Here is a 143,693-nt window from a genome sequence, read left to right as displayed (position 1 = left end):
AGATCCTTTTTGTCCAAGTGGATTCCATGTTTCTGACACAAGGAAAAGCTTACATCACCTCTCAGGTCTGATCAACAACCTAACAAAATACTTCACATAATGGTGGTAAAAACCCTGAGAAAAACAAAACCTGCTTTAAATCATGCTGTTACCATCCACCCTGGCATTTTAAGTTTTAAATCCTGTCCATATCCTAAAGATTTCTTGAAACAAGCTCCACAGAGATCCTAATATCTTCTCCAAGGTCACATGAGGCTCTTGCACAAAGATGTTTAGGCATATAGAGCTCTGCACCTGTCTTTCACTTTATACCTGTGATCATGCTGCCACTTGCTGCTTCTCTTTCAGCTGAAGAGTGAATCCCAGGAGTGATTCTCTCCTTGTTCTAGCTACAGTGACTGACTTAACATTGGGTATCACCTTTTCCCACACATCTTGCCTCACTTTCAAAACCATCAGTGGTTTAGGTCTTTCAACTTATTCCCATTCCTCTGTCTTTATTACCTCCTTCTTGTGTCGTCTCTACTGCCAAGAGCTTCAATCCCACACAGGCATCCAACAGTCTTTTCATCCCCATGGTGCTGGCACCCAGACGGGCAGCAATGGCATCTGAAGATAGAGGCTTTCCTGACTCCAGAAGAAGATCAAACACCCCCAACTCACAGGCAGTGAACATAACCTGGGTGTAGAGAAAGATGGGACTGAGGGATTAGGTGAAAGCACAAAGCCTACTGCATTTCACAAGCTGCCTAATTAGGGAAAATATAAATTTAATATTTATTTGAGATAAACTTGTATTTCATATAAACAAGTCAAATTATTAAACCGTAGATTATCTGAGCACCGATATAATGTACTATCCACACAATGAACTCATTGTTTGTTTTTTTTTTTTTACTTTTCCAGTGAAGTCAGCCAATGCTTTTTGGCTTCCAAAAGTCCACATTTAGAGACCAGATTTTGTGTGTAAATGTTCCTGCCTCTTCCTTAGTTAAGAACACATTCTCACAATCTCCTGGAAAGAACAAAGGCAAGGCTTGGTGGTGGCGCTTGTTCTCTGTTTATGTTTCTGTTCTTTAACTAAGGATCTAACACATGCTTCAGTGAACCCTGGAGACCCTCTCGTGGCTTGCAGTAGGGGGAATATCCCATTCTATGGATCTTGTTTTCAGGGACTGACACAAAGGAGTACAGTGATCTTTCAGGAGCAGGGAGTTTCCTCTCATCCAGAAGAACTGCTTCGTTCAACCCAACAAAATTGCCCAGTCTTTCCACAGCGTTGTGTAACTTCTCCAGCAATATACATCACCCTTCAGACAGATATAGCTAACCATACATAAAAAGACAACCATCTTCCTTCATCTTTCTTTAGCTATATGCAACCTTACAAGTATTAGCCTTTTATTCTGGTCACATAAACACTCCTGAAACAGTAACAAAGACATCAATTTAATTGACTGCCTGATGATTTGAGCTAAAATGTTTCCTGTACAACTAAGCTCCTTTTACCCTGAGTAAAAACATGGCTTAACCAAAGTTGAAACTTTTTCTCAAAAATGTAGTACTAGAAGTGTTAATTGGGCATGCCTTTTTCTCACAAAGTGACTTTTCATTATCTGTTTTTCCTCTCTTTATTGTCAGCTCTGCCTTTCAGGAGCTTAAGGTGCAGCAGTATTTGCACAACCCAAAGAACATTCCTTGTGCTACCATGTTGGCCAGAGGTACAGCAAGGGACAATAGGAAAGTTAAGTAGTAAATGAGGAAAAAATCATTCACTGCACTAGATAAAACCATTTCATGCCCATGTGCTTAGGCAAGTAACAGCAGCAAACAATAAGAAGAATGAAATTGCTAGTTTTGCCTTAGTGCCTTTAAAAATTTGTTTGGCAAAACAGTCATTATACCATTGCTTTCACCTCTTCCAAAGACTTACACTCAGGATCTAAAGAGAAATCTCTGAATATTTCTGTCTGCATACTCTTTCTAAGAGTTATATTTCTTACCTTTGAGATTAAAAATCCATTGCTGTATTGCACAATGATTTGAGGATAGTCAAGGTCTTCTGTGGAACCCATCTTCCTTCTGGACTGAGACAGATTTCCTGGCTCTCTTAATTTAAATAAGCTTCTTTTCACCAGACACAAAGCACACCAGCTGATCCACATAATCTTATTGCTTCTGAGAAACACACTGGTTACAAAACATATTAGCTGAGTTATTTGGCTTTGATGAGTCTTTCTACCTGGATCAGCTGTTTCTTTGGATCTTCCATCATCAAGTATAAGGCTAAAGAAACAGCGTGGATTAAAGCTTGCATTATCACTCCATCAGTCAGCAACACACTGGTACCTCAGAAGCATTTGAAAGCTTGTAACAAGCAAAGCAGGAATCAGTACAAAAGAATGCCAAGAACCTGAACTCAGTGCAATGCACCAGCATTCATAAAGCAAAGCAGAATCTCACTAGGGACCTGAAACTTGCCGCGGGCACAGTCCACAAGACCCTGGGCTGGCAGTAGGGTACATCCCATCCCTAAGTGCAGAAGCAGCAAGTCCAAAGGGAAGCTGTAAGAATCTGTTGCTGTTTTCTCACTGTGACTAGTTTGCTCTGATGATGATCACTCAGGTAAAGCCTACGAGGAATTAAATCCACATTTGTTACTTTTCTGTATTTTGCAGGTTCTCCCATCCATCCTGATACCAGCTTAGAAAGGAATATCTGTTTGATAGCAGCACCCCAGCAGGGGTGTCCTACTGGTGCTTTGCCATGCTTTGAGAGAGAGGGGGTGCTGAGGGATGCCAATACATTTTACATTTTCCAGCTGGCTACTAGAGTCTTCCTCCCTTTCTCTCCAAAACTAACCATAGGCAGCAGAAGGCCCTTGGGAAGAAACAATTAAATGACTGCACAGTGCAAGATGGGACATGGATTTCAACTTCACACAGGACATACCTCATAGGTTTTCATCAGAAAATTAAAGCCCTGGGTTACTTTCCTGAAATCCTGTCCCCACTGTTCATTTCTCTCTGTCTGACATCTTGCCCGTCTCGCCTTGGGGTAGATGTGGCAACACTCATATGAGGAAATATCCTTTCCATCAAGGAAAAGACTCAGATTTTGTATCACACATTAAGTGATCCTTCAGGAAACAATGTTAAATTAAGCCTTATTTAGGTAATACACTGAAGGCAAAATGTTACAAACCAGCATTTTTTCAGTGGCAGCTTTCTCCATGCTTCAGATTCTACTGTATAATCCTCCTTTGAATCTGTATTTTCCATTTAGATATCTACATTTTAGCCAGAAGAGGTTCTATTTCTTTTAGCCAATAGTGAAATAGCAACTTTATTTGAGAGTTAGCTTTAAAGTTAGTTAAGCAGGTGTAACAGTTTTCAGCCTTTTCCCCCTCTGTGTGCAAACTTAGAAACAGTGCCTGTTTTCAGGTTCTAACACCACGGTTCCCTGTGTTACCAGAGTACTAGGTATTTGAACATTACAAGAATTACAGCAAACACCAAGTTGCAGAAACATGTAGAATTGCTCCTCCTGGCAAACACAGCCTATAAACATAGTGATATTGCCTTGTTAGTGCACCAGATTCATGTTCAGTACAGATTATACACTAATATTCTGTGTATTTAGTACGTGCAGGCTGGACACTCCAGTACCAGCAAACCTCTGACACAGTGACTGTGAATCTGTGCAGCTTGCATTTAACAAGACATTGAAGGATTCAAATACACAGCTATGTTCACAATAGAAACCTTCCTCTGCTACCTTCGGCTCAAGGAGAGCACATGAGCTCAGTTACTATTTATGATCTTCCAGCTGCATATGCAATAAGCTGTGAGTTCACTTATTTGGACAAACCTAGATCTGGTCTTGGTGAACAGTACAGCTTTTCCTTGGTTCCATTTCAAAGACAGCTCTGTAGAAGGAGAAAGTTTAAGAAAGTCTCACTAAGTCTCCACCTGCATGGGTAACCAAGTCAACTTATTTTCTTCAAAATCATTTCCTCTCATCCAATGAAAACAGAACTAATTTGTACACAAACACACATCACCAGCCAAAGATAACTATTGTTAGCCAAAAAGATTAGAAAGTTGTATGAAAATAAAAAAAATTTCTCTTCTAAAGGTCAATTCTACCTGTTACTGAGAAACTGGTGCAATTTCATGCAAGCTTAAGGATTTCCCACTTCTGGGAACATAACAGCTATTCAGCCCCAGGCCATAAATGCACTTCACTTAAGGCAAAGTTCTATGGTAGATGAGTGTCCACTAATAAAATGACCACACAGTTGATTAAACACACTTGAAGTTCTTTTTCAATTATGACTAATCTGTCTGTTGAGGATACCAGTTATAATCATCTAATGGGATTACTTCTAGTAGTAAGATGTAGGGGATGAAGCTTGCAGATAACCCACACCAGATTGAAAAAAGCCGCATGCAGTATGTAGCTGTTTCCAAGTAAATTGTTAGTGAGGCTTAAAGTTTAAGCTCCTTTTAAGTGAGAAATGCAATTCATGAAGATGAAATTGCAATGGCTTGCTTTCTCCAAAAACCCTATCAGGGTTTCTCTCAGAGGGCTTAGACCACATGCAGGCTAAAGCCCTTATTTTACCTCCACAGTTCTATTTCAGCAATGCATTTTTCTTTGCCTAAATGACTCACTACAGTCAAATGCTACACAAAAAAACAATTATGTCATTTTTGCATAACATTTGAAAGTAAGAAACTATCTATGAACAAAGGAGGTTTAGTAAAATGAATGTGTCTGCCAGTGAGAAATGGCAGATGACACTATCTTCTCACACGAAACCTTCTTTATAAGCTAAAACTACAAACACAAGGGTGCAACTACAATGCGTTTCAGTAATGCCAGTAGGAAAACAACTGTGCCTTGCTCTCATGACTAACTCTCTGAGGATACCCAACTTATAACAGATGCCCTGGAAGGTAATAGTTTGTGGTCTTTTTGTTAACAATCCTAAAAAACCAAGATACCCAACATCATACTTATTCTTTGAAAAACAATATCAAGTTTAAAATGCTCCTTTTCTTCTTTGTAGCTTCTAATTATTCTCATATTTTATAATAGATGCATTTTCCTAGTAACATGACTATTATTTCCATCACTTTTGACACAAATCAATTTTAGATTTTTCCTGTTTTCTTCACATATACTAACGGCAAACACTTGCAGTGGGCAGGAAAACCTGTATATCCAGCTTATTTTCTAAGCAAACCCTCCCTTCTCTTTAGAGTCACTTACAGTAAAAACTCTAAGAACATCTTTTACAGTGCATCTCAGGCAATCCAGAGTTGTTCTCAATTTAACATGTGGATTGTAAATAATCTCTCATCAAATAATTCAACTAAATAGTCATTGAGATTTCTATCAGAGGAATGCCCCAGCAGATAAGAGTCCCAGTCTTCCTGAGGATAGCCAGCTACACTGGATAGAAGTGGTAGATGCAGAAACTTTAGAGAGAGGGAGAGAGAGAGAGAAATGCAAACAGAAAAACAATATGGATAGCAGCTGAGGCAAGCTCTGATTTCAGAAATTACTTGTGTTGTGTCAAGCATCACAAAGGAAAAAATGTGGATATACAACTGCCTTAAAGCCATTAGAGGCTTGGCTTTGCTAGAGATGGCAGGAACACCTTCCTGCCCAGGGGAGGTGGTGAATAAATTCCTCACCTTGTCTTGCTTGTGAAAGCAGCTTTGGCTTTACCTTTATATTGTGTTTATCTCAATCCATGAGTTTTCTCTTTTACCCTCACGACTCTCTGGCCCATCCTACCACGGGTGTGTGAACAGCAGCATGGAACCAAGTTGCCGGCTGCTATAAGTCACAGCAGCAAGCCATGTGCAAAGAACAGAAAACTTTTCCAGGCCTTCCCTTTTACAGGGAAGGTAGAAAGTAAGAGACACCATTAGGCAGCTCCTCAGAGCGTTGATGAACCCATGCCTGGGATCACATGCAGAATTGCAGGGAAAATCAAATCTGAAGGTGATCAATTCGTGTTCAGACACTTTGCTGGCAGTGCCTGGGAGTGACATCCTTCATATTGTCCTACAAATTGTACAATATCATGGACAGCACACCTGAACATCCCATGCAGAGCAGGTAGAGCTCACCCAGCAGGTGCCACAGTGCACATGCAGCTAGATTAGTTATCAATTAGAGAGCAATCCCAATCAGCCTTAGCCCTTCAAAAATTTCATGACATATGCTATGGCAAATCATTAGCCTGAGCTAAACTATGAATCACTTTTTTTTATCAGGCAGCAGGAGATTCGGGAGGTGTGGCATGTGAGGGGGAACCAAACCAAATTCATTTTCTGTGCTGCCACTAAAGAAGAAAGGATGGTGGTGCACATCACTTCAAACAAGCCTCAAGAGCCCAGTATTAGATTAATATAGGACACTTGATTCATTCTGTGCACACAGTAAATGGCAACTAGACTTCTGCTTCATACAAACACTAGAGACAACTGCAAATTTATTGCAAAGCAGCAAGATACTTTCTGCAAACAATATGTTTATTAGACTTGGGAAAGGCCAGTTCAACAGAATGCAATGTAAGCTTACTGAAATGGGTGTTGTATCCAGAATAACCAAACCTCAAAAGCAGGATACCAGATCAAGACACAGGCAACACATTGTAAATACAAAATTTGATCTGTATAGTAATAAAAGACATCAGTGGTCAATTTTGCCCACATATTTATAAATTAAGGTATCTGCTAAACAACTTGGTTTAATTGCTGTTTTATATAGAATATAACACCTCTAGCTCTGCTATCAAACATGAGCAGCCACAAGTCTGTTACATGATCCTATAAAAGAACTGCCCTAAAGCTGGCATTGGTGTAAAATCCAGGAAGTCCTGATCACCAATTGACTCTCACTAGTTTGTCTTTATAGTTTCGTGGCACAGATAGAATCTTGTGTTCACAATTTTGGGAGTGACTGCAAAAATTCCCCTTTTCTCTGTCAGCTTTAAAGATGATGCTTCCAGGTAACATATCAACTATTTTTAATACACATACCTAATTATGTCTGTGTTTTTATTTTAGGACAACGAATAGATTACAAAGGTAGAGACAATTAAAAAATAGGATTTGGATTTGGTTACAGCTTTGGTAATCATTTTTACTAATATCAATTACTACTGGCAATTTTACTCACACATTAACAAAATTCCTTTACTACAGTGGGCAGTAATGAGATGGAAAACATCACAATAATCATATTGAAGGGCTTTGGCCTTGCTGTTGTTTGACAAAGCTGCTTCCCGAGCCACCTAGTGCAGGCTGAGGCCAGGAGATAAAAAGAAAACTGCAGGTCAAAAGGCTGGTATGTGCAGAGGCTCATCAGCCCTCAAGACAGATACAAGAGGAGATACTCCTTAAGGATAAGAACAGGACTATGCAGCAACACTGTCCATAGCAGCAGGAACTTAGGATTTTTACCCCTTCGAGACTCCTGTTCTTCTTCACTTCACAAGGGCTGCAGAAAAACCACTCCCGATTGCCATGCCAACAGCTATGATGAGGCAGCACCACACGTGCCAGGCTCCTGCCCAAAAAAGGGAGCTCAAAAGCTTTGGCCCACAAAGTTCCTACCCTCTTCAGCTCAGACCTTGCTGAAAGAAGTCTGTGAATAGCAGGGTTCACATCCTCCAACAGGAAGAGGTCACACACTCCCTTGTATCACTAGATGATCAGTATACTTCAAAATCCTAGACATCCTCAAGAGCAAAGTAGGTTTCCATTTGATCCTATCCTTCTGGCAGGGACAAAGGAGACATTGTGGTGACAGATGTGAAATCTCTCCTGGAGCCAAGTACAACAACTGAGGTGCATGCTCACAATCGAGAAAACTCTCCTCCTGCCTCATCATGTGAGCTAAGAATAATCAAAAATGACAGCAGAACACTGGAATAAACACTGGGCATTTCTTGGGACTCAGTACATGAAATAGGGCTCAGAGGTCTCTTTCATTGCTGCTTAGGCTTTCCAGCAGACATGAACACAGGGCTGTAGCATAAAGTTGCCCAATCAATGGTTTAATAGGCTTTACATCCTGTATTAATACCACACCAATCAGGCTCACTGGGGAAATTTTTCCACTAGTGAAGGAAAAAAAAACCTACCTGTTAAGAGTGAACGTGAGCTTTCCCCAGCAACAAAGCCTGATTTTAAGCTAAGCTTAAACTGACAGATATGGCTGCCTAACACAGGGCAAGAAACTGGGTGAGTTCTTGGCTTTGCAATGGAAGAACTCCAGATTTTGGAATGACACAGAAGTAACAATCCCCTCCCTTGACCAGATGGCAACACTGTAACTGATGTGCCCCAGGACACACTGGACCCTCCCTGCTGCCAGGGTACGCTGAAACCCATGCTCAACTTGCCATCCGTCACAACCCCCAGGTCCCTTTCTGCAGGGCTGCTCTCCAGTGTGTCGCCCCCAGTCTGTGTGCATATCCAGAGCTGCCCCATCCCAGGCGCAAAATCCAGCACTTGCCCTTCACATGGCTGCTGACTGCCCAGCCCTCTGATCGGTCTATGCCTCTCTGCCTTTGAGGAACAGCTCCCCACAATCTAGTGTTGTCAATGTCTTTTCTGTGCACAGCTAGTTACTACAAAGATTTCAGCAGCATGCTGTAGTAAGAAACAAACCCCCATGGATTCTGAAAGTAAAGCAGACAAACTCAGTCAGCCAAGGATCCAGCTGAGCTGCAGCACTAATGTGCTTCTCTGACACTCCAGGAAATGGATGCACTTTGATTTCATGCATCAGTGTGAGGAAAATGCCATCTGAAAGCTGTAGTTAAAGCACATGTCCTGCTCAATTAAGACTTGACATAGCTGTAACACAACAGGACCATCAAGAAGAGAAGCCGAACTTCATTATTCAAATGTGCTGAGTGATGCTTTCAACAAACAGGTTCTTGACACAACACTTCTGCAGATTTTAACATACTGACACACGAAAACAGCAACTTCGGTTCACTGGAAACAGATTTCTTTTTAATTTTACCATAAAAATGCAAAATAAATTCTTTCACTGTAACATTATAGCTTTTAATATTCCTGAGCTGCATTTTAAAAGCAAAAGTATTCTTAAATGGATTTAACAAGAGACACTGCAGCCTTACTTTTCAACAACACAAGTAAAAATAATTTAGCAAGAAGGCCCCTTTTTCAAGACAATGTTCAGCTCTATGTACCTGAAAAAATGTTTCAAGTAGCCCTATACCACCTGAAATAATTACAAAGCCAAATATGTCAACAAAATATCAGAACAACTTTCAACCATTTTACCACTGCTTGTTACTTCCTACACCAGGTGTACCTCTCTTACATGGAAATATTATACAAAGGCATTATACGCCAGAATAATTTGGGCCACACAGCTTGGCATCACACAGACATATGAAGGAATCAAAGCAGTTTAAAGGGTATCCTGCGTAACTTTATAGTCAGTTTGAAGAAAAAATATGAAAGTCCCGCTATCCACCTCAATCAATAAAAACTCTACTTCGTTAAACATGATTCCATTGAATGCACCAGCAAACACTTTAAATCAAATCTGTATGTAATAGCTTGTCACCTCTGAAGTTCCTATAATTGGAACCCCCGTATTTCTTAAGTCAAATTAGGTGATAAAAACTAAATACACTAAAATTAAGTTTTAGAAAACTGAAACTGAAGAAAACAGGTTGGTTTTTAGCACTTTAGAACTTTAACACAAGCACAGGTGATTATACCTACATTGTGGTAGAAACCTAGAAAGAGACAACAAAGGAAGGTCAAAAAAATCAGGCATCTCTTTTCTTGATTTTGGGGACTAGATGCAAGCTAAGAATTGGTTGAAATCATTGTGTTTTCTATAGCAGTCACACCGATGAGGTCTGGCGTCCAATTTTGTGGCCCTTTTGTCCTACCACAGCCTTTCAAAGGAGCCAAGGCCTCCACTACCCACTCCAAGCACCCCTTTGCTTATTGAATGATCACCTCCGGTGCCTTCTCCTTCTGCTCTCACTTCTGCGACTGCGACTCCTGTCTCTCCTGTCCCGCCGGCGCTCCCGACTGCGCGTTCTCCTGTAACGGGAACGTCTGGGGCTCGCGCTCCTTCGCCGAGGGCTGCGGCTCCGGCGAGGGCTGTAACTTCTGCTGGAGTGTCTGTGATACCTCCTGTCCTTCCTATGCCTTTCATCCCGGGAACTCACATCTCTTCTGTGTCGGCTGCTCTCCCGCCTACCCTTACTCTCATCACTGTTTATGCTGCTACATGAACGGCTCTTTCTTCTCCTTGGTTCTGTTCCACGTCTGTCCTGCTCACAGTGCAAGTCCTTCTTGTAAGTGTTCTGGTCATAGCTAGAGAGGCTCTTCTGGTCCTGGTTATTGGCGGGAACACATGAAAGTACCCCTGAATCTCTTTTGTCAGAACACCTCTCGGAGTCTGTAGTATGAAGATTCTGACCTTCTTTGACATGAACTTTGTCATGAATGTTGCCATTTAAGTACTTGCACTGGGTGTTTACACTCTCAGGGGATGCTATTTCTATTTGAGAGCCAGGAGCCAGTTTGCCTGTAACAGCCTGTCCTGAGGTAGAAGTGATGCAGCTGGATGACACAGTGTGGGGAACAGCACTAGCGCTTTTCAGCACCTCGGTCTGAGATGCTTCAGTTTCTTCTTTGTTTTGGTTAACTGCATCCATTTTCTTGCTCAGAAGATTGTTCAGTAGTTTCTCCCTCAGTTCCTTTTCTTTTCTCTGTAACCCCAGTGCTCGCTCTTTTTCCTCTTCCACACGTTTAAGCTCAGCCTCCTGGAGCCTTCGTCTCTCCTCTAGCTCCTGGAGACAAATCTTTTCTTCATTCTGTTCTTGCTCCAAAAGCTTTACTGCCTGAAAGACAGTCAAAGGGAAGAGTAAACAAAAAATACCTGCTCATGCTTCCAAATTACAACATAGCACAAAGGCGGCAATATGGCAAGAAAATAAAATCTATCCAACAGAAATATCTTAACCATCCCAAAATAAAATGGTGTTTCCTTTTCAAAAGGAAAAAAACCCCAAAACCAATCAACCAACAAAATCCACTAATCCTGTAAAACTGCTGTAAATTGAAACATTATTTGTCCACAATTCTTGAGAGGAACTTTTGTCTTCACGGCTCTTCAATATAACAAAAGTAAGAACATGTGAAATCTGCAGTACTGAGATACATTTATCAGGGTCAAAACTTGAAGGTTTCAGTCAAATAAAATTTAAAAATTCGGTCAAATTGAAAATGTGTTAAATTTTATGGAGAAGAACTTCTTTTAGATAATTGCCATCTGTGGTTCATAGATGACTTTACAATAAGACCACAAAAACAGCAAGTAATCAAATTGACTAATATTAAGTAGAAACTGATTGTCATTTTGTCAACCACTTTAAAACCTCATGATACTGGAAAAAGCTCAAACTTTTTTCTATTTTTCACCTAGTCAAGTGGCTTAGTGTAGACCTCAGAATTCTCTAAATGAAAGAAACACACTCTCTGTTTCATCAGACAACCTTTCTATTCCACAGCCACAAATTTAAAAAGCCTGCAGAAGGCATTTCTCCTTTCTTCTAGCATGTAACCGAGCTGTACATAGCACTATGAGTTCAAAAACACTCCTGTAGTGCAGGAAAGAAAAAAACCTGTGCTTTTCCACACAGCTTTTCATTTCTACAGAAAATATTTCACATACAGTATACCCTAATATGGTTTTAGCCAAGTCTTAAACTTCAGTGTTTCAGTGAAAAATAACAATACTGTTAGAGAGACAGAACCTAACATTTGAAACCTTTGCTGACAGTACTTTTCCTATAGAAGAAACACTGGGCGCATTTCAAACACTGACTAATGAAAGTTCAATCTCTAAAACTGCAAAGAACAGTGAACAGAATTGCTGTGAGGCAGATGGGAAACAGCATCCAAACTGAAATTAGAAAAGGAGTCTTGCATCTTATTCTCTGTGGTTAGCTCACTTCATCATGCTCACATGTTCTTTTACTGGACTTAAGCCGACAATTTACTGCTAAAAAATGCTACTCAGAACTACAGGTTCTAATTCACTTTCCAATTGCCTACAAGTGCATATCTCACCAAGAGAGAAATACTGTTCCATTGTGCTTTTCTGAAATTTTGATCTAAAGAACAGCAGCTGCAGAGGTAGTAAACCTGGTGTTTAATGAACAGTGCTCCCCACCTCCTCTCAAGCCAGTAAAGGGCTTTGCTCTGTTGGGTTCTTCATTAGCTTCTGGAATCAATATTGAAGTTACCTTTGCCCTGCTTAGCAGCTCTGCAATTAATCTAATGGACTGCAGATTTCTCTGAGCTAATAGGAGCTTCCTTTCTTCTAGCTTTATCTTCTCTTGAAGTTTTCTCTGTTCTTCAGCTTGAAGCTTTTCAAGTTGCTTTTTGTTCCTTCGAACTTCACGATCTTTCTGTTTCTGTTCTCTCTTGCGCAACTTCTCTTCTCTTTTTCTCTCTCTCTCATATTCTTCAAGCTCTCTCTGCTTCCTAAAAAGAGAAAAATATTTTTGCCTTATCTAGGCAAAACACAATTTCAAACTCCTACTGTATGTACAATGTGTTTTATACTTCAAGCAAATTTGCTTCTAAATAAGTCATGTTGATGAAGAACAAAAGTAGAAAACTGAACATTTTAACCCTTACTTGTGACAGCAAAGAGAGATATTCTGTCTATTTTCAACAAGTTGGAATTCAAAAAAGAATGGATACAGCAAAGAATTGTTTTTTAAACTACTTTGACCAGAGACAATAACAATGCATGAGGCAGCTGGGCAGAGAATTATCTCAGCAAAAACAAAAACGCCAAGCCAATGAATGTGTGCAGCAGTGGTGGGTTTTATCTCTGTGATTAGGACAAAATGATAGCTTCTGCTAAAGGCCAAGGGTCTCTGAAACTAAGTGTCTAATAGCAAGATTTTTAGGAAATTGAGTATTTTGCAGGTTTAATATGAACTGAACAAAAGCATAACAAGTAAACTAAATAACCACACTCAGATTTAAATGCTTCATTTTAGCGACAGGAAACTCATGTTCAGTTATTTTCTATCTTTTGATGCTGATATGATGGAGCAGTTTTGTTATGCCTGATTGTTAAAACTGTAACTGAACAATAAGCAATAAATACCTTTCTTCTTCTTTTTGCTTTTCCTCAGCTTCTTTCTCTTTACGTTTTTGCTCTTCTCTCTGCTTTTCAAGCTCTTGAAGCTTTTGTCTTTCAAGTTGACGCTTCTTAATTGATGCATCACTGAGGTGTTTTGTTGAGTCAAAAGAAACCTTTACATGACACAATTGAAACGGTTTTAAGCAAACAGAAAAAAAAAATCAAAAATTACAACCTGACAATTTTAATTTAGACTCAGTGTAAGTACAATCATATGTGTAAAACCTTTTTCAAAACAAAGGGAACTTCTCTGTGTGCCCAGAGAAAACACCACCTACTGTAATTGGTAATTGGATACTAAATGTGTGCATACATGTAGCAAAATCAGGTATCACTTCATATTCTGTGTGTTACAACCCAAAAATAAACCCCAGTGTGGCTGAAGCTCTGCCTGTCCAATGTTTTCAATGTCTCACAATGGGCACAAACAGAATTCTTAATTAATGCATGCTGCTAGGGACTATACAACACTATGTAGAAATAGGTTTAAATAAAGGCCTTCCTTTCTGTCTAAAACTGTGATCCTTAAATTCAGCAGAAGACACAGTTCTACAGCATTCAGCACCTGGTTAAGCCTCTCCACCAGTTCTAAAACCAAGATTCGCAAACTGAGGTACACTGGGCAGAAGATCCCAAGTCATGGGAACAGAAAGAAGACACACACATCTGAAAAATGGTATTTCAGAGGTACTCAGCTTCCAGGATACATGAACACACCGTAGTTATGTCCAGCTGTGTGCTGGAACAGGACACCAACAGACACCACAGCCCTGGTGTCCTAATCTCCAATTCTGAGTGCAGGCAGGCAGGGATCTATAACACATTTCCACACACCCATGGCCATAAACCATGGGGCAGAGAACAAGGAGCACATCCTCTGCAGTTTAATCTACTCAGGCCTTACACAAAATAATGTTTCACTAACAGAGAGGACAAAGAGGTACAAACAGACAAGGTGTGGTGATCTTGTATGAAAGAGCTGCTGACCTGACAGGGAAGCTGCCAGGAAGGTGTGAGTGATTCTTCTTGCACAGCCAAACTAAATTTGGGAACCCTGATCCCCTGCACATAAATGACAGTTTGAATTTCCCTAGGTCAAGGCACAGTTTCTATTCCACAACTGACGAGCTTTGATAACAAGATAAAACATAACAGTATTTTATTTACACTGATTAAACTACAATTTGAATAAATATCTGCATGTTCCCACATTGCACAAAGGAATACTCAAGGGGTTTTTTTTTCTGAAATACATTCCCTGGTCTGATGAATGACTACTAAGCATACCAAAATACATGCACAAACATTTCACTCAAGCGATATGTAAATGCTCAGGCCACCTCCAAAGAGAGTAAGTTTTCTTGAGGCCGTGCTTTCAGAGACACTACTTCTGAACAGCCTTGTTCCCTCCTGTCATAGCTGTACTTTCTAAGACAATGAGGTTACAGAAAAGTACTTCTGGAAAATTCTGCATGTAAATGTAATGAAATAAGCATAGGGATTTCACAGGAAGCTGTGCTACAAATGAAAATTATAATTTAAATTTTTGTGGGGCCTTCCTGTATATCAGGTACACTAACGATTAACTGTGTATGCTACTAAACCTTTTAGTTCTGACCTTTGACTGGTAGACCTAGTTATCAATGCAGGGACCAAATAGAGAGACTGTGAAATTCACCCCCAAAATGTCTCTCTGTAGTGAACACATGAAAGAATAATATACTTTAGAGTCAACCTTCTGGTGAAATTGGTCTGAACTTGTTCAGAACTGGAATTTTAAGTGAAATCAGGATTTACAAACACATACTATTTTCCAAAGCAATTCAGAAAGTCGTGTTCATAAACGCTCCTTCCATCAGCAGTTCTCATTTCTAGAACTTGTTAAGGAAAAAAAAGCAAGACCCCACTCTAGTAATGTACTCTAACAACGCATTTTTCTACCAACATTCTCCTTTAAGATTTGTATTAGGTCTGTCCCATAAAGCTACATTACTGCTGTCAATGTCACCCGTTGCCATCACTATGGTATAAAGGTTTTGAGCACTACAGAAATAACATTTAGCTGTACTCAGCCTTTCACGTGGGCTCCCACACAAAAAGCTGCAGTCTCTCACCTTGATATTGCAAGCCACAGCTTTGCCATCATCGCCCTTGTACATCAGCTTCATCCCTCGCAGGGCGTTCATGGCCTCGATGAATCCCGCGTACTCTCGGTACTGAACGTACGCCTCAAAGTTCAAATGGCCTCCAAAGCTGAAAGTGTGGAAATTCCTGCCAGTCATTTCCTCTCTGTAAGGGTCCAGCATGGGGATGTCCACATTACGGATTTCTCCAAACTTCTGGAAAACTTTTATAAGGACTTCTTCGCTTGGCTTTTCTGAGCCAGTCTCCTTGGCTGCAAACCACTTACAAGGCAAACCTTCCAAGTGAATAGTATCTGGCCTCTCCCCGGGCAAGGTTTCGTTCATATCTTTCGCATCACGGAAAAACGAGTCCCAGTCGTGTCTGGTAGGAAAGTCAATCTTGTATTCCGCAGCACGCACTTTTAAAATGTCAGAGAAGCCGCTCAGCTTTATTGTTTTGCCATCAAGGCACGCCAGAAAAGATTTAACCAAACTTTTGTTCTCGACCTCGCCTTCAAACCGAATGAAATCCATTGTGCTTTTAGAAATCCGCAGAGTGGAAAACTGATGAGTTTGCACCATGCCCTTCAGTCTTTCCATCACTTCCCAGTTCGAAATGGATTTTCCCGGTTGCTTCAGCTGAGGAAGTGCCACACTGATGGTCATTTTTGTAATGGGTTTAAGGTATAACCCACAGGGAGCACAGAGCTCTACAGCTTCTGATGTATCATGAACTATTGTTGCAGCAGCCATAACAAAGAAAAGGCATAGGATAAAAAAATAAAAGATGCAAGTTTAAGTTGCAGGCCAACAGCAGTCAAATAAAATAGCCCTTATCCATAAATAATTTAGTTCTTTGGTGATTTAACCATTCCCAAGTTAAAACGATGTCTCTTAACACAAGAGTGAATTAGATAATTACAACCGAGTAGTACAAACATCTTAAATTACTTTACAACCACTAGAGCCTATAAGCAATTAAATCTCTGTAAGGCCTCTGAATAGAAAACAAGAAGCTGATGACAGTCTTAGGAATACATGAAGCGGGTATGTGATTGCTCAGAAAGCAGCTACCCTTTCTCAGGAGGGAAGGGACTGGCGGCGCGATGTCACACCGCTCCCAAATCTACTTAACAACCAGTGAACCCCAGCAGGCTGGCGCCGATCTCACGTTCTCCGGAAGGAAGACCTGGAAGGTGTCTGCAACGAGAGAAAAGCGCCCCTTTTATTTAAAAGCCCGAAGCCCCACCGCCGCTCCCTGCCGGCCGCGCCGAGCAGCCTCCGCAGGGCAGGGCTGGGCAGCGGGAATCGCACCGCGGCCGGCGGCCACCGACGGCAGCTGCCCCCGGCGGGCGGAGCCCGGGCGGCGGGGGGACACTCCGGGAAGACGCCACGGGGAAAGCGCCCCTCGCCGATGCCGGGGCCACCGGCTGCAGGTGCGCCCCCGCCGCCGGCTCCCGCGCGTCCCCCGGCCGGCAGAGCCCGGCGCGTCCCTCGCCCCCGCTGCCCGGACGGGACCCCCGCGCCCGCCTCACCCGCGGCTGCCGGGACGCGCCACCCCGCCTGCGCCGCCGCCGCTTCCGCTTCCGCCTGGCGCGGGGCCTGGGCCTGCCGGAGCGCCTCACTGCGGCGGGACGGCGCCGCCTGGCGGCGGGGCGGGACGCAGGGCTCAGGGCGTGGAGCCTCCGCTCTCCGGGGATGCGCGGCCGCGCTCCCGCTGTCCGCAGGGACGCGCCGTGTGGTGGGCTGGGCAAACACCTGGTGTCCGGACGGCTGAGGCTCACTGCATGGCAGTGTTCCCATTTGCACTGAATCAGTTCGGTGGGAAAAGAACGGCCGGGTCATCGCGTCCCACCCGTGACCCAACACACCGTGTCAATAGGCCACGGCACCGAGTGCCACGTCCGGCCTTTCCTTAAACACCTCAGGGACCGTGACAGCACCGCCTCCCTGGGCAGCCCATCCCAATGTCTAATCACCCTTTAGGTGAAGAAATTCCTCCTAATGTCCACCCTAAACCTTCCCTGGCACAGCTTGAGGCCGTTTCCTCTTGTCCTGTCGCTGGTTGCCTGGGAGAAGAGACTGACCATCCCCTGGCCACAGCCTCCTTTCAGGTGGTCTAGAGACTGATAAGGTCACCCCTGAGCCTCCTTTTTTCCAGGCTAAACAACTCCATCTCCCTCAGCTGCTGCACCTCACAGGCCATGCTCCCCGTGGGACAGCACTCCACAGGACCTGTGTTCTTCTGCCAGCCCAGGACACTGGGCACAGCCACAGCCACCTTGGCCTAGAAGGCAGAGCAGCCGTGACTGTGGTCACCACCCCCTGCTTCACTATTTTAAAACAGGCACCGGGTCTAGCCTTGGATAGAGTTCCACCATTTGAGAAACTGTGACTTGCAGAAACCTTTAGCACAGGCTGAGTGCAAGTAATGGCTTTGGGGCCTCCCTGAGCTCAGCGCAGGAGGTCACCGTCAGTCCAGCAGCTGCAGCAAGACCGCAGCTGTTGCACAGAGCTCTATTTCACACCGCAGATGCTGGTAACTGCTGGTCCTACTCTGTTTCTCTTATGTTTAAGTAGTAGTATAAACACAGAATAAGGAACTACTGTTATCATACAGTATTTGAAACAGTGTATGCTTGGTAGTCCAAGAGCCTGCTTTGTAGTCTAAGAGCCCCTGCATTGTATGTCATACCTTCTACAATCTCGCCCTTGGGAGCACACAAAGCTAAGCCAGATATGTTACAGGGAGTGTCTGTAGCAGTGCAGGGAGACCCTCCGTATGGCAATGATTTTGAATCCGGTGCATAATGATAGCCCCACTCCTGAAGACCGTGCCAGAAATCAATATGGTATATTTTAAACTCAAAGACTAGAACAATGTTCTGAAAAGTTACAAAATATCAGCATTGAGGTTACTCGTGACAGGATATCAGCCTCGATTTTTAAAGCTATCACAGACTGTTTTTCTGATATACTCAACTGTTGCAAACATTATATTTAAATGGCAAGAGGAAGTATTGACACACCTTTTAAAAGATGTAATCAAGCATCAATACTGCAGTATAGAAAGGATAAACTGGCTCTGCTGAAATGCAGTCCTTTATGCTGGGCAGATGTGTTATTCTCATTTTTATTTTTTCAGTGAGATACTTAAATGAGTAAATGAAATGTGTCCCTTTGAGTTTCAGTCTGAAGTGACGGTCAGTAAAACAAGGATATGACACCAACGAGGCAGAAGGATGAACCAGCAAAGTAAACATCAGTAAGGGATGCAGTATCTGAGTGCAACTGTGCATGTAAATCTGTATTTTACTGTAAGATATCGATTTTCCCCAACTCTGTCAAATACGTTGTGCTGTCGACCTTTCAAGCCATCTATCATGTCTAAAAGGTTGTAACTTTTTTCTGACTTCAACAGAGGGTTTAATGGAGGATGTCGCTCTTACCTATTAACTCTCTTCTGTACCTTCAGTAGTTAAAACACCAAATCCCACAAAATTTCACTAGAGGGAGTGCTTGTTACTTACATATATGAGATCTATAAACACATAAACGCAATTAAAATAGGCTATAAACAGCAGATACTAGGGTTTGTATTCATGCCAGAATACAGATCATTCTTCCTTTCTTGGAAGAGGATATAATCCTCCCAACTACACACAGTCCTGTCTGCATACTTCTTCTGCTCTTCCTGAAATGCACCATTTTCCTGACCTTAGTGGTCATTTGCAAAAGCATGCAAGATGTTACGTGGGTGAATAAAACAAAAACCCAGTATGATTCCATTTCCTTTCCTTCTATCTTCCTTCCTCTCCAAAACACACCAAAGAAGAAAACCTCTTTTTAGTTTAAAACTTAGCTGTATGTCTTGGAGAATGATTTATCTCCTGCATTCATCTAAATCTTTGCTACTACTCTAGAAATGGTCCTGGTACATATATTTTTTAAAACAGAGTGTGTAGCACCCTGTGGTTCCTTTGGATATGATTTTGGTTTTATGTTGTCACTGATCAGGGGATATCTCTTTATTCTCTCCAACAGAGGGAAAACTGAATGATTCACTGTGTACTTGAACAGTTTACGAATGGAAATTGCAAGTGGAGGCAGGAGTACAGAAGAATCTCTCAGATGAAAAGATTGCATTACTGTTGAATAGACATTACAATGTTGGTTTTAGGCTCTAAATACCCTCTCCTCACAAAGCAAAATTAATCCCTGAAGTGGATAGGAACAGAGGAATGAATCTGAAATATATTGGTTTATTTCCCATGGTAAGAAATAGCTCCACAAATAATTCCTTTTCCTTTCATTACTTCTGCTTTTCCTTGTTTGGAATGTTCTGTGTGTCAGTGAAGTTTGTGAGTGTGAAAGATCACCTGCCTTGGAAAAAACACGTAACATTAGAAGTAATACATATGCTGATGTAGGGCAACTTCAATTAACTAGAATTAATAATCACTTCCTGTGCCTGATTCTCTACAGGTCTAACTATTGCATTCTGCTTAAAGCAATAGAATATGACTTTTATAAAGGCCCAGTTTCACTTTCTCTAACACAACCTTATGGCAAAGAATTAGCATTGAAGCACAGCGTAGGATGCAAAGCAGATAATTTTCTAGTAATTTGTCTCTGTGCTTGTGTCCACTGCCATCTATCTCACACTAAACAAAAATGGCAACATTTCTGCTTTTTGCTTTCACTGAGGCAGAATTGACATCTGTTGTGGTATTGGTTTATGAACTGTTTGGTCAAACCGTAGTGTGCTGTAGCCTATGAAACATAAAAATTAGATTTAATTGCCAAGACACATTGTACTGTACTTGTTAGCACAATGTGTTTTTTAAAAGTTTTAGTACTGTGCTGTCAGATGTGTTGCTGGTTATTTCAGTTTTTCTACATCCATCCATGAAATATTTCCACATAATGACAGATTTCAAGAACTGTCACTTAAATCAAAATGTAAAAGACCTAGATTTTTTTGCTACTTTTTCCCATTGTCTGTGAAGGGGAAAATATTTTAATTAGATTCAAATTAATGCTTGAAAATTAAATATTTACTCCATAGTATTGCATGTTACAGATTTATACCAATCATGAAAGCATCTTGTGCTTTTATGTATACTTTTTAAATCAAAAAATTTTCTTAGTAATTTATGGAATGAGAGGCAAGAGCTGTTGGCCTTTCTGAAGAAAAGAGCAGCAGGTTAAAAACACTAACCTTCCTCAGCAGGATATTTGTCTTGATGGATTTCAGAAGATTCATTTCAAGTGCAACTGTTGACACCATAAAGAGTTTGTTTGAATTTTTTAGAGCGCTAAAACTGTATTATTAAAATGGAAGAATTGCAGTTCTGGTGAAGACAAGATCTTTTAAGCAGACAAGATCTCTTCTGTAGGTTCAGCGTGTACTGCCCACTAACAGTTTCACCTACTCCAAAAAGACCAGAGATACTTTGGTAGATCTGGCATAAGTATAAATGACTGGCATCAATTCCATGTTTCAGCAGCAATGTCTGTAGCCCAGCCTCGCTTCCCAACACACTCATCAGGGATGTAGGGGAATCAGTGGCAGAATGCTCTGCTGAGTTTGCACTCTTTTTGCTCCTGGCAACCTTCTCCCATTTCCCAGGCCCTGATTGTGAAATCTGAAAGGCTAAACAAAGGATGATCTAGCAAGGTCACATGTGATTTGCACATAGCACTACTCTTTTCATACATATTGTCAATATGTTCCAGAATGCGCTGCCAAGGCTCATTAATTACATCTTAAAAAATATCTTCTTGTCATTTCTATTGCCAGATATTGAGGTATATACATATTTCTATATCCATCACTATACATCAATCTATTTATACAAATATTCACACATACATATATATGTATATATAAAGTGATTTTCTCCTAAGGTCCTTCTGCATCTGACAGAGACACATGAGTTTGTGTAGGGAAAGTTCTCAGGTGTCTGGTGATTCTGTGATACAGAATGACAAGTTACCCCAAGATTAATTTGTAAATACTCTTCTCCCTTCCTTCTCCAGGTATATCAGCAGGTAAAGAGACAACTCAGATATGAAAAAAAGACTGGGTAGTCAGAATGAAATTCTGAAAGTCGTGTAGGTGCTACATATTGGCTAATATTGGGCAACAAACAATTTCCAGCCAGAGACTGAAAACTCACAAAAAGGTTAGGTGGTTGAACTTGGCACAAATGAGCAAATATTCAGGTACTGTCGCCTGTTGTGCCATTCCGAAGCAGCAGAAAATGTAAAAGTAAGGAGACATAAGGCTGGTTTAGTGACATCAGCTTCAGGTGTAATGCAGTTTGTTTTGAGCTGCACCACAGGAAAGTCTGACCCATATCTGTATAGAATTTGCTTATTCTGTCCATGTTTAGACACTCATATAGATCCTGGGATCTCCCGTATTCTGGCTGCAAGACCCACATCATCACTTGAGGTGAGCTATTTTTCCTAACAGTGCAATGACTGGATGGAATAAGCTTTTTATTCATTATTTCTATTTAACCTGCACTTCGCTATTCTGTTGAAGATAATAATATAGGCATGATGGGAAGAGAAGACAGAGGGAGAAGGGAGGCTGCCATGTATTTCATATCTTTGGGCAGTAGTTATCTCTAACAAAATTACAGTCCTGTTTCAAGGATAAAGTGAAAGTTTTCTGCAAATGGGGAGAGAATAAAAATTTTTTATCAAGTAATTTTAAGTATAAAAGAAGTAAATTCTAACTTAACAGTGTATTTTCAGCTAATTACACTACAATTTAATTCTTGTCTTACTTGTAATTTGCTATGAAATAACCAGATGCAGCAAGCTTTGCACCAAGACAAAAGTTTTTTTTTGTTAGTGCAAGGAGACTTAATTATGAGTCATAGGGTGTGATTTAGAAAGGAAAATGTTTTCTGTGTTTCTATGGTGTGTTTAAATATTTTACATATATATGGCACAATGGCCACAATATTGTATGGTGTGGATTATGGTACTGTAAGAGGACTTAAATTCTATGACAGTGATTATCTACAACTTTATCATCCTTCTCTACAGAGCTGGGCTATCCAGATTTTCTTTAAAAATATGGATATCATTCCTATGATTTCAATCAGTTTTTCAGGGACCATGGCTCTTTTTAAACAAATTCTTCTCATCAGAAGATTGCAGGGAAGTGTAGTTTTAGGCAAATGTTTGTAGTTGCCCTGACTCTTAGCTCAGCTCTCCTTTTTTCACTCAGCTTTCTTTCACTGACTTTCTGGCATGTTCTTACTAAAATAGTGAGTTTAGGGATATGGCACATCAATTGGAGAATAAAGCAGCATCCTAGTAAAGATAAACTCTCTAGGCCTGCCAAGTCCAAGTTCATGACAGCTGATAGTGACTATACAGTATGCAGAAGAAGCAATTTGATTGTTGAACTGCTTGTCCAACAGACTGATATTGAATTTTTTTCCCTGTCAAAACTTCTCTATAAATACTTTCTAGCCAAGGTAATTAAGCATGGTGGTGGTTAAATTTTAGGTCTAAAGCTATTGCTTCCTATAGGCACACCTGCATGAAGGGAGTCCTCCAGAAGCCTCGACAGTCACACTGTGTGCTTGAGAGCATTGTCCAAAGGCTGTGCTTTGACTGCTTCCCTGGGGAGCCTTTTCCAGTGCCCCTCTGAAGAGTTATGAAATACAGACAAAACAAAAAGAATGCATAGACAACTATAGCATTTATAACATTTATAGCATTATCTACATTTAGCTTATGTAGACAATGGCCATGAAAGAGGAAAAATAATAATGTTCAGAACTGAAGTTTCACCTTGAAGGTCACTAACAGGAGAACAGCCGAATAGAGGAAAAATGGAATGTAACTCAAATTGAGTGACGAAACCTCAAGAGGGATGAGGAGTGCTAGGCCTGGGTGCTGTAGCATAGACTCGAGCCCAATGAAAGAGAGAGGGACATATCTGCAAGTAAAACATTACTAAGTATTACTCATTCAGAACTGAATTAATTGGGAAATTATTATTAGCACAACTATTTTTACTATATACTTCTAATTTTTATCAAGGGTAATACACCTAAAACTAACATTGAGCTTTTGAATCTATATTAAGAACTCTGAATATGTACTGATTTTAATCATCAGGCTTTCTGACTTCTGCTTCTTGGAAAGCCCCAGCTTACTTCTCATTTCTGAATCTTTTCACCTCTGATACATTCATGTTCTTGTATTTCTTGTTTGTGTGAGCAAAGCCATGCTGTATATATGGATTGTTTTTTTCATTTTTACTAATTTTATGAAAGCTGCTATGTATATTACTACTACAATCTATTTTGCTTCTATCTTCTACTGCTTAATATATGATGTTTCCTTAGAGGAGCTCATGTTAAATGATTGATCTGCTAAGGAACAAATGAATAGCTGAGGTAATAATTTCTTTCAACATCCCAGCTAGATCTCAAAGAGGGCGGCCTTTTCCCAGTCTCAGACGTTCGCACAAGTCAGGAAGAATTCTTACCTGATCTGTTTAGCATGAGGCACTACTACCAGTGCAGAGAGGTTCTCTAGTTTTATAAATTAGGAAAAAAACTGCAAACGCTATCATTAGTAAGAAGCTTTAGCATAGAAAAGGATTTTACAGGAACAGCAGAGGTCTAAGGATTCTGTATTCATTGCTGACATTACTTAATGTGATGTCTTTGTTAGTTGTCTCTAAAACAGGGTGTCTGTACTCCAAGGAGTGCAAAATACAATTCAGGGAAGGGCAGGAAGGATATGTTTTTGTACTACTAACAAATAAAATAAAAATATGAGTTTTTAAAGTAGTGTTTCTTTCATCTTTATCTCATCCTTTTAAATTCTATTTCTTGTAGGTCTCATACATAATATGTTATTACAGTAGTATATCTCTATAACATTCATAAATAAACATACATATGTTGAGAGGTTGTGCTTTTTTTTTTTTTTTTTTAATTTGGGTTGCATGATCAAAGAAGTTTGGAGACAGACCTGTGTTATATTGGAACAATCCTACACTGGACATTTGTCTGATCAGCTGCAGAGCATGAGCCTTGGTTCAGATTAGGACTCCTCATGTGGCTAGCCTCATGTAGCACTATTGAAACAGGTTCCCTGTTTTTTCCACTATGGAAAATTAATCTTATAAGTGAGTAACAGGGACAGATTAGGCTGCTAATATAGAGACAACATATTTCTTCCTTCATACTCATCTCTGTCTTCTTCTTGGATAGTACTTAATATTTTAAGAATTTCTTTGCAGTTTTCCTTTCTTTAAAGGGAAAGTACATATACATAGGAATTTCAGTGTTGCAAACCATAAGTTAATTCTGGAAAAATGCCTCTGATGGTGACTCCAGCATTTGTGATGGAAGGTGAGTGAAACAGCCATAGAGTGCCCCATGAGTAACAGAACAGGTTTTTGAACTGGAATATTTTAGAAAATACTCTAAAATAGCTTTTTCAGTGATTAAAAGAAAAGAAGAAGTAATTGTAATAGTATAATAGATGTTTGTATTGGCATCCTACAGCAGAAATGCATTCAGTAAGAAGAGACTGAAGAAATTTAATGTATGTTAAAGAATCAGGTAAGACAATTTTTTAAATTTAGAATTTATAAAGTCATTAGGAGCAAAATTAACTATACAGTTTGTTTGACTTACACGAGTATTTGATTTGTGGGAGTATTTGTTCTATATTTGTAGTTTGAAAAGATTGAGTTTGTCTAGATTGGAGAAGAAGAATGTTTGGAGGACTTAGGTAGGAAGGAGCTCATTATCTCTGTTCAGGATGAGTTAAACATGACTTCCAGGCTTCGCACTGAGTAAAGAGTCACATCTGGAAGATTTGTTTTCCTTTTTTCTCATTTAAATGTGACATTTGAACAAATTGCTTGAAAAATTTATACTCCCCATCATTCTGTCTAAGAAAATCTTAGATAAACATTTAATGTCAGAAATTGAACTGATTCTGCCATAGAGAAAGGATGTGAAGAAATAAGACCCCATCCAGACCTCTTTGTTTTGTGAAACTGTGGTTGCTATTTCTTAGTATTGTTATGAGTTATACAAGGCTAAATCTGGGTTTTGGTCTACCTTTGTTCTATCTGATGGTGAAACAAATTCCAGAAGGTTAAATCCCTGTACCCTCAAAAATACTTTATCTAAAGTCCCATGGATTGTAAGTGATGAGTTTTTATTTTTTTATATTGATTGTGTAATTATGTAAAGCTGTACTGTAACAAGCCACATTTTCTTGAAAATATCTGTATGGAATTTAGGCTTGACCACAGTTAAATAAAGCTGTGAGAGAATCCCTGTTTAAGGCAATAGCTCTTTTCTGGAAACAGGGCTTAATTGTTATATCCACTGATCTAGTTAATTTATTTAGCTAACTATGTATTTTGCTCTTGCTCAGTTGTGTAATTCCACTTGTGTTTTATGAGTGCTTTACATACATAAATCCATCTCAGAAAAAGGTTGAAGTTTTCAGAATTGCTTTTGTAATTTAGGAGCTCAAGTCAGATTTTGCCTTCTGAAGTCATTTAGACTTCATAAAGAAATATTTTCCTCAGTGTCTCTTTTGAAAGACTGCTAGTGTTAAACGTGGGCAAGGTGCTCACAACAGCAGAAATTAGTAGGATAAGGACTATATGACAACAAAACCCAAAACTCAGAGAGCTGCTCAGTTTGTTCTGCTTGTTCTTCAGGAGTTTGCAGCAGGGAGAGGGGCTGTTCTTGTCCTCCTGCATGTATATGAATTCAGCAAGCTGCTGAGAGGGACAGTCAAATTGAGTGATGAGAACAAAGGAAGAAAGCTGAGATGTGGATGCTGGAGGGAGATGACCTGTACTGGTGTTGACACACCATAGTCAGCTGGTTAATATGGGGAGAAAATTGGCTTTTCTGTGGAAAGCTTTCCCTGTCCTGGAAAGATATATGTGACTTTAAACATTGTGAAGACATTATTGAATTAATATTCACTGCATGCAGAGCTTTTGAATACTCAGGTTAACAATCAGAGCTTCTCAAGGATTTCAGATAAAGAAATCAATTATAACTGGGCAAAAGGTTCTTTCTGAAGAGAAAGGCTAGTACAGAAGTGGGTTTTTGGTAGCTGTTTTTCTTGTGAAAGAGTTAATGTGAAAAAATCTCTTTTCTGTCTTCACTTCACTGTTTTCCTCACAGGACAGTTATTTGACAGTAAACCCCAGTGAGCCAGTGAAAAAGTCCAGTGGTTTTCACTGGTTTTTATATTACTTTTTAAAGAAGGATGTTATGTAAGGAAATTGATACCTTCTGTAAAAACTCCCATTAAAGGACTAAAGCAGAGCCTGGAGTCTTATAGATTTTGCTCTCCGCTTCTGTTTGATATGATGCCAGAGCCTGTGAGTTCACATCATACCAATACCTCTCTGGTGAAAGGGTAAATCCTAATGAGAAATGTCCAAAATACTTCCTTTCTGTTCAGCTGTGCTCTGTTGACCATGTGCTTGCATCTTCAGGCACACACAGAATAGCTGTATTCTGGGGTTATTTTCCCTCAGTTTTGTGCTCTGATTTTTATTTAGGAAATTACTGGAACCTGTAAAACCAGATGTTCACAAATGACAGTAGCTAAAAGGAGCATCCTTTCTGCCCCCACTGTTCCATAAGGATGTCACAGCCTCTGTGGGGTGGGCTGCTCCACAGGAGCAAGCCAGGAGCCACGAGTGGCCATGAGGTTGGCAGGGCCATGCCCTCCTGTGGCAGGTCAATCCATCAGCACCCAGCAATGGAGCAGGGATAAGACAAAGATGGTGACCACGGCCAGCTCAGAGCCCTGCAACCATCTGGCAAGGCCCCATTGATGGGGCAGGCACAAAGTCCAGTGAGGGCAGTAGGGGATGGCCAGCAGATACTGGCTGGGCACAGACTGTGGTGTAGCTCAGGAAAAGACCACGGCTGAGGATCTGGGCTGAGGATGCAGTTCCCAAGAAAATGGGAGCTATAAAGCTACCCCAGTGATACTCCTGGCCCTTTCTGCCCTGATTCTATCTCAGCAGTGTGAACCTAGCCAGGCTGCAGAACCAGAGGCATCAAAAGAAAAGCTGGACTGAACTTTTCTTGGATCACTGAGAAATACTGTTGTATTACCTGGAAAGTTTTTGCGGAAGCATATTGCATTATGAACAAGGTCTCTGTGTTCCAAACAGAGCTTTCTGGGTCCTGGAGCATGGGGCCAGCAATGTGAAAAAGCTTTAGGGTCCAGCAGTGGCCAATGTGGCCATGGCCTGAGGAGCCTGTAGAGGAGGTGGAGGCTTCAAGGTGTTTGTGCAGCAGGCAAGGAGTAAACTCAGTAAAATCTTTGAACATTTGAAACTTTCAGATGCATCAAGCTCCTAGAGGAAGGGCACCACCCAAGGTGTGTTTCTTCAGAGGAAACATAATTTCTTGGAATTTTTGGTTTCTGAGAAATGAAGGGAAAAGGGAGTATTATTGTGTGTATAGTTTTGTTCTGACTCAGACCAAACCCAAATCTCAAGAGCGCCTGAACTTCCCCAGAAACCTCAGAACCCTTTATGATCATCTTTGGAAGAAAGCTTGCTCTGCCACTCACCATTTTGTTCTCTAGAACAGAAAGACTTGATTTCTGCACAAGTCCTTTACAGGAAGCATGTTGTTCTCTTGTGGTTGTAACTGAACTTTACAGCACAGAACCTATATACTAAAAAAAGAGACTTTCACAGTAGAGAAAAGAGAGGACTCTAAAGCTGTAATGAGGCAGAAAAAATTGGAGCAAGTAAAAGCCTTGAATGCTGAGATCACACTTATTTACATTTGCTTCATACAGCCACAAAGATAATGACTTTTTATGGTGGTATGGACTTACTGGTATCAGGAAGGGATAAAGGCAGACAGTGTTAAAATCTCACTCTTCAGACAGTGGTTAGACCAGAACAGAAATGTAAGTTGATAATAGTGTGGCTTATTTATATTTCAATACAAAGTTTCAATGTGCTACCTGATACTTCAGTGTGAAAAAATATTGCTGTGGATATAACAATCATAAGCAGGCACAAGAGCTTCATATCACTTGTTTTGGATGTTAAAGTCTCTTTCCAGGCAGTGATGTAGCTCGTTACGCTCAGGTGAAAGATCTAATATGAACAATGCAAGGCTTTTCAGTTTCTCATCAGAGAAGATTTTGATTTTTTATATATTTATCCCTACCTCACCATACACAGGCAAGTGTAGGGATGTTATTTGGATGAAATCTTTTTTGAAAAAGTAGTTGCATTGCCAAAACCACATCAATATAAAAGTCCTAATGGATTCCAGGAACTGGTCTCTACTGTCTGTCTGACCCCTCCTAAGTGGCTTTTATTTCAGGCAGTTTGTCACAGGAATGGGGTTCTACCCGCAGCTGGATACAACAGAGTAAAAAATTAACATCATCTTGTGCATCTTCCTGGTGATATCCTACAGGGAGGAAACAGAACTTTGTTGACAGTGTAAGTGCAGTTTTCACTTATGGATTGAGATTGTGGCCATGCCATAACATGAAAGCAAATAGATTTGACCTTTTATCCCCTCATGTTCATATGTACAGTGGAAACTACCTTTTCCATGTACCTGGTAGGAAATAAGTCCTGCCTTAAATATATTGGTTGAGTGTGAGCTTGTTAAATTGTGATGTGCCCTTTCTTTGAACACCTTGAAATTGGTTCTGTGCCCATGAAACTACTCAGAGATAAAGATGGCTTGATATTTTTGCCTGTTGGATGTTAAGCTGCCTTGGTATAAAATCAAAGTCCTCACTACAATTTAGAGACAAGTCATGAGCTCACCGTAGAGGTCAAAGACCCCATTGCTAAGACACAAGGATGGGAAAAGGGAATCAATGAATAATTCACAATCCAGGACTTCTGTTTTTCCTGCTGTCTTGTATGAGTGATGCAAAGTCCATTTTTCAAAATCTGTTTGTGAAACACCTGAAAAAATGCTCATAGTCTTACTAATGCAGAACACATAGCAAAAGGAAATACAAATACTATTTTTTGCCTTGTATTGTATTTATGAGTTTAAGGTTCAGCATAAAATCTGCAAGAAGCCACAGCACTGACATGAAAAGCTTAAAGCACCTGGCCTGAGTCAGAGTAAAAAAGTCGCTTTCTTCAGAGGTGTCTGGGGAGTTTTATTACTGTTACTAGAACAGTAATATGGGAATGAGTTTTCAGTTATAACCCTCCACTTGGGGCTCAGAAACCTGGCAATTCAGTCATACAGCAAAGCCATGGCATTAAACATGTTCTTCCTGCCCTGCTTTGGCAGCAATTCCCAGGAAGTGAACATCAGGGGTTTTCAGCAGGTGCCACTGCCCCAGTCTCAGGAATCCAAAACTGAGTCAGCAGCACCTCTTGCTATGATCCTGCTCAACTCAAGGCAGCTCTCCAACCTGCTGAGATGAGGGCCTTGCCTCTCTGTCCTTCAGTCTCAGGCATCTTCATCCAAGGATCTCCTCTGATATGAAGCCAAGCCAGCTGCACTGAGCCCTGGGCCTGGTAGTGTCCCAGGAATCTGAGGTAGGTGCAAGGGTTTTTCTTTCAGTATCTGAAAACTCTTGTCACGCCTCAGCTGAGAATTTAGGGTCCTACTTGAAAATGGCTATGTGCATGTTATGTAAATGCCTTGTATGAGTGCTGATCCCTTGCAGCATTTGTGAATTGGACTGGCTCCCTTTGAAGTTGTTCTTTGGACAGTACTGAACTTTGAGAACTGTATTGTGGGCCATTGCTTCTTGGAATTTAACATTTTTCATATATATTTTTAAAGCTTTTAAAATTATACTTCAGGGCTGTCTGGGTGAAACTGTCAAGACTCGTCAGTTTTTTCCTCACTTCCTCTCATTTGCATCAAATCTCCAACCAACCCAAAGAGCCCCCATAAGGTGAGGTGCATTGAGAATTTCTTCTCACCTTCTGCATGTACTTCACTATGTCTCTCCTGCCTTCAAAATTACCAGATTTTCCCACAGCTTGTGGCTCCTCGGCCCTAAGGATCATCTGTCTCCACAAGGAATGATAGACACCTGGGAGGAATGAGTCAAATGGAAAGGAAGTCAAACGCTTGGTACAGATGAGTAAACAATCCTGTTGGGGAGTTCAGGAAGGAGATGGAAGAAAATTCTTAAGATGGGCGTAGGGGGAGCGGGAAGAAGAGGAAGAGGGGAAGGACATGCTAGTAAAAATAATTATGAGTACAAGTGGAAGAAAGAGAGTATTACTGGATGTCAGAGCTCATCTCCTACTCTGGGAATGCAGACAGACATATTTCAATCTCAAGCAATATTCTGTTAGTCTTGATATTTGCTGACCAATAAAACTTTTTCATTATATCCTGCTCATGGCTGATAAGCCCAAGCTTTTCAACTCTGAATCATCAACTGAAACGTTTATCTCAGGACTGAATACATGCTCATGTATTGAGGGAAAAGGGGAAAGAAAGTACATGAAGATAGAGTCAAAAGGCTATTAATTATATCAATAATTTCTTTCTTGTTCTTTCCTCCATGATTACTTTACATTGTTTCTTGACCAATAGAATACAGCTCCAAAGAGCAGGGTAGAAACAGATTTGTAAGAATTATTTCTTAGGGTTGATTTCTGTTTAAAAAACCCAACCAAACAAAAACCCAAACCAAAAAAAAAAACCCCACCAAATACCAATAACAACAACAACAACAACAACAACAACAAACAACAACAACAACAACAAACAAAAACAACAACAAAACAAAAAAAAAAAAAACCCAGACCAAATCAAAAACAACAAAACCAAACCAGACCAAAAAACCCCTTAGATTTCTAGAGTTTGGAGGAGCCAAGGGCCTGCTGGAGGTACCGTGGTAAAGCAGGGATGGCAACTCCTGTGCTGTCATGCCACCCCCTGGTGGGACCTGCTCGTCCCTGCAGCCTCCAAATCACTCGTGTGGATTTCCCTGGTGAGTTTTTTGCACTTTGCCCACGGCCGGTTATTCAGGGGAGCCCAGATACATCCACACCCCAGTCCATGATCGGGTGCAGCCACATCCAAGTCTTCAAAACTTTGTCCCATCGTCCTGCTCTTCTCCCGGTTTCAGGATGGGGCATGGGTGAGGTCAAGTGTACTCCAGGCTTGTCTAATTGCAAATTGAGTCTGATTATCTGTAGATACTGAGCCCAAACTGTGCCTAGTCTTATGTGCAGAGACAAAAGAAATGGAATTGTGGGGCTAGGAGTGCATTATTGAAGCTCCTGCTCTAATGAGCAGTATCAACAGAACCTGTTTTTTTAGCATGTATGATTGACATTAGTAGTCCTTTGCATCCATAGAGGCAGGTAAAGCTGAGGTTGACTAGAAATAGGCATCCTCTGACCGAAGTCAAAGGAAGAGGAGGAATATGGTTATCTACTTAAAGAGCAAATTTTCTCACAGTGTTTGTGCAGGAAGAGAGTGGTTTTCATGCCATTATCTCCTAGTTTCCACATTTTGATATTCCAAGCTACTTTTAAAGGTGACATTTAAATTTAATGAGTGCTCACTTTCCTTTTGGTTTTTCCTGTTGTGCTGGAAACATTCAGCTTGCAGTCTGTATCTCTGTGCTGCAGCTGCCACAATATCCTTCAGAGAAGGATTCTCCACAGCTTGCAACAGTAGCATGACGTGTCAGTGCAGCTGCCTGGGATTCTTCCACCAGGTCATATTCCAAACTGTTGATGATGCTGGATTTTTTTCATTTCACTGGAGGGAAGTCTTTTGTGGATAAATGAAACTGGTTTAGGTTCAACTCATATCACCTCAGATCCTTTTTTAAATTGCATTAGTTGGTTCTTTTTAATTATAACTTGAACTTTCTTCTTCACATGTTTTTTGCTCTTAAGAGAAAAGTTTTCCATCCCCATAGTCGCAGGGAGAGATTTCAAGATATGGATCTCTGTGAATGACAACCCATAAAGTAATTATTTAATAAATAAATAATAAATAAATATTTTAAACCTCTTAGTACTTATCTAAATCTCTCAGTACTTATCACATCTAGGATTTCTAGATGCATAAGACTGGCAGTAGGACTTCCAGGTAAAAGTGTGAAGGAATAAAAAAAGCATTACTTTCTGCTCCCACTCTCTAATTCTAAAACATTTAATTTGAAAGATCTCTACAAATAGCTAACAATATTATAGACTTAATCTACTAAAGCAGCAATTGCACCAACTGGTACTAACTCAGACTCTTGTTTCAATTTTTCTAAGGTGTACACCCACAGAAATGTCATAGTTATGTCACTTTATGAGAAATGAGGATGGGAGAGAGAAAATCACTTTTATACTCATCTGTTATCTGATTTCATCTAAGCTTCAGTCTAAAAAAGTTTAGTTTCATAGACTGAGTATACCAAGGCTTGATTTTGGAACTTTCATAGTGAATATATGCTCATCAATAGCTGTAATGAGTTTAACTCATTAAAAAAACTATGAGATAAGACATGCCTTTCTGGAGTAAGTCATGGAGGATAGGATTCATGTGAATTAAACAGTCTAAAATGCAAGAGTCTGGATTAATCTTGACAACTGGGGAGTGATAGACACTTCTATCTAGAAAAGAGATTTAATTTCTTTCCAAGGAAGAGGGAGAGAGGTGGGAGGCAGGTCTCTGCTGGTGATCAAAGTTTTCTAGTTTCTGTTGTGTCTGACAGTCAAAGCAGGACCAGACACATCCTTGAAGACATCCCAGGCTCTCCAAATCACAGTCTCAGCTGCCCTGAGAGAGGCAGACGTCAGTTTGGCATTGGGTAAATGGGGCAGCAGTTTGAAAACATAATCAATGGGACAGAGCCCCACCTTGCATCCAGTCCAGAGCCTGCTGAAGGAGTAAAAGCTGGAGAGAGTGTAGATAAAAAGCAAAGACTTGGAAGTCAGCTAATTTGATTTTCCTGAAACTTCACAATAACAGAGGAACATTGCACACACTTGGAGTAGCATCTGGCTTGGCCAACCCTCCTGCTGTGTCTCTCCCCTTCCCTAGGACAGCAACTGTCTGTTCCTGCCTTGTTCTGATAGGAACAGGAGGATGTTTGTGGTGCCAGCTGTTGCTGTTGGGAAAGGAGAGCACAGCTCATCTCAAGAGTAGGAAGCCAGGAAATTCTGCACAGAAGGAGGATCTTGCAGCAGGTGGGAGCAAAGTTTCAGGATTTGATGCTTATGGAGGTCCATGCTCTTGTACAGGCTGTCAGTCAAGGCTTCTACATGTGTGATTAGCCCACCAAATAATTAAATTTAAATGTATTCAGTGTAGCTCAATGAGCTTCAATTAGTGATGCACTAGCCTTATTTTTTAATCCTGTTTGCTCATATTCCTTCTCCTTTATAAATGTTAGTAATCCCCAATGCTTTCTCAGTAGGAAATGCAAACTAAATGTGTCATAAAATTGTTGATTTCAAAAACACATTTCATTTTTGTCCATTGTTACAAAAAACAATAGATGGAGCTGAAACTTGCAGGAAGTATGCCTCATCATCCATGGCCATGGGCTCATTAAAGACTCAGCCTTCTCACATTTGAGGTATGTTTCTAAGAACAGAGGTTACAAACAGACCACTACGTAAGTTAACAAAAGCTGAGGCAGCCACTCCTATCTGTGTGTGGAAGTTGAGAAGGAAGGTCAGTAATGTCCCCACATCTGAGGTGCAGCAGGAGAAATCTGCAGGATAGAAAATCCAGGACAAATTTGTTCATGCTTTGGGAACTGGAGAAACACAAAATGTTTTGCGCTTCTGGCAGCTTACATATGCTCAGAGATTTGAAAATCTATCTGCCACTGTAAGTTCAAAAATCAAAATCCTTACATTTCCATCAAGGCCTTAAATTAGGGTTAGAGATACTTCAACATTAGATGTGGAAAAAGAAAACAAACCTGAGAAAAAATTTGTTTTAGATCTTAGCCTTTTCACAAAGCCATAGTGCCTGACTACATAGGAAACAAAGAATTTCTTAAATATTTTCTTTTTTGCTTTTCTCATTTGGCTTCTAGTTGCTTCTTAAGAGTTTGTTCAGTGCTGTATTAGTCAATGAGAACCAAAGAAAATGCTGCTGCAGATGCTTTTATAATGATATTTTCTCCCAGTAAGCCAAATAGGCTTGTTTTTCTGCCACTGGATCCAGCATCTCCAAAGATGTCCCGGGCATGTAGTAAAAGTGGCTCATAGTGAGCCAGCAGGCTGGCCACTTTTACTGACATAGCTATTTCTGCTTCCCACATCTCCATTAGAGCTACAAAAATACATTAAACAAGCCAAGTGACCTCAGCACTCCTCATATAGCCTCTCCTCAAGGCCCTTCACCATTTTTGTTGTCCTCCCTTGGACACTTTTTAATGGCTTTATATTTTTCTTATATTGTGGTGCCCAATAGTAAGTTAAGGACACCTGTGTTTATGGATTCAGGAGCTCAACATCATGGCAGAAGCCACCAGGAAACCCATTATCTGTCTTCTCTCATGCTGGCCCAAGGCTCCCTCTACATCTCTCTAAACTTGCAGCAGCAGGAGCTGTAGCAAGTGAAAATTAGAATTTCTGAGGTGGAAAGTAGGTCCTCTTCAGAGGATGGATGAAAAAAATGAAAACCCACATAATGCACAGGAAGGAAATGCAGGGAGGGATGGACGGATTTTCCCTGCATTTACATGGGGCTGGTGCTTTTCCGTCTCCAAATCCCTCTCACCTCTGTCCTCCAGTTTCTATAGTGGCAAACTGTGGGGTGAAAGGCAGCAAGCAGTGACCACTGCACACCTTCACAGGGGTGATGGGAATTGCAGGAAAACAAGCAGCTGGGTGGTGTATAAGCAGAGGTTGCCTTTAGGCTGATTGTCCATCTCTGGTCTTGGGAATGACACCTCAAGCAAGGCAGGTGCCACAAAGCTATTCCCAGCACTGTGTTAGCACGTGCCTCCACACCCAAGAAAGAAAGAATACCTTGACTGGGGATAAAAACATACATTAAAGGAAATATTTATTTGGGGGAACAGCTATTCAGAGAAAATACACTCTTGTCATACATTTTGTTACTGATTGCTATTATAACTAGGAGACATTAAATACTGCAGAAAATAACTATTAAAAACATTTATGGATGAAAATATGTATTCTTTTCTGAGACGAAAATGAAGATGTGAAAAGGTTTCTGATCTGTAAGGACACTTGTTCCTTAAAAATATATAAATTTTTAAAAGAAATAAAATAATGGGTTTATTCTTTACTCATTTGGCTTTCTTCCATAAAAGAGAAAGGGCTTTCTTTTTTTACCTTGTAAAGAAATTTGAGTAGAGATCACCAAATCCATCCTACAACTGTGGCAGCAATAGGTACCAAAACAGAGGAGATGTCTAAGACCAAAAGCTGCACACTACCCTGCTTGCTCATTCCACTGCCAGCCCAGGCTTCTGGCAGGAATCCTGTAGCTGCCTGATGCCTTGGGCTCCCTTTGTGAAACTCCCCCATAAACTGACCAGCAGCCCTTCATTTTACAGCACAAGTGCCTGCATTGCCTGCTGTCCCCAGCAAAGAGCCAGCTCCTGAGCCCTGCTCTCTGTCACACTGCAGGTGTTGCCTTCTGCAGGAGGAGGTGATGCTCTAGCTCAGGCTGCACACATAAACCTCAGGCACTGCCCTGGAACAGGTCACTTGACATTGCAACCATTTGAGGTGTTCAAATCTGCTCCTCTGGTGTGGACCTTCTCCAAGTCTTTAATTTAGGAAGACACATCACAATTTTCAGTGCAGGAATGACAGACAACAGCAAACTGATGTGTTTGTTTCCCTCACCTACATTTTCCTTAGGGAACATTGCTTACACTAGAGATGCTGCTTTGGCCCCCAGGTCTCTGTGCTCTCTCCCTGCTCACTAGCAATGGCATCACAATTATTCAAAAACTTTGTAATGAAAACTTTTCACTTCCTCTTGTACACAGTTCCGGGAAACCAAAAAGCATACTGGTGCTTTCAACTTGGTATTTTGAAGCATTTCTATGATGTGCTATATGCCTGAAACAGTGATAACAATAATCCAGTTAGCCTATATTGTCAAACTGAAGAGTTTGTTTGGGGTTGTATAAGCTTTTGTTGGCATTAAACAGTCTCCGCTTTGATCCTGTTGTTGTTATTGTGCTGCAAAGAGTTTCAATGAAAGGCACAAATGAAGATCTGCGGATACATTCCTGAGATATGTATTGGAAATGAAGATATGCTGAGAACTTCCTGAGGAAAGAATTGCAGAACTAAAAATGCATTTTATCTGGAGTAGATACACATTTCATGATTTTTTGGGGACCTGAAAAGACTGCTATTTTTGAGCTCCATTTGCAAAATAAGACAGCAAACTGCTCTCTGCCAGAACAATTGCAACTTCTTTTAAAGACAATTACCATCACAAAATAGCTCAGTATGATCTTTCTTGGCATCAGCATACTCTAGCATATGAATGTCTCTGAATTAGAAATGCAAGGTGTACATTGGTGCAGGGGCCCTGCACTCTGTTGGGCTACATTTCTTGGGCTTAAAAAATTCTTACAAAGTGTCTTTCCCTTTTGCATCCCTAAAGGAAATGACTCAAGACAATACAATAAACATTCAGTCATGGAGCAAAGAAATATCTGGAAGGACAGCAAAATACATTGTTGCCTGGGTCAAGGGTGAGTGCAGATGAGTTGACAGAGCCTGCAGTTAAAAACTGAGTAGTAGAAAGATCCACAGATTATCTTCAATCTGTCTACGTAAATTTAGTTTCCTCTTTGCAATCAGTGTTTGAGCTGTTGACCACTGAGTGTTAACACATTGCATCTACATTTCCTAATGGTGTTTGTGTTTTATCAGCCATTTCCAGGCATGGCTTGTGGTGTCATGTACCCCCAAATATCTGGAGTGTTTGGCAAAGCAGGGCACAGCAGAAAATCAACCTGGTGCTCTGCATCTTTCCTTCCTCCAGGCACTGGCCTTACAGCCTCACCTGCTGCCCAAGTTCTGCTGCCAAGGAGCTCCAAAAGCAGCTCCATAGGGCTGTAGCTGTGCCCTGTGGGATCCCAGCTGGAGCACTGTGGCTGTCCAAGCCAGCAGGTTTACATGTGAGATTGCCACTCCTCTGGAGACCTGCAGCTAAAAGGACACCTGTCACAGCAAGTGCTCAGCTCCTCCCCAGCTGTCTGGGCACTCCTACAAAACCTTCCCGACACATGCTGCTTACTTCCTCACTCCTTTCCTCTCCGCACTGCCCTTCCAACACAAGAGCCATAAGCGAGCAGGCTTTTTCCTGAGTCACCTCATGCTCTGACCTGAATGGGAGCATTCTGAATGGACAGCTTTGCAAGCAAAGGCAATGAGGATGTCAGGAATACTGGAATCATTCCAGGAGCTGCCATGGTTTTACTTGCACCTTAGCAGAGCTGGGAATATAATTTGACCCTTGTGCTTTTCTTATGTGATGGCCTCAGCAGTAATTACAAAACTAAAAGTACAAGACTGATGCATTTTTCATAGGAATAGAATCCAGGTTTTTGATTTAAACTGCGATACAGAGCCCTTTAGGAATATACACGACCTCACCTCCCCCTCTCCTACACCCCATTTCCTTTTTGCAAGGAATACCATGAAATTTTTTTGTATCTTGCTGAAAAGATTTCTTAGGAAATGTGTGTCTGGAAAAATCAAGAGCTTTTCTGAATCTAACAATTAATAATTAACAAGCAGTAAGACCATCTGGGTTTTTTTTTATTTTCCTCTTTTCTTTTTCTTAAAAAGAAGGGGCAAAACCAGACTTTTCTTCAGACACAGATGACACCTTTAAGCAATGGTGCATGATAATTTAAGAAATTGGGTGGAGTACTTCCTTCCCGCAATCTGTAATAAGTGAGAAGTTAGAGACAAATAGGATGTCTTACACAAGGTCTGAAAAACAACTTTGTAACAGTTAAAAAAAAAAAGTTTTCTCACCTCCCTGGCGGGCCTAATCGTGAGTCTTCTTAAAGACACAGATGTCAATCTCCTGTCTTGGTAGGTGGAATTATTGCTAGTGGTGGCCAGCTGGTAACTCTTTCGCCTGTTATTTTCTCTTCTTGCTCAGTAGGCAGGCTTGCTTCTTGCACACCTTGTCTTGGGGGTAAAAGTAAATTTGTCTTCAAGGTATTTTTGGTGGCAGTCAAGACTCGACAGCATCTGCTTACCCAAACAAGGGTGAATACATTTTCCCAGCATCTGTGTGATACAAGATGGGGACAAAGGAGAAAATGGTACAACTAAAACCTGCAAGGATCTCACCATCCTATATGCAACAGCCACAGCCTCCTTTTTCAGCACCCTCTGCTTGAGAACAAATGACTGGTCTGAAGCATCTACTGGCCATATTGGAGTTTGTCACATGTACATCTGGGCAGCAAATAAATTTTAAAAAAACCAACAAAACTACACTTTTGAAATAGTTAAAAAAACCCCTAAAACCGTGAAACACTTTAGTTGATAAAACAAAAAGCAAAAACAAACACAAAGCATTCTTATTTATTTTTTTTTTAGCCACATAATATATTTTGTTTCCCTAGGTATTGATTTCTGCAGGAGCTGGCCATTTTCCTGCTGGTTTTGTCCAAGAGTTAGACAAGGATCTAGGAAGATGGTCAGCCTGATGAAAAGGCTTTCCCCCTTGCATGTCCTTCATTTGGGTTGGACTAGGTGATCTATAAAGGTCCCTTCCAACCCAAACCTTGTATTATATCCATGACCTTGGTTAAGCAAGGAGCAAGCAGACAGGAAGCATTGGTTTCCTGGCCCCCAGCCACTAAAGCGTCTGGGCTGGCTACTGAGGTCTAGCAGGAAACAAGTCTGGTGGGTAAGAGACCAAACAGCCTTGATAACTGGGGACTGGGGGACCAAAGTGCATCCCATTGTAAGAGATCAGGCTTGTGACCACTTCAGGAACCTGGTGCATGAGACTATGGGACCTAATGAGATGCATCCCAGAGTCTGGAGAGAATTGGCCACTGTAGTTGCCAAGCAACTCTGTATTGATATTCCAAAAGTCATGACCATCAGGTGAATTTCCTGGTAAATGGAAAAAGGGGAAACATTATTCCCATCTTTAAAAAAGATAGAAAAGACTGTGGGAACAATAGACCTGTGAGCCTTACCTCTGTGCCTGGGAAGATCATGGAACAGAAGCTATGCTAAGACACATAGAGGACAGGGAAGGGACACAGCTTCGCCAAAGGCAAGTTCTGCCTGAATAACCAGGTGGCCTTTGTCACTGGAGTGACTATGGCAGTGGACAAGGGAAGAGATATTGTCAGTCTGGATTTCTGAAAGGCCTTTGACATGGTCCTATCCCACATCCTTTCTAAGCTGGAGAGAGATGGACTCAAAGAGTGGATTGTTCCATGGAGTAGGAATTGGTTGGATGAACTCGTCCTGTCCCTAGTAACACAGCTTTGACCAACACCTTGCCCATACTGATTTCAGCTGGTCAGTCCCTAAGTGTTTCAAAGGCATGATCCCAGAAACTGAGACCCAAGAATATAACTGCTTTGGTTGACATGATTTTACCAGCATCTCGTAAGAACTATGGGGCAGAGACACGAGACAGAGTTCAGTTCTGGGGTAACCCTCAATTTCTTCTACCATAAGAGTGTAGAGGGATCCCTGCTCTCTGCAGGACCACAGAGATTTATTTGTCTCTTGAGGTGACCCACACTTTGGGAGGGCTTCAGAGCAATGGGGGATGTGGCCATGTATTCCTAGGAGCTCAGCTCGAGTAGGTGCCTGGAAAATGGCAACTACTGACAACATTTTCTCCCAACCCAAGTTACCTTGGTAAATTTCTGACCAGTCTGCTTGTCTCTGTCCCAGAGAAAGTTTCCTCTGTGAAATGGAGTAACCTAATAGACCAAGGCCATGGATCCTGGCTCCTTCCAACACTTCTCCTACAGAATTAACATGTGAGGTTCTCAGTCCTGAGTCTGGGCCTTAGGCTGAAACTGAGATGCATTATTTTAAAAATGACAAATGACAAACAGAATTGGACTTTACATGACTGGTGGAAAAATACTTTCAATAACTACACAATAGGTAAGAAATTCTGACCACTGCACTTTTTTTTTTCCTCTTTTACATTGACTGGAAAATTAAAGGGCACTCATTTATGTAGGGATAACACCCTGAGCAAGGGGAGGTCACTTAAAGATTGACTGAGTATCAGGATTTTCAAACTGAAATCTGCCTTGTAAGGGTTAGTCAGACCAGCAGTCTGTCAGCAAACATGCGATTTTCTGAACTATTTCAAAGGCAGTTAAAGGTTTTCTCAAAGCTGAGTCAATTCAAGCAAAGGCTCAGCTGCTTTGTGCTGTGCAGGTGGATTTATTCAGACTGAGCTTTTAAACCATCACAATGGAGGCAGTGATTGAAATAGAAATGACAGAGTGATTAGAACCTCAAAACATAAATGAGAGAATGATTAGAACCTTAAGAACAGCAGCGTGGTGAGAATCAGAGATAAAAATTTCATTAATTTGTGCTAGATCAAGAAATGTGTACTTTATTTTGTGCTGGTTAAATCTATAGTTTCAGTCCAGGGGCATTTTTTCATTTGGGATTTTTTTTTTCTAAATATGTTTTTAGGGAGTTTAGGGACAGCTAGATTCACAGGAGTGCTGTGAGGTGGCAGCTACGGACCTGGAAAAAGAGCTCCGGTGTTTCACAAAGTGAGGTTTAGTTTCAGCTGCAGGAAACTGAGAGACCTCTTGGTTCTTGTTCCAAGCATCATCTCCCTCCCAGGAGCAGTCACCAGTCACTGGACCACAGATTTATTTTGCACTGAGAGTATTTCAATATTTTGTACAACATCAAACAGGAAAGACAAATGCCGCATTTAAACTTGCACTCTGATGCATGCCATAATGCATCTGATGAGCCTGGTTATTCCTGATTTGCAGTCTGTGTCCCCTGCTTCATCCTACCTAAGGGCTTTCCCCCCTTTTCTCTGCTCCCTTGCTGCTCCACTCTCCTTGCACATCATAGAATATTAATTATCCTCTGCCATCTGTCATCACTCTCCCTCTATTCCTTCACACATTTTTTCTCTACCCTTGCTTGCAAAAAGGTCTCACTCACCTGAACCTTTGCTGCAAGTAAAACATATGCCAGGAGTCTGCTTTGGACAATCCCTCCAGTTTTGCACAGAAACCAGGAGGAAAGTATGAGTGTGTTTGGAGGGGGAGGAGATGTTGAGACTCTGGAAGTCTTGAGACAGTTTGCTTCAGAGGTGTTGACCAGGACATTCACCTCAGTGTAAAAAATAGGAAGTTTCACTGGCTGTGGTAGAACAGATCTAGTTGGAGAGATCCTGGCCCCAAAAGGCTCTGCAGTCCAGTGACTGAAGTCTTCCCCCAGAAGATGGAAAACCCATCTCAAACAAAGCAAAGACCCATATCATATACTACTACCATTGCCACTCAATTTAGGTAGCAGCTCTCATTTCCTATGACAGAAATTTCCTATGCTGAAATGAAAAGATGTCAGTTTGAAAACACTGGCATGAATGTTTTTCCTTCAAGTTTTTTTCCCATTCATTTGTTCTTGACCAACATTACACAAGCCTGTAATTTAGAGGTTGAATAACTAAAAGACAAAATGTTTTGACTCTTGAAGATTGTGATGTTGGGCAAGGAACCAGGTCACATCTCATGTGCAAGGAAAAACTGTTAGGTACGTTTTCTTTCTCACCATATCACCCCTCCATGGGCCTAGAACATCTGTAATAAATCTAACTAGAATTAATTATAAAAATTAAAAAAGGATATCTGCTTATTCCTTAAGAGCTGATAGGAATGTCTCCTTTCTGGAGAGCTCCACAGGTGATTTCATGTTAGCACTGAAATGAACAATCAGTCATAACTGAGGACTGGACTTTCTTCAGATGTGTAGTGGCATCATAGCACCCAGGTCAACAACATTGGGCAAAAAATGAGTTTTGCCACCTGGACAATGAGCACCAAATGTATTTTGTATTCATGTATTCTGTCTGCCATGTGTTCTGTCTTTCCTATCACAGTTGGCATCTCAACTTAGTTCTGAGTTCTGAGAATAGGTGGATGTTACACAGATGGGACATAATCAGATTGGTTTTGAGTCAGGGGTCTCCTCATTCTTTTCACTGGTTGCCTGCCTGCCATTCAGCCCTCAAAAAAGCTCACCTTGCTGTAGGACAATTCATGCCATTCTCACCTTCCTAGAATGGACCAAGCATCTGAGCCCTGGAGATTTGCTCAAGACCTCCTGATGCTCAAGACAAGCAGAAGTTCTCAGAAAACTCTTCTTTCCTTCACCTTTGCTATGATACAGCATAGATTCACCAGACCCTCTTTCCTCCCTCTCTGTTCTGCTTGTCTTCCTTCCACAGTTCAGGGACTCCTTCTCTCAACCTTTCTTGCTCCTGCCAGCTTCTCTCACCTCCATACAGATCTACCCTTCCATCTTCTCACTCCCAAATCACAGGACCTTTTTTTGGAAGTTGCCTACTGTCATACTCCCATATCACTGTACTTACAGACCTCCCACCACCACCTGTGCAAGCTGCTGATCTCTTTGTGTCCCAGTGCATCTAAAGCTGAGCTCCAACCAGATCTGCACAGCTCAGCTCAAGCTGAGATGAGGAACCCCTTGGGAAGGTGGAATGACAGCTTGCATCTCCCATTTTCATGTCACAGCTAAGATTGTGCCATGTCCTCCCAGGAGGTTAGACCTTCCTCTGCTCATGGAATGACAGTCTAGATCCATCAGAGAGACTCCAAATCAGGTCCTGCATTTCTGCATTCATCCAGATCCTTCTCAGCTGCAAAAGACAATCTAGTGTTTGCTTCTCTGGGAATAACATTGCTGTTAATGAATGATAATATTTAGCCTTAGTGCAGCTCCCCACCGTTTATTTTTTTCTCCTTTTTTTATGCAAAGGGTTAGTATGGCCTGAGGCTGGGTAGCCCTCAAGGCCTTGTGCAAATCAGATCCCCATCTGCATCTGTTTCCTCTGAGCTCCAGGAACTAAAGCCACATTTAGGTCAACCTCAAGGCTGTTGCAGATTGACCCTAGAGGAAGACCTCTGCAGTGGAGAGATACTAAGGAGCTTTCTACCATCGCTATTAAAAAAAAAAAAAAAAAAAAAAAAAAAACAAGCCACCAGACTACTCTAAAATAAAAAGTCATGTCCATGTCTCCCAGGAGAACACAGCTGAATTGCAGGTTTTTTACCAACAAAGGCAGGAGCCCAAATACTCATAGACTGCTTGAGACAGCTCAGGGAAGGCTCTCAAAGTGAGCTCCAGAGCCTGCTGAGCTCAATTAGAAGCTAAATATGGACTCCACCCAAAGGAAACTCATCTATAAAACATTACACCACTATTCATAATCATTCTGAAAGACACTACCAGTTTTTAGAAGGGTGATTTCTTAGCACTTAATTGCTTTCTAAGGAAATTTTAGCATGGCCAAATGAACGTCATCAAATTGCTTATCTTGAAGAAGATTGTTAAAAAATATAACAACCAAAGAAGCAAACCAAATCTCATTTTTGGGGGAGGTTTTAGGGGGTCTGATTCAATATATTTTGCACTCTTTGAGGCTGTGAGACTGAAACTCCTTCCTGTTTACCTGTGGGCTCATGATGAGAATACTGGCAGTTGGTTTCAATTTTTTTTTATATGTGGAAGTGAGAGGAGTCAAAGCAAGAACTTGAGTCTCCACCCTGCAACCGTGTTCAAAGTAAAATGCCCTGGTGTTTCTGCATATGAAGCTATAGCATCAATAGACACAGCCTGAGGAGTCACACTAATGTTTTGGCCTCCATTCCATGACAGCAACTAAGCACCTGTTCAGATCAAGGATCTTGAGTATCCTCATTATTTTTGTGGTAGACTGTAAAAGGATAAACTTCAAGTGCAGACCAGCCTCATCAGTGTCTTGTGGGAGCATGCCTCTTGAGTCTTTGTTACTGGAAATAATCATTAGGAAAACAAAGGTAAAACTTAACTTGCAGAGAATTAGGTGGGAGTTTTTGTAGCTTTTATAAAATCTTGATAGCATAAAACATCATGGGAGCATATATATCTCTATAGTAGAAGGAACTCTTATTTGGATGTTAAAACTCCCAAATAAAGAATCTTGCAAAGGTCTTTTTCTTTCCACTGCCTAAATTCAAGAGTGCCTTGAATTACAAACTCTGGTGTAAACATCTACAGTGCAAATGCCCAGAGCTAGGTAAGACAACTCCATCCATGTCTCAGAAAACCCTAACACAAAGTCTCTCCACAGGCTCAGAAGCCCAGATGCCACCTTGGGTGCTGTAGGGAGGTGTTCACTCCCCAGAGGTAGCTTGTGCTCTTGTGAGCAGCTGGCCTTTAAAAGCTTTCAGGCTAGTGGATGTCTATAGGCTCAGTCTCAGAAATGCCTTTTAGTCAAACAGATACATTTAGGAGAGGGAAACAGGTTTTTTGGCACAGAGGGTTTTGGGGTTTTTTGTGCAGAGGACTAACTCCTGATGCTCCCGGATGCCTGACTTTCAGCTGGATGCCCTCTGTGTATAAAAGTATCATACACTATATGGATATCAAATGCTTGTCCAGCCTACAATGGATGCCACTCCTTAAAAAAACCTATTTTTTGCCTTGCTCTCTTGGGCACCACAACACTGAATTCTTGCTGAGAATATTGCTCCACTGCTCTAAACCTCTTCTGTAAATGAGAGGAGGGAGGTCAAGCCATTACTCTAGGTCATTTTTGCACTTTGTTACGTAAGCATCACTCAACAGTAAAATGTACTTGGTCACAATTATGCAGAAAACACTACAGTTTTTCTCTTCCATGGAGGTGATCAGAGTCTTCTCCTCTGGCCACCTGCATATTCTCAGTGTGAAACTGAAATCGTGTAGGGCAGAGCATTCGTTACCAAATTGCAGTGGAACTGTACTTGAAAGACTTCGAAGTGAGGAAGGAGTTAATCATTTCAAAATAGTCATTTCCTGAGTCCTCTGGTTGGATGAGTAAAAACTTTCAACTATTTCTATTTCTTCTGTGTCATTTAGGAGGCTTTCAAGGTGCACTGTACCTCTCAGACCAGGTAAGGAGTACAGCTTTTCACTTCTTCATTATTTATTCATAATAGTTTTTCAGAGGAGCCAGACTCAGTCAAGACTGATTTTTTTCTCCCTTCTAATATTTACATCTGAAGTGAGAACAAAGTTCATTGCAATCCAAGAAGTACATGTGTCTCTTTGTGCCAGATGACTGTGAGCTGCAGAAATAAAGGAAGAACAGTATGGCTTAGTAATAGGGCAAAGATAATTAAGAAATTATGTTGCACATATTTAGAAGTCAGAATTATTACAGCATAAACTGCAGCAAAAGAGAAAGAAAACTCATCACCAATTTTAAGGAGTTCATTCTGCAAGAACCACTTACAAAATAAGGAGTTCTCAGGTGCACAGTTTGCTTTAGTGAGGAGCGTAGCAAAAATCATAGTGTGTCTTCAGCCCAGTTTTTAAAAACAGGAAGAATGAGCTTTACATTCTGGGGGGCAGAAAAAAAATCAAATCCAGATAATTTTTGACCAGTTTTAGTTGTAAATCTGGACTTGATATCTATCTTTAGCTATTGAAGAGTCATGTACTGTACTCATCCTGAGACTGTTCTGAAGGTTTGAAACAGCCCAACATGCACACAGAAGTGACTGTGGAAAAATATAAAATGGTACAATTTCATCAGGGTCTTTTGCTGCATAAAAGCTGAACTCAGACAGACAGGCACCAGCAGGAAGTCCCGTAAGACTGTGCACTTTTGCGAACAGCATTTGTTGCCTCTTAATAGATAAGGAGAGAGATTATTTGTGTGAAAACCTATTTGTTTCGTTTAATAGTTCAGAAACAAGCATAAAATAGGCATCCATGGAGCAGTTATTGTAATCATGTCCTGTCATCGTGTCACTGTATAAAAAGGGAAATTGTACGTGCCGTGCTGAGCCCTGAGTGAAATCATACATTGGTATGGCAATTGTGGGTTTTTAAAGATGCAGGGGGGTTTTTGGCATTCGTGGGTATTTAAGTCTTTGCTTGTAATCAGTTTTAATGTTTGGACATTGACTCCTTGAATGTTTGGTTTAAACACTTTCTGGATTTTATACATAGTAGTCAGGAGAATCTAGTTAGGACTTTTAACAGACACAAAATTTCTATCCATCATGGAACTTCATTCCTAAATCATTTCCACTTTACTTGTGAAATTGCTGTTAGAGTAGCAATTGGACCTACGTAATGAATTTCACTCTCAACAGACTCAATGATCCACTTGAAGTTTTGTCACTGCATCTACAGATGGGGAATTCATATGAATCCCAGCTGGTGCCAGACTTGTGCCCTGGTTTTTGCAGCTTCCCAGAGCAGGCAATCTGATCAAGAACCCCAATTTTCCCCCGCAAACAGCTGAGTCAGTTTAGAAACAACCAGAGAGCATGTCGCCGTCCTGCTAGGGGAGAGGCTATGGCATGGGTAAATGCATTTGCATCAGCTTTAGTCTTCTCAGTTTGAGCATCAATGCTAACCAATTTGCTGTTACTTACAGGTCTGAATGGCCTTAGTAGGTAAATAGTTGCAGCCTATGCCATAGTTTGCTGGAGGAAAGCTGGCTGAGGTGTCCCTACCATCCTGCAGTCACATTTCCCTGTTACTGAATAGGCACAGCTCAAGGGAAAGTGTTCAGCAGCTTTGTGTGGGAAGAGCAAACTGAATCCCGGCATCCCCTGTCACAACGAGCATCTTACCCACTGCCTGTGTATTCACCTTCTGTCTTGCGGTGTGGGTTTGGATTCAACTCAGATGTGTCTGTCTGTCCAGATAATTAGGCTTTCAGTGATGAATGTTATGCATGATTTAAAATGTTTGCTCTTAGTACTCTCTTTCAGCACCAGCATCTTTGTTTGATGTGGGAAAAGGGTGCACTCCTCTGTCAGAGGCCGACATATGTTATGTGTAGCAGTAATGTGTAACAGCATTGAAAACAAACAAATACTAGAAAGGTCCTTCCTTGTACGGTTATTTTGGTCTGCCACAGTAACTGCTGCACTCTGGTCAAGTGGCCAGAGGGGAGAAACCCAGACACAACTCAGCTGCACACAAGTTATATTGTGGTAGACTCACTTGAAAACGAAGGCGCACCAAGACTGTGTCACCACATGTCTAAAATATGTGCTGGTGTTTCACACATGTATTGCCACTTAAATACTTTACTTCCCATTTGCATAATTTCCAGATAAAAAGTTGTTTTGAAACAGAAGTCCAGGGGGCTTTGCTGCTGACAGCTGATGTTTGCAAGGCTTTCAGTTGGACAGAAGGGAGGTTTTCTTATCGTATTTATTGACACTGTTTCCGTGCTCTTCACAGCATGCAAAAGGAGCTTTAAAATGTAGTTCTCCTCTGAAAAATTACATTACAGAGATAATATTACAGTTTGGATCTTGACTACTGCCTCCAGAATTCCTGGATGAAATTAGCTCTATTTATAATTAAATGTCTGTGGGGTTGTTCTTTTGGCTTGATTATTCTTACTGCCAGCTCTCAAATGGGAAAGTCAAGCTGATGTTCCCCTTTGGCTTACTATATATACACAGGAAACCTGAGAGTGACTCAGCCTGAGAGTTAAAGTTGTTATTTAAAATAGGTTTTAAGTGGGTAATATAATCCAATTTTCATCTAAATTTAGTTGCTAATCAATCAGAAATATCCCACAGGATTAATACATCTTTGAATCCAGTAATGTCAGTTTGATCCAGTCCCTTTTCATATATTTTTGATTGGAAGCCTTCTGTCCTTATGGAAATTTTCCATTGATAATTTTATTTTTCAGTGTTGATGAATGTTTAACTAAAGCTAAATACTCAGAGAAAGAGAGAGAAAAATCTGTGTATGGTTCATGCAACAGCTCAGTAATTAAATACTGGCTTTTAGCTGTCATTGATATCCTAACAGAGAGATTATGCCTTTTTGCACACAGACTGATGAGGGTCCAAGGGCTGTTCAGGCTGGGGCCAGGGATCTGTAAGCTTGGTCATCAGGAGCTGCACATTTTTGTCACATTTTCACGCTACTGCATGAAGAATTCAGGCTCAGCAGCTGGTGAATTGAAAATCCTTGCTCTCCCAACTGCTGACTAAATCTTGAAATAAGAACAGAAATTACACCTTGTTATGGTCATGAAGAAGCAGTGAGGGCTACTTACTGTGAGATACTCTGCACCTGATTCACATCTGCAAAAATGAGGAGGGAAAATAGAAAACCAACAGGTTTGTGTTCCTTTATCTTTTCTTCAGATTCCTATATTTTGAAGCTTTAGTAGTTCTGCACAGGTATGTTTTACAGCTAGTGAACCACATATTTAAGGCTGTGACAGAAAATAGAAAATGTTATCAGTGCTTGTCATTGTGTCACTGTTTGTAATTATCTTTAGATATTTTGGGGGGTTTTTTTGTTTGTTTGTTTTTTTGGGTTTTTTAATTCTTAAAAGATTTCTTGTTTGTTCCTTTCTGCAGATCTCACTCATAGAGGAAATCTGATCTACTGCAGCACAGAAACGTCAGTGGTGAAATGGCGAGACAAATTCCTTAGGGAGCTGCCTGTAAGTCTCGTCAACATTTAAGATGAAAAGTTTTGGATATTCTTTGGCAGGATATTACATGCAGAGTTTAGCTGTATGAAGCAGTTGCTGAGGCAATAACGGAATATTCAGGAACACAAGCTTTGAGTAGGTGAATAAGCACAAAGGCAGAAATAACCTTGTTAAGACTTTTTTTTTTTTTTTTTCCCTGCTCCCCACCTCCCTCCCAGCTTCTGAAAAACATGATCGATTCTTGAGACTCACTAAATCATGTCCAATCGAAATCCTGTTCTCCCAGAATCCTGGATACACTGAATAGACCCCACTTTAGGGCTACAATGGTTCAGCAGTTGAAAGCTGTAAGAATAAGTCTATTTTGTACTTCTGTCACTTCACTTGTGACAGTCAAGCAGTGCAGGGATCGAAGGGAAATCCCCCTGGAACACAAATAGTGGTGAGAGATCGGGTAGAAAACTGTGTGGCTAAATAAGCACTGCAATGGTGTAATGGTGAGGATGAGACCCAGGAAAAACAAAACAAAACAAAACAAAAAACAAAACAAAACAAAAAAACAAAAAAAAACAAAAAAAAAAAAAAAAAAAACCAAAAAAAAAAAAAAAAAAAAAAACAACAACTGGTAGTAGGAATTCGGTTAGATAAGGGCAGAGGGTGAGATAACAGGAGGAAAAGAAACTTTGGATTACATGCTGCTGATGATGAAAGTGGATTTGTAGACAACAGCAAGGTGTGATCCTTTCAGCTCTTTCCCCCAAATACTCTGGAGAAACCCCTGAAATATCCAGGTTTCAGAAACATAGAAGTAAATCTTAGAGACAGAAAGGGTGTGTCTGCACCCTCTAGTGGGTTACACAGAAAATGGTTTTTATCCAGCAGTAACTTTTCACTTCATTTGCTGGGACCAGTCATATCCCGATATTTGGTATATCTGACACACCTGTACTAACTGTTCTCAGCCTCTGTAGCACGATGGCTGCATCTAAACTTCTTTTCTGAGATGGTCTTTTGTCTGTCATAACTCCTGAACTATACAAGAAGTTGATTGTGGCTCTGAGTTTTTTGAGGGAGCATTAGTTGGTGTGAGACAAAACCGTACCAGAACTGTAACAGCCCAAGCAATTGAATTTCATGGTCTGACCACTGTTCTGACAGTGTTAAGTGTACTAATTTTGGCATATTTTACATGTAGCAAAATCTCCCTCGTGCAAGTGGTATATTCCTCAGATTCCTGAGGGTAAATATTACAGAATAGTACTTCAGCACAAAAAAATCAATGAGTAACCTGTTTCATGGGAGACCATTTCCTGTGTCATTGTTCATCTCTCCTCTACTTGCTGCTGGAGGACACATGCTGACTGAGATGTAGAAACACAGGAAAAAGCAAAGCAGCCTTGTGCTTTTAGTTAGTGACTGAGTAATATTCTGGGAAATATGATTCTGCCACTGATTCTACCTGAAAGGAGATGCTGAGAAAAGCTTTTGTGATGCTGAGAAAAGGTCACCTCCTTAATAAAAGGATACAGGTGAAATGTCTGAAATGGAGCTAGGATGGAACTTCAGAGCTTCAGCTCTGAACAGGGAAAATTCTGATGCAGACTACTGGAGAATCATACTATAGTAGTTGCTTCATGTAACAAGATAGCCGTACTTAAGATACTTAGAGTCAAATATAGAGAAGATATCTGTTAGAAACTATAGAACAAATGGATTTTGAGAGGACTGAGAGAGCTGGTCTGGTGCCACCAAGGAGACTGCTTAAAGAACATGAGTGAAACTGTTTCTTCTTTACAAATGCAAGTACCTGCTTTTCAGAAGGTCAAAGAGTAGGAAATGGTGTAACTCTTCCTCTAGAGCACACTCCTAGAAGGAATGGCATGCACATTCAAGTCTGTCTTTGGAAAGTATTTAAAGGCTTATCCACTTCTTTCCTTACTAGCTGGGTAGTATCCTAGAACTATGGTCTGGGCTGAATTGCACCCAGCCAACAGAAGCTAGAACAGCAAGCAAGAGGACAAAAGAGGTCAGAAGCCTGAAATACCATTCAGCTAGAAGGCTACAGACCTTATTTCTAGTCTTGTCTTCAGAGACACTGTTTCACAGTAATCACTGGATAACTCCAAAGGCCAAACTAAAGAATAGATTCCAGGCCACGTGCACTTGCTTGATGGCTGCCTTTGTCACTAGACTGGAGAATCTCTTGCCCTCCTTCATGGTGATTTTGCCTTTCCCTGAGTTGATGTATTGATAATTCTTTGGTATGCATCTCTAATGTGAAAGATGAACAGTAACCAGAAGCTTTGTGGCAAAAGCAATCTCCACCTCATATAATATGTCTCACGGTCAGACTTAGAGGACAGCTTAAGACATCTATTTCCTCAAGTTTACCAGTGCTTTATCATTCAGACAGGAAAGGGAAGTGTTTTTCTTCAATCGACTGTCTTAAAAAATTGTAGCAAATTATATTTAGGCCCCAGAAAGACAAAGGGAATTTTAACAAAAGGAACTCTGGCAAAGAGGTTCAAGGCTCAGATCTCCCTGTAATTGGCCTTTGAGCTTATGTTCTCTGAGACTCACTACTTTTTTTCCCCAATTTTTCATGTTTTTAAGGCTCATCCTTTGTCTGCACTGAATGACCTATGTGTGTAGCATGTGAAGTGTGCTGACTTCACACTATTCCTTATAATTTTTCTGACTATTTCAGACCCCATTCTGGGAAACCTAGGCCTTCACTGGTACCTTCATCCTTCCACCCTTGCGATGCTTTTCTTCCAGAGCTTGAAATTCTGTTTCAAATCTGGTTTCAAGGGGTTAATCTTTCAGAAACAAGCATCAGCTCCAAGTTCCTCATTTTCAAATGCTTATTAAAAGATATCTGGATCTGACTTGCAGAGTATTGAGTACTCACAAATCCAGGTACGGTCAATAGAAATGTGGCTTTGAAAAAGTAACATTTTATTTAATGCCAAATGCTCTTAGAAATCATGTTCTAGGCAGGACCTTCAGTCCACACATTCCATTTTGTAATAAGCAGTTAAATAATCTTTATATTAGAGGAAAGCGGCAAATAAAGAATTTGTAGGTGTTTCTGAAGCACTTTGATGCTACAACACTGAATGTCATAAAAATGGCCAAAAAAAAGTTGTTTAGTATTTAGGACAAGAGTTTGAACAGTGCATTGTACATAGGGCATAGTGTCATTTATTGAATGATTGGGAGAAAAAAGTGTAAGTTTTTCTGATAGGATATTTTGCCTTTGGAAAACTGCTGGTTTTTTCCAACAGAAATCAAGTAAGGGCAAGCTTAAACATGTCCATTTTCCAGCCTGTGACCTGTAGAGTTTCTTGGCAATTGGCCTGATTTCCTGTCTTCAGCTTGTTGACTTCCACCATTTCACTAATAGGATCATTCAGCTAAAAAGCAACCAGGGGAACCTGCTGATGAAATTCTGGCTCTCAAGATGTTCAGCTGTTTATTTATTCGGGCTGCTAGGATAGTAACCCTCCTGAGATAAATGGGCATTGTGAGAATTTTAACATGGAACAAAAAGACATTTTCATAAGGGAGGCCTTCCATCCCCTTGAATCATATGTCCCTGCAAAGCTGCCGATCTCAGTTACACAGTGTTTAAATCCCCAGTGCACTGATCAGAGCTGTTGAGGTTTTAGAAATGCATAGTAAATCAAAAAGTTTGCAACCTGTCCATGATTGCAGCTAACAGAAGTTGGCTGCTAGCACATGAATGTGAGACTGAGTTAAACAGAAGCAAGATCAAGACCTTAAGCTGGACTAAACACTGCCTTGCACACTGCATACAGCATCTCCTTATCAGCCCAATTTGTGACCTAAGTCTGTATATCCCTGTCAAGGAAAATCACTGGAACCCAGTCTTTCACATGAAGATGTTCCTTCTTGGTCACTGATTTTTGCCATGGGGCATAAACATAACTTTAACACCTCTAAGAGGTTGAAGAATGAAATTTCCTGTTACACGACTGGCTTTTGCAACCTCAGCAATTCTCAGCAGTGCAGATACATAATCTTAAAATCTTGTCTTAGAAAAATTATTTTTTGAGCTTTTTTAAATGAAATGTTTTCCACCAATGGCCCTTCTCTGAGAAACTAACAGGACACAGCACAGTTTTACATGTTATAGTAGGCTGATAGGTTTCTTCAACTCACATTTCTGTTTCTGCTAATGTTTGTGGATTGAGTGCATAATTACCCCCACATGAGAGAGGCGGAGATCATAGCCAATATAGATATCAACAACAAATATGATTGGTCTACCCTGGGCTTGGAAATGTTTACACTGAGTGGGGTGGATTCTCAGCACCTCCTAGTTTTTGCTGCTGCAGTACTGCAGAAACCAACTGCAAACTCTCGCAGTGCCTGGGAATCACTTTGTTAAATGTGGAACACCAGCATGTGTAAAGACAATTGCTATGCCAGTTAGCAGCAACAGGGCAGAGAGAGAAAGGAATCAATTGTATTACAGAAAATTCAGTTATTTTGATTGTGCCTATTTTTCTGACTAACTTGTCCTTGGGGCTACCGTAGTCATGAGTGTAGAAGGAAAAAGAGGTGGTCAGAAACAGAATTATTTAGGTTGGAGAAGACCCTTAAGGTCATTGAATCCCACCCTTAACCCAGCATTGCCAGGTTTGCCACTAAACCATGTCCTGAAGTGTCACATCTACATATCTTTTAAATATCTCCAGGAGTGGTGACTCCACCATTTCCCTGGGCAGCCTGTTCTCATGCCTGACAACCCTTTCCATGAAGGAATTTTCCTATTATTCAATCTAAACCTTCCTTGGTGAAACCTGAGACCGTTTCCTTTTTTCTTATCAGTTACCTGGGAGAAGAGACCAACACCTACCTGATTTCAACCTCCTTTCAGGTGGTTGTAGAAAATTATAAGGCCCCCTCTTTTCTTCAAACTCAACACCCCCAGCACCCCCAACTGTTCTTAGTGCTCCAGACTTCATTGTCCTTTCTCTGTACAATCTCCAGCACCTCAATATCTTTCTTGTAGTAAGGGGCCCAAAACGGAAAACTTTTGCCATCTTCAAAAGCACATGTGGTCACCTGGAGATTTATTTCAAGTTTGAAATAAAAACCTCAGTGTTGCAGCTTGCCATTACCAATGATTTTGTTGTTCACATTAACATGCTACAGGAGCTGTAAAGGCTCTCCTGCCCACACCTGCCACAGCAAAGTTAAAAAGTCCACGCTCTCTATATATCATCGGCCTAAACTTTTCTAGTAAGTCTGAAGGAAATAAGTAGGGGTATGTTCACAAAGAACCAGCCAGAAATTCAAAGTGTGCCAGGTGTTAGAAATAAAGCCATGCTTATATATTAAAGATATTTTAGTGTCCAGCTATGGGCCCAAGAGAACTGAATGCTAAATGCTTTCACTTCCTTCAATGGCAGATAAATGTACAATTCATTCATAAACTGGGTCACATGTTCGGTCAAGCAGGACTGGGTGTACGATTTGCAGACTGATATTTGTATATACAAGAAATACTTTGTCTTTTATTCTGAGCTACATGTTCCTTGTTTTGACCGCAGGCAGAAAAAAAGGGTGGGTGAAAGGCATTTTGAACAGTTAGGATGAGATAGTGACGCTGTCCTGTAAGGAGAGTTAACAACAACATGTGTGGATCCAGTGGCTCTGGGGACAGCAGAAAACACTAGTGTATTTTCTTACTGTGACTTACAATGGAGTAATACATAATAAGTATTATCCTTATTGCCATTGCACACATCTACAAATTTTTCCTGAGTTATTATGGCCATTACACACAGAAAACCATATGCAGTTGCACTAATCAGGGAAAGGAACGAAAAACATTAGGTAGAATTATAAATGCCTGAATTCCAGGCTTTCATACAGCTGGACAAATAATTTATGCAATGCTTAGAAACTTAGTTAATCTTAAAACTTTCATCCTTTATCGGCCAATTCACAGTTTTTGAGAGAAAGAGGCAAAATATAGACTTATGTATTTAGATCAAAGATCCTTTTCAAACAAAGCTGGACAACAGCTGGGCTCAGTAGCTCCTTGGGTCTTATTTACATTCTTGCTTCTGTGCTAATGATAAAGTGAACAAGTGTTTGATGCCTGTTCTGGTTGACAGTTGCCCAGGACTCCCACATTCCCTTCTGGATTCTCCTGTATCACATGCTTCCCCTACAGATGAGGCTACATGCTCACACACAAACTTTGTCTGATAAGAAAGTGTACTGAAATACCAGAGTATTTCACTTCTGAGTCCAAGCAACCCACCTGGTTTCTGTGAATAGCATTCATTGACTGACTGATAGAAAGAACTGCCTGGCCCAGCATCTCAGTGCAGGTTCTCTCTGTTATCTCCACTGTGCTCCACAGGGCCCTGGCTCTTACCTTCCATTTCTGCAGCCCAGGGTCATTGTGCCCTTTTATTTTCTTTTTCAAGGAAGACAATAGATTCAGGCTGAGCTTTCTGCATGGACGGTATTGTCTCAATGCACTCCTCCTCCAGAGAAATGCGCTGCAGAGACTTGTGGGGGGTTATTTCCTTTTTTGAGATCTGAGCCAAAGCTTAAGTCTCTTGATGTGTAGCCATCAAAAGCATCAAAGATAAATAACTCACAGCAGTGCTGGTAAATATATATCTTGCAGACTGTTACTCACTGCCTTATTGTTTCATGCACAGTGTTAAATGGGATTATCTGGAAGCAGAAAGTTCAGCTTGCAGCAATTAAACTTCTAAATAATTTCAAACATCAAGATTAAATATTTTCAATTTTATTGATTCATTTCATATTTATTTTATTCACATTTATTTCACTTACGAAATTAGTTAGTTCTAAATCATCCTTAATCTAAATTCTTTTCACAACAACTCATGTTGGTGAGAAATTATGCCATAGATTTTGGCAAGGCGCTACATACAGACAGTAGGAAACAACAGCACTTTTTTGAAACATTTGCAATGTGTCTTACGCATTATTTTTTTATATATTAGGGCTACAAAGATTGTATTGCTGCTGAATCACTACTGTCATCAATCATGACAAATGACAACAGTATTTCCCCAGCAGAGAAATAGCCAAATATGGTACAATTTTTTAAAAGCCAACAGACCATACTCAGATCAGAATTACTGAGTATGTAAATGTTCTTTGCAAATCAGTTTGTATTTATATTTTTGACACTGACAGTCCCAGTGTCATTTGTGGCAAACCCCACAAAGGGTTTTAATGTGCTTGCTCTGTTTTATATACTTTTGATCCACTCGATCTCAAATTAAATAACTAGATAGAAAAAATTGTGCTACCCTATACTGAAGGGGTTTGGAAATCAACCTCTCTTCTCCTTATTAGAAATAATCTCTTCACTTCATGTTTTGGTCTGGGTGAGTGAGAAAACTGTGCTTTTTTTTTTTGGCTAAAAGTGTAATGTTTCCATTTCTAAAGTCTTTGTTGCAGTTTCCAACAGTTATGAACACCCACACCACCAGGAAAAAACAAACAAACAAACAAACAAACAAAAATAAGAAAAAAAAAAACACCACCACTCAGTTTGGGGCTCTTCTGTGTTGTTTATATGCCATCTAAAATGTTATCAAGAATTTCTTAACTTTTTTCTTTGCTTAAAAGCAGATTGTTTCAACCACTACTTCCTTATTTCTCCCCTCTTCCTCTTAACTCTTTAATAGAGAATCTCTTTGTGTGCTTTACGTCTTCATTTACAGTCTATGAATAAACCAATCTGTGCATCCTTCCAATTAACTGGAATTATGAAAGCCAAGCAAACTTTAGGGTAGCTTTTCATCAGAACAGCAAGATAGAGTTGAAGAGTTGGAAACAGCTTTTTAGGAGTGAGGGGAGAGGTGAAGTCTGTCTCTTGCCACTGAAAATCTTATAGTCCACTCATTCATCCTTTTGACAGAGTTTTATTTTGACAGCCTGCATCACAGATATCATAGTATTGTCATCACTAACACCACAACACTAAAAAGGACTTGATCATCTGCTGCTTTCCTCAAACCTTGTCCTTCACAGTGATGTACCCATATACCCACTGATAGGAGTTAGTCATGCCAGCAGGAACAGGATGTCACAGGAGATATCTGAGGTCTCGTGCTGGGGCAAGAAAGTGTGTGTAAATCTCTGCCATGTATGTCCTGTGTGCCTCATTCTGTTAGAAAAACATTGGGTTGGTCCTTGCTCTAAGGCCAATCTGATCCTTGCTGTAGCTCCATGAGCACAGCTTTCATTCTCACTGGAGCCCTTTTCTCTGGCTTGGCCTCCTAGGTATTTCCCTGTGTAATTGCCCCCCCATTGGCAGGAAAATGTTGTCAGTGTAAATATGGGATATTTATACTGTTCTCCCATTCCACCCAGGAAGGGGGAATGTGTAAAGGATCTTAGCAAGACATAGGGCAAGTAGATACCTACACCCCTGTAGGTTGAAACTCATCATCATGAGATCATCCATCTAAACAATGCAAGAAATCAGGGATTTTGTTCAACAAGAAACAGCCCTACTTCACCCCTGCCTGTCACAGGGGGAAAAGATACATGAACACTCAGCCAGGTGATTTGCAGTGAAAGTATCACACCCACCTACCAAACTCACCCTCATACATCTCCACAGGTACCTTATATCTGCCTGTGAGAATGGTGTAAAAATGTGCAGCTGAGTCAGGTATCTTTTCTATGCTGAATGTCTTTCCTAGTCTGCTGGGACAGGATATCAGTTCTCAAAGAGTTTAGTGACATTTTAACTCCATGATCTGGAGGACTGGATGAGTGGTAGTACATTCTGGAAGACCTGCCAGGGTTCTTGAACTAGAGAAAAGCAACTGGGACTGCTATAAAAGCAGAAAAAGCAAGCATTTTTATTTGACTGCTACTGATTCTTACAACAGAGGATAAAGACTATCCATCCAGTGTGGAACCATGCTTACCAATGGATGATTTAGCTAGGAGCATGAGATTCTTCTGCAAAATGGACATAATTGCAGGAGGCAGAGCAAAGCAAGTGTGCATTAGTGAGTCACATTATATGCCTAGCATCAGGCCTCTGCATGTTCAGATGCCTGACCTACTTGCTGGGATCCACTCCATCCCTACACTGAAGGTGAAAATTTTCATCACAGGTGGAATTTCCGATTTCTGACCTTTATTCTAGCACTGAAAAAGGCTTTAGGAGCCTAAATACTCTTTTGTTGTCACTAAGTGCTAAAACTCTAGACTGAGGTCTTCAGCTGCTCAGCTTTTGCTAAAGGTGCCATTATGAAAACTATGAACCCCAGTCACTAAGCCTGTATATCCTAATACCCAGCTCAGGCTGAAGGCCTGAAATGAACCACAGTTGTTGAGTGGGGAGAAGATGGCTCCTTGTGCTGCACCAGTCTGAGAACCCAGTGAACCATAAATTGCCAAAACACTTATTGGAGTACATCCTCCATGGGATACAGAACGAAGCAAGGCATCAATGCCATGTGCCCTTTAGTCCTGTGGATACTTAGGGCACTCCCTATAGACTGTGTATGTTTACCTGGCCTGATTGGAACCAAGCATTCTTGCAGAAATGCATTAATCATAATGTTATTTATCTACAACTTTACTCCTGCAGCTCAATTTGTTGCAGGTTGCATGGTGCCACTGGGATATATATTCCATGGGTAAGAAAAAAAAACGTAGTGTTTGTTTAGTATTTGTAAGGACAAGGTATCCAAAATGCATTTCCTATTTCAACAACATTTATATATTTTCTGTGAAGTAACCTAATAGAAAATCCTACTGCTTGATGGGGTGTGTAGATTTAAATCTCATAATTCTGAAGAGAGAAATAAATTCATATCTCCCACATCCCCATTGTGTGATATTTAGGAAGTGTGAATAGTACTCTTGTTGCTGGTTTGGATACTTCTGGGTTTTATGTGATAAAATGGAGGGAGACATCTCACTGCAGAGAAATTTAAGGGGTAATATGTGGTTGTATCTAGAGGTCTCCTTGAAACCCTACACAAAGTGTCAAAAACTGAAACTTTCTCAGAGATTAAGGTGTTTCTGTCTAACTTTCTTGCTGCTCAGTGTCCTGGTTTTCTGTATCTAATTATGAGCTGATGAGGTCGGGACATCTCAGGTGGGGGGAAACTCCTGGACAGGCAGGTGTAGAAACTTACATTTCTACAACACAAGGCAGAGTACGTGTGGATGGTGCTGCACTGGGCTCTCTCTGTGGATTTAGGTTCTGTTTAAACTCCACTAGGTACTTGCTGCTCTCCTGTGTCTTTTTTTGTTTTTCTTTGTGATTGAGCAAATCTAACCACAATCTCTTTACACCCAGTTTCTAAAGAAAGTATTTTGTCTGGTTTTCAGCTGAGCTGTTGCTTCACTAGTGAGAAGAACGAGACATCAGAAATCCAGCATACAAAATAATACACTGATTCTGTAACATGAGGTTTTCAGTCATTTGAGAACCAGAGAATCTTATAGTACCCTGCAGTGTGCGAAGATTTTTCCTCTTAGGATATTATTACATTTTTATATTTCATGCAGAAAAAATATCCACTACCTCTAAAGAAATCCTTTTTTTTATTTTGATAATTGATTTAGGAAGTCTCATTATATCATCATTTAAATTTCAAGGAAGTGCTCAATTTCAAATGCCATTAAAAATGTTCTCCTTATAACTCTCGTAGCATTTACACAGCAAGACCAAATGCATTTACAAATTTTTTGAACCATCAGTAGCAAGGTAACTGAGTTGTACAAAAAATATTAGTATTATTCAAATAAAAAACTATATCAGAGTGGGAACATGAATTTTCAGAAGGCATTGAGCAAATGAGAGAGAGAACTGGAATTGAAGATGTTCTGCTTATCATACTCAAGAACACCTACAGTCTTGTCAACTCTTGTCAATCCAGGCAACCCTCAGAAGAGACCTGATTCTTAATCATCTGCCTCTTCTAATCGCAAGGAGGCTTTTTTACCAAGAGAACAAAGAAGTCATTAACATTTTCATCTCCTTATTGACATGGCTATCTGCAGGAGCAATAATAAGGAAGCTCACCATGAGTGTTGCCTTCAGTCCATTTTATCCCAGCACTTTAGAAGTGGTTTTGGAGTGCCAGATCCTTTTACACAGACATGTCCAATAAGGTGGCTCCTTACTCTAATCTAGAAAGTCATGGATATTGTGGCACTGTGGGGAGGCCACTGACATACTGGTCAAAGTATTGCTGCTGCATTCTCATCGACAGTTTTGGCAGCAAGAGAAAAGTTTGCATTTGTTTTGCCTTTGCAGAAGGGTGCAGGGAAATTAGTCAGGAATGCCACTGCTAAGGACTGATTCCTAAAATATTTAGATGCCTTCTGAGGACCTAAGGTAAAATCAGCATATTTTCCAAATGTTTTGCATCAGATGTGTAAAGAAATTGGGAAAAAATCCTCAGAAAAAAGCTGTTATTAATACAAATGGCAATGGCAAGGTATTGGCATGTGATGTGACCTAAAAATAGGGGACTCATGTAAACACATGTTCAGACTAAAAAGTATTCTGTCTTGTGATTAGTGTGACCATTTCAAAATATTTCCTGTTGTGATTGTATAACCTTTAAAAAGAAAGGATAAGTTTGAGCTGGTGAATTGCTAGGTCTTCTCTTTCTTCTGGTCTTGGTAAAAAAAGGGATAGATTTCTTTTACATTAATGAAACAGGTAAACAAAACTAAATTACAAGCCCTGAGGGTTTTGTGTAGGTTAGTTTACATCATGCTGCAACAGAATGCTCTAAAAGCTATCAACCCACACAGTACAAACACAAGTAACTTTTTACACATAGTTCATAGTACACCTAAGAAGCAGCTATAGAGATGGTGTGGGAGTGAAGGGAGGGCTGAACTGAGGAAACTGCTTTTGAAAGTTGTTTTTTTGTGTGTGCAATTTTTTTAAAAGAATTTCAGAGAATGGAAAGAGGAACCTATATTGAGTGGCTAGGCCTAACTTGCAAGAAACTTTCCCCACATCGTGTGGTGAAACATCTTTTATCACTGCACTCTTATCTTTAGTATGTTGGCACTATGGTTTGCTCACCTGCATGGTGAGCATGCACGAATCAATTGATGGGCTAGAAGGGATTCTGAGAATTTATTTTGCTTTTCAAGGCTCTTTTACGAAAATGTAATGCATAACCTTTATTAAACCACAACTCTCAAGAAAATTGATTTTTTTAAAAATCTTAAAACTCCTTTTCTTTTCTTTCTCTCTCTTTCTCTGTATATTTGTATGATGATAAGGCAATGTAAGAGAGAGAACCACACAGAGAAGAAGAAAGGAAACTAAAGTTGCTCTCCTGAAATGAACATTGCATTTAGGTTTTTAGAAAGGTCTTTCTGAGATGTTAAAATAAAAAGGACTTGGGTCTATTTCCTTCAGTTCCCTGAAAGAGCTTCAAAACACTGGCACTTTCGTTCATTTGCTTGCCAAACCACATTAACCCCCCCACAGTGCTCAGTGACTGTCACAAGCATGGGTGACTTCACCTCACATGCCCCACCCGAACTCTCCACTGCCAAGCTGATGCCACATGCACGTGCAGAAGATGCATGTGCACATGCACAGCAGGAGATGCTGGCTGGATGCCATGTGCACATGCAGAAAGTGGACCAAGGGTCCAGGGGATTTCAGCAGGGCTGGGGAGAGCACAGTCTTGGCAGCTCTGTGGGAATACCCCGTGATGGCCCTGGGCCCCTGAACTTCTCATAAGCAAGCACAAGCAATGAGTCCCAGAACTGACACTAAAGTTGGGAACTAAGTAATAGTAAAAAATAGATAACCTCTACTATTCTCAGAAAGAGAAGTGAGAAAGTAGTTGGTGCTGATGTTCCTTCACTGTCAGCTGGGGAGCAGGCATTTTCAAAAAGCCTATCCTGTCTCTACTTTGAGGTAGCTGAGGCCATCCTTGGGGTTTCAGAAGAGCAGATGACTGCTGTGGTGGCTGGGATCACATCTCAGCCACTGCCAAAGCATCAGGTCTCTGCAGCAAAGGAGCTTCCAGGGGCAATTCTCCTTCACGACCTGTGGCACCACAACAGAGTGAAAAAGAGAACCAAAACCTTTTGATAGGGAAGCCCTCATGAGAGCCCAGGTTTCAAGCTTGTCATTTGCTAACTATTCTCTGTTAATTAGTTGAAGTTGTAGAAATTTATTTGCAATAGTCGATAGGCCAAAGCCCTTTGTCATCTCAGCTGGGAAGGAGGAGACCCCAGGTGAGTGCTCCTGTCTCTGTGAAGACTCAGGATGGCAAAGGCCTGAGCCAAAAGCTGCTAATCCCCATCTTGTGAAGAGCTCCTCACCGGGTCTTGAACAGCTGATTTCCACAAGGAATCATATTTGATGTGCCTGAAGACACACATCACCAGAGTGTATTTTCCTAGTTTGGTTAGGGGTACTTGAAAGTTTTTGTTATTTCCATATTGTTTGCTCGCACAGCTGGTTTTTCTGTCCCAAGCACATTGTTGCCACATTTACCATCCCCATTATGTGATTGATAATGCAGTCCTCAGTCACAGCCTTCAGCCCATAGAAATTCAATCTTGTGTTGGTGCAGCTGAATTGTTTACTGGATGTGACACAAAGCTTCCAAGTAATGCAATAGTAATGATCCTGAAGCAGCATGGCCCGTTTTGGCAGGGCTGTATCAGTGTGTGCCTTGGTCATACTATTCTTAACAGTCACTTTCTGTCATCAGACTTCTCAGATGCCTAAATTAGGTCAGATTCCCAGCTGAAAACCAGGGCAATCAACCTCAGCATTTTTATACTTTTTATTTAACTGCTTTTTTATGTATCTGGGGTTTTTTTGTGGCTCACTATTTTATGTGATGTGCTTCACACACCTCACATGTAGCAACTGTTTGTCTGGTTCCTTCCTGGACTTTATTAACATCTTTTCCTGTCCTTTTTATTAAGACTGCAGAGGAATTAAAAACATTCCCACTAAATATGTATCATCCAGAATTATACACTTTTCTGTGCCAGTTAGCTCTCTAATTTTCTAGTTTAAAAACTGTAACATTAATTTTCAATAACAAAAACATTGCCCTATTTTAATTTAGGTCAAACCATATTTTCCTGATGGCACCATCTGGACCAAACATTTCCTTTATTCTTAAGTGCATCTATATCAATTTTCTATCTGTTGTCAAGTTACACACTGATAGTGCAGGAATGTAGTAATATTTCAGAGCACATCACTTAGAGATCTCTAGGGCTCTCAACAGCCCAAATTTTGTCTCCAAAGAACTGTCTCCTAGTGCTCCACTGTTATATATACCTTATTGAAGCATATCTGTCCCAGTCATCAAAATTGCCATAGGGCAGAGTCTAGCTGGCAGCCTATTACTAGGGGTGTTTCACAGGGGTCAGTACTGGCTGCACTCTTCTTCAGCTTATTCATCCATGACCTGAGTGAAGGGACAGACTGCAGCCTCAGCGAGTTTGATGGTGATACAGAACTGGGAGGTGTGGCTGATACACCAGGGTGCTGTGCTGTCAGCCTGAGAGACCTGGACTGTCTCACCCACACACACCAGCTGCAGAACGTTTGACTTCTGCCTGTGATTATTTCATAGGTAGCATTCATTATAATAATGTATCAGCATGTATCTGACTATACTTAGGGCACTTATATACTTCTCCAAGCACAAAGAGTATGTTAGACAAGGATAGAATACAATTTCTCTCTTATTTATGCGTTTAAGTTAATTAAGTGCAGAGAGGACTGGAGAGAAGACCAAACTCTGAATACCACAGTGCTTGCAGTCAGGTTCAGCTGAAAAGCTGAACTTTGACTTCCTGTCTCACCTCTACTTGAGGATATTAAGAGGAGTGAAGCAGATGTGGTTTCAGGATGCTATTCCTGTTGTATTAGTGTGACAACTCAGCTGGTCACAAAGATACTGGACTTAAGGTGAAGCTTTTCTTGGAAATCTTTTTCCTTTTCTTTCCATTTTATAATCTCTTCTTCTTGTATGTTAGCAGTCATACCTCTAACTGGTATCAAATTGCCAAGTTGAGAAGTCAAGAAAGAAGTGTTAAGTCACAGAGAAAGTAATAATTATGTTGGCTCTTTACTCCTCTTTTCTGTGCATATATGATGCTGCTTTTAAAACTAGGTCATATCTGCTCCTGTGATCTGCTGTTTCTGAGGTTCCTGCTACCTGTGCATTGTGCCTTTGGGCAGATGAGCTCTGCACTGTTCAGGCACTTGTGAGTCCAATTAAGCCAGCCACAAGCAGCACAGCTGCAGTTATTGATGCTCAACATAAGCTGTGAGCTTTTGCAGAGAAGCCAATTTTCAGTTCTTTCCACGTGTGAACAAAGTGATTTTTTACAAGCTCGGAAACAACGATCTCGCTTTTACCTATGAAGCAAAGAGTTCCGAGGTGCTGTGCATACAACACACAGAGCTGCCTCAGGCTTCACTGCCAGCTGCATGGATACCAGACCTACGGGACTGCTCCTGAGAGAACTGCATCCTGGTCATGCCATTGGGCCTCCAGAGATGATGGGATCATAATTAAAAGGCAGAATCAGCCATGATACCCCATGACTGTAGCTTGAATGCTGTTGAGTGGTGATGGCAATTGGTAAAAAAAATGAAGAAACTTTCTCTAGCAGAGAACCACAACCACTTATACGTGACCATATACACGAGCATGACCATGAGCAACTGAACATCACTCTGGAAAAATACAGCTCATATACAGCTCAATGAGCAGTAAAAGAAACTAGGCAAAGGAAAGAGTTGTGACAGTGCAAGATTTCTCATTGAGATGACCCAAGGTGAGCTCCAACCACCAGTCCCTTCAGGTCAAACTAGAAAGGAAGCATTTTCCAGAGTGCTAGGGAATGAGCTCCCATTTTCCACTGCCTTGGATTGCATACATTTCTGCCTTCTAGTCCTCTGTCAACCCAGGCACACCTCTCCTCCTGAAATATATGCAGTGGGTATTGACAAGAGGTACAGGAGAATGGCTGAATGCAATATCAGTTCCAGTCATACCAAAGTGCCTCTAGCAGCCCATTTTTGTATCAAAGTCTTCCAGTAAGATGTACAGTTTGATAGGAAGTGATGCTCATTCTTTCTGTATATGTAGCTCCTCTTACCCTTTCAGGAGCAGAGAATAAGATATGCAAGAAAGCTGTACAGTGCACATCAATTTAGCTCCTACAGAGCCCCTGGTCTCACATTTTTCAGCCAAGACTGTTTTCAGTAGCACTGATGAGAGAATTATTCCAAACTGACATGAGAATCAGAAGAACACCCAGTCTGCAGGAGTTCATTGCCAGAACATTGCAGAAGGCACCTGGGGGAGACCAGTGGACAGTCCATTCCATGGTCTCCTAGTAAGGCCTAAATGATATGTGCTGAGCAAGTACTGCAGCAAGAGCAGAAGACAAAATAATTTTTATTCTGAGTCCTTAAGATCATGTAAAACTGACTGTAGGCTTCGACACACAGGTGGAAGAAGATGGATACAGGTAGCAGCTGAGTGATCCAAGTGTGAAAGGGGTCAATTATATTTTAGTGAACTAGCTCAGATTCTGACAGATTCCAGGCAATTATGGGCCTCCAGGAAATCAGGATCTAAATCAAGAAGATGTTTAAAACAGGATGGAATCAGCTTCAAACACCAGGATTTACTGTGGAAGTGACTACATATGCAAATCCTGCAGTCACTGGAGATCCGCCCAGTACAGTAAACACTTTCCAACTCACCCTAAGATAGATACGTAGATTTCTACTGCTGATAAATCCAGAGCTGTAGCAAAGACCAGGCAGGAAAGGCCACCTATACCCAAATCCTGCCACTCAGTACTACTGCCATGAAAAGAGTTTTGCCTATTCATATAGATCTTTATTAATAGGAGGGACAACAATTCATCCTCTGTTTTTAGAAGTCACCAGTTGTTATGGATCCAGCACAGGCTTTTTGGGACACATCTATTTATCTAGGAGGTAGAAAGATGTCTTGAATCTACTAAGACCAACCAGTAGGAGTAGTGGAAAAAGGCACATCTGAAGACAGCTTACATGCTCAATCAAGTTATTTGATACACCCCTACAAATATTGCTTCCAGTTTTGGGCCCCAGTATGTTATATGGCTGTTAGAATTACTCTATATTGTTTGCCCAAAACATTTCCCAAATACTACACCAAATTATCCTTTTGGGTACATGCAAAAAACTTCATGGTCTGTCCTTTTTATAGGCTCCATCATAAGCTAAATTAATCAACAGCTACAGACTGTCATATCCTTAGTGCAAGTATGAGAAAAAACATCATCTGAGGTTCTTTTTTTTTTTTTTTTTTTTTTATCTCTAAACATAATCTTCAAGAGCACACAGCAACTCTACCTCAATTCCTTTGTGGACTGATCAGGAGAGGAAACACTTGAAGAGAGCTTCACAGAAAAGAGAGATGAAAAGATAGAAAGTAGAGATTTCAAACAGAATATATATAAACACATATGCTTAATATGCTTAGATGTGTGTGTATATCTCTATATATTTGTTTGCTGTAAAATGTAAGTTTGAGCACACAGATTAATGCAAGATCACCAAGTGTCTGACGATGGAGGGATTGTCTGTTAGGAATCTGTCATTGTCTACCACAAATACCTTGTGCCAATAAACTGTTGAATTCTTTTCCTGGAATTTGAGGTCAGAAGGGAAATGATTGACTACGCTTTTTCCTCTGACCCTCACAACAGCTATGTGAGGCAATTTCTTGTAGAGGGAAGTAGTTTATGACCAGAAGCCATTGTCTGTCAATCCTAGATACAGACAATATTTAAAAACTTAAAGATATAAAGGAAATCAATTCATGTGTTATTTAAATTTCAACTAGATCAGGCAATTTCATCAAATTTCTATAATGTGTGTCTTCATCTTGCCATAAGTCAAGGCCAAGGTACCTGTGTTTGGGCCCTCTGGCACAAGATAGCTGCACACAATGCATGATGTCTGCCAGAGGAGTTAAAGGGAGATTTACAAGCTGATTGTTCATGGCCCTGCACAATCTGACAAGCACTGTGGTCTGTTTAAGTGAAGGTTCCCTGCCAGAAATCAGCAGTTTCAGGAACTGCTTGCATGGCTTTTCCTCCCTGTGCAAGACAGCATGGTTCCACCCAGAGGAAAAGTTACCTTGTGCTGTTGGGAAATATGAGTGTGCATATGGGCAGTGATCACAGAGGACTCTACATCCTATAGAATGAATTCCTGAGCTGATATGTTGAACTCTTCTGTTGCCTTACCTTTGCTAATCTTTTTTAAAATATCAGTCTTCAAAAAATTAAGCCTGCTTATGTAGGAAAAAAATCAACATATATATAATACTCTAGCTATCAGCCCCTAAATTGGAGCCACTTCAAATCTGGTTTAGGATGCTTACTCTGACTGAAATTTAAACCAACCTACAAAATTTACCAGTGGAGTTACACAACTTGGATTTCAACTGACCTAATGTTTCGTGCACAGCATTTTTATAAGCTGACTTGCGCACTGATAAATAAAACTGCAACATGCTTTATTTTGTAATCCAAGTAGCACTTGAACTGTAAAATCATGCTTCAGAGGCTAAGAGTTTTTTGTCAATACTGGCTCACAGACTTACTATTTCCAAGAACCTTATTATTGCAGAAATAAACTTTTTTAAAGTTTTAAAGACCACATTTATGAGTTTCGCTCTGAACTGGCTCATTGACACAGATGACAGTGGCTGTTTTTATGCAAATCTTACCTAAATTGGGGTGAATGTTGCAAACACCAGCAGAGAATCATGACTTTGCTGATTTATACTTAGAAAAGGTGAAGGTTCAAGTGAACTAAAACTCAACTATTAGCAAAACTGCATAGTCCAGGACAGACATAGGAAATTCAAAAGTAGATATGTACGTTTAATTTTACTACTTAGCTAGTTCTGAAGATTTGGTGCCATATTTGCTTGTGGAGTTTCTTTGCCTCTCATCTGTATATTTAAATTTCACAGTAAGAATTTTTTGGCTCAGTCTTAGAAAGTTTGCTTTTACTCTGTCAGTCTGGAGAACAGAAGCACTCCCTAGTAGGCAGAAATGACAGCATTATTTTTCTTCACTTTTGAATAAAGTAGTTTTTCTCTAGATTGATACACCTAATGAGCTCAGATGGAGGTATGCGCTCCTCCACTACAAAAAAGCTGGTAATGATTCTTTATTTTCTTACTGAAAAAACAGAGGGTTTTTACCTCTCAATATGAAATCCTTGTGGAGAGAAGACACTCTTGTTTTACCTTGCCCTGATGGTTTGAGGTCAGAGCTATAACCACCATAGGGTTTACTTTGACTGTGTGTACTAAGATAAAGATTGACATTTATCTATGAAAGAGTTTTTGATTAATATAATGAGCATTACTTAACCTTTTAATTGTAAAAAATATGCCTGTTTTTGCAGTGAAGGTATACATGTGGTTTACTTATGTCCTTTATCTGAGTGATCTTTGGTGAAAAATAAGAAATAAAGAACAGTTTTAATTTTTTTTAAGCTAAATGGCATGGAAAGTCAGGAATACCATAGCTACTTAGGTGACTTCAGTTTTGTTTTCTTTGCTCAGTAATACTTGCACACATAAATGCACAGAGGGTAAAAGTGTCATTTCCCAAATGTATTTCTTCCTAAAAGAAGGTAAGCTAAAGCATCAAATAATACCTGTGATAACATAACTACAGGCTTGGCAACAGTTTCTGACCTTTGTAATAATGATACTCAGAACAAAACAATAAGAAAAAAATTCTGCTATAAGAACAAGGAAGCTCAAATACAAAGAAATTTCTTAGAAGACTTAGCTTCACATCTTCACTGAGTGAACCAAATTCTTGGCTCTTGGAGATGTAGAGATGTAACAGTGCAAGCTAAAATTTGCATGAATGTTTATTGCAAGGGTGAGAAAGAACCACCAAGACAAAACTTGCAGCCTCTTTCGGTAAAGCCCATGTTCATTTTAAGAAACATTCAGGCGGAGATGGACTCATTTGCATTCCTCAGTTTGGTGAACTTGAACATTTGCAGAAGTGTTTCTCTGAATCGCATGAATGATGCTTTAGGAACTGTACTTGAGCTAGGTTACAAAAGGGCACTTCTTGCTCTTCTTATTAAAACCCCTTACTTTAAATATTGAAGTGTTTGTCACTTTTCCCACAGCTCAAGATTACTGACTCTTTCCCTTCCTGTCTCCTTCTTCTCACACTCAGTCTACAACAAAAATTAAGCATTTGTTTTATATGCTTTTACTCGCCTCTGTCATCTCAGTAGTAATTCAGACAGTCTAGGAGGGGTTGAAAACCCAGGAGGAACAGTAGGTACTGAGAACCCTTAAATTTTCCCTAGTTTTATCTACCATTAGGTAGACATAAACTATCCTAACCCTTTAGCTCTTGTTACTGTTTTGTAATCAAACTGAGTAAATTAAAAAAAAAAGTAAAAAAAAATATACTAAAAATCAGTCTTTTAAGAAAAAAAAAATACATTCTTCTGGTACACTTGCATTGATGAAAAACTATTAATAGAATTTTTCTAAGTGGTTACAATAAAATCTGTGCTTTCACTTTGCCTCATCCTAAACCTGTTTAGATAAAATGCAATTGAGTTGAAATTGCATTTCAGCTTGTTTTTCCTGTAATTTGAAACATGCCATCCTACATGCTCCAGCTAGAAAGGTGTCCTTCTAAAAGTGTAACAATATAAAAAATTTATGAAATAAAACTTTTTTTTTCCCTATGCAATAGTGCTTTGACAGGTAGTGAACCAAAAATTATGAAACTGCATGATATATTTTAAGAGTTATTTTTCCATGTCAAGTGACAAAGCAAATCTCAATTTTTTTACAAATTGGCAATTTTCATTTTGACTTTGCTCATGGCCTTTTCAGTCTTTTTCACAGGTGCTCTTGACACTGAGGACAGGAAGATAACAAGTGTAAGAGAGAAATCACATGAGCCTTTTTAGCAGTTCTCTAAAAATAAACACATCTCTACTGTTACTCTTCCACAACAAAGAAATAACACAGATATCTTGTGATTTTTTTTACTGTTTGATTTTCAGTACACCTTTAATGTTTTATTTATCATCTTTTGTCAATGGAAGAGAAAGAAATTCCCATTCCTGTCAGAAAAGCATTAAGCAGCTGTCGCCTTAGCTTATGGTTGCAGCTTGGATGAAAACCTGATGCCACTGAATTTCCAAGTGAGTTTTCCGTGCAGAGTGCCACGAGCTAGTGAGTACAAAGAGTAGCAAAAAAATTCTACATGGATATAGTGAGTATTACTCCAGAGGCTCAGTACTTAATATGAGACTAATATACATCCGTCTCCTAAATGTTTCAGAAATCAGGCAAGCAGAAAAGCTGAACATTTCTCCTTCTATGTCAGCAGCTTGAGGACTGATGCAAATGTCAACAGAGCTGGATCATGTCGCTTGAAGAATCCTTACTGAGTTTTCATTTCAGTCTGTCAGTATGTCCATTGGTCTGCCATATTTTAAATCTAGGTCTCCCAAAATTAAAGAAAAACCATGTATTTCTAACGGGGAAATTTATGTAAGAGAACTATATTTTTAAAAATTATGCATATGAAACCATAGCTTAGGGTGGATGTTTTAAAAATTATGCAAGCTTCACTGATTTGAATTCTGTTGGAAACCTGAAATGGAATGGAAAAAAATCATAAAATGTAAAAGGAGTTTAATACTAAACCTCTAAAGAGAGATTCTTTTCTCTCTTGATGTATTACATTTTCAAATTAAACCACAAGAGTCAGACAGAGACTGTGGGTGCAGTGGGGGAAGGTCAGTTACTCTGAAAAAGAAGAAAATATGAACACAGCATTAACTAAACCCCAACAGACACAGCCATGGGAGCAGTAATGTACTTTGAAATGGTACATTGTGGTTCCAGCAGCTTAACCTGGTGTCATGGTTTCACCCAAACCAGCAGCCAAGCCCCACAATGGCTTGTTCACCTCCCCCACCAGGCAGGACTGGGGAGAGATTTGACGGGGTAAAAGAAAGAAAAATCGTAGGTTAGGACAAAGACAATTTAATAAGGAAAGCACACAAGCAAAGCAAAACAAGGAATTAATCTGCCGTTTCCCATGGGCTGACAGGTGTTCAGCCATCTCTAGGAAAGCAGGGCCCCATCACGTGAAAGGGTTACTTGGGAAGACAAATGCCATCACTCTAAATGGTCCCCCCTACCTCCTTCTTCCATCTACTTTATGTACTGGTAATGATGTTGTATAGTATGGAATATCAATTTGGTCAGTTTGGGCTTCCTGTCTGTGTCTCCTCACAGCCTCTCATGTGCCCCAACTTCCTCGGCAGCATGGCACTACAAAAAAGAGTGGGGGTGGCTCTGTGTAAACCCTGCTCAGCAGTAACAAAAATATCTTTCTGTTGTCAACTCTGTGTTCAGCACATATCAAAAAAATATTCTCATACCAGCCACTGTGAAGAAAATTAACTATCTCAGCCAAACCCCACATACCTGGGCATTTATAAAGCAAATCATTACAAATAAGGGTGAATCAGAGCAGGTATTTCTTCTACTCCAGGCTTCCCTGGCAAGGAATTCAGGATTAGAGCATGAAAGAATCTGGCAAAAGGAAACACGAAACTGGGAGGGGGATTTTCTGTACTCCACATTTCCTCAAGAGGCTCTTCACCCTCAAGAATGACATGCAACATCAGTCTTGTGTGCTTTGCACGCCCCCTTCTCCCCTGCAGAAGACTCTAAAGGAACAACCCATCATTCTTCTTCCGCTCATTGTGATGGACATTGTCATTACTGAAAAGGGTGTCAAGGACACCTGCCCTTTTTGGAAAGCTCTTGTAGGCACGTAATCAGTAAGTCTGGGGTCTTTCAACTCTAATTCAAGAGGTGCCTACATTTGGAGGCACTTATGTTTTACTGACAGTAGTGTTCCACAAGTGCATAAAATTTGCCCTTGGTCAGGCCGTTAATGCTGACGCTGTTTTGCATTTGGCAGCATCTCTGCATGCATTTTTTATCTCCCTCTTATCAAGATGTTCTGTCAGAAAAAGCAAATACAGAAGAAAATACATCTGAGATTAGCTCTAACACAAACCAAAATGTGAGCTTTATGATCAGTGTGACAGATTTAACGGAAATTTTCACCTATATTCTTACCTTCCTAAGTACCTGTAATTTCTATAGGAATAGCATCTAGGGGCCTGTGATAGCAAATATCTTTCACTTGCAGAAGTATATTATTAGAGGTCTATGGTAACTCTGACATAAACAACAATTTTCTTTTTGTTTTGAGAAATATAGAGTTATTGGGCACAAAGGGATGGTACTTGAGCAGGATTTTTGAGGTAATGGGACTTAATGAATAAGTATTTGCTATGGTAAATCGCAGACAGATGAGTTGAAATAGAGAGGATTAAGGCTTTTTTCACAAGAGGTATGTGACAGTGTGGCTTTTTCAAGTTAGCCTGAAAAATGAAGAATTAGTTTCATTCTTGATAGAACTCCCCTGACAAGAACTGAATTTCATTTGCAAGAGATTCAGCTCAAAGGGCTTTTTGATATTGTGCCCATCTGATGATCACTTCACTACTTGAAACATGCTTGCTCTGTGACATATGCATGATATATGTACATCTCTGGCTTCTTTGCAGTTCCTATTTTCTTGTTCCTTTATCTAGGATTCCAACAACTCAGCTGGAAGCAACATTAATCATTATAACTTTCTTGATACTGACTCTCACCATTTCTGAATATTTTTAGCTGAAATTTGAAGCACTATGTGAAATAGACGAGATCAAGAAAGAACCTCAATAAACCCCCACTGAGCTGCTTGCTTCTGTAGCTGTACCTTTTTCTGGATCTGCACTTGGTAGATCTGCATATCTACCTTCAGTAGAGACTTCACATTTGCCAGGTTTCAGGAATCATCAATGGTTCAGAAAGCAAGTTTTTCAGTAAAAGCCTCTCTCAGAAAGCACAGGTTTTACCAGAATGGTTATTTCCAGCAATAGTTTCCCAGCACCATGGGCTGGGCTCCTTGAGGGACTGACCGGTTACACTGTTAATGGCCTATGACCACACAAATTAAAGCTCTTTTCTAACAAGATATGAGGTTAAGTGACACCAGCTACTACCTAGGTTTTTTAATCTAACCTCCTACATCAGGGCTGTCTTGCAATAAGATGCTTGGAATAAACCATGCAGGTGATGAGAGTCCACAAGCAGGTGTGCCTGAACCCACTTCCTGCCTGTTATTAAGTAGAAATGTGCCCACAGTTATCGGCTGACTTGGCCTGGCACCTCTTCAGCCCTTATTGTAACTCTTCACTGAACCTACTGCAAATATATCCTCTGCCTTTCTGGACATTTGTTGCCATTTCTTCACTTTTTCAATGCTGTACTTTTATGAAATTGTCTCCCTGTACTTGCAGCTTAACAAAAGAAGCACACACATTGAGGTGTGGGTTCTTTCCTGCAGCTGCTGAATGCTACTATGCTGCTTAAAATAAATAGGTTAAACCATGAGCTATTGCATGTGCCAAGAAAGATTTATGTAAACCAGACAGTGAAAGCATGGGCTGCTTTGCAGACTGCAAAACTGAAACTAATTTTGCAGAATTACAGATGATGCAGATCAGACAGCTGCAAATAGAACCCTTTTAAATAACTTATATTTTGCAGAAACTGAAGCTCAATAGTCTTTTTCTTCTTGGTAGAAGAGGGCTTCTTCAGCCTATAAACCAGTCTAAGCAATTGCAATTTGTCCCTGATTCTCATGTTTCTTTCCTTATATTCTGTTTATATTACAGATACAGCAAGAGTCATTGAATGCATATTCTCATTTCCCTAAGTTGAAAAAAAAAAAAGAAAAAAATTAAATCCAGCCATTACTTGAAATAGATCCCAATTTATTTGGGGGGAAAAGTGTCAGAAGATATTGTGCACTAAAGAAATCAAGGTCATGACATCTAGAGTAGATACAATGGATTTAGCTCATGGAAAATCTATGGACTAGTGTTCTCACACAGACATCAATTGAATTTCAACTTGTGATATGTGATTTTCTTTATATTACAGTAACATAGGAGGTGTGATAATGAATAGACTACAGAGCAATCTGGACAGGAGGGAATGATGGGCCAAGGTCAATGGTGTGGGGTTCAGTAAGGCAAAATGCCAAGTCCTGCACTTGGGTCACAAGAACCCCATGCAGCACTACAGGCTTGGGGCAGAGTGGCTGGGAAGCTGCCCAGTGGAAAAGAACCTGGGAGTGCTGGTTAACAACAAACAGGGCTATGATTTAATTGAAATGCTGGTGTTTGATCAAAGGTTCCATGATCTTGAAGGTCTTTTCCAAGCTTAATGTTTCTATGATTCTAAGCATCAGAAAACCATTCAGGAGAGAAAAGCAGCTGTTCCAGGATAGGAAGAAGTCAGACTGGTAACAACATGATGATTTGGAGGGAGGCAAGACTCTTCAGAAAGTAATTTCAATGGATTCAGTACCTTCAAGGAAAATCAGTCAAAATAAAGAATTTTTAGTTGATCAATATAGGATTTATGTCCTTAATTCCTGTTTTATATATTTTTTTCACTTGACATTTTTCTTCTAGGTTTTCAAGCCAAGTATTCATGATATGATCCAGCTGGCTAACAGGGATCAACAACCCACTTGTGAATAATGGTTCAAAACGAATCCCACCTGGATGATTTGACGCTGGCAATGCTCCAGAATAAAACAATCTCCATCACCCTCCCAGTTGTATATTCACTGGTGGCTCTGGTCAGCATCCCTGGCAACTTGTTCTCCCTTTGGGTGCTCCTTTGTCACATCAAACCCAAAACACCTTCTGTTATCTTCATGATCAACTTAAGCGTCACGGACCTTATGCTGGCCAGCTGTTTCCCCTTCCAGATTTCTTATCACCTCCATAGGAATCACTGGGAATTTGGGAAGTCTCTTTGCAGCCTTGTGACAGTGATGTTCTACTCCAACATGTATTCTTCCATACTGACCATGACCCTTATCAGTGTGGAGCGGTATGTGGGTGTGGTACACCCCTTGAAGTTGATCAAGTGGAGAAGAAAAAGATATGCCTTGGCTGCCTGCCTGGTTATGTGGATTTTCTTGCTACTAGCCTTCTACCCACTAGAAACTACAGACTTGACCTATGAAGTGAAAGAATTAGGGATTGTAACCTGTTTTGATGTCCTAAAATGGGATATGCTGCCCACCTTTGCAGCTTGGGTAGCCTTTCTCCTCACTTTATTTGTTGTGCTATTCCTGATCCCTTTTATTGTAACAGTTGGATGCTACATTGGTATCATTAGGAAGCTAATTCAGTCATCAAGCAGATATGGTGATAAGCAAAAGACTAGATCCATATACCTGGCAATAATTGTCCTTCTGTCCTTCATCACTTGTTTCGCACCCAATAACTTTATCCTGCTTGCGCATATGATCAGCCGTCTATTCTACAGCAGCAGTTTGTACCCTGCCTACAAGCTCACCTTGTGCCTCAGTTGCTTCAACAACTGCATAGATCCCTTCATTTATTATTTTGCATCGAAAGAATTTTACCAGAAATTCATGCAATTGTTTCGCTCTAAGGTACTGCTCAGTGACAGCTTGGAAAACAGAAGGGAAAGTTTATTCTCTGGCAGGACCATGTCAGTCAGATCCATGTCAAGTGGACCCATGGATGGGTTAGAGGGAGTAAATGTCAATTTGCAAAGGCAGGAAAGTGTTTTTTAGCTTTAGATATTCTCAGAAGAAAGACAGCTGTGAAACCCATGAGTAGACACAGAAAACATTTTCTTTTGAATGGCCACACTCGAAATACCTTTCTTCAGTAACAGAACTCAAACTGTAATTAAATTGAATTTCAGCAATTTTCTTCTGGCCAGAAATGGAAGTGCTAAAGGAACTGAATTTATTCAAGAAGGCACTGAAGCAAATCAAATAGCCTTGCTGCTTAAGACTGAGTGATAGGTTCAGAACAGTTAGTCTCAGGTTGTATGATAGTTAACCAAAGACTTGTGACTCTTAGTGAATGTGAAATATTACTGTACTTAAATTAGCGCATACACCAAAACTGGTTTGGGAGTAAGGGAGTTGTTTTTCTAAGCAATGTTCTAAGCTTTGGTTTTGTTTATGGGGTTTTTTTAATTGTATTTCTTTCTCTCTTGTTGTATTTTTATAAAAGAAATAAAAAAGTAGCATGGCATTTTACCATTAATGCATAATGCAGAGCAACTGTGAAATCACCACAACACTCACCCAACTGCTTATGAGTCAAACCACACTGACAACTTGAAAAGGGTAGGTTGACTCATATTATTTATTTGAATCTTATACAGCAAAACATCTCATACAATGAAAGGAAAGCTAACAACGTTTGCAAATACTTCTACATTTCTTGAAATTATTAATTTTTCAGGACTGTGGGGAGCAGTTTATTTAAAGAAACAGACTTTCCCACATTAACCTATTACAGTACCAATGCTGCTTATGTGTGGTTAGTATGAAACAGTCGATTTCACCAATTCACTGTAGGCTACACACAGAAGAATGATCCCCCTCAACAGAATTTAGCTTTACATGGTGCCTGGGGAGTGAGTTTTTCTTCCTTACAGAGATGGTGTAGATTATAAACCAGATTTTCAGCTAGATAAATGAAAATTGAACCACAGATTAGAGAGTCATTCTGTGCTAGCAGAAACCAGCTGTAAATTTTTTCTGATGGCCAGATGTCAGAAACGGATTTCTTTCAGGCAGACAAGAAGAAAGAAGAAAAAGAAAGAGGAAAATAGGGCTTGAGAATAGGAGCTGTACCAAACATCCTGAAAATAAGGTATGGCAGGTGGGTTGAGCAGTCCTGTACTTGGATCCGTCCTCTGAAATGTCTTTCCACATCTTGTTTGCAAATTCCATGCCATGTTTAATTCTTCTCACATCTCAACAGCTGCCCGTGTGCTTGGAAAGACAACTGCTAGAGAACATTCACTAGGGACAGAAGAAAGATAAGTTTTTCCTGTAGTATTTATAGCTTTTTACCTACATTTGACCCTCATTGACTGAGGAGAGACACAAAGCACCTGAGAAGACCAGACAAGTTCCCCACACAAGCAAGACAAAGCTACTCCATATCCGTTTGCTGCACTGCAACTCCATCCAACACCGAGGAGGAAGCTGTCTGCAGCATTGTGGATAGTTGATTCAGACATCTCGTACTGCACTGATTCCTGAGCTCCTGTGCCTGAGAAATAGGCAACACCCAAGCCCCTTAAATTTTGCCATTTTTCTTTGGGTATCTCATTACTAAAAAACAATTTTCCACCACTAATCGCCATAAATTTATTCACAATGGAGGTTGGAAAACCACAACACACACACTGGGATATGTGAATGTCCTATCTTCTGCTAAAGTATTGTCAGTTTTTGGAGCAGAATAAATGTGAGTGGACCTAGCACTACTGTTTACAAGCCAATGTGAACATTCAATGCTTTGTGGCATTTAAAAGTGTTAGTTTTAATTGATCTGCACATTTTCTGTGTACAAGGCCAACCTTAGTGATACATAGCACCGAAACCCTCCCATCCATTTGCCTGGAATCTACCCTTCACTATTGACTTTCACATGATTCCAGCTTTCTCATTATCACAATTGTTTAATTGTTTTCCACATTTTGTTGTGGCAGAAAAATTTTTCAAGTTTATACTGAAATCTCTCTGTTTTTACTTTTTTTGTAACTTGGAAATATTTTTATATTGAAAGCCTTTACTTCTCCAACATCTAATGCAGACTGTTTTATGATGTTTTGATTCTGTTTTATCTTGAACATGGTCCTCAAGTGCATAGTTCCTCCTCAAATATGTTGCAAAGTGCCTGAACTATAACTGACACAAAATAGAGCCAAAAGTACAGAAAGTACTTGCACTTTGGACATCAACTGCTGCATTTTGAAAAATAGTGAATTGCTCCTTTTATAAGTGAGAAAAGATGTTCACAACTGACTGAAAATGTTCTCTCCAGCCTCATCCAGCCCTTCATAACCTTTCATCTCTCTTCTGAAAATGTTTAAAAAGGAACAGGAAGGATGCCTTACTTGAGTGCACTGCCATTTCATTAACTAGCCTATAGTTAGCTCAGATTTCTGTCTGAGTCAGTGGGATTGTTGCTTGAGAAAGGAATATAAAAATGAACCCATCAACAGGAAGCCTTCAAGTTCAATGGCATATATTGTGAAATCTTCCATTTTTATCAGAGAGGAAGATAATAAATTATTATTTAAAAGAGGCCCATCATGCTGTTCTTTGATCCTGGAAATATATCCTTCTGGAGCATCATAAGAATAATGGCTTCTACTCTCCTCAATCAGTGAGTGTAAGTTGACACCTATATACATATATACATATAAATATATGTATATAAATGTACATTGCAATTTGTGAGGTTATGGAGAAGTTCATGTCCATATTACATTCAGTTTGAGGAATATGGGCCCTGGGCAACTTGCTTACTTGTAAGCATTACTATGTAATTAATGCAATTTTACTGAAAAGATAAGAATGTAAAGGGTTCTGTTTGTTTTCAGGGTTGGCAGAGGAGTTTGTATTTGGTTGTTGGTTTTTTTTTTTTTTAATTACTGTATAGAAATTTAACGCCTGAATGTGCTTGAACTTTTTTGTACATATAACGATAATAATAATAATAAAAAAAAAAAAATAAAAAGCACATGATTTAAGATTCATTCCTGTGTTTTTACCTGCCATGTGTGAAAAACTTCCAAACACAGAAGAGGGTAGGGAAACCAAGTTATGAAATAAAATTAATCTGTTTATCCTTGTTATTGTGGATTTTTTTCTTTTTTTTTTTTTTTTTTTTTCCAGATATTTTTCCAGGATAGATATATATATTAGAAGTTAGCATTGTCATAGACCCTTCACACAAATTTTAAAAGTATCAATACTTTAATGAGATGTTGGCTAACTTGAATCCTTCTCCTTGCCCAATAGGTGCACTCATAGATATATTTTTTAATTTCTATTCATTTCTGAAGGAGCTCAGCAGTCAGAGCCTGTCTCACCACCAGTCTGGAGCAGAGCATTGGAGGAAACTGTGAATGGACAATCAGGGTTAGTACTCATAGAATCACAGGATCATAGAATATATGAAGTTGGAAGGGACCCACAAGGATCATCAAGTCCAACTCCTGGCCCTGCACAGGAGACCTCAAGAGTCACACCATGTGCGTGAGAGCATTGTCCAAACACTTCTTGAACTTTGTCAGGCTGTGCTGTGACCATTTCCCTGGGGATCCTGTTCCAGTGCCCAACCACCCTCAGGATAAAGGATATTTTCCTATCAGCCAACCTAAACCTCCCTTGACAACTTCAGGCCAATCCCTTGGGTCCCATTCCTGGTCATCAGAGAGAAGAGGTCATGCCTGCCCCTCCTTTTCCCCTCACAAGGAAGTTGTAACTGCAGTGCGGTCACCCCTCAGTCTCTTCCAGGCTGAACAGACCAAGTGCCCTCAGATGCTCCTGATAAAGCTTCTCCTCTGCACACTTCAGTATCTTTGTAGTACTCCTTTGGATGTTCCCTAAGAACTTCATGTCTGTCTTACATTGTGGTGCCCAGAACACGAGGTAAGGCCACATCAGCCCAGAGAAAAGCAGGACAATCACCTAGCTCAACAAGCTTGTGACGCTGTGCTTTCATAAATGCTCTCTAGACTGTTCCATTTTGGGTTCATTGTCTGGTTGGCTACATATATGCTGATACATGAGTGGGCCAGAGATTATCCTTGGGTCAACTTACAAATTTTTGTCAATTTGAAGTGTTTAAAATAATATTAAGTCTACATTGATACCTACCAAGGTGTTATTTCTCTAAGGTGATGGTTAGGGTATATGCTACCCAAAGATGGGAGGGATAGCACAAATGTTTGTGTGTGAAATTCAGTGTTGTTAAGTGTGAAGTAATGCACACAGTGAAATCCAGTCACAGCTTTGTGTATAAAATGATGTTGCTTGTCAGCAACTACTGTGAATCCTAATCCATAATTCCATTCATCAGCTCAGTATCATAGAAGTCCATGGTTCACCCATACCTAGTTTACTCTCTGCACTTCTGGCCTCTGTCACAGATAAGATCAACAAGGACTAGAAAAGATTGAGGTAAGAGCATATGGTATGCTCTAAGAAATTAATTTTAAATCTTAGAATTCAAATAGTTTAGGATTGCTCATCTCAAAACAGAGACAATATAAGATAGGTAGGAAAGAGGCCTACAAAATCAATGAAGTGCAAAAGCTTACGCTTTTGCTTACACTGGATGGCTTACACTGCCTTTGTCCAATAATTGGTGAACAACATATTAAGCTAATGAGATCTAGGCTTAAAACCAGATAAAGTTCATATCTCTTTTTATAACACATAGTACAGTTAGAAAATAGTTTACCAAGAATGTTGTGGATGCACACAGTACAGTGGTCCAGAGAAACTGGAAAAGGACATAGAAAAGAAATCCACTGTAGGTTACTAAGCAGGCAGTCCTCAGCCCAGGAAGACTCCAAGGATTAAAACTGCCAAAGGCTGTAGGAGTACTAAGAGGAAGTCATAGTATGTGATTGCCCTGTTCTCCCTTCTGTTGAAATGCCAGTGTTTGAGACAGGACACCATAAGCAAGACAGCCCCTTAGCTCCACTCTGGTCCATCACACACTCCCAGTTAAAGCCTGCCAGAACCACCTTGAAGCCTGGCCTCTTCCACCCTGCCTGCTGGGGTGCTGCCAGAGGAGATTCAGCAGAGAATTCAGCCTGCCACCATCTTGGAAGAAGCTGTTCCACAGTCAGGGGAGCCTGGGGCACAAGTCTGATCATCTGTCACTTAGCCCTTTTGACAGGTCACAGGATCACAGGATGGCTGAAGCTGGAAGAGACCTCTGGAGGTCACCATGTCCCACCCCCCTAACCAAGAGATCTCTCATGATCAGGTAAAGATGAGCTTGTGTCTTGCCCTTGAACAAATCTCTCCAGGTGCTTGTAACAGTTTATCCATTTTGCTCCAAAACACATAATTATTAATTCCATTTCTGACATATTTTCTCACATCTGGTCTCATTTTTTCCATCACCTATCTCTCTCAAAGGCTGCTGCTGTTGGAGCTGACTAGCATCAGACCTTTTTGCCCACTTGGGGCAGGGAAATTCACTGTTGCTGGGTTTGTTTTTTTTTAATTTCTTAGCCAGCAGGCTAGTCTACTTTTTAAATCTCACATCTGCATTAGTGAAGTTCTCTGCCCTGAATTGTCACAAATACATTGGCAAATACAATCTAGTGTACCTTTTCTGCAAAAAAAAAAAAAGGTAACAAAATCTTTTTCAATGACCTGACAAATTCTTCTAAAAAAAATTTAAGGACACTATTACCTGGGAAAGTCCATTAAAATAATCGGATTTACTGGTAATTTTTCTTTAGATGTATCTAAAGTCACAGTTCTTTTAAGTGCCCCAAATGAAAATTCTAATATAAAATAACTCTCACAAGAATGATTAAGATATAAGCCTTGGTTATTGTCCTTAGTAATTAAAGCCATCCTGGGGAAAACAAACAAACAAACAAACAAAACAAACAAAACCCAAACAAACAAACAAACAAACAGGAATCTTTTATAGGAATAAATGTACTTTTCCTCATTTATGCTGCAGTTCATAGTCTCAAAAGGAGTTATTGAGAGCAAAATTTCAGTCACACTATTAATTTTGATATATTTAGATTATTTTCATTCTGGATTAAGTTTTTGCAAATAAGTGTCTTCTTCTTGAATCTATAAAGTGTAATTATGGAGTTCATAATAGAGTACAGCATAATGCTTAGTTGAAATATCTTTTTTAAAGCTTTCTCTTTATTTGAGAAAAAAAAAACCCCAACCCTGCAATAACTGAAGTCTGGACTGCCACTGAACTCCCGGTCTTTCATGACTCAGTTGCAAGTCTTCTAGTATTTTTCCTTAAAGTCTAAACAGCTGGAATATGTTATCAAATTAGGAGACTGTCAAGCCTCTTTAATTATAAAACATGAAGTTCAGAACTGCCACACAGAATACCTTTCCAGCTTCTAGCATAAATAAATTCCTTAACTCCCTTCTTGACTTAGCTCATGATAATGTCTTCCAGTCAGTCTTTTTATTATGCAGAAATTTTCAGCACAGGGACACTGATGGTTCTCTTTCCCCAGTTTTTGCACCACTGCCCACATGACCTGGCTCTGGCGCACCCCAATTTGCGGACAGAAAAGTGCCCAATGTCCTACTGAGAGTGACCTCGGCTGATTGTCCTTTGGAGCTTCTTCTAGTATGTTCCACCATCTCAACTGCTGTTGTTGGGTATGATGAAGTACCAGGAAAATGGAGAAGTGTTTTGTTGAGTGCCTTAAATCTGAGGAAATTTAAAGGTTTTTCTCCTCTGCTGTGTACTTGAGCAGTTTTATCAAAGGAGAAAGGACAACAGACTTATATGTGGTATACACAGATTAAAGCTAGAGATGGGAGAAGGGTTAAAGAAGTAACTTCCATGGCAGCTGGGCAGAGAAATACTTTAAGTGACTGCAGAGAGGCACATGAAGTTAGTTTCTGCAATAGGCAATCTGCAGATAGAGAATGTTTGTAAATAGTTTTTTCTTCATAAACAGCCACTTTCATTTTAGAAATATGGTGCCTTTTCAGCAGAAAAGCTGGAAGCAGCAATAAATCTCCAGATCTCTGCTGTAAGGAAAGAAATGTCATTAACAGACAAATAAACGTTATTGAGATACAGAACAAGCATCTCCCATAGTGACTCAAACCTCTAGAAATGTGGGCTTGCCATGCACAAAAGGTATAACTTACCTGATCAAGTGTTGCCCTAAGCATCTTATTGCTTGGCAGCATTCATGATGACTGATGACTGTCTCCTTCACTTCCTAAGCAATACCTGCTTTGGTTTTTGATTGCACTCAGACATCCAGATGTCAGTAGATCTTTGTGCTATCATAGACACACACTACAAAAGGAATATTGGTATCCCACAACTGTTACCATGTTCATCTTGACTGTTTTTGAATTTTGCCATCTTCATGCTTGTAACAGCAAGTTACAGTAATATTCCTGGGGATACCAGCAAGCATTTAAATAGGCTATGAGTCTTTCTTACCTCCCCAAACTCATACGGCTTCAGAAAATAAAGGAAAATATAAGTTAAAGCCTCTTCCCATCATTTACCTCTAAAAAGAGTCTGTCCACCTTCTCAACTAGAAACTCTCTATGGAGTGCAATGGCTTTTTCTCCCTCAAAAAGTTTCAGCACCACAACACTTCTGACTTGGTTTCCCCAGTTCCTTATTATTGTCAACATGCTGACATTTTTTCCTTTCCCTATTTCATCTTGCACATTCCATAGTATATGCAGAATGCGTTGGTATCCCACCCCATTTTGATGAGTAATGCAAATTTCTCTGTACACTTTAACATAAAGTGTCCATATGTTCGAACTTATTAAATCTCTAAACGAGTACAAAAATAAGGTAAGATACAACATTTAATTTTTCTTCAGTTGATACATCTGATAAAATTGAGATGATAGACAGAAATCTGACAGCGTTTATTTCCATATTCAATGAAGGTATTTGTTTTATAGGGTAGAATTATTCCTGTTCTTATAAACATGAAAATTTGCCTTGGGAGCCTTAGGTTATATGGCAATCATATCTTAGCACTTATTAGCATGCTTATGGTGTCTCTTTATCACTCCAATCTCAATGCATCTCTTTTAAGATATTGCTAGACATATTGCCATTCACATCAGCTCTGACTGTCCCTAAAAGTACACATCTGCACACACACACGTGCATCCACGGCTCAGCCTGCAGAAGAGGACACTGAGGGGAGACCTCATGGTGGTTCACAGCTTCTTCTGGAGAGCAAAAGGAGGGGCAGACACTGACTTCTTTATGGTCACCACTGACAGGACCCGAGGGAATGGCCTGAAGCTGTTCTATTATGTAATCCTTAAAAATTAAAACTAGGAATGTGAGCATTTGGGGTGTGTGGTCTTTAGTTCTTCGAAGTTACAGCATTTTACAGGTACTTGAAAGTTAAAATTCATGATCAAATATGTAGGAAAAACATGGGAGGCACTGCCCTCAGGTGGAGATTCAGATAATAAATATAAAAGCTCCAAAGATCTTGACCTTGGAGCCTCTGAAGTTATTTTTTGGAAAAGCTGGGATTACAGTTGAGCCAATTAATATTATCTTCTCTGCAACTTGTTTTAATTTTCCCTAACTTCATGCCATTGTCTTTGCAGCTATCATTATACTGTACAAAAAGAAGAAGACTTATTTTCCAGACTTAGGCAACTATATATCTGTATCTTACATCACATATGTGCACATTATTTTATATAAGAAAACACACATATAGACAAAATGTGCATGCTGCATATATAATATTTATATTATGTATATGTATATTTCCCCAAAAATATTTCATGTACTTGTTTATGCATTTTTCAAATTTAAATAACACAGAATCAGTGTTTTTTATAGTCTGATATATATCTTCTTTTTGTCTAGAGAATATGTAAGTGTTAATTGAAGTGATATTGGGGCAATGTTGAGACTGGAAGTGGAACCTGCATGTGCAGGAAAAATTAGACATATCATGACTCTAAGAGAGATTCATGGATTCAATATAATCCACTGGCTGTCAAACACACAAATATCTAGGGATGCTGTCAGCAAACACTTATCCTCCTGTCCCACAGACTACAGGGTTATTAGACATTGCCCAGTCTTCCCTTTTGAGGCTGCTTGTTGGCCTCAAGCTCACACCACAGAGAAAGAAAGCTGCAGACCAGAAATTGTTCTCAGCAGCAGACACTGGCTGTGGGAACAGCTGGGAAAGTCAGCACTGCAGTGTGCGTAACTGTAATGCTCTTTCTACGTTGTGTAAATCAGGATGCGCTTGCAGCAATCCACTTTATACTGGAGGAGGATATAACACATGTTTGATATCAGGTAGAAACTAGCAGGAAGGAAGCATTCTTTGCTTTTTTCTATCTTGTGTTGCTACTGTCAGCCTGGCAGCTCATCCTCTTGGCCAGCACAGGCACAAAATCTGTCACTCTGTGCTCCTCTTTACTAGGACTTAGTTGTCTTCACAGTGAAATTCTTTTCAAGGCTCTAGGGCTTCTCCAATTTGCAATACCTTTTCTGTGGCAGATGCCAAAAGCAAAGTAGTTAGTTTGGATTCCTGACATCCTTTCTTCAATTATTCTTGGAAGGACACTTTTTACACTATTTTAATGTGCTGGCCAAGGATGACTCTTTGGGGCTTGGATAATGATTTCTCTATTGTTAAAAGTTTCTTTGTGAATAGCCGTGTCCTCCTCCTGGGCATTGCTACATCCATATTTGATGTAGCTTTCCTTATCCCAGGAGATGGGCAGGGAGCTGACTGATTAATGAGTTGTTATTCTTCTGGTACTAGTTATACTGCACTTCCTCAGCAGTTGAGAAGTTTCTTCCCAAGATATGATGTCTTTTGATAACTATGCTATGAAGACAAAGATCTTCAAATTAAGTATATGTCAAAACATTTACAGGGACATTACATATCCTACAGCCTATGTATTTAAATCTTATTTCATCTCACTTCCTGTGGTCTCTACAAAATATCTCCATGTGATTGTAATACTGCTCTACTTCAAATTGGAAGGAAATTATGGGAAGTGGTCACCTAGAGACTCTGGGATATTACAGGCTTTCCAAGCTGGACAGAAGAGGAGGAAGGAGCATTTGGAGCTGAGCTGACAAATTGATTAGCGATTCTTAAAAATGAGAACACAGAGGTAAGCAGTAAGACTGTGAAAGAAATCTACATCCTAGGGTATCTGCTCTGAAAGCACTCACTGAGTCTGGAAGAATCTAGAGCACCCCTACATAAACCATAAATCTAGTTGAACATGTAAAGCAATCTTAAAATATCAAGGAGATGGAATGCTATATGGAGCAGGTAACTGTTCAGAAGGCTTCTAGCTAAATACAAGCTATATATAAAAAGACAAAAATAAAACATAGGGAATGTTAAATGACACCACAATTTTAAACAGAGTTACTGATGATTACTTGATGAAATAGAATCCATCTGGAAACAACTTTCCCCCCACAGTAACAGAAAAAAGAGGTATTAATTACTCCATGAATTAGGCAGACACATTAAACTATGGCAAAGATTTTGGTCGCAGAAAAAGGTTCATTGAAAAACCTAAGTGTGAGCTCTTTGATTTGATGACATTATCGTAGAAAAGTCAAACTGCCCTGAGAAAGGTGAAATGCTTATTCCCTTCATAGCAACTTGTAGCTAAACTCCCAGAGCTCAGGACTTTCCTCACAATGGAAGTGCATTGTTCCCCAAACAAGACGATCCTGGGCTTGCACAGGTGGCAGAAAAGCAGAGAAGTCCAGAACAAAAATATTGAGGTCTCTGAAGTTCAGAGCTTTAACTGCTGTTTTGCTTCTCTTCAAAATACCTTGGATATTTGAAAAAGTCAATAGTTTCATAACCAACCTTGGACAGGCTAATCTTTGACTAGCACAGTCAGCCTCGACACAAACTTTTCTGATAATTGCTGGTGTCATTGATCCCCACCTCGGTCAGCCCACTGCAGCCTCACACTTGCTGTGCCTGGCTTGCAAGGCCACCACAGGGCAGTTAACAGCTCTCCCTCAAACCTCTCCCAGCAGTGCACCTTGTGTGATGTGGTTCAGCTTTTCTCACTGGGTTCTTTAGTTTGACATTTAGACCAGCAAAAATAACATGTGAAGATAAATGAAAATATGTATTTCAACAGGTTTGTGTTTATTTTGTCTTTTAAATAAACTAAATCATTATTTGCCATGTAAGTTTAACAGAATAAGAAATTTAGTGATTACTACTCCTTTAAAATAATAATCCAAGAGCCACATCTAATTTTCTTCAATTAAATAACTCTTTTGGTGGTCTCTGGTTTTAGACATTGTCTTAACTTTCATGGAAAATATATCAAAATTCCACATATTTATTCCAATTTATTTGTTTAAGTTTCAAAAAGTCTGCTGTGCAAAGCAGAATTCAGTTAAGGGAAACAAATCAGGCTTGTTTTCCTCTTCATTTAATGGGATGCCACACTTAAAAAAAAGGAGTTACATTGGGTGCATCCCTAAAGGCTCTACAGGTGTCTACAGACAGATCCGTCTTTGTTCCTTTGTTCCCCTCTCAAAACAAGCTGTCAGCAACAGGTGTTCTTTCATCTCAAGCCTTCCCTTTATTCACACACACAGATTGGGATGGAGTCACAGCTTCATTGCTCTGTTGCTATGCCAGCCAAACTATATTGGAAGACTGAATAAAATGAGGGAAAGAAGAAAATTTGGCCTGTTGGTTTGATATGTAAATCTTTGCATTATCATCTTAGTCCTCTGGAGTGTCTTATTTTAGTTTATCATGCTTGCTTATATTCAACACAAAGCAAGGCATAGTAAGAAAGATTTTTCTGGATAAGAAATGTGTTCCAGATTCTAGGAACACCCTAGGAAATTGCAATTTCCCTTTTTTGGTTAGTAATGCAGTCATATTGAAGATGTACATATATTATGATTTACATTTATGTTAAACTTGTGGAGTTGTAATATTTTTTCCCAGAGGAATAACTCCATATCTTCTTCTGTGTGTGCCAGGAAACACAGGCTTCTATTACTTGATGAGATCTTTGTCCTTTTATTCCATTGTCGTTTATTCCATTATAATTCCATAAATTATATTGGTATCATAAGAAAGATACTATGGTTTTCATTTCTGCAATATCTTTTAGACCTGTCATTTGCAAGGAGCAGTGTCACACTTCACAGCCCTGAAAAAGGAACAGGGAATTTGTTCTGACAAGCTCTAGGACAAGTATAGACTATTCCTTTTGTACACAGGCCCTATTTTCCTCACCAGCTCTCCAGATATCCCAGACCTATATTCAGTATTCAGGATTTGCAGAACATAGCTGTCTACATTCACAGTTTTACTCAATCTAAGGTTTTTATTTCTGTTTTCAATTCAGCATAATTTCCCTAGGTTCTCTGTATTTTGCAATTACTTGAGAAAAAAAGTCTCTAAATTTTCAAGTCTGCTCTCAAGTCACTATCACCACTAATAAACAAATAAATAAACAAACAAACAAACAAATAAATCTCTCTCTCTCTCTATATATATATATTTAAATAAATAAATAAATAAATTGAAATTTAAACATTTAAACCTGAAATCCTGGAACCTAGGATGATATACAGCCTGTCAAGTTATGGTGACAAACGGCTGACCCCCATGCACAATGAAAGGAGCAGGAGGCCCAAGCCTGAGAGGAGCCCCAGCAGCACCACAAGGCCAACAGAGTCCCCTGTTCCAGCCCCTCCAGGTGCCACAAGAGCCCTGTGCCATCGGGGTGGGGGTCCACATATACAATAGGTAGGTACAGGCATGTGTGTGCATACAAAAATGTTTTTCATCCTGATCAGCCAGAGGGGAAACGAGGAGACTCCTGGTGCTGTTTGTGCCTGTGTGAGTACTTAGTGTCCCCATCCATGCTGCTCCGTGTAGTTTTCCATGTCTCCAAGTACACATACCATACAGTGTGTGCATGTCTGCCTGCTGGCAATGGAATATACAGTCAGCCCTACTGCTGGGGGCACCTGGGGCATAGGGCTGTCAGACCAGCAACCCCTAACACAAACCATGGAATCATGGAAAGGTTGGAAGGATCATCTGGTCTAACTTCCTTGCTCTAGCAAGGCTATCCTAGAGCACATTACACTGTGGCACACTGGATTGTGTCCAGATGGTTCTTGAATATCTCCAGTGTTGGAGACACCACAATCTCTCTGGGCAGCCTGTCCCAGAGGCAACCATACATTAAACTTCTTCCTCAGACTTGGGTGAAAATTCCTGAGCATCAGTTTCTGCCTGTTGCCTGTTGCTTGGCACCACCAAGAGCAGCCTGGCTCGTCTGTCAATGAGACACATGGTCCACAAGAGACGTGTCAAAAGATCCAAATACGCAACACAAACTGCTGTTTTAATGACTGGACATATTTTTTAATGCTGCAGGATACATTTCATTTTCTTCCAAGCCAGATGAGAAAGCATGCAGCATCACACTATTTGAAAGTAATCTGAGTTTTTATGTTCTTTTTCCACTCCTTTTTCTACTTTTTCTTCTTTTTTACTTAAAAAGTCAAATAGGGTATATTTTGTTTGATGAAAATGTAACAGGTGATAATGACAACAGAGTCACAGAATCATAGAATGGTACAGGTCTGAAGGGACCACAAAGATTCTTCCAAATATCTAACCTAATTTTCCCTCTTTCGGTCTGAACCCCTTACTTCTTGTCCTATCACTACATGACCTTGTGAAAAGTGCCTCTCTGACCTCCCTGTTTTCGCCCTTCAGGTTCTAAAAGGTTGTTATGAGGTCTCCATGAAACCTTCTCTTCTCCAGGCAGAACAGCCTCAACTTTCCCAGCCCATCTTCATAGCAGAGGAGCTCCAGCCCTCTGATTAACTTCATGGCCTCCTCTGGATTTACTTGCTCCAACACTTTCATGTCCTTCTTATGTTGGGGTTCCTTCTGAGGTAAGAACAAGTCTTTTTTCACACATCTTTTCCAAATACTTCATGCCAGTATTAGTGAAGCAGAAGGGATGTGATGTTAAACATGGTATGTGTCCTGTACTCGGCCCTGGTGGAGCCATGTCTCAGTACCATGTCCAGTCCTGTGCCCCTCAGTCAGGAAGGACATTGAGGTGTTCGAGTGGATCCAGTTAAGGGCAATGGAGCTGGTGAAGGGTCTGGAGCACAAATCTTAAGAGGAGCAGCTGAGGGAGCTGAAGTTCTTAAGCCTGGTAAAAAAAGGAGGCTCAGAGGTGACTTATCACTCTCTAGAACCACCTGAAAGGAGGTCACCCCTTCTCCCAGGCAACCAGAGACAGGACAAGAGGAAACGGCCTCAAGCTGTGCCAGAGGAGGTTTAGACTGGACGTGGAGATTAATTTCCTCACAGACAGGATGATTAGATATTGGAATAGGCTGCCAGGGAGGTGGTGGAGTCGCCATCCTTTAGATATTTAAGGAAAGGCTGGACGTGGCACTCAGTGCCGTGGTCTATTGACACGGGGGTGGTTCCGTCATAAACTGGACTCGATCTCAGAGGTCTTTTCCAATCTGACTGATCCTGTTTCAAGCCTGCCGTCAGCTGGTGCGCAGGCCATGACCGGGACAGCCGCAGCCCTTCCCCTCACGGCAGGGCGGCCGCCGAGCCACCCTCCCCACACGCGGCCGGGCCGTGCCGTGCCGTGCCGGGCCCCAGGGACCTGCCGCCGCCGGGGATCTGCCCCCGAAGATCTGCCCCCGGGGACCTGCCGCCGCCGGGGACCTGCCGCCGCCGGGGACCTGCCGCCGCCGGGGACCTGCCGCCGCCGGGGACCTGCCGCCGCCGGGGACCTGCCGCCGCCGGGGACCTGCCGCCGAGCTCTCCGCTCCGGCCCGGCCCCGCCCCGGGCCCCGCCGCCACTTAAGGCCGCCGCGGCGGGTTCCCGCCCCCGAGCGGCGCGGATCAGAGCAGGGCTGAGGGCCCGTGGCCGCCGCCATGGCGTTGCACCCCGTGCTGGGGAAGCTGGTCAGCAAGCGGGTGGTGCTGGCCAGCGCCTCGCCGCGCCGGCAGGAGATCCTCACCAACGTGGTGAGTGCGGCCGCTGGCCCCGCACGGGCCGGGGCTGCGGGAGCGGGGCCGAACCCCCCCCGGCCTCCGGGGCCCGACACCGCCCGGCCCGCCCGCGCCGGGAGACCCGGGGGAGGGGAGCGGGGGAGTAATGTGTCTCCTTTCGGAAATGCACTAGTGCAGAGCAAAGGAGGCTGCAGCTCGTCAGTCAGGCCGTTCAGCCCCTGCGGAGGAATGCGTCGGCCTCGCTGGGCGGGCCGCGGGAGGGTTTTGAATAGCACTTGGGTGTTACCTGTCCAACTTAGGCTGCTTAGTATTGCCATTCCTAATAATTCAACCGATAAATTGAACTTCAGTGGAAGAAGTAACTTCAAAATACGGATGTGTGGAGAAGCAGCGAGGTTCAGTCATGCACTAAATTATTACAAACATAGCATGCCTGCTGGGTGTAGTAACACTGTACAAGTGTAACCTAGAAGCAGAAAGCTGAAAGAATAGTTGAGCATTGTTCGATGAAACCGATCAGAAACTGTCTGGTTTTGTTTTCTATTTATCATCTGTGTTAGGACATGCAGTAAAGCTCCTGTAAGAATGTGCACTGCTGTTGCATGACTAAATTCTTACGAATGGGTTCAATTTAAAAAATCCAGTAGTATAATCCTCTGTTTATGAAGTGTGTAAGCTTATACTGTTAGTTTTTATACGAAAATAATATGAAATTACTAATGTCATTAGGCTCTAATAAATAAGGGTAAAATCAAATATACACACCAGTTTCAAAATTCTGATTGTTTTGTTTTTGATTGCTTGCAAAGGATATGTATGCACTAAACACTGATAGGAGCACTTAGGGGGAGGGTTTTCTGTGTATGTTAGGGGGGAGGTATGTTAAAGTGTAAAAAAGCAGATGTTAAATTTGCTACTTTCTTAATATACCTTGGGAGCAATGTTTAATAACGAGGTCAGATTGACTGTGTCACTTTCCTGTGTTACAGGGCCTGCGGTTTGAGGTGGTTCCATCCTGGTTTAAGGAGACACTAGAAAAGTCATCTTTTGCAGCCCCTTATGAGTATGCTGTGGAAACAGCAAAACAGAAAGCTCTTGAAGTAGCAAACAGAATGCATGTAGTAAGTTACTAACTATTACAGCAATAAGCTTTTTGTCTTTAGGTGGTGCAATTACTGTGACTTAATTTGCTTGCACTGCTTGAGTGATCCCCAAGTCCTTTTTCTCCACTGAAGGCTAATGGATGCTTTCCTGTCATTTGTGAAAGATGGTGTCGTGAAATTGCCTAATCAAAAGTCTCATGGCTACAGTTCAGGCTTTCCACAAACTGAAGTGACCTGCATCTTTTGTCAGCATCATACCTGCTCTTGTGCAGGATGTATATTCCACAGTTTCTTTGAACAGTCAGGTGTATGGCTGACCTCATTCCATGTATTTGTTGATTGTGGAGACAGACTCCATGGAAAAACACTGATGTGATTCCAGTGCTTTGCTGTAGCTCTCACTGAAGGGGTGACAAAAATAGCTCAGAAATTGTGAGTATGGAGGTACTGGAGGAAAGCAGAAAAAAATTACTCTTTCTTTGCCCAGAATGTTTTAAAACAGAATTTTTCCATCTAATTTTAAGAAGGGAAAAGATTTCAAGTTCTGTTAAACAAGGCATCCATTTTGTATCCTAAGTTTTATCAAAACTGGTGATGCAACTTACACTATCAGTGCTGTTTGACTTATGCCCTTGGCTGTGATCACTGTTTGATCACATAAGGCTCTTTGCTACCAGAACATATTTAAAAATCGAGCTGATTAAATCTCACAAAATAGACCATAATAATTTCTTAATAATACAGCTCTGAAAGAGAGAAGGGTTTGTTGATCCTATTCTAGGGGCAGAAAAAATGTTGAACACTTTTAAATGAACAGTGTTGCCAGATGTCACCATTCTTCAGAGCAAATATTGCATGATCTCTAATGTAAATCGTTACCCAGGATTCTGTCAACTGCCTTCCAGACAATAGTACAGCATAGGAGAGTGGGTTTTAAACCCAGCCTCACTAAATAACTTACTTTGGGCTTTCATTGCAAAACCCTGTGCTAGTGATAATGCTAGTTCAGTGGAATTTAAAATGTTTCTTCATACAGGAATTAGTAGAACTAATACTAGATTTCATTAAACAATTTAGAACACATCAAGTCTTTGTCTAGAAGAATTGCCCCCCTATAAATGTTTTATTAAAGTGATCACACTTATAGACAGGTTTCATGTCATGTTGTGATAAGTAACAACAGTATACCTTATAATATGCAGGTAAATCAAAACCTAGCTATAAGGACAGGTACAGTTTAAAGTCAAGAAAGGTTTACAAGGAATTTTTATAGATCACTGCCTCTCATATTTTGAAAAATAGACTGTGTTCCCTTTTGAGAGAAGAACACAGTGTAAAAAAGGTTTTATTTTTCAGTAAAATTTTGCTTGGAAAAATGATTGTAGAGGGCTGTATTCTCTGGCTTCCAAACACTAGGCACTTCATTTAAAGGAATTGTTTGCCACCTTGAAGGCCAGATTGACTTTTGAGAATGTACTTTATTTCCTGGATGCATTTATTAATCAGTAACATATTTAGGGAAATTTGTGGCTTGAGAATGGTGTGCTCAAGCCTCACTTTTATGGTGATATGTTTGCTATTTTGTGAACAGTGCAAAAGCAGAAACAGTGGCTTGTTTTTAGGTCAGTGTAAAGCCCTGCTTCTAAACCAGTAAACTGCTATTTTCTTACCTTAAAAGATTTTGTTGTCTTTGCATCTTCTGACAAATCCTTCTGACAAGACCTTCTTTCTTATGCTTTTGCAGAAGCATCTGAGGACACCTGATGTTGTCATAGGAGCAGACACTATTGTGGTAAGAAGTCTTCAGTGATTTAACATTATTTTAATTTATGACAAGTGTAGAAAATACTTACGTCTTTAGGTTTAAGTCTGAAAGCTGCCTTCACTGTGAAGTTATATCTGCATGATGATACATCTTTTTGGGGTTTGTTGACATGGCTTTTAGGTTTTTTTCCCAACAAGGTAATTTTTGAAATCTTGAGAGTGAGAAGTCTTGCTACTGGTTTTGGAGGTATTAATACTGCCATAAATAGTGCCTTGGAGCCTCTAACGTGTAATGGAAATTCTGTTCTCGGGTCACTTACCTGCCAGGAAGTCCAGATCATGTGACCTATTCCGTGTTGAGCCTTGTAGGAGGAGGTCACTTTACACCTGACATCTTCACAGAGAGTGAACTGTTAAGGACAGAAAAAGCTGAATTATCCTTTTGTTTGTGAGGTGCAGCCATTGTAAGATAGAGTGTGGCTCTCATGTGCTTGACACTAAATTACCTGTTCTACCAAAGCATCTACAAGTGTTTCCTGTTCTACTCAGTAGACTCAGATCGGAAGCCCTGGCTGAAATCATGATTTAAACTTAATTTCTGACCTCAATTTCTGAAATGTGAGAAAAAGCAGCAGCACACTCACTCTGTCTTTCTGTTTTAGTCCGTGGATGAGCAGATCCTGGAGAAACCAGTTGATAAGCAAGATGCCTACAGGATGCTATCAAGGTCTGTAATTTTAAGTAAGATATGAAATTTGAAGATGCAATTTCCCCATCACTTAGATTCTGAAAAGAGTTCCACAGAAGGAATACATGCAATTTTTTTGGGCTTTGTTTTGTCTGTTGTAAGTTTAGTAGGTCAATCTCTTAATTAGGGATATGAAATGCACTTAATATTTAGCTTTTTAGAACTCCAAGAAAAAAGGCAGACAAGATGATGTTTCTTTGCATATATCCAAGGTGTCATGAAAATTTTCACACACTTTCATCTTACAGTTTGGTGTGGAATCTTGTGGGGGACAAAGCATGTGAGATGCTTCTGATCACATCCAAAAATATCCTGGCTAATCTTTACGAGATTTAAGAGACTATTCCTTAAATAGTCTCTTCAAAGACTCACAATCCCTTGCTATTATACATCTATTGCTTACACAGGAGGTAACAAAGTCGTCAGAACTAATTGGCCACAGCGTGGCGCTCTGGAGCCACTATAAGAGAGAGCCAGGGGTAAGGCAGTCTGGGCTCTTCCTCTCCACTCTGGCTTGCTGTGGGGTCTCTGGGGGTCAGTCTGGATGAAATGACACCATATGCTCTAGTTCCCTATTACATGTTTAGTCTGAGTTGCATCACCTAGTTATTTATTGCCAGCTTTCAGTGAAGATGGCCATAACAGTATTTATGCCAACTGGCCTTTTCTAAAGCATTTGGAATAGTCACTTTCCTGATATACAGTGAATGAGCTGATACCATGGACTACTCTTATACAAGTGGTATTTTGGAGACTTGAAATGACTGCAGCTTTTGATAGTGTTTTTTATGTGGTTATCTTTTTATTTTCCCAATGTCTTTTCACCGATACTGAAATAAGATTTGTTTAGGACACATGTCAGATCCATTGAGTGATATGTTAATACAATGGTCTGCTTCTCAGGCCATAGCAATATAATCATGTAGAACATTTCATAAGACTGTTGCTTAATGGGCATTTTTTCCCTGGCAGGTTGAATGGGAAAGAGCACAGTGTTTTCACAGGGGTGGCTATTATACACTGCCACTGTAAAGGTATGCGTCATTCTATCATGACTCAATATTTGTATTAAAAATTACTTTCATGATAGCTTGTACAATAAGGAAACAGGATTAAAATGTTTCATATACAGTCTGAATTGGTCCTCTACTGAAGAACTACCGTATCAAAATATAAATTAAAGACTCCCCACAAAAGCTAACCTTCTTTCTGTATTCAATTTTCACGCAGAAAGGAAAGTGACAGGACACAATGGAGTTCATAAATACTGTCTCTGAAAGCTATGAGACTAATTGAAATGCCAGTGTAAGCTGTGGAATATCCTAAATTAAATTCAAGTAAGGTACTACGGACTGTGAGACTGAGCTAAATGTAATCTGTATCAACTTCATTCTATGTTGTGCTTATAACAGTTGAGGCTTAATGCCTCAGACTGTTAAGCTGTAGGGAGCAATACACCAATGTTCTTTATTGCATAATTTATAGAGAAAGTAAGTGGGTTTTATGGAAACTGTACCATTAATATAATTTGAGGGGTGTTTGAAGGGCACTATCTGATAATTGTGCCAATAGTCTTTTAGTACAGTTTTTGCAGACATTTTGCTGGGCACAGTCTTTCTGTATACAAATTAACAGTTTTTAATCTTTTCTGCAATGGTTACTCTTAACTCTTGTAAAATAGAATTAAAGTTAGTGATGCAGTACTGCTAATATGCTAGTACAGTAGAGGGAGAGCTGGTGCAAAAGAAATAAAACATGTTAGCAAGGGGTTCCTGTGAGCAACTCAACAATGTAAATAATGCCTTTAACTGTTTACTGAAGGAAGAAAGTTAAGTGCACCCAACTGTAGTAGTGATGCTATAACAGCATGTCTCATTTGAAGTTTACAAATTTGAACTGCATCACAGTCAGATGAATAAAAATATACCTTTAGTCTGCAGATTCCCCAAGAAATGCAATCAATAGAACAGTTTTGTAGAATACATTTTTATTTACAGTTTAAAATTACAATATGTTTAGCTTATTAAAGATGAAATTTTTATTTTGAGCTGACTAGAGATTTTTATCAATACTGAAGTACATGGTAGTCTGCCTTCATATGCACCGATTTTCTTATTTCATCTGAGTTATTAAATGTTTGTGTGCTTTGTTTTCACACTACCACCATTAGAAGTTGATGAGTATTCTTCCCTTAGTCTGTGTTCTGTAGATATTTTTTTTAATCCTCCTCAAGCATTTCCACTGCTACCAGAACTGTGGTAAGAGGAGATGCTAACCTTGGTGTGTATATAGAAAAGAGTAGAGAGAGCTAATAATCTGTGATGTGCACACTCATTGTGCAAGGCTGTTGCCTTTTGGAAAAGCCTGTCTGCAGTGACAGCAGGCTCACAGTGTACCACATGCAGCAGGGTCCATACCCAGGTGTGCAGTACTTTATTCCACCTTCCCTCAGCCACTTCCAGCTACAGATGTCTGAAGTAATCTTATCATCTCTTGGGAGATGATAGGAAAATAACAGTGATGGTTCCAGATGGGGCTGCTGGATACCCAGACCTGAAGTGCACTTGCAGCTGCATGTACCCACTTTTATGACAGCTACATGTTGAACTTTGGTATGTTGTTAAGAGTTCTTTGACAACAGTCATAAAGTTGGAAGGGTGGTTGTAGCCTTCTTTGTACTCAGTGCTGGATGTGTGTGCCAGTGTCCATAAATAGCTTTGAGTAAGCATTGTTAATTTAAGAATATATTCCACACAGGAAGAGCAATCTGTTAGCCCCAAGACAGGACTGCAGAGGTTGAAAATGCAAACTCTTACTGATTTGGGAAAGTTGAGTTCACTGTCCCTAAAGAACATTATTAGTCATTTCATACATCAATGCAATACATTTAATTTTTCTCAAGCAAAATTATCAAAATATTAAGAAATACAATCTAGATGTTATGCTCTCTAAACTGCAATTCCTGTTTCTAACAAGGCCTTTTTCTTTCTGTAGACAATCAGCTAGAGATGGAAATCACCGATTTCTATGAAGAGACTAAAGTAAAATTTTCTGAGCTATCTGAAGAGCTCTTATGGGAGTACATTCACAGTGGGGAGCCAATGTAAGTAAGACTCTGATGCCATGACACAACACTTGAGAATAGGCTTTAGAGTACATTATTAAGCCAGTGTAAAACATTGTCCTGTGTTCTGTGAAATTTTGCTCTGTGTGTATTTGAATGATAGTATGGGTGATGCAAGGTCACTGTTCTTTTGTTCTTGTGTAAAGTCAGCATTTCTCTGGTGAAAGTGAGCTGCTTTTTTAGAACCATAATGAATTTGAAAAGTGAAGACTTGAAATACTCTGGATTAGAGCAAGCACTTGTGCAGTATACAATTATCTTTCTGTTAGCAGAAGCATTCAGGCATCTTCAATGCCCGTGAGAATGCATAGTTCAGTACAAACAGGTGAAGAGTTAGTGTTGGATAATCAGGGCATCATGGCACTGTATTGGAAAAAAGCTGGAACTCAGTGTATTTCTTTCATCAAAATCACTGCTCTGATTCAAGGAACACCTGCTCAATTTTCACTTATCCTTGTGAAAAGTGAAAACACAGTTTGTGTGTGGTGCTGTGCCAAAACTGTCTTTTAGCTTATGTGTTTCTGCTACACTGGTAATACAGTTACTGGCCTGTATAGGCAACATTTACAAAGACAGTATAGCAGACAACAGTGATCCCATGGAAGAAATAGGATGAGAACAGAATGCCTAATTACTACTCCTAAGATGAAGTTCACTAGATTGCTAAAAAAAAAAAAGTACTTATTTGGATAAAACAAGGGAAAGGAATTTGTCTTTCCTTTGTGTTAGCTGGAGCCACCTAAAGGCATAGTTAGCACTATGGACTGCATATCAGGTGATCTGATGTGAACTTTTGTCCCTGTAGCTTCAATTCTGACCACGTGAGAATATAAATTGTGGTGGTTTTTAAACTCATTTGTGCTATAAAACAATAAAGCCATGTCTTACTGGAGAAAGAGAAACACCAGTGTAGATCTGGGATATACTTCAATGCTTATGTGTAAATGAGGCATATTTTGTGAACATGTAAGGTTCACAGCTTATTGAACAGACTGATGTTAAATTAGATTATGTGGAAAGAATGTTTTGGCAAGACTAAAGCTTGTAATAAATTCCTGCATAGGTTTTTTGGAAGGTGATGTTTACTATGCTAATTAGTATGATGTTTAGATTTAGTAGGCCATAAAGGTGCAGTTTGAAGGAGAAATGACCATGGATTTTTAGGAAGAATGTGAGGCTGAAAATTATTTTTTAATATTCCGAAAATTTCTTCTGGAAGCAAATAATGCTTTACCAGTACTTTGCTGCAGCAAAATGGCTTGTGAGCAGTGCTGGGTTCTGTTCATTCTGCTCAAAAGGGTGTGTAACATCAAGGTTTCTCAGGGACCAAAGGTTCAGAGAATATATTTCATTACTCTCTGAAGCAGAAGCCAATTGATCTTTGTTTATCTAATCCCAAAGATAGGAAGCATTTGTTCTGACTTTGCAAAGGGACTACTAAACACAGTGTCATATTAATTTCACAAAACAGTAAGGAGAAGTATCTTACAGCACGGGTTTTTTTGTTGTTTTTGCTCCCTCCTCCATGTCCACCCATACAGGTTACACATTTCTATGCATACAGGTTTTTCTAAACACTTCTGCAGTCAGGTGACCATTTATTTTCTTTTTTTTTTTTTAATTTAATGCATGGCAAAATAATTTTCTGAAATAATACAAGACTTAATGATCACAGAAAAAAATAAAAAATACTAGTGCTTTTTCTCCAAGAAGAAAATTGGCAAATAGTATTTAGGTCAGTCATTGGTGTCATATGTCCAATACTAGAAATACACAGCTGACCTAAAGTTTGGTTATGGAAGGAGGGGAAATTGCTGTCTCAAGGTACCACAGTAATCCTAAATTGTATAATTGAGTAGACTTAGTTTCCTCCAGCCTCTTTGACTCATCTTTTTGTTTTGTAATTGTTCCCTTATGAACAACCTTCCATCTCTGCTTACAACTTCTAGCCTGAAAATCCTGTGTGGTTTTAGTAGCTCTGCTCTGATAGCAGTGAAACCAAAGGACTCTACTGCAGTCTGGGAAGGAGGTGATGGCACAACCTAGAGCTCCACAGTTTCAGACTTTCCTGTGAAGTAATAAAATGCAGAATGTAAATGTTCTTTTCAGTATCCAATCCCAGAACAAATTGTTGTAGAAAAATAAATGTGTGGCCAGTTCTGCGAATGTTCTTGCTGGGAGTATGCTACTACTGCTTTTGATGCTTATAATGATTTTTTTTCTTCCCTGTAAGCATTCATCAAAATGACTGCAACTTCATTTAAAAATGAGAAGACATTTTAGTCAGTATAATATTCTTAATTTAGTTGATGTAAGTTATAAAAGGAGAAACAATTTAACCAATGACAAAGTTATAATGTAGTGATTACAATGCAAGATTAAAGGAAAATTCCTATTTCACAATTTATAGCAATTCAGAAAATCCTACTTGCTGGTATGCTAATTCCTCTGTTTTAGAAATGCTACTAGAAAGGGAATCCAGAGGTAAGTACTAAAAATGAAGAGCTGTTTCTGTTTAAATCTAAGCTTAGAAATGATTGCTAATTTTTGTGTAGTAACCTTCTTTCTCAAGCAGTTCACATAATTCCATGGTACTTTCAGTTAAAAGATCCAAGACTGGCCGACCTTTGGTTTCTAAGCTTGCTGACTTAGGTTTTTAGATTCTGCTGTTATTTAGGAAACATACTTTTAACTGCCTTGTTCCTTGTATGAGAACAGTAAACTTGTTTGGTCTACTGCAGCTTATTGGACTTGTATGTTTCCATTCCGCTCTGTGGAATTTGCATACTTAGGCCTAAAGACAAATTAGATTTCCATGGTTAGTTTCTGTGCATGTACATTCCTGTGCCAAATTCCCAGTATTACCATGACATCTAAGAGCACTGTGTTGTGAACCACAACTCTGTTCTATTTCAGATGGTAGCACGAGACCTGGATGGATAGGGATAAATAGAGTAGTGTTTGAATAGGTTGCTCTTTTCTAAGAAAGTCCTGTCTTCCCAGTCCTCATCTTAGGTATTCCTGTGACTGAGATCTGCAAGATGCATTCTGTAATCATTTGAGTTCTAAAAGGTCATCTTTGTTGAGCTCCTTTGGGACCTAACATTCCCAAAGGTTTTTGAGCCTCTTATGGAATTGGGTGAGGATCAGTGTGCATCTGGTGACCCAGTGGCAATGTTGGTCTTGGTGACACTGTTAGCTTTTTGATAGCCACAACTTGGTAACCTGTGACAACACACTCTGACTGCAGTCACCTGCTGCTTAGGTGATTGTTATACTTGCACTGTGTGAAGCATCGAGACCTTTGGCTACTCACCCTTAGCAGAAATTACTGATCCTTAGATTTATCTTGTGATTTACAAATTGAAGGGTTGAGCCTCCCTAGTAGATTTAAATTGCCTCTAACATAGGTACAGTAGTCTTTATTCCACCCTCTGCAGTACTGGTGGATTATTAGTGTTCAGTGATACCTCTACTATTAACCTTAATTAGATCTATCTTGTTTTTGCTTTCTCTTCCCCAGGGACAAGGCTGGTGGATATGGTATCCAAGCCCTTGGTGGAATGTTAGTTGAGTATGTCCATGGAGACTTCTTGAATGTGGTGGGATTTCCTCTGAATCACTTCTGCAAAAAGCTAGCAGAATTGTACTATCCGCCTCCTAAACATAATGTACAACATAAAAAGTATGACTCTATCCCTTCTGTGGACACTTTTGAGAACCTAAGTGATGGAGAAAGTGAATCTTCAAATTTCACAGAGCACAAAGTTGCTAGTAAATTGGACAGCAGTGGGATGGATTCCTCGGGAGCTGTTTACACTTCTGGAAAGAGTTCTGCTATCAGAACAGGTTTAACAGTACCTTTGGAAAATCAGAATGGAGTGTCACAGAGTGCATCAAAACTTCCATCCAAAATTCTAGAGCTGATAGATGGTTTTAGAGCTTCAAAGGTAAGGGAAAAAATAAAACTATTCATTACATCGTTGTCTGATACATTTGTTTCACTGGACTCTGGTATGTACCAGGTATTGTGAAATACTTCAGATGGGGAAGGAATGTATTAATAATTAGTAAAAAAGGACCACTGATGTTCTGGAGAATCTTAAGATAGCCAAAACTTGTTGTCCAGTGTGAACATTGCTGGGTTTGTCTTTTTGTATTTGGTTTTAAGTGTTCTATGAAGTTTCAGTTACCTATTGGATAATTTTATCTCCTGAGTTGAGAGGGAAAAGAAGTTGCAGTTTTGTTTTTTTTTTTTACTGATGAGAAGAGCACAATCAACCTGGAATTATATACTCTTCAAAGAAAGCATTTAATGTGGTTAACTTAGCTGACTTAAAACTATGACAAGAATTGTATATACTAGATTTCCTTTGTAACTTTTAATGCTTTGCTTTAGAATTCTGTGGAAGATCTTAATTTTTTATTGCCTCTTCCAAATATTATTTTTAATAACCTGTTTCGTGTTCTGACTGTGCTTAAGTGATAATATCCATGCTGTATCTGATGGAGGCATACTCATAACAGCTCACATACTCTGTGTATCAGCCAGTTGAGATGAGAAATTCATAGCTGGACATTTTAAATATTCACAGGTTTTCTGCATAGTTCCAGTGTAGCAAAGGCAATAATGAAGAAGGGGAAGAAGAAATGAGCAGTGATCATTCTAATAGATCACTGGTCTCCATCAAGTTACTTGTGTTTTAGGAAGAGGTGGGAAAAAAGCGCTAAAATGGCAGTGAAATGCAAACTTGGAACTAAAGATCCAGCAACTTTGACATGAATGGAGGGAGGCACACCAGACAGTGAACAATAGTTTTGTTGAAACAGTGAAGAGTTGTGCTCAGCTCAGAAGGAAGATTGTAGCGTGATCATGTGGTGTGGTTCTGTGGGTGTGCTGCTTGTAGGCATGCAAAGCTATCCTGAGAGGTTTGGAATAAAGTGGCTTTGAGGCTGCTGCATTTGTGAACTTCTTGTCTATCCATAGGCAGTGAGGTATTTGAATGAATAAGATGATGTTTAGCATTTCTTCGATTTAAGTGAAAATAAATATGGAGAATCATCAGCACATGGTCGTACATTACTTATATTGTTTACAGGGATGTGATGTTGAATAGTTTTGTGCAGTGAATGACAGTGGAGGCTGGAAATAAAAGGAAGAGCTTTACTTTCCCACTACTCCAGTGTAAAGTCATAGTATGAAGTGCTGAATCACATGTTGAACTAGTGGGATGTTTTTTTTCCCACTTCTTGGATCTTTGTAAAATTAATTACCAGTAGCACTGAATTGCAATCTGACAAAACTCGTCATGTTTCCATTTCCAGAAAAAGTCTCAAGTGTTTTCATTTTGATTCTGGAGTGTCACTTCAAAAACTTTACAAAGCAGTGCAAAAGCTCCTGCCAGTGAAGATATTGCTGCTTATTTTCCTCTGAACCACTCTGTTGCAGAACAGGAGGGGATCAGGGTTAAATACTTGCAAGTTAAAAAACTTTCAAGTTTACTATGTTCCATATTTATATAGTCTGATCTTTACTAGGATCTTTTTTTTTTTTCTTCTCTAATTCCTTTTTTTAAATTTTTTTTTAATGAGAATTACTGAATGAGTAGGTCAGCCAAGTTTTCTGCCTTATCTTCTCACCTTCTTTTTCCTGTTCTAATATTTTCCAGTTGGTATCAGTCCAAAAACTGGGCAGGTCTCAGAAGCCATCTGGTTGTAAACTAGATGTAATTAGCTCAGTATTGTGAAAGCCTGAATTATAATAAATCCCAGCTATATGTTCTTACTAGAATAACAAAGGAAACTGTAAAAAGAGGTGAAGATGATAGAGAGACACACAGTAGCAAGACCTACCTCTCAAAGTTAATGTCTTTTTCTCCCTTTGATTTTTATTAAGCAGAATGTCAAGGCCCTTCTTTCCTTGATTACTTTTAGATTTAAATTTCATTATAGTTGGTTTTGCAATTGTAAAGAAATTTGCAAGAAGTTGTAAAGAAGTTTGCAATTTTAAAGAAATGGATTCTGTGATAACTGCATTTGCCTCCACTGTTGTGCTCTCCATGAGTTCCTTGGTTTTAGGTGTTTTACCTGCTTCAGAACACAGAAGCTGTAGAATTGCAAATTAATTTTGAATGGAGAGGTATATATTACCACATCTCATTAACTTTACTCTCTGGTTTGGTTAGCATATCTTTAAAAAAGTTCAGCTAAGGTTTTCAATTTAAGGCACCCATTGCCTGTGGGCGTTTCTTCACCATCAGGCACTAGCTGTTCTCTTGTCCCCATTCCATGTGTGCACATCCTGTTAAGGTGTACCTGTAGTACTGGGGTCCTATGAAGTTTGTTTTTTTGTTTGTTCTTAATCTCTTTGGGGGTTTTCCTTAATTTAATAAAATTTTGTATTTTAGCAACTGAAGCTGTTATAAATCTTAGTGGAGAGTTTTGAATTCCTTATGCTTTAGGTATATCAAATTTAATTTAATCTTTTGGTATTGGTTCATAGGCTTAAGAATGTTCCTTAAGGTCAAACAGTCATAGAGATGGGGAAGCGCTAAATATCTCAATTAAAAAGTTTCATACAAAATTTGTAGGCTGCATTCCAGAGTACTGTGAGTTCCCTTGTCTCCCAAACACTGCTATTAAAAGTTCTGTTATTTGGCCAAGATACTGTAACCCTTTGAGAAGGAAGGGAGCAATTTTTAGGAGGTTTGTTAAATTGTGTTGCAGTAGTTTAACAGTAGTTGTCTAGGATAATTCTAGGCAAACAATATCATTTTTATTTTTGATTGCAGTCTTTTAAACACAGCATGATAACAGTTTCTTACCTATGTTTAGGCTCTGTTTGTAGCCTCTAAGCTGAAGATATTTGATCACCTGAAAGATAAAGGTCCAGTGAAGGCTGTGGATATTGCAAATGATGTTGGAACCTCTGTATGTGGAACTGAAAGACTCCTTGATGCATGTGCTTCTCTTGGATTACTGGAGAAAACACCACAAGGTGATTAATTTATCCTCCCTGCAACTGCCTGTGGTACTGAAAAGACAGGCAGGACTGGAAGAGATGCTTTTAAGGTCACAGGTTCTGACTTGATATTGTGGGCTTGGATTTGGGGCAGAGGGGAATGGATTGTTATTCCTTTGCTTTCATTTTTAGTTGCTGGAATTGCTTCATGTGGGGGAAGGCTTTATGTAATGAACAGATTCAAGTGCCCTTAATGGAAACTTCAGATTGTTTTTGCTCTCTGGACACAATACTGACCAAATTTCTAAGAAAAGGTTGCATGGACAGTCCCAGGGAACAGTGTAATAGCTCAGATATGTTATCTGTACTGGAGTCACTACAACCCCATGCAGCACTACAGGCTGGGAGAAAAGTGGCTGGAAAGCTGCCCAGTGGAAAAGGACCTGGTGGTGCTCAAGAGCAGCTGAGCTTGAGCCAGTGTGTGCCCAGGTGGCCAAGAAGACCAATGGCATCCTGGCCTGAATCAGCAATTGGTGTGGCCAGCAGGACCAGGGCAGTGATTGTGCCCCTGTGCTCAGCACTGGTGAGGACACACCTCCAATCCTGGGGTCAGTTTTGAGCCCCTCATGACAAGAGAGACATTAGGGTGCTGCAACATGTCCATAGAAGGGTAATGGAGCTGATGAAGGGTCTGAAGTGCAATTCTGATGGGTGGCTGAGGGAGCTGGGGTTGTTAAACCTGAAGGAGGGTCAGGAGAGACCTTATTGTTCTCTATAACTACATGTAATGATGTTGTAGCTGGGTGGGAGATGGTCTCTTTTTACAAGTAACAAACAGCAGGATAAGAGGAAACAGGCTCAAGGTATGCCAGGGGAGATTTAGATTAAATATTAGGGAAAAAAAATCCCTGAAAGGATTGCCAAGCATTGGAACAGGCTGCCCAGGGAAGTGGCTGAGTCACTATCCCTGGAGGTATTTAAAAGGCTTGGTAATCTGGTTAAGTGGTGGACTTAACAGTGCTGGGCTAAAGGTTGTACTTAAATGGAAAAGCCTTTTAAGGCTATGAAGTGATTCTATGTTTCTATGTAAAATGATTGTCAACTTCCATTTCCTGCTTGTAGCAGTGCTGTCAAGTCTTCAGCAGAGGATCAGGCTTTTAATAAGGGAAGGTTCTGCAATGGGTCCTTCCTCGTGGACAGCAACTTAAATTTTAGTGCTCCTAACTGGAATAGTCCTTGAAGGTGTATGTAAATGAAGGAGTCAGTGCTAGGATTAACATTTTTTAGTCCACACTATGTAGTTCTAAGTTTCCATGTGCATCATTTATGCAGTAAGACTTGAAATGGTTAGGTATGAAGAAAAGAAAATAAAGGAGGACATGACAAATAAAAAAGACCTAAAGACAAAACCTAATGGAGAAAGCTTGACTTCAGGGAAGAAGCAGCCATAATCTAAACAAAAATACAGTCAAGAATGAGGAACTTTCAGTACTGTCCCTTGAATATTAGGTATCTAACTGAGCTACTCTGACTTTAAAAAAAAAAGTCAATGTATATCTGTTTCCCAGCATCTAAATTCTTTATTGAAACTAAGTACTTGAATGACAATACTTTCAGAATACCTTCAAGTTTTAATTACTTTTTGTGCAAAGTTTTTAGTAATAGATCATAAGATCAGGATTTACTAGTTAGTTATTCAGGGAAACATGCTTTCAGAATTTGAATAACAGTTGCAAAGTACTGAAACAAAGCTGGTTACAACTGTGTTCTTCCCATAAGGTTACAGTAATACAGACTCAGCAAACACCTTCCTGACCTCAGATGGTAAATACTCCCTTCATGGCTACATTATCCATTCTAATGATCACCTTTGGCCTCTCTTCACAAACTTGGAGTCTGCTGTCAAAGAAGGGAGCAGGCAGAATCATCGAGCCTTTGGAAAGAAAGCAGATGATTTATTTAAGGTAATAAAAACTCTTATTAATATCAAAACCAGCTGTGAGGAGCCCAGAACTGATGTAGGGGCGAATGGAGACCGAGCTGTCTGAGGAAAACTTGTCAGTTTCAGAAAGGGTAGAAACTCACCAGTCCCAGGCTTCTGTTCCCTTCAACTTTAGGCTGTGAAGTAGTGGAGCAATCGTAGAATATATTGGGAAATTTGAGTACTGATAAAAAATTCTCCAGATGAAGTGTTGCCCGTCCCACTGACACACTCTCAGAACAACTACTAGACCTGTTTAATTTTCATTTGTGTCCTTTCTGTAACACCAGATAGTACCTTACCACATGTGTGCTCTGTCCATGTTGGATGCCAATCATTTGATACTGAGGTGCATCCAGTTTAGGCTGTGCTGTGTAGTCCAAGCTGGTTTGTGTTGATGCAGTGGAGAAGGGATCTGAGCTCCTTTGTGAAGTTTTGTACTTTTGTATAAGCTTCAAGCTGATATCTGTTAGTGATAAAATTGTAGTCCTTCTGCCACCTGTTTCAATCTATGGCATTCCTTTCCCAGTGCTAGTCCAGAGGGATGTGATCAGACTGGAGCATCACTTAGGGTTGCTACTGGCCTAACTTGTCAATTACCCATGTGGTGAAGCAGGTCAGGAGCTGTAAATATTTGTGCCTGTGTAAGCAGACAGCTGGTAGTGTAAGAGAATATGTCTTTGATAGCACTGCTGGCTTGAATTGTACTTCAGACTACATCCTGAGGTCCTTAATTTGTACTAAACTTTAAGATGGTGATGAAGGCACTCTCCTGAAGGAGTTGTCTACAACCCTTGTGTGTAGTCAATGGAACGAAATAAGGATTTCTGGAGACTTAAAAGGTCTGCTAGCCTCATGTTAGTACTTAACTGGAGGACAGAAAGGCCATTGAAATCATTCAAAGGGTCTAAAAAGGGAGTGAAGTTAATCCTTTGCTTTAGGATTGCTGTTGCAGTAGATGCCTAAATTTATATGTGAATTAGGTGGTTTGATATTTGTGAACTGGACCTCATCCTTTGTTAAACATCTGGGTTATCAACTTTGCTTTGGGTGATGCTTGTGTCCATTTTGGACTTGGGCTCTATATGTGTACAGGATGGTATGTCAGAGCAGAATCTATGGGCTGCTTGTGGCACTGTGCATACCACAGCCTTGAGATACTTCCATTTATGGTAGTTGCAAAGCCAGCCATAACTGGTGAAATCTGTATAAAAGTGAAACGTAAAGGGATTTGAGTGTATGTGTCGCAAGAAAACCCAGAATGATCTTTCTGATTTATGGTATGGTCCAATTATCTGGTTGTTTTCCCTTCACAGCAGAATAAAAGTTTGAGTGAAATGAAAGTAATTTGTGAGAATATAGAGAAGGAGCACTAGAATTTTTATTTCAGTCTCCTGAATCTGTCCTTTCAAGATATCTGTGTGACCAGAATTCTTGAGGGGATGCAAAAATCTGCTTTATCACTACAGCAAAGGATTTGGATAAGCAAATAATCAGTGGCACTTTTAATGGACCTTTTCATTTTGGGAATTCTGATGTTCACTACATTCACCTACTGCCTTGGTTGTACGTAGTTTTAATTAACTGATGAGAAAAAGCTTTAATTACGCTGCTTTTTCCCCTTTTTAGGACTATTATCACAGCCCGGAGGTAAAGCAACGTTTTATGGCTGCCATGCATAGCATTGCTCACCTGACAGCAAGAGATGTGGCTACAGCATTTGATCTTTCACGGTTTAAATCTGCTTGTGATTTAGGAGGTATTGCTTGTAATTGAACTTGTATACAAATTAAAGGGAAAAGCTTGAGTTCAGTTCTACATTTTATTACTTAAAAGACATTTTAAATGTATACTTATTTAAAAAAATAAAATGTATATTTTTTACTAGAACTGCAGTAATATTATCTACTGTTTTTTTTTTTTTTCTGATACTGCAATGTCAGGATCAAAGAACCGTGCAGCTTCTTTGCAAATTGAAAACAGAGTTACTTAAATGGTGTATTAATAGTTTAAGATAAGTGAATGTTTGTTTCAATCAGTTACACAGTTCAAGGCAGAAAAGAAGATAGTGGCTCAGGTGATACAGCATTGTGCTGGGAGTGCCATTTTCAGCAGTTGCTCTCCTTAGGCACATCCAAGATTTTCAAAAGTAATGAAAGTAGTGAACCACCACTGCTGGGGTGTCAAACTTGAAACACTGCACTGCTAAAACAGAAGTTGTGATTCTTTTCTAGTGGGTTTGTTTTGTGTATTGTTGTAGTTATTAATATCTAAGATGTCCACCAAAATGTTGAAGACCAATGATACACCTGAAGAAACTCTGCTTTTTTACAATCCTGTTTTTTTCCGTGCACTTGAAGCTGCACAGAGGAAGTGTTATTACATAGGGAAAGATCCACTGAAGGAGGAATACTTTATTTAGTGCCTGGGGGGTGGACAGCATCTCAGAGGAATTAACCTAATACTTGTACAACTGTTGCTACTTGTGCAGAGGCTCCAAAACTTCATAGTCTTCATAGAGCATGCTATGCTGAAGAGTGTCAAATTTCATGTATCAGTGCTTTGTAAATGCTGAATAATTAGAGGTGTCCTTCAGCAAATAGAAGTCTCTGCCTTTTCATTTACATTTTGATACTCCCCAAAAAAACCCTGAGGTACTGATATCAAAGGTCACATTTGCAATTCTGTCAGTAAGGAGTTGTGCCTGCATTCCACAAGTTTTAAAACCTTGCTCTATGAACCAGGAAGTCCTGTTGCCCATGTTAGTTGTTGAGCTGTCTACCTCTGGTTATGATTGGATGTCTCCATTTTAATGTTCTATACAGCCTTGTCTTTTAAAATGTTTGCAAATTCTGGGAGAAAATACTTGATTTGACTTCTTTAAACTTTGAACAGGTTGCACTGGAGCTCTGGCACATGAATTAGTACAAGTATACCCAAATCTCAAAGTCACAGTGTTTGACCTTCCAGAAGTCATTGCGAACATCTCTTACTTTCAGCCTTCAGGACAGCACACTGCTCCAGTGACGTTTGTGTCAGGTAAATGTAATACATGCTCTATTGTCTGATCTCTTTTATCCTTGAACACAGAACAGGCTCTTTTGCTGCTGCTCCAACCCCAAATGTATCTTAGTACAAGGCAATATAGGTTCACCCATGCTAAATGGGGACATTGTATTTTTCAAGACTGTGGGGATAAAAAATGGTTGGACTATGTGGCTCAATAGGTATGAACTAGTAATTTTTTGAATACCACTGGAAGCAGAGGCTGCATGTGCTTGTCTGAGATACTTCATTTCTAGACAAGATCAGCATGGTGACTACAAAGAACTTTGTCTCCTTTCTTGCTTTAGCTTTGCTCTCCATTTTTTTGTTACAGAATTCTTGCCTATGGTCTGCTCTTTAACTACACTTTCCTTATCTGCAAATCAGGGCATACCTGTACCTGTTCATTCTTGTTACTTCTGTACTCTGCTGAAGCGTACCTTGTTTTTGTAGTATGTACTCTGTGGTTTCCATAGGAATGCAATAACTGTTTTCCAACAGGTGACTTCTTCAAGGATAATCTTCCAGAAGCAGATCTTTACATCCTTTCACGTGTTCTTCATGACTGGCCTGATGAAAAGATACATGTGCTGTTAAGCAAGATATCAGCTGTTTGCCGACCAGGTATGTTTTTTTCATCTTGTGAGCTTAAAGGTTTATGTTAATGTACCTTTAATGAGCAGTGACTAATCCTTTTCTAGTATGAGCTTACAGTATTTTTTGTTCAATCATAGTATCCTTTGCCTGAAGGTCTAGACTTGCTTTATGACAATACCGCCTAAGAAAAGAAGGAAACAAACTTGCAAATAAAACTATATATAATAAGCTTTTACTATAGTTGCTATATAGTTACTATATACTTCACATACAACTGTACCATATCCCCAGTCTCTGTCATGCCCAGTCTTTCTTACTAAGCCCTGTATCATTAATTAAGTAAGCATGTGCTTATTTCTATGCATAAAATTAGCCTGACTAAAGTTCCTTTGGGTTAATCAAGAAGCAGCAGTTAGTTTTGCTGTTGTTTTGCTATCTCAGTAGTGTTCAGAGTTTGGTAAACTGCTGAAGTTCAGTACACTTTATGCACACATACCATGAGAAATACACAGCCTCTTTGACTTTCCACTGCATTTGAATCATTGAATCATCATAGTATCTCAAGTTGGAAGTGACCCATAGGGATCATCAGGTTGAACTCCTTGCTTCTTGAAGGACTAACTAAAACTAGTTCATGTGACTAAGAATGTCATCTAGATGGTCCTTGAACTCTGGCAGGTTTGGTGCTGTGAGCAGTTCTCTGGGGAGCCTGTTCCAGTGCCTACCACCCTCTGGGTGAAGAACCTTTTCCAAATGTCCAGTCTGAACTTTCCCTGATGCTTAATTATATTTCCTTGTGTCCTGTCACTGGTTCCCCAGAGAGAGGAAATCAGCACCTTCCCCTCTACTGCTCCCTTTGAGGAAGTTGTACATGGCAATGAAGTTACACCTCAGCTTTCTGTTCTCCAGTCTGAACAGATCAGGAGACCTCAGCTGCACCTCATGAATCTTGCCCTCACGGCCCTTCACCATCTTGGTCACATAAACTGAGGCACCCAAAACTGCACACAGAATCACAGAATATGCTGGGTTGAAAGGGACCCATCAGGATCCTCAAGTCCATCCTCTAGCCCTGTGCAGGACACCCCAAGGGTCACACCATGTCCTGAGAACATTGTCCAAACACCCCTTGAACTCAGACAGTCTTGGTACTATGGTCACTTCCCTGGGGAGCCTGTTCCAGTGACAAGCCAAGTTCCTGATACCCAATCTAAACCTCCTCTGATCTAGCTTCATGTTGTTTCCTTGAGTCCTGTCAATGGTCACAAGAGTGAAGAGATCAGTACTTGCACCTCAGTTACCCCTCCTGAGGATGTTGAAGACCACAATGAAGTCTTCCCTTAGTCTCCCACAGGCTGAACAAACCAAGTGACCTCACCTGCTCCTTATAAGACTTCCCCTTGGGACCCTTCACCACCTTTGTGGCCCTCCTTTGGATGGTCTCTAATAGCCTAATATATATATATATTGTAGTCCCAAAACTGCACACAGTACTCAAGGCAAAGCTGTACCAGCACAGAGTAGAGTTAGACAATCACCTGTGTAGTGATTTACTATCCTGTGCTTGATGCACCCCAGAACATGGTTGTCCCTGTGGACTGCCAGGGCATGCTGCTGACTCATATTCAGGCAGTGTTAAAGATCAAAGAAGAGAAAAAGTAGAAAAGCCTGACCACTAAGATCATCTGATTCCTTAATGCAACTCCAGGTGTGAAGTTTGTTTCAGAGGAGAGGATGCAAAACAAGACCTAGCCCATAAGCTCTAACCCTGATTATGAATTATGAAAGAAAATTTTGGGTGACTGTCTTAATCTTATGCAAAGTTTGGGTTATGACAGATGCTTACAGGAGTTGATTGCTTCAAATGAAAGCAAGGCTGAGTTTAAGAGCATAGGCAGGAAGTGGTCTGAACTTGTGGAGACAATGCTCTAAACTCTCCCTTCTTTTTAACAATTAAATGGTTGCTTCCAGGAAGAGATCACTGAAAGTAAACTTCTTTCACTGATTTCCACTGAAGATCATTTAAAAAATCAGTCTGAGGGGATCTCTAACTGTCTCTGAAAAAAACACTTTTAAATTGGAGCTAAAAATACTGACATGATACCACTTTTGGTTGTTTCGGAAATGCAGGAAGTGCCTTGCTAGTGGCAGAAACTGTGCTTGATGAACAGAAGATACACCCTCCTGTAGCTGTGCTACAATCCCTCAGTATGACTGAAGGCAAGCAGAGAAGCAGCTCAGAATATAAACAGCTACTGGAGAAATATGGATTCACAGATGTACAAATTAAGATCACAGGGAACTTATTAGATGCCATACTGTGCTTCAAGAAGAGTCTGTCACTGTAGTGTGCCCAGAAGCAATCTGGGATGCTGAATTTTCACCCCCTTATGCAATATACCCATCATCAACCAGCTCGTATTGGCAGTTGAGGATCATTTGGGCCCTTTATCTGAAGCGTAGTTGTTACAGGCCTTGGATACAAGTTGGAGTGCAGCTTCTGCCAGAGTGAATTCTGTGCATTTTAAAAAGTGTCTGGGGCAGGCTGAAACTCCTGCATGTGAAATGCTTTAATGTCCAGTTCTTCTGCCGACTGTATTAAGCTTGACTTGGCATAGCTGTGTATAGCATGTCAAATTAAAACTGCAAGCTTGTACTGAGCTACATTAATGGCTTAGTTTTCTTGGACCTTAAAATTGAAGAGAATTCTCCCTCTGCAGTGTATTCAGTGGTTACTATTAATTTTTATCAGACATTAAAAATTAATATTGTACCATCTGCCTGAATTTGGGGATGTTAGTCCTCTTTTTCACTGCTGTGTGGGACTTTACTCAAAAACATCTCATATATAGCCATTTTAAACACTTTTTCTACAAGCAAAAGTGAAAACAGATCAAACCTCAAACATGTTCCTACAACAGCTGTAACGTCACAGAGGAACTTCAGCAACCTCTGGCCTCCAGGCACAGTATGTACCTGCACAGGTGGCAGCCGAGAGCTGTTCACATTGCTTACTGTCACTTCAGGGGGTTTCTGAATATGGTTGAATGGCCATATATGCTTTCTGTCTCATTAATTGAGATGAGTTTTAGGATTTATGTATAAAACCTTGTATGAAAATTTAAAAATTAAAGTTTCTTCATGCTTCAGTTTTTAATTGGGGAAGTGCATGCTGTACTCAGTCTCTTCAAGTAATTTGTCACTAATATCTCCTCTTCTAATGTTTATTTCTTTCCTGATACTTCATTGATATTTATTTTTTCTTTTTAAAGTGTAGTGGAAACCTCTCTGGAGATTAAAGTTACACTTTCAAACTAGTTTTCTTCTCTGTCAGTTGTGAGCTTCTTGCCTGTCACTTGTACAGCAATACTCCCAATAAACCAGTGTGCAAGAGGCCATTCCAATACTGAATCACCAACCCCAGCAAATTAGAGAAGGTTAATGAGGAGGATTAACAGTTGCATGTCTGGTTGTTACTTAATCAGGAGTTACTTTGCTCCTTGACCAATGGGCAAAGAAAAAGTGCCACAGTGGCTCAACTCATCAGGAGAAACAGGCTTCCTATAGAGCCACATTTCAGGTGCACAAAATCAGGGAAATATCAGACTTTACCACATTGGGGTTTTTAATTCTTCAGGTTTCTATTAATGGAATTTTGACTGATCTCATCTGTACAGACTTTTAAAATAGATAAGGCTGAATATTCAACAAATGAATAAATTTAAAATGTTTCTTTTCTGCATTTACATGAAGCTTGCTCTTAGCTTAACAGGTTTGTATGTTGCGAGAGACTCATTCTGGCACTAAGATGTCTCATCTCATAGTTAGTCATGAAGTTCATAATGCTGTTCCTTAAGCTGCTCTAAGTTGTTTGAGTCAAACAATCAATTCCTAAGTTCACACACCTGTAACTGTCACGGACTTTAAAATTGTGCCCCTAAGTACTATGTCTCTGACTCTAAAATTTGAATAGAATGTTTTTGGCTACCATCTACTCTGTGATTAAAGCACACTACTAAGCATTAGTCCCTTGGGCATGGTGTCTGTGGTCATGCACCACAGCTTTGCACTCCAAGGATAATTAAGTGTTGGAGTAAGTGGTCCAGGGAGGTTGTGGAATCTCTGTCCTTGGAGGCTTCCATGTGTGAAGCCAGACCTGAAGAAGCTGAGCTAATTGCAGAGCTGCCCTGCTCTGCGTGGGAGGCTGGACTAGAGATCTCCCGTGGTCTGTTTCAGACTCAGCTGTTTTACAATCAATTGATGCAGCTCAGTCACCTGAAGAATTATAAGCTCATCTTACTGATACACAAAATGAGTTTTTCAGTTGCTCTGAGTATCTTTTGCTGAATGGTAGAAGGAGTAGATTTAATAGTCAAACACTGAAAAGGTTTTCTAAGCAATATGCATAACAGGAAAATTTTCCTGACGTGAAGAATGAGGGAGGTTAAAGTTTTAAAACTTCCTGACAATTTTTTTGAATGACTGAGCTGTACAAGTTGGAATGGCTCTGATGAGATTGTCTGAAAGGTCAGAAAGGTATGAATGTTACGCTTCACTTAATAATAAAATCACTATGAACTGCCGCTGTTTTGATCTGAGTTGGTGTAAGGCCAAAAGGTAAGTATGTGCTTTTGTCAGTAGCCCTCTCTTGGCTTCCCGTTCCCCTCACAGGTCTGAATATGGAGAAGATTGTGTAAATCAGATAATTTAAGTTCAATTTCATCCTTAGGTCAGTCCCAGCACAAAGAATTCGAGTCCTATGGAAATAATGTACAGAATGTATTGAACAGAAACACTTTTTCCTCTGCTTCTGTAATGCTTGCCATCCTCTCTTCTCTCTGCTTGGCATTGTTTTAATACGAATGTGAAGCAGCAGTATATCCCAAAGAGATGCAACTCTATTCCTGTCGTACTGTTTTCTATAGTCTTCATGCCAAGTCTGTAGAAGTCATTCCCTTTTCCCCTGAAAAGAGGGATGTGACTTGACTTGTGAATGCTTGATAACTCCATACTGTGAAAGGCAGTTTCCTGGGGTTTGTGGGAGGAGTGGATTATTCATTTAAGGGTGGATTAGTCAATTAATAGCAGAGAAAATCCATAAGTGATAAAGAGAATCACCCAGATATTGTAGTTTGCATCCCTCTATGTGGTAGTAGAAATTTTCTTGCCTGATAATGGATTAGAACTGTTGCATGCATTCGTTTGTAAATTAGGCTGTGCGATTTTGCTCGCTGAAATGGCGTTGGATGATGAAAAGAAGAACAGGAGCACAGCTCTGCTGCAGTCTTTGAACATGCTTGTGCAGACAGAGGGAAAGGAGAGAAGTGGCTCCGAATATCAAGCCTTGCTGGAACAACATGGATTCACAAATGTCAAAATCAGAATAACAGGAAATTTGTTAGATGTCATTTTCTGTGTTAAAATGTAGGAAAAACATGTATTAAGTAGTACTCTGGATGTCTTATACTTGTGTTTGATATTTTGTAATTATTCAAATATATTCTCAACTTCCCATCAATACTATAAACAAGAAATGTCAGCTTGGTGGTGTTACTTTTAAAAGGGAGGAAGGATTGATTACATTTATTTTATTCTTCAGTAGAATAATGCCAGGAGATTCTGAGGCTGCACAACATGTGTAGGATGCAAATGGTGTCATCAGCCCAATGGCAGTATTCACACTGCTGAGAAATCACTGTTTCTTCATACTTGGTACAATTAGGAGAGTTTTTAGACCAGCACTTTGCTTTTCCCCTGTTCCAGGAGGTTAATGTTGGTATCATTTTAATGCTCCATCGCCATCCATTTTAATATCATTTTATGTTACACCCTCTACTGTAAATAAACACTCTCTAATCAAATCTGGAAACTGCTGCTGCAATGGTGCAAGACTGGAAACAAGAACTGGAGCAGCAGCTTCCTGAGAGAGTCAAGACAGACTGCTCTGCTTTGAGAGGTTTCTGAAAAAAGGCAATTATATAAAAGCACAAGTTTCTTCTTTGATTGTAGTTTGAGATTAAATGTGAGGGCACCAAGTTTGTTTCAGGAACATCATCCTACACCTTTTTTAGCCCCACTTAATTTGTGAGCTCTTACAAAAGTGGATCTAGCAGAATGTAAGATAAGGAGAAAAAAAAAAAAGGTGCAGAAACAGAAGAAAAAGCATGGTGATAGAGAGAAAACAATTTCCCCCAGTCATATGCAGGTGAGCTTCCAAGGTGAACAGAACATAACAGTTACAGACTGAACAGTTTCCTATTACAAGTTATGTGCCTTTTATCTTCATTTTTTCACACTGATGATACTTGAGAGTCTTAGAATATAAAGGTTTTTTTAAATCAATAAAAAATTTTATGGTGAAACAAATCAGTCTTGCAGATGAGATTGTGCTAAGAGAGTATTAACATTCAGTTGTGAGCTTTTTTAAAAGGAAGAAATACCACACAGTGTGTGCCTCCCTGAATGAATGTACCACAGCATTTCATAAATTATGTTCAAAATATGGTCTTGTAACACCCCATGTGCATAACACTCTGTGAGCACAGGAGTAACTTCAGACTATGTGTACTATGATTTAGAAGAGCACGCAATTTACTTACAATCTTCCACTGTGCAAAAGAAAAGTATAGTGACACATCTTGTACTAAAGCAGAGACAAAGACTATTGCCTGGCATTTTCTTCTCACATTATGCTCTCATTTTGAAATCCTTCGGAGAACATACATGTGTAAGCAGTGGTTTCTGGCACCTCAGCTACTGCAACTTTGTGGTTCACCAGTCATGGCTTTAAAGAAAAAAAAAAAGGTTTGGCCTTATTTACTTTGGTTGGAAACATCCACTAAAAGTGAAAGCACATGATGTGAACTAATGCCCTCCAGCTAGAAAAAATTCAATACTTTTAGAAAGAATGGGAATAATTTCAGACAGAAGTTTGACAAGTTCAAAGTATCAGTTTCAGCATACAGTACAATTAGCAAATGGAAACCAGGCCTGTCTTAGAAGGGTCTGAGTCCCTGCCATGAGTGCTTGCTCTGACAGCCTGCAGAGGAAGTTTTCACAGTGTCTAACTTCGAGTGCCCATATAAGAAGCTGGAACCGCCCTGTCCTATTGTCCCACAATAAACCGCAGCATGGTTCTTTGGTATTCCATTGTCTTGGATCAGTTCAGTGACAGAGAAAAAAATCCCATATGTGACCCTTGGCACTGGCAGTGCTAAGGAGGAGGTGAGCACAGAACTTGGGAACAAGGATATGCCATGGATCAGCATTACCCAGAGAGAATGGTGAGAATGGAGCAAAACTGACTAGTGCCAGCACAGTGCCTGAAATGTGCTCCCCTCCACCTGACAGCTGCTGCTGCCCCACGGGGACCCCATGCAGAAAGCCTAGACTGGCTTCCAGCAGTTGCCACAGAAGGAGCTTCCCAGTTCACTTGCTTTTGCTGCCCACTGACTATTGCCTGGGCCCACAGACCACCACCCCAAAGCCAGTGCTCCACAAGCTCGCACTCAGCTTCACAGAATCAGAATCATAGAATCACAGAACCAGTTACATAGGAAAAGAAATCTCAGATCATCAAGGACAACCTCTGACTCAAAACCACATCAGAAGATCATGGCACCAAGTGCCACATTCACTCTTTCCTTAGACACGCCAAGGGACATTGATTCCACCACTTCCCTGGACAGTCCATTCCAATGTCTCACCACCCCTTCAGTGAAAAAATTCCTCCTAATGTTCAACCTAACCCTCCCCCGAGCTTAAGACTGTGACCTCTTGTCTCTGATTGCCTGGGAGAAGAGGCCAACCCTCACCTGGCTACACCCTTCTTTTGTGGTTGTAGAAAGTGATAAAAGGTCACTCCCGAGCCTCCTTTTCTCCAGGCTGAACAACTCCAGCTCCCTCAGCAACTCCTCACTGGATTGTGCTCCAGACCCTTCACCACCTTCTTTCCCCTTTTACGGGTCCACTCCAACACCTCAATGTCCCTCCTGGATTAAAGGGCCCAGACCCGGGCACAGAATTGGGAGAGTGGCCTCCCCAGTGGTGCGTGCAGGAGCAGGATTACTGCCCTGGTGCTCCTAGCCAGGATGCCATTGACTTTCCTTCCACCTGGGCACACGCTGGTCATTTTCCCACGCTGTTACCAGCCCCCCGGTCCCTTTTACACGGGACAGTTTTCCAGCCAGTCTGCCTGTATAGCTGCATGAGGTTGTTGTGGACCAAGTGTATTTGACATTTGGTCTTGTTGAACCTCATACCACTAGCGCCCATGGATCCAGCCCGTCCAGATCGTCTGCAGAGCCTGTACCGGGCGGCGCGGGGGCCCGCTGGGCCGTGCGGGCAGCGGGGGAAAGCGATCGCTTGGGAAGGCGACCGTAGCGGGGCCAACTGTGTGAGCAGCGGGCTGGCCCTCAGGCTGCCCAGCGGGGGCCGGCCGGGGGCGGTGGCGGGGCCGGGCCGGGGCGGTGGCGGGGCCAGGCCGCCCGGGTGACGCGGCGCTGCGACACTAGCGCCGCAGCGGGGCGGAGAGCGAGCGGAGGCGCGGGGGCGGGGCGTTCTCGCCATAAGCCCCGCCCCCGGAGCGGTCTGTCCAATGGGGAGGCGGGGGCGTGGCCGGCGCGGCCCGGCATTAAGCCCATGCGCGGGGGCTCTCCCGCCCTTTCGGCTTGAGCGGCAGCAGCGGTTCCCTCCCGGCGGCTCCGGCGCGGCGCGAACATGGCGGACCAGGCCATCTCCTTCCTCAAGGACTTTCTGGCGGGCGGCGTCGCCGCTGCCATCAGCAAGACCGCGGTGGCGCCCATCGAGCGCGTCAAGCTTTTGCTCCAGGTCAGCGGCTCGGGCGAGAACGGGTAGCGCGGGCGGCGCCCGTCTCTGTCCCCCGGGCGCCGGGCCGGGCGAGGACAGGGGGGCGGGGGCCGCGGCCGCACGGGACAAAGGGCGCGAGCGAGGCGGCGGCGGCCGGCGGGAAGGTCACGTGGGCGGCGGCGGGGAAGCCGAAGCCGGTTCCGCCATGCGGGGCGGGGAGGGGGGGGAGGGAGGGCCGGGCCGAGGGGGGCGGCCGCCGCTGGTGTCACTTCCTGCCGCCCCCGCTCCCGGCGCCGAGGGCACGGCGGGGAGGGGAGGGCGGTTGTTCTCCGCCGCCATCTTGGCGACCTTCACGTGAGGCGCGCGCGGTCCGCGATTGGGCGGCGGGCGGGGCGGGGCCGGGGCGCGGCGGCGCGCGGGGCCCGGCCTGACCCGGTGGCGCCCCAAGGTGACTCGGGTGACCTTCGCGGCGCCGCCGGCCCCAGCCCCTTCCCTCGGGCTGGCACCTCTCTCGGCCTAGCGCGGCTCTCTAGCGACTCCCGGCCGCAGGCCCGTCTCTGACAATGAAGGCTCTCGCCTCTGTGTAGGCCCGATTTACTTGCCGTGATTTATTTGTCCTATACTTGCCCTTGTATCTCACAGAATCAGTTAGGTTCGAAAACACGTCTGAGAGATCATGAAGCCCAACCTAACGCCCCCATTTAAACAAGACTGTGGCACTTAAGTGCCACGTCCAGTCTTGAACGCCTCCAGGGGCGGTTGTTTCACCACCTCCCTGGGCTGTCCATTCCGACGTCTAATCACTTTTTGTCCTAAGAAATTCCTCCGCTAATTCCCCCTAAACCTTCCTTGGCACAGCTTAAGGCTGCGTTCTCTTCTCCTGTCGCTAGTTGCCTGGGAGAAGAGTTTGGCCCTCACCTTCCAACAGTCTCCGGGTAGTTGTAGAGGAATTTCTCGCAGCTGTTTGTTCTTGTCTTGGCAAGTCCTGATTTCTGAGAAAGCTTGGAAGCAGTTTTTAGCCTTTTTCTTAGTAATACCAACAATGGCCATTCAAAATTAACAACTTCGTTTTATAGTAAAAGCAGGCTTAAGCCCCGCTGCAGCACAGGCCTGTCGAGGCAAGCGATCAATAAATATTTATGTTTTTATTTGCAGGTGCAACATGCGAGTAAACAGATTGCTGCCGATAAGCAGTACAAGGGTATCATTGATTGTGTAGTGCGTATTCCAAAGGAACAAGGAGTGCTGTCTTTCTGGCGAGGAAACTTGGCAAATGTCATCAGATACTTCCCAACTCAAGCTCTTAATTTTGCCTTCAAGGATAAGTATAAGCAGGTGTTTTTGGGAGGTGTAGACAAGCACACTCAGTTCTGGAGGTATTTTGCTGGTAACCTGGCATCTGGTGGTGCAGCTGGAGCCACTTCCCTCTGCTTTGTCTACCCCTTGGATTTTGCAAGAACCCGTTTGGCTGCTGATGTTGGAAAAGCTGGAGCAGACAGAGAATTCTCTGGTCTTGGGGACTGTCTAGTCAAAATCACCAAGTCTGATGGTGTGCGTGGCTTGTACCAGGGGTTCAATGTCTCTGTCCAAGGCATCATCATCTATAGAGCTGCCTACTTTGGGATCTATGATACAGCAAAAGGTAATATTTCAGAGGGGATCTGAAAAATCTGGTTTTAGAATTGTGTTGTTGAGTTTGGATATGTGAAGGTGAGGGAGGATATCAGTGCCACGTCCGTGACACTGCTGTATGAAGTGAAAACTTGAGGATGTGTTGATGGCAGCAGCCTACTTGCAAGTACTGGTTTTGTACTTGAAGCAAGTTGCTTCTGAGGCCAGGAGAATATGTTGGTGACAAGACACAATTGAAATAATTTCTCTAACGTTCAGTACATACTGAAGTTAAACTGGACCAGTCCAAGTGTGTTAAGCAGAATGGGATTAAGCAATGCTTTTGCAAAGTAATTTTTAAGCTTGACATTGGGCAAGTAAGCCATTGATGCTAGTTTCTGGTGTAATGCCATCCACAGGGACAATGATTTAATCTAGTGACGTTTGTTTACTAAAAGCATAGTGAACAATCAAGTCTTGTCATGCCAATCTAAAAAGAATGCTCGTGCTTAAATGGTAACCCGTTTTGATTACTGAGAAAAAAGTATTTTAAATATGACTTCATGTTTAAAGTTTGTGTTTTGCTGCAATTCAATTGAGAGTATGGGTCTACAGCGTTTCATACTAGTTCATACTGTAAAATAGCTGTCATGCAGTGAGTGAACCAGAGGAGGATGTGGAAGGTAAGAAGCTAATTGCCTTTTTTGTTTTATTGCAGGCATGCTCCCGGATCCCAGGAATACTCACATTGTTATCAGCTGGATGATTGCCCAGACAGTGACGGCCGTGGCCGGCGTGGTCTCCTATCCCTTTGATACAGTGCGGCGTAGAATGATGATGCAGTCGGGACGCAAAGGAGGTAGGCTGTAAATCCACAGGGCTGTTCATGCTGTTGAAACAGCATTAACAACATGGAATTCCTTTTTTACTAATGGCCATTCTAAGAGTTACAGTTCATTGTTCCATAAATCTGGTTTATTATAATGCAGTAAGGCTCAACTTGAGATTGCAGGATTTATGCTGAGGACTTTTCATTATGGAGCATGATATAAAAAAATGGACTACTTATTTGTATTAGCAGATTAAACAGAGGTATTAAAAAGAAAGCATAATACTTTTAGTAAGTATTGTGTTACAGTCTTAAGTTGTGGTTTGGGACATCACAAAGGAGTTAAGTGAAACAGGGCAGTTGTTAAAATTATCTGAGATAAAATAGGAATTAAGAATAACTCTCTGCTCTTTCCCTGCAGCTGATATCATGTACTCTGGAACAATTGACTGCTGGCGGAAGATTGCAAGAGATGAAGGAGGAAAGGCCTTCTTCAAGGGTGCATGGTCTAACGTTCTCAGAGGCATGGGGGGCGCTTTCGTGCTTGTGCTGTACGATGAATTCAAGAAAGTAATTTAAACAGCCTAAATAGAATTGGAAATCAAGTTGAGCAGATCATGTAGAATAACTACCATTATGGACCATTGACCTTCAAGAAATTCCTGTAAGTCTTATTTATCAGAGCCAGATGATACTTCTAGATGGGGCTAGAAACTGACATAGACAACTGATCCACTTTTCTGTAACATGCATGAAGACACTGAATCTGGCAATTCAGTGTGGCAATTTTCCTTCACAGCAGTAAGGAATGAGTGCTGTTGGTTCTGGGTCCAAAGTTGTTCGATCCAATTTAGGCAGAAAAAAAATCCTTTGCCTGTGGATCAGTCTCCAGTTTCAAGTCTTATCTTCTAGGACCATAAAATTGTATTTGAAAGCATTTGCTAACAAATCATGTTCTTTTCCACTTGTACTGAAGCACTATGTACCATTTTGCACAGCTGAACATCTAGCAACTTTGTTTTTAAATTGGGGCATTCTGCTGTAAACCAATAAACATACTTACTCGGTCTGTGTTGGAATTATTATATAAAAGCATTGGGAAAGCCTCTTGTATTTGAAAACTTGTTTCAGATAATGGGTCCTCTGATACCCTTACACTGCATTCTGTAACAAAATAAGCTTTTTTAAAAAAATCATTAAATGTGAGATCTTTGGAGAGATGGGGTGTGGGGAAGCATGGGTTATACTAATAGAAACCACTCCCATTCTTTGTGCCTGATAGTGTATGATGGGCTGCTGCAAGAGGCTTTTTGCATGATTCTTAAAAATTGATTTACAGCTTCTTTGATTTAAAATTGGGGGGTGGGGAGGGTTCAGTTGTAGTGCTAGGAAAACCTAAAGTACCAAGTACTGTCTAAAAGTACTGCTCTTGCCCTTGGTAGAACAGCCTAAAATATTTTTTTTTTGTTAAATTGGTATGGAAAGCATCATGGCATTCATGCAAAAACCCAGGAACCCAGTAAATGCCTTCAACTTCTGAGTGACTTATGTATTGTTGCTGCTGGTTGGAAATGTTCATCATGCCATTCAAGATACTGTTTGGCCTCATCTGTAGCGGTGGTCAGTAGCTCTATGGAAGGTTGAATTTTATCTGAAAAAAGTTGCAGTCTAATAGGTGAAGTTGAAGGGGTGTGGGGAAGGGAATGTGTGTGCTTCTATGTAGCTGTAAAATAATAGATCAAAGTAGGTCAGCCTTCAGTATTAGCTGATTTGATGTTTAGGGATGGTCAGAGGACCAGATTGAGTAATTTCTCGTAACTGCTCTTTGAGATAATGTAATACCTATGTGCCGTTCTTCATAATGTATATAATCTTTTGTACTTTGTAATCTGCAAAGACATGGTAGAGGGACCAGTAGAGGAAAACAAGGTGTTAATCTAAATGTTTTCAGAACTTTCCCTATTTCTTGAGAAAGCAAAAGTGTATCATTGTATGACTCATTGAAGGCTGACTGAGCTGTCTTGAGTTCTTCTGTGTGCCTTCTGAGATTGCAATTCAAGATTAAGTATTTAAATTACCTGCTTGGCTTTGGCTGGTTATTACCTTCCTCTTGAGCATACTTTACCTTTTTCCTTTCACTGTTGCACAAGCACTGCTTTCAACACAACACCTGTATGTGAATGTAAGGACATTACATGGCTACTTTGTACACAGGCTAGTGGCAAACTTCATCTACCTACTGCAAGTGGTTCTTAGATCCTGTGTGGCAGTGGCAGCAGCTCCCTGTGGTGCAGGCAGATCATGTGGTGTTAACCCTGCTAATCTGTTTGCTAGGGAGCAGGGGAAGACATTTTGTCTGTATAAATACATTAAATCAGGTTTCTTTCTGTATCAGTGCCTTGCAAGGGTAGAGATAATGATGGGATGCCTCCCTGAGAGTGTACAGTGGCCCAAGCTTTGTGAGAGAAACCAATTGTCATTACTTCAGCCCCTGACAGGGACAGGGATTTGACACCACTCCCCTTCAGAACAAGGTTTAACTAAAAGAAATAGGAAAAGAAGCAAATGCAAGTGTAGGTATTTGAGTGGAACTTCAATTTCCCTATGCTGTACATTCAATATCAGCTAATTTGTGGTGTTCAGGTTTGGGGTTTTTTTAATATATATCTTCCCTTAGTCATGCAGCAGCAATTTCCAATGTGTGGTGCAGTTTAGGGATGTAAGAGGCAAACAATAAATGAGACTTTTAAAAAAAATTGTTTTCTGTCTTATTGAAACTCTGAAATTCATTCATTTTGAAAAGTATGATCAGGAAAACATCCAGCATTTGTAAAAGGAAACACTGGCAGCTAAAGCCTATATTATTTTTAAAAGGTATTGGAAATAGCATTTGTACCTTTTAAAGGGAGAAACTAAAATACGTTTGTGAGGAAATTTTACAATTAAGATCTAGTTATTAAATAGTAGATTTTATTTCATTTCTCACAACTTGGATTTTTTTGAAGGCTTTAGGTGCTATTTGTGTGAATTAAGTATGTACTAAAAATGCACAGGATCAGGTGTTGCAGAGGTCTATTTACAGTGGCATTACTGAGCTCCTGAAATGGCTGACTGACAGACCACTGTTTATGGTTATAATTGATGAGTATGATTTTATTTTCTGTGTTTGTCTTGCATAAGGTTAATTGCATATATTGGGATAGTTTGCTGTTACTGTTGGAAGACCAAAGAGCAAATTTAAAAACATTCTAAATATCTGGTTTGTGCTTTAGAAAACAACTGGGCATATAAAAATTACAGTAAAATTACTGTGGCATACAGCAAGCCTGTCAGCCTGCAGGAAATCCTACTGAGAGGAAAGAAGCTTCATAGCAATGACAACAAGAAGTAACAGCTTTATTCACGATAAGAGGGCTTGTCTCACATTGAGAAGAACCTCTGACCAAGGTTTAAGCACTTCAAAATAGGTGCTTGCAGAAAAGCTCAGTTGCCAGGCGTTGCATGTTTGAACAAAAAGAACAAATTTCACTCATTTTTCTTCCTTTTTTTTTTTTTAATTTTTTGCTCTATTTTAGATGGATTTTAAGGGGACAAACAGCTTTATAGGTGATTATATTCTTTTATAGGCTGGTTTGAAGTACTTGTCAGCAGGATCCATTATTTTCTTTCACGTTGGGGAATTGGGTGTGTTTTCAGAAAGTTGGATCATTCTTCAATTCTAGTTATTTCCTCAGTATGACCTTTTGATAGTAGATCTACATATTCTATCTAAAGAGAAAGAAAATTCAGTAAGCTACAAGTTGCTGTTGGTGTCATTCCAAGCATTAGTTTCAGCAACACCAAAGACATCCCATCTTGGTCTTTTAATACTTTACAAATGACTGCAAGGCAGGAGAACATAGTTTTAAGAACAGTTAAGGAATGTTTCAGCATATCTGATGAGTACTAGCTGTCAGAAGGAGGAAGAACAGAAGCTGATTTGGACACTGGACACCCTTAGCTGAGACAATAGATGGAATATATTCAGTCAATATTGCCTGGAATTTTCATATGTAGGCATTGGCTAGATGTGTAGATAAAATATTTTGGTTGCTATCACATACTTTTACATTGGCTAACCTGGAGTTCTAGGAGAGTTCATGCTGCCAGGTAAGATCATAGTACTCATAAAGCACTTGGAATTTAAAGTTTTGAGGGAAGATAAATAATTAAAAAAAAAAAAAAAAAAAAAAAAAAGGAGGGACAGTACTGGTGGGGGAAGAAGATGAAAAAAGCAAGCTTGCTGTCATACTGAGGGTATGTTGCAGAGCATCAAACCAGGATGTCCCAGGGACTTCTTTTCTGGGAAAGCTGAAGAATGGGTAGAACACTGTGGAGCTTTGTGGTCATGGTGTTTTGGGCTACTCTACTGTTCTCCGAGGAAAATGCACCAAGAGTGTGTCTTGCAAGTTCTTGGAATATGTTTAACTCCAGGCAAGAGGCAATAAAACTCAGTAATGGCAAGGAAAGCATATGAGGGGAGGATGACTAGAAAGTCAATGGTCTGTAGTAAGAGGAGTAAAATAAAATTAATTAGAAGAGTGCAAGTTGTCTGATGCACTGAATGATTTAATTGGTAGGATCTTAAAGCAAATAAAATTGGCAGTTCTTTAACAGGAGTGTTTTAAGGATGCAGTGCAGAAAATTAGGTTTTTAAAATCTTTTCCAGTGAGCTTTTCCAGTGATTTGGGAGAAGTATTGTGTAGGAGAGAAGAAGGAGAAAATGTGAAAGGTCATTAAGTATATACAGGCAAAATTAGGAAATGCAAGCTTTAAAAAGGGGTGATTGGCAAAGAATATTGCAGTTTTCTAAACAGCTCAGAAATCCATTAGCCCTAAATGTCAGGGGGAGTGTTTAGTATTGAGTGGATGAGAGCTTTTGAAAATATACTTTTTGTACTTTGTTATTATTTGAATTTTGAAGAATTATAACATTCAATCAGTGTTAGAGATACTGAGTTTGGAGAGAAGAGTAAAATAAAATCAGATTTTAAGAGTAGTTCAAACTGTTTAAACTTGTCAGAATCATATGAATTGTCTTCACAGCGCCACTTGGCAAGCGTGAGGTAACATGAGGGCTTCACTTAACTCTGGCAACTGTTGCTGCTATGTTGCTCCCTGCATGGAAGTGCCTGTGCCACAGTTTACAGACCTCATCTGCAAAGGCCTCTGGGTTGTCCTGGAGTGATTTGAGTGTGTTTGATAGTTTATGCATAGGAATTTGGAAGCCACTCAAGTTTAGTAGAAGCAGGGAATCAGTATGCAATTTTCCAAAAACTGCTTGTTATTTTCCTAGCTAGTATTATTTAATATGATGGACTGTGGATTGCTGCTGCTCTGTAGCCTCAGCTGTGGCAGCATGGTAGGAAGTGAGTTACCAGGTATTTAGAACTTAAGGTGTATGAGGAGACCTATCTAAGCCACATTCCTACCTGCTTTCTGTGAAAGCCAAAGGTGGTAGGACCAAAGACAAACTATTCAGAACAACAAGCCGGTGTATGATTACCAAAACTAGAGAGTTTTAGTAGTCAGAGATTCGGGGATTCTTTCTAAGCGATTGAAGGAAAATTTATGTGTCAATTTTGGGATCCTCATTGGAATGCGTGGTGTTGCCCACTGAATTTTTGGCAATTAATGACCAACCTGATTCACTGACTTCAAGTATGTCTTTGCTTTAGCCAGCTGAGAGAAAGCATCCCTTCACTATGCAGTCACCATACAAACCACTGCTCAAATGGATGGATTCGAGAAGCATGAATGGTTTGAAGCCTGGTTGTCATGATGTGTGCAGAAAGAAGAGTTACTTGCTGTTGACAGAGTGCAGGTGTGTAAGATACTGTAAACAGGAAAGGAATAGTGGGAAAAAGTAATGTATTTTAAATGCATTAAACCAAGCTATTAAAAAGGCTTTTTAAAAGTAAGGCTAAATAAACAGGCAGAATAGGCTACACAAGGATGTTACAGTGTATTGGTCAGATACAATTTGCACAAAACACTGAAATTGTAAATCCTGTGTTGAAACAAGAGAAAGGTTATTTTAACTGTTACATCTTTCCAGCCCTGTTGATTTGCACTAAGTGTGATAGGATTTTTACATGGGTATAGGTCAGGCTTCTGAAATATATATTCACATTATATTTATGAGTGTTGATGTTTGAAAATGCTAATGGAAAATGCATCTTCACTTAGGTTATTTTTAAAATGTGAACAGCAATCTTGCAAAGCTGGTACACACAGAAATTACAGGTCTCAGTAAAACTGAAAGTTGGTCTTAAAATATATCTGCAAATACCTCGAGGACAATCTTTTGTTTTAGTGTTGGCATAGAGCATTTCAGGTTTCAAAGCAGCATAGCTGGCATGACAGAAATCACGTCTGGACCAAATATTAACGTTTATTTTTATAAGTCAGTTCAAGACTTTGGCCTGTTGTGGTTTAAAGTTAGCAAACGTGACTGAATTGAGGAGAAATCATACCTGGATATCTTCTTCAGCATTGAATTTGTCTCTTGGTTGTGGTATGGGAGGAAATAGGTTCTTCAAACTGCAGTACCTTTGGGTAAAAAATGGGATGGAGGAGAAATTAAAAATACTAATATTGCTTACACAAACATTTTATGTTGTAACTTAAGGACATTTTTTTACTTTCAAGATTGAGTGTCTATTGCTCTACAAATAAAATGAGAAATAAAATATTTTCAGTGGGGTAACTAGTGGGTAACTATTATTACACTTAGCATTTGTGTTATTAAGATTTATTTTGTGATTAGAATCACAGTAAAATGCTATTAATAAGTTACTTCGAATAAATCACATGACATAACTTTCACCACTGACTGGGAAGTTTTATCAAAATAACAATACATTAATTTGGATTCTCTCTTATCTGGTACTGTATACAGCCAGTGGCTTCAAAGCAACCTGGATGTTTTAAAAGTAAGAACAAAAAAGCTTTTGTAGGATCTCGTAGAATCAAGCAATAACTACCATTCTTTCCTCCTTTTCCACTTAGTGATTTTGCATGCCAAGGGGCCATCCACAGCAATCCTGGTGGTAATAGTTCATGCTATTGATAATCAAATTATTTAACTTTGCAGGTAGGGAGGTAGGAGGAATGTATTTCATATAGGTAATACTCTGCCAATAGTGTCTACAGAAAAAAGGTTGATTTACCTTTTGAAAAGACAATACAGGAGAAGTGTAATTGAGATTGTTCCAAGTGCAATCAGAAATAAAATCACAAAAATAAAGTAATCTTTCCCTTGACCTGAAACATCCAAGAGAGAGAAATATTTTAGCATGGCAAAAAGCTGCCTTCATGACTGTATGATGTGATGAATGTGAATTTCACTACATTTTTTGAATGTCCTAAAGGACTTCAAACTTGACTTCATTATAGAATTTTGTCCAAAAATGCAGATGGACTTGATACATCTTAAACCTTTTCAAATATTTAAGATTTAGAGAATTAAATTTTTGAGAATTTTTTTTAAATCCTGGAAAAAGAGAAGAATAAACAGAGTTACAGAACAATTAATAGAGCAAAATTAGTGGAAATAATGAGAAGAAAGATGCAGAAGGAAGGGGATGATATTCATGGTAAAAACTTAAGAGAATTGAGAGGCAGCCTCATCACAGCAGACCAAAGAGTGGGTCTGTCTCAGTCTGTTTCTGTAGCCGTGGCATTTGAGTAACTGCTGCCTTCACAATCCCAGCTAACCAAAGGCTCTGCTGCCAGAGTATTGGAGCTACTCCTCCATGTTAATAAAATCCACCCAGTTCCTTCCATGTAACTGGGTAAAAATTAAGATTTTATTCCTTTCTGTGACTATGAGGAAGAAAGAGAAGGAAACAAAGCGAGGAAAAAAAAAATCATAGTCTTACCAAACTCAATGGGTTCACTCCATTCCCCCCAGTTTGAGCTTACGAAGCAGTTTTTTCCACGTGCTCTGATTTTCAGAGTGTATCTTTTTTTCTCATTGTAATTTTGGAATTCGTATCTGTTTGTCTGTACCTAAAGGAAAGTGATCTCTATTTCTCACCATAGGCAAATACTAACAACATTTGTGGGTAAATTTCCTGATACAGTTTCTATAAAAAATAATTAGTTTGATTTTTTTTTTTAGGTAGGTACTGTCTTGCCAGCAAAACTCTCTGATTTTTGGAGGTTAATTTTTTTTAAAGTTTATTTTGTCTTTGATTTCTTTTATTATGCTTTATGGACACTTTTTTATGTGTGTCCTTGTTTTTGGACCCTAAAGAAAACTGGAAGAAACAAAGCAGAATTTGGACAAGTACCCTGTAAACTCCCCTTGCAACCTTCATTAAACAGGCATGGATGGTGTCTGTCATTGCTAAAAAAATTATTGTTCTGGAGACAATTCAATAACAGATATGCAACATTTGGCCTCATGATACTTATAAAAAGTCTGGAATCTGTCAAGTTCTTCCAAGGCTTAGAAGACCACTGATTTGTCAAGGGAAGACTGACAGTATTTATTAAATTCCCCAGGTTTTGAAGATTGCTATATTCCCTTTGCCTAGCTGTCCTGAGCTATCAGTGTATTACTGCAATGAGAAAGAGGGTTTCAGATTTTTAGTAAGTAAAATGTCACATCTGTCAGGAACAAAATCTATCTGTGCAATAGATGGAATGTATGAAGTTTTGTGAAATACATGGAAAATTTTGCCTACTGCCTACTCCATCCAAAAGGCATGTATTAAGTTTACACTTAAAGATATCACAGGAACATATTTTGTTGAATTCTCATAGCTACACTGATACAAGATCTGTAGTTCTAGAAGTAAGTGTATTTTCTGTAATGGTATTTATAGGCTTAAGTAGGCAAAAGCGCAAATTTGTATGTGACAAGAGTACTCACCTGAGGAAGCTTTTTCTCTTCTTTGGGCTCATCCTGCAAAACAACAACAAATCTTAATTTTTTATTAATTTTCTTTTCAATCAAATATTTCTCTGTTTCATTCTCATTTTCTTCTTTTGAAGATTGTAAGTTATTTTAAACTGAAAAATCAATTGGATATAATCCTCCAGAAATGTCCCAGAATAACAGCATTTTATTCAGAGTTCTGTCTTCCTACATTTCCTTTTAGAAAAGGAAGGAAACATTAATTATTTATCAGTAGATGTGAGAAGCTGTATTTCCACTAAGAGTATTTTTATAACAACTATGCATTCTCATCCATGTCCAAATCACACAAGCAATCCCATCATCCTACAAACACAGCTGATCTGGAAGCTGTGATTTCACAACTGTTTAATAACCTGTGCACAAAATTGATGTGAATAGCAAATTTACCCTCCTTCCAATCAAAGTCTCTGTTAGACTTATCCAGGCTCAGAGGCTTTCTGTGAAGAGCTACTTACACATCCTATGCAATGAAAATTTAATTAACTGGAATCAAACATTGACCTGGATCAAAGAACCTGAAAACTTTGAAGAGAAGGATAGGTTCAAAAATGAGTGAACAAATTCAAAAGCACAGTGACTTTTAGCAATGATCTCAGCCTTGAAAACCTGAGGTCCTGGAAACATCTATCACATGTAATATCAGGATAGCCAGCATTATGGAAAAGTCAGAAAGGTGTAACTGGAAGGAATGTCTCATTACAGAAAACACACCCACAAGTGTGTCTTGCACTATAAAGCAGACTAGGAATTCCCCATCATTGTCAGCTGAGTGCTTTCAGCTTAGGACATGATGGAGGTCATCAGCCTGTGCTGGGAATGAGCAGGGTGTAAATTAATTGCTTAAACTTTAGAGTAGTGCTGCTTTAGCTGTCTTACCTCTGCTGGCCCCTCCTGAAAGGTGTGAGTTCTAGCTGCCATCTCCATGTTGGTACTTCTGGTACCTTCAGCACCCCAAGGGCCTTGAGGCACCTACTGCTCCGCAGCAGGGACCTCTAATGTGCCCCTGTGCAAACACCTACATTAAGGTGTCTCAGTCGAGCAGATGAATTTCCAAATGTAGAATTCTACACTGAACCCCACTCATTCTGACTGTGACTCAGGAAACAAGAGTTAAGATGTATTTCTTTCAAATAAATGTTTTGACAATACTGCTGTGTTGTGACCTATATCTTTATGTAAAACTCTCTTAAGTATTTCACACAAAATCTTACTGTCAAATTATACCAACCAGCTGGAAAGCTACATGAACGGCAGTCGCTCCTTTTACCAATAGGTACCAAGATAGATAAAATTAATGCATGAAAGATAAAAAATCCAGATAATCCAAACAGTCTGCAAGCCATTAGTCCTGTTTTTAATAAACAAATGAGATGTAATGATGTGTTGCTTTGTTGCAGTTGTATATTTATGTCTAACCCTTAGCTACCCTTTCCTGTAATCGTATCGTGGCTGAGAAATTGCTGTCATGGTAAGCCTCTGAGCTGCAGAATTTCATGAGAGGTAGGATGTGAGACCAGCAAAACTGTAGCAGAAAGACACCACAGCTTATGCGAGAAAAATTAACAAATAAAGGAGTCAGAAATGTACACATTATAGATATGCATGAGCATAGGTACAGTACCAAAGACAAACCAAGAAATTTTTATACCTTATTTTGTATGTTAATTTCATACTGAAAACACTTTGCTTTTTTCACTTGACTTGTACGGGGTGGATGCCATGTAATAATGCAACCTGCTGAATCTCCAGTACAATTGGCAGTGACATTTAATGGAGCAGTGAGTATTTCTGGGGAAAAAAATGGAATAATTATTATAGGCATGGTCAGTAAACATCTACAACTCAAGCAAAATGCAGATGAAGGTGAGGCAGCTGATGCACAATTGTGTGCTGCTAGTGCTAAGTAAAGTTATCTGGTAAACAGCAGTAAAATACCTTACCAAAACTTGAGAATGTGTATCACTGCAGCTTCTGGACATCTGAAGTAAATGAAGTTTGTGTAAAGAAAAGGTATGAAAGATTTTATGTAATTCAGTAGTGCAATCAGCAGAGTGCCATTTTCTTCCAACCTCACACTGACAATGCAAGTTCCATAGGAAAAAGGAAGAAAGTTTTTGTATGTATGGTATTATTCATGATGCATTCAAGGCATCTGAATTGGAGTGCCTGTAATATAGTTAACTCAGTGTGACCCAATTTCTCTTGGACCTTAAACACCTAACTCACAGAGTTACCCACATATTTAACTAATGCAGTCCTAATTTGGAAGCTGAACCCTCACTCTGGTTTTAGGGCATGTAGCTCTTGTGGCTTTCAGAGAGGTGTGAGATTAAGGGATGGTAAAATAAGCCCTTAATAAAGGCGGCCTTGAAAATCTAACCATTGTGTTTCATTACTTGGAATCCGTGACTGTGTCTGATGCCTTGGGAATGCTGACCTTGGGAGCAGAGACTGGACAGAGCAAGAGAATAAAGTCAGTATTTACTGAAAGGCCTTTAGGGTACACCTTGGGCAGTACAAGAGCCTGGCCAGGGCTACCCCCAAGATGGACCTAAAATGGTCAGAAAATGGACGACCGGTCACAAGGTCTCACACTTTTATAAGTTTTGTGTATTGGGGTTTAATTGTCCAATTGCAGCTTCAGATTATGAAGTCCCATCCTTCCTGTTTTCTCTCTTCAGCCCACTGTTGTTTATGCTTTCGGGCCTAAAAGCTGTACTCGTACTTTGTCTCCAGCAGGAAAAAGGATTTGTTTTGTCTGCCTATTCTGTGAAGAGAGCTTACTAACACCTAATATGAGGCTCAGAGCTACACACCTAAGCAGCACAGAATCTGAAAAACATGAAAGCTAAAACTTAAGGCATCATGTCCACACCTCTTTTCTCAGCAGTTTTTTCAGGGGCTGCCTCTGCCTTTGCTTGTTTTAGTCAAGTTTTCCTCAAGCTATATTCCATCCACTGTTGGAAGCAAAGTCTGCCCTGCAGTGCAGGATCCTGCAACAGTTACAGACTTTGTTTTAATCTGCTTTTCAGAGAAAATTTCTCCACTTCTTCATTTTATAAAACAGTAATAAAATGTTCAGTTACTTACCAATTTCATACAGGTCAATGTACTCATCATAGAACTGGATCAGGGAGTCTTTGCTAGACCCATTCACCAGGAAGTAAGCTTTTTCAGTCCCCATGCTCACATTTTGGAAGATACATCCCATATTTCTGCGATTTTCATCTTTCATGTAAAGCTCACATTCCATCTGATTGTCCTCTCTGCATACAGCAAAGTATTTTAGTTAAACATGGGCACTGTGATGTGTTGAAACAGAATTCACACTTCTCTGTCTCAAGCAGACCTACTTACCCTGACTTCTGCCAGTAGAGAAAATACTGTGTGTCTGCTGGAGCATCCCTTCCTGCCTGCCAAGTGCAGTTCATGAGGAAGATGTTATAAATCACACAGGAGAAGTTTTCAATGGCTGACCCATTCATGCCTGCAAGCACAGGAATATCCATGGCGAGGAAAAATCCTGTGACTCCTCCAAGCTGGAGGATCACAGCACACACTTAGATATGTTAGATGCTTGCAAGCCCAGCTAGTTATTGCTTGGATTAGGAATGACAACTGAGAGAAAACTACTCTCACTCCATTTTAACTGCCTCTGAACTGTGAAACCTGTCAGCAAGTGAAGCATTCACATGTACATTCCTTTTAATACCATCCATGCTGCTACAGAGGGAAGTATTTCTCCTTTTGCAATTAATGCCCAGGAATCCACTCCTGATGTGTTTACACAGAGGATTAAAAAAGCTGAGACTTTTAAAAAGTAGCGTTGGACTTTTTCCTGCTCTCTAATCAAGGAGGCTCCTCCCTAGATCTTTCCACCTTCATGTGGCTGACAGTGACTTGTTCTTCTGCTTTTCTGAAGCACATTGAAATGGGAACCTCATTTCTTTTGAAGGTCCCTCCTGGCTGGGCTGTGCAGGCACGCTCAGCCTCTTCTCTTCTCCTTCAGCCAGTTTTCTGCTTCCTTCTGTGGTATGTCCTAAATTCAGTGAAAGTGTGGAGGTGTCCTCTGCTACTGACTCAAGCCCTCTCCAGTTCCCAATAAAGAGGGCAACCTTATGGAAGGACAGGGGAATCCTCTGGGCAAACTGCACACTTGGAGGGTTGGGCCAGCTGGGGAGGAACACCGAAGTTGTGTGTGTCCTGGTTTGTCTTTTGAGGGTCACCATGAGTGTTTCCTCTGTCAAATCTACAGGAAGAGAAGAGCAGTGAGCATTTTCTCTCCTCAGGTGTGAGAAAGCTGCCAATTCATCACCTCTGTCATGTCTGAAATACCCCAGTTAAACACAGCTGCTGCAGCACTGGTGGCTGGGCAGTTTTAAAGGAGAACTCTGAGCTGAGAAGCAAGGGAAAAAATGGGTCACAAGAAACTCACCAACAGCCCAGCAGAAAAGCATTAAATAAATAAGTACTAACATCTTAATTTGTAACAGCCAGAAGAGTTATCTGAATGCACCCTTAAACCACTGTAATTTACTGGCATTTTGGACCCTGAGTATAAAAGAGAATAATACAATCATGGATACATCTTTAGTAATACATCTCTTGCAGAGTGATGGAGACATTTATTACAGAGCAAATAATTTTAACAGATCTGAAAAAAAATTAATAGAAAATATAGCAGTTACCTGCTGTGTAAGTAACTGTTTTCTAAGGCAATGTTTACCTTTGCAAATGTATAAAACCTTAGCCAGGCCATATACATTACCTTCAGGGAGATAGGTGCATTGTTTTGAGATGTTTGTGTTTGGCACTTCAATGACAAAGGATACCCCTTTGTGCAGAGGCATGTATATTTGCACTGGAAAGCTGCATAGTGGACTATCCACCTGAAAAGAGAACACGTTGATATTTTATTTTTCTGCTTTTCCTCTTGAGACATTAGATGTGGCTGGCTACAGAAGTGCAACTCAGGAATGTAATTCCATGTATATGTATGGTTTTGGTTCTCCTTTAGCACGGAAGGGTGATATAGAATGGAACTGAGGGATCAGAAACATGACTACACAAAAAGCTTTGCAGCTCAGGAGTTGGATACTGCACTAGTGTGCAACTATTTTAGGAGACTAATAGGCCAGTGGCATAACAGAAGATGGCTAATACATAGCGGAGCCACAAAGGAATTTAATCAAAGAATTAAGCAAAATAAAAGTCCTCATCTGACCTGGCCAGCAGTTAAAAAAGTGTCTATGGTGTTATACATATAATGTTCAATAAAGATGTGAAGTATTTTGTACTGTGTTTCTAAGGCACCTGCTTTGCTAGGCTAAATAAGCCATCTCTATCTCTGCCGAGCTTCCTATTTTCCTCTTTGGATAATGTGGGCTTATAAGATAATCTGTGGTACAGGCATGATCCAGTTTATTGGGAAACAAGTGAAGAACTTAAGATAAACATAATCCATGGGAGTGTTTTTGGGATTTTTGGGTGATGTCTCTTGCTCTGTCTCTTTAAAGTCTCTAGAAGTCTCACCTAATCTCACAAACTCTTTTTTTCAGCAGCTACATCCCTACTCGTGATTCAATATAGCTGCAGTTCTAGCTTATAATTATCTTTCTACTTTGGTGTCAGAATTTCAGTTCTTTAGTATGAATTGGGTGCTCATCTCACAGCAAATGCACCCTGGCATTGCTGGTCTTTCCACAGCCCCTAAGAGATCAAGCTGTGGACTGCAAACAGCCACATGTCAGATGTTATCTGTGACATTCATTTTTTTCAAAGTAAGTGAAATTGATAAAAGGTACCATTATTTATCCCAATGAATAGCAAGTTTACCTTGATTTCTGTATCTCCCTCATCCCTGTCCATGATGGTACATATGTACTCAGAGAAATTTCTGCTGCTCTCCCAGGACAGTTCTATTTTTCTTCTCCAGTCCACATTTACATTTGTAATAGGTGATTCCTGTGCATCTGCTGAAAGTGTTGCCGCATAAGTTCAGTAAGGATATGTTATTGCTTTTGTTCAATGCAGGGGATAGTATCTCTCTGGCTTAAAATAGCAATTGCCAGTTTCATTGCAAGTATCTCTGATAAATGGAGAGTTAAACCTTGTTTCTCAGATTATATCTGCAAAAACATACTTACACTCCTTACATTGGATGTCAGCATGCAAGGGATGAAATAGCATCATATACCACCAAATCATACAAATGAGTCCAAGAGTATCAAACTCAAACATATTTCCTTCTCTGGAAAGAGATAATGAAAGACAGAAAAAGGAAAAGATAAGGGAAAAAAAAAAAAAAAAAAAAAAAGGAAGAGAAAGTAATGTTGAAATGTATTTTGGTTTTGCAAAACTTAAATTTTTTACCATGTTCTTTCAAAAAGCCAGGCAGGGGGTGTGGTTCAGGATGTCTGGCAGGCACCTCTTCTTTAAAAGAACTGAATAGCCATGATACTGCCTATAACAAAGTTGTTTGAGATAAAGAGGTCACAGACTCTCTTGATGATAAATACACTCACTGTGTTCAGTGCAGAGACCATGACTTTGAATTACTTTTTCCCACATGTCTATCCTAACCATACCATCAGAAAGTCAGGTTTGCTTGCTTTCTGATCTTGTGAACATCACAATGCTGTGCTTTGTATTAGTAGCTAGAATGGTGTTGGTAACACACCAGAGATTTGGACCAGTGTTTTGTTTTGGAGGGCAAGATATTGTCTGCTGAGGGGAAGTAGAGAATAAGGAAGAGGGGGAGTGAGAGAACATCTTGGTGGCAACTGGTGGCCAGCCAAGGACAGGACACCCCAGTATTTTTTCCTGTTTGCTATCACATATGAGTCTCCACTTTTCCAACTTCATAACTCCCACTGTTCTTAGAGGTTTGCATCCATACACAACCGTCTGCTTCAAATTTTTGCTTGCATCAGTGTCAGAAACCAAGAAGTCAGGTGTTCCAGATCACTGTAGGCAATTTAAATTACTAAGGAAGTGTGAGTATCTGCAAAGGGTGACTTCACATCTTCACATCCATTCATGTGGTATGAATGACTGAGCAAAGCTAGTCAAATACTTGCATCAACTTTTGTCAAACATTTTTCATCTAATGTACAATTTTTCTTTTTTCCAAGGAGGTTAAAACTCTTTAGAAAATATTTCTCTATTCCCAGCTTTTTTTTTTTTTTTTTTTTTTTTTTTTTTTTTTTTTTTTTTTTTTTTTTCTACATGAAGAAGCAACTCTGGTTGAATTTTTGTTTGCTTTAGTATCATCTACCAGTGCAACTTTGTAGTAGCAATTTTCTTGATTACAGGTAGTACTAAGAACAATTCTAAAACTGAATTAAATTCTTACAAATTCAGTAAAAAGAGAAACATGGTAATATTTTGTTAGTAGTCAGCCCTTCCATATTAATTTGTATGGTCATTTCAAACTGACTTCACTTGTGGTGAAAACAAAAACCCACCCTGATGTTCCAAGCAAGTCATTCTGTAGTCTTGAATGTTTTCAGAAGGCATGTCACATTACCTGGAAATTGGTTTGATGTGACATGTCCATCATGGTTCCCAGGATTTAAGCCAGGCCAGGACACAATGCTGGGGTTGCAACAGAGACAGACTCTTCACTGTAACCTGCTTATCTCTTTCAGCATCTACATTTGTTAATCATCATACTAGAGTAAGGATGTGGCCAAGGCTGCTGGGAAGTGATACAGAAGAATCTGAAGTACAAACAGTCTGGAGGACTGGCCATGAAATGCTCTGTGAGATTTTGGTCTCAAAAGTTATTTCTGCTTTCCCATGCTCTCAGGGACCTCCCCAGTAATGCAAATGAAAACCTTGAGATCTGTTGTCCTTCTAGTCAGCCCCTTAGTAGTAATTTTCTCCATTTTGTTCAGTCACTCAGTATTTTTTCCTTTCCTTTCCTCATCTTATGTTCCTTTCCTAGGTATTAGTTTTCTTATTCTTTGGCAACTGTCTGCTCCCCTTTCCTTTATTTTCTTTGTTTTATTTTTCATGAGATCTCTCTCTCTCTGTTCTGATTACTCTTGCACTTTCAAAATCTCCTTCAAGTTTCCTACATGGGACCACAGCCCCATATTGCAAGTACCCTTCATGCTTTCTTCTGGAAACGTTCATCTGGGACACTGCCATAGGATTCATCTGCAGCCCTGTCTGCTTGGAAAAATGTTTGCTGGCATCATTGTCTCCACACTCTGGACAATTCATTGGACATTCAGTGAGAATAGCAGGGCCTGTGTGCATTCACTTTCCTCATAAGAAATGACCATTCCAGCTGAATGCCTCAACACATAGCCAGGTCCTCTGTTTTTTCTCTGCCTGCAGGCAGGATGAGCCATACAAGGGCTGTGGTGAGCCCTAAGCGATTTGGCTGAGCAATCTGGACCTTCTGTACAGTGGCCAAACAAGTGCCTCCAGCATTGTATTTTTAGGCATTTTCTGCCTCCAGGACCTCCACCCTCTCCCAGACTGGTCATCTTCAGTCAGGTGTGCTAAAGTTTTTTCTGGTCTGAAGTCACCTCAGTATTGAAGGTGCCAGTAAGAACACTCATGTCAAAATGACTGTGAGTGTTATTTGGAGGATCAGACTAGAATAACCATACTGCTGTAAGTAGTATTTCCTCAAATTTAATCTAAATAGAATTTATTAAGATGAAAATGCCCAAACTGGATGTTTTTTCTGTCTTGCTTATTTCCTTTTGCTCCCCTGGCTAGCCTCAGAAGTGTGTGTCTATCCTGCTCTATAGGGGAGGGCTCTAGGAGGTACTCAAGCACCTGGTTTCCAGACTCCTCAACTCCTAGCTCACTCCCTATCTCTCTACAGGACAGTTTGTTATAAACCCAATATATCCACCTGATCAATGTTTCAGAAGTAAAATACAGCCAGGTAGTCTGTAGTGGTTTCTACAGAAAGCATGCAGTAAATACTGACTTAAGCCCTCTCTTAGTCTATTGTCTTCCCTCTTAGGCTGTGAGTGCACAATGGTACCAGAAAATGTCACCTGAGACCAGTGACTTATTTGCTTCAGTGTCTCTGGGAAAATTACTCCTCCCCTTGACACAGTTCCAGAAATGAAACTTTGTATTTTGTTAATAGGGTAATGTGAGGATAAACTGAGACTTACACATTGTTGAGCATCATACACTACTGGCTAAGCCTTCCTGGGAGCATTGAAATAGGAATAGAAACCTTGCAATGCACACCAAGCAATGAAATATTACTATCAAAATCCTGCCTAAATACAACTATTTCAGTTTTTAGATCAGTATTCTGATTCCTGTAGATGATAAAAAACTGGGAGAAGTGGGTCATATGCAACTATTTCACTTCAAAGGGACCTGGAGAAGCTGGAGAAATGGAATGACAAGAATCTTTTGGAATTAAGCAAAAGAAGGTTCTGAATCCTGTGCTTGGGGAGGAACAACCTCTGGCACCAGCAGAGGCTGAGATCCACCTGGAAAGCAATTTTGCAGAGACAGCACAGGCTGACCACAGGCCAATAATGTGCTCTTGCAGAAGAGAAGATCAAAGGCACCCTGGGCTGCATGATGCAGAGTGCTGCCAGAGGGACAAGGGAGGTGTTCCTGGAGTCCCGGGTCTTGCTCTGGGATCCCCAGAAAAAGAAGGATATGGAGCTACTGGAGGGGATCCAGCAAAGATGATTAAGGGCTCGGACATATGAGAAAAGGCTGAGGAATCTGGGATTGTTCATCTCAGTTGTACAAATACCCAGCCATGGGGAATGAGAAAGAGCTGGGCCCTGCTCAATAGTGACAAGTGACTGGACAAGAAGCAATGGGCAAAAACTGAAATAATGAAAGTTCAATTTAAACACAAGAAAACACCTTTTACTGTGAGGTAGTCAACTACTTGGACAGGTTTTCCAGGAAAGGTTTGAGGTCTCCAGTGTTGGAGATACTGACTGGACAAAGCTGTGAGCAACCTGCTGTAGCTGACCCTACTCTAAGCAAGGCTTGGGATAAGGACAATTTCCAGAAGTGCCTTCCAGCCTCAACCATCCCATGATTTTGTGATTTACTATTTTTCCCCCCAAGATATAGAAATCTACATATTTCTACGTCAAGTAATTTATAGAAAGGATACAGAAAATAGCATTTCTTTCAGTTATTGAAAAATAGATGCCAGATAAAAAAATGTCAAATAGTGCAATATATAACACAAATATTTCATAATCTTCCTTGGATCTTGCAGAAATCTTTAGAAATTTTGTATACACATTTCTGCTATTAATCAAATAGGCAAAAGAATCTTCAAAATTTTTTCTAGAATTCCTTAAACTCAAAGGACACTAATCCAGAATTTGTACATGTGCAAGTATGATTGTAACTGACTTAATCCCTGGCAAATATTTTTATTTTGCAAAAAATCTTCTGTGGCACAAAAAAGTCAACACACAACATTGAGAGACATACCTCCTCTTGAAAAAACTCTCCTCTTTCATCTTGTTTGATTTTGATTCGCAGCAGGAAGGGCGCTTTAACATGTAGTTGTAGTCACAGGCAGAAATCTCTAAGTGTTTTGCTCTCCCAGTTAGTTTTGTTTTACTGCATGACAGTATCAGGTAACAAATGCTGCAGCTTAGAAAGCTGTTCAGTTTATAATCTCTCTTACTGCTTTTAAGCTTCCTTAAGTTTCCATCTGATTGCAGATGTTAACAATTTCACATGAACAGATTATGCAACTTACTCTTCCTTCCTGTTATGTCAGATGAACTAAGCATTAATAGTCACAATATGCAAATACATTACCCAAAAATACATAAATACTCAGCAGCATCACAGTATATCAGCATGCTTATAGAAATACCACTTCTACAAATAAATAGATTTTCATAAATAATATGTTATGGAAATAATAGCAGTGTTGTGTGACTAGTCCATGTTTAAAGTGATTGCATGTATATGTTGGTGGTGGCCCCTGCATAATCCCAGGTTCTCCTTTGAGGAAGATCAGTTCTTAGCAGGTACATACAAACAGCCAAGAAAGTTCTGTCTTGCATATTTGCTGGCAAAATAATGCCAAGGAAAATACCAGACCCCAGTTTCTTACTGGCCAACTATGGGTTGTTTTTGTTTGGTTCATGTTAGGCTACAATATCATGTTAGGTGAAAAAGTGTCTGACTGCAGAAATGAAAAGAAAATGTCCAAAACATTTACTGAATAACATAATGTCACGTTTGCAAAACTCTTGGCAGTCACGTAAATATGAGAGTCATAATCCATGTTGCTTGCTTTGACTTCCAGCAATTTCAGAAGTGGTTCTGAGTGTTAACCACTTCCCCATTTGTTTTACACAACATTTGACACGCAGTTATTAATCTGCATGTGATGGATTTTTTTTAATTTTTTTTTTTTAAATTTTTTATTTATTTCCTGCTGTTCTTGGAAGGTGAAGGATTCCCTAGGCTTCTAAGGACTGAGGGGAGATCCTTAGTAGTTAATCTAAGGAATTTATTAAAGAATAATTAATCCTACTATAATTGAATCAAAATTGTAGGGTGGATGTGCTTCAGGTTTTTTTGCTAATGTATGTGCTCAGATCCACCAAAAGCAAACTATTTCACAGACTTCAAATTTTAGACGTCTTTGCTTTTCAGTCCACACTGCTCAGTCTTGCCTACCTTTACCCAGTGATTCCCACTAGAAGGACACATTAGTATTATTTTCCTTTTCAAATCTGTGGGTGAAAAAAATAGGTAAGTGAAATGAGTAACAGTTGGGTCACAGTATGTGTGAGGCGGGGCTCAGCTGCAGAATATTGTTCCTAGAACCACATACTGGCATTGGCTCAGTCCTTGTCAGCTATTTCAGTACCTTGGGAAAAGGACATGCATGTTTCACATCTTCTACTCACTAAAGGACTTAATTTACTTATTCTACGTATCCTAAAAGGAACACATCTAGAACATGTGTAGTCCCAGTTCAGTGTGAACTGAAATTGTCTATTCATCTCTACTTGGGTACCACCACCCACCTCAGTGACCACTGCTACCTTGAGTAACTTTCCCAAGCATCATCCTTCCACGTGACACATACTTGTGATGCAAAGCCTGTGCCAGTGGGCCTGATTGATTTTAATTTTGTATGCTGTTGTGATGGTATGTCTGGTGAGATTCTAGGTGCTGTGAAAGTGGTGTTACAGTATCACCTGACCAGTACCTTCAGGCTGCCCAAACAGTGGCTGAATTAGTTTTAACTGATCCATTTGTAATCCATGAGGAGTGGCTCACCATCCCTGGAAGTGTTCAAGAAATGACTGGATGTGGCACTTTGTTACATGGCTTAGTTGAAAAGGTGGTGGTGTTAGGTCAAGGGTTGGACTCAATGATTTTCGAGGTATTTTTCAACCTTAATCATTCTGCGATTCAATGATTTTGAACTGTAACCTGGACTAATTTATCAAGTTTCTGTCTGTAACACCTTTCCTGAATCTGTCTTTCTCCTTTTCCAGGAGAAAGCAGGAAACAAATGAGGAGCTTGTTTAGGTTCTATTTAACAAGACCTCAACCCCACCTCTCGAGTGTCTTGGTACTGTCTTTACTATATTTTACTATTGCCTTCCTCACACTGAGCCCCTGAATGGTTGTTCATAGCTCATGGCTAGGTTTTGGTGGACTGGAGCCAAACCATGCCTCACTGGCATTTTTGCCAAAGAGGAGAGTTACTGTGCAAGGTTATATAAACCAGTGCAGTCTGTTAAAACTCCATCACTCTTTTAGCAAGTTATTGTGAGAATTTCCACTCTGACTACTGCTGCATACTGAGAAAAATACAAAGATGGTTTACTAGTGTGTCCAACATGAATCCAGTCTTTTCTAGAAATTTGCTTTGTTGTTTTGACCTGCTGCAAAAATCTTCCCAGGTGAGTCTTTGACCAAAAGGTAATCATTAACTCTACCAAAGGCTGTAGGTGTGCCAAGAGCTGTTTGTGTTCAGCTACAGTACAAACTGGAGAAAGTACAGCACTGGAAGGCTCCCCAGCACTGGAACATGTCCAGGAACAACTGTTCCCAGCATTAGTTTGGCCAGGATTTACAAGTAATGTCCTGAACAGCTCCTGGACATAGTCCAGAGGTTAGTTCAGGTCGGGGCTAATTTCTAAAGGTAGTTTGCATGTGTCCACCTTATTTAGGGCT

General features: G+C 40.3%; 6 protein-coding genes across 12 annotated transcripts in view; 3 read left to right on the top strand and 3 right to left on the bottom strand.

Moving 5' to 3' along the window:
* Positions 1-2,075, bottom strand: part of ASMT (acetylserotonin O-methyltransferase) — a gene marked incomplete at both ends in the record, with an annotated part of 7,292 nt that extends 5,217 nt beyond the window's left edge. The window contains 2 exons of the mRNA XM_083855526.1: positions 505-679; positions 2,004-2,075. Of these exons, the coding sequence (XP_083711652.1) occupies positions 505-679; positions 2,004-2,075 (247 nt within the window). The remainder of the gene's footprint in view (positions 1-504; positions 680-2,003) is intronic.
* A 6,945-nt stretch (positions 2,076-9,020) lies between these two features.
* Positions 9,021-16,956, bottom strand: AKAP17A (A-kinase anchoring protein 17A). 2 transcript variants are annotated; one of them, XM_083854943.1, is made up of 6 exons: positions 16,907-16,956; positions 16,446-16,571; positions 15,363-16,105; positions 13,213-13,361; positions 12,335-12,575; positions 9,021-10,927 (listed from the first exon to the last, which is right to left on the bottom strand). In XM_083854943.1, exons 3-6 carry the CDS (start codon positions 16,035-16,037, stop codon positions 10,031-10,033), a joined length of 1,962 nt encoding a protein of 653 aa, XP_083711069.1. In that variant the 5' UTR covers positions 16,038-16,105; positions 16,446-16,571; positions 16,907-16,956; the 3' UTR covers positions 9,021-10,030. The 2 variants fall into 2 exon arrangements, with proteins under 2 accessions (XP_083711069.1, XP_083711068.1); XM_083854942.1 differs by having other exon boundaries at positions 15,363-16,571.
* Positions 16,957-45,437: 28,481 nt separating this feature from the next.
* Positions 45,438-79,130, top strand: P2RY8 (P2Y receptor family member 8). The gene is made up of 3 exons (XM_083885002.1): positions 45,438-45,551; positions 49,011-49,096; positions 74,799-79,130. Exon 3 carries the CDS (start codon positions 74,867-74,869, stop codon positions 75,938-75,940), a length of 1,074 nt encoding a protein of 357 aa, XP_083741128.1. The 5' UTR covers positions 45,438-45,551; positions 49,011-49,096; positions 74,799-74,866; the 3' UTR covers positions 75,941-79,130.
* Positions 79,131-90,864: 11,734 nt separating this feature from the next.
* ASMTL (acetylserotonin O-methyltransferase like) lies at positions 90,865-116,460 on the top strand. 2 transcript variants are annotated; one of them, XM_083854802.1, is made up of 13 exons: positions 90,865-90,990; positions 91,965-92,096; positions 93,823-93,870; positions 94,505-94,569; positions 95,563-95,624; positions 97,585-97,693; positions 101,238-101,664; positions 104,549-104,711; positions 106,455-106,639; positions 108,286-108,415; positions 109,552-109,695; positions 110,203-110,325; positions 115,512-116,460. In XM_083854802.1, exons 1-13 carry the CDS (start codon positions 90,898-90,900, stop codon positions 115,724-115,726), a joined length of 1,896 nt encoding a protein of 631 aa, XP_083710928.1. In that variant the 5' UTR covers positions 90,865-90,897; the 3' UTR covers positions 115,727-116,460. The 2 variants fall into 2 exon arrangements, with proteins under 2 accessions (XP_083710928.1, XP_083710927.1); XM_083854801.1 differs by having other exon boundaries at positions 112,429-115,532.
* A 2,500-nt stretch (positions 116,461-118,960) lies between these two features.
* SLC25A6 (solute carrier family 25 member 6) lies at positions 118,961-122,615 on the top strand. The gene is made up of 4 exons (XM_083885237.1): positions 118,961-119,127; positions 120,262-120,748; positions 121,436-121,576; positions 121,968-122,615. Exons 1-4 carry the CDS (start codon positions 119,017-119,019, stop codon positions 122,123-122,125), a joined length of 897 nt encoding a protein of 298 aa, XP_083741363.1. The 5' UTR covers positions 118,961-119,016; the 3' UTR covers positions 122,126-122,615.
* A 2,463-nt stretch (positions 122,616-125,078) lies between these two features.
* LOC310924112 (granulocyte-macrophage colony-stimulating factor receptor subunit alpha-like) lies at positions 125,079-142,237 on the bottom strand. Of its 5 annotated transcripts, XM_083885235.1 has the most exons (13): positions 142,179-142,237; positions 140,970-141,101; positions 136,661-136,764; positions 136,350-136,489; positions 135,283-135,403; positions 133,872-134,001; positions 133,605-133,780; positions 132,163-132,302; positions 130,467-130,499; positions 129,469-129,598; positions 128,758-128,851; positions 128,062-128,137; positions 125,079-125,314 (listed from the first exon to the last, which is right to left on the bottom strand). In XM_083885235.1, exons 2-13 carry the CDS (start codon positions 141,038-141,040, stop codon positions 125,252-125,254), a joined length of 1,278 nt encoding a protein of 425 aa, XP_083741361.1. In that variant the 5' UTR covers positions 141,041-141,101; positions 142,179-142,237; the 3' UTR covers positions 125,079-125,251. The 5 variants fall into 5 exon arrangements, with proteins under 5 accessions (XP_083741361.1, XP_083741360.1, XP_083741362.1 ...); XM_083885234.1 differs by lacking the exon at positions 142,179-142,237 and having other exon boundaries at positions 140,970-141,213; XM_083885236.1 differs by lacking the exons at positions 140,970-141,101; positions 142,179-142,237 and adding an exon at positions 138,043-138,162.
* Positions 142,238-143,693: the final 1,456 nt, after the last annotated feature.

This window comes from Zosterops lateralis (assembly GCF_965231275.1).
Source record: "Zosterops lateralis genome assembly, chromosome: 2".
Classification (NCBI taxonomy): Eukaryota; Metazoa; Chordata; class Aves; order Passeriformes; family Zosteropidae; genus Zosterops; species Zosterops lateralis.
Note: the sequence above shows the minus strand (reverse complement) of the source record. Positions and strands in the feature narration are given on the sequence as shown.

Coding starts and splice junctions, on each gene's coding strand:
- AKAP17A (XM_083854942.1), bottom strand. CDS start 16,124: ATGGCTGCTGCAACAATAGTTCATGATACATCAGAAGCTGTAGAGCTC. Junction 12,576..13,212: donor AAGCAAAAAGAAGAAGAAAG/GTATTTATTGCT, acceptor TTCTCTTTTTAG/GAAGCAGAGAGAGCTTGAAG. Junction 10,928..12,334: donor AGCTGCTAAGCAGGGCAAAG/GTAACTTCAATA, acceptor ACTGTCTTTCAG/GCAGTAAAGCTTTTGGAGCA.
- P2RY8 (XM_083885002.1), top strand. CDS start 74,867: ATGGTTCAAAACGAATCCCACCTGGATGATTTGACGCTGGCAATGCTC.
- ASMTL (XM_083854801.1), top strand. CDS start 90,898: ATGGCGTTGCACCCCGTGCTGGGGAAGCTGGTCAGCAAGCGGGTGGTG. Junction 109,696..110,202: donor TCCAGTGACGTTTGTGTCAG/GTAAATGTAATA, acceptor GTTTTCCAACAG/GTGACTTCTTCAAGGATAAT. Junction 110,326..112,428: donor ATCAGCTGTTTGCCGACCAG/GTATGTTTTTTT, acceptor TCGGAAATGCAG/GAAGTGCCTTGCTAGTGGCA.
- SLC25A6 (XM_083885237.1), top strand. CDS start 119,017: ATGGCGGACCAGGCCATCTCCTTCCTCAAGGACTTTCTGGCGGGCGGC. Junction 119,128..120,261: donor GCGTCAAGCTTTTGCTCCAG/GTCAGCGGCTCG, acceptor TTTTATTTGCAG/GTGCAACATGCGAGTAAACA. Junction 120,749..121,435: donor GATCTATGATACAGCAAAAG/GTAATATTTCAG, acceptor GTTTTATTGCAG/GCATGCTCCCGGATCCCAGG.
- LOC310924112 (XM_083885232.1), bottom strand. CDS start 136,889: ATGGTAAAAAATTTAAGTTTTGCAAAACCAAAATACATTTCAACATTA. Junction 133,781..133,871: donor CTCTACTGGCAGAAGTCAGG/GTAAGTAGGTCT, acceptor TGCTGTATGCAG/AGAGGACAATCAGATGGAAT. Junction 132,303..133,604: donor CATTGACCTGTATGAAATTG/GTAAGTAACTGA, acceptor TTTTTTCCCCAG/AAATACTCACTGCTCCATTA.